This window comes from Letharia lupina (assembly GCF_014066315.1).
Source record: "Letharia lupina isolate WasteWater1 chromosome Unknown contig_3, whole genome shotgun sequence".
Lineage (NCBI taxonomy): Eukaryota > Fungi > Ascomycota > Lecanoromycetes > Lecanorales > Parmeliaceae > Letharia > Letharia lupina.
Window position 1 is genome coordinate 16,827 of NW_023502972.1, and position 142,443 is coordinate 159,269.

General features: G+C 36.8%; 27 protein-coding genes across 27 annotated transcripts; 17 read left to right on the plus strand and 10 right to left on the minus strand.

Moving 5' to 3' along the window:
• Positions 1 to 11,388: 11,388 nt before the first annotated feature.
• On the plus strand, positions 11,389 to 12,321 carry HO133_006937 (uncharacterized protein; the record flags this gene model as incomplete). The annotated part of the gene is made up of 1 exon (XM_037297833.1): positions 11,389 to 12,321. One exon carries the CDS (start codon positions 11,389 to 11,391, stop codon positions 12,319 to 12,321), a length of 933 nt encoding a protein of 310 aa, XP_037156468.1.
• Positions 12,322 to 15,737: 3,416 nt separating this feature from the next.
• On the minus strand, positions 15,738 to 16,642 carry HO133_006938 (uncharacterized protein; the record flags this gene model as incomplete). The annotated part of the gene is made up of 5 exons (XM_037297834.1): positions 15,738 to 16,062; positions 16,116 to 16,192; positions 16,250 to 16,338; positions 16,391 to 16,427; positions 16,481 to 16,642. 5 exons carry the CDS (start codon positions 16,640 to 16,642, stop codon positions 15,738 to 15,740), a joined length of 690 nt encoding a protein of 229 aa, XP_037156469.1.
• A 2,589-nt stretch (positions 16,643 to 19,231) lies between these two features.
• HO133_006939 (uncharacterized protein) lies at positions 19,232 to 19,932 on the plus strand (the record flags this gene model as incomplete). The annotated part of the gene is made up of 2 exons (XM_037297835.1): positions 19,232 to 19,301; positions 19,358 to 19,932. 2 exons carry the CDS (start codon positions 19,232 to 19,234, stop codon positions 19,930 to 19,932), a joined length of 645 nt encoding a protein of 214 aa, XP_037156470.1.
• A 932-nt stretch (positions 19,933 to 20,864) lies between these two features.
• HO133_006940 (uncharacterized protein) lies at positions 20,865 to 21,356 on the plus strand (the record flags this gene model as incomplete). The annotated part of the gene is made up of 2 exons (XM_037297836.1): positions 20,865 to 20,883; positions 21,100 to 21,356. The coding sequence occupies 2 exons, from the start codon at positions 20,865 to 20,867 to the stop codon at positions 21,354 to 21,356; spliced, it is 276 nt and encodes a 91-aa protein (XP_037156471.1).
• Positions 21,357 to 24,232: 2,876 nt separating this feature from the next.
• HO133_006941 (uncharacterized protein) lies at positions 24,233 to 25,588 on the minus strand (the record flags this gene model as incomplete). Its single annotated transcript, XM_037297837.1, has 2 exons — positions 24,233 to 25,235; positions 25,290 to 25,588. The coding sequence occupies 2 exons, from the start codon at positions 25,586 to 25,588 to the stop codon at positions 24,233 to 24,235; spliced, it is 1,302 nt and encodes a 433-aa protein (XP_037156472.1).
• Positions 25,589 to 63,514: 37,926 nt separating this feature from the next.
• On the plus strand, positions 63,515 to 66,757 carry HO133_006942 (uncharacterized protein; the record flags this gene model as incomplete). The annotated part of the gene is made up of 5 exons (XM_037297838.1): positions 63,515 to 64,042; positions 64,282 to 65,136; positions 65,195 to 65,324; positions 65,388 to 65,885; positions 65,964 to 66,757. 5 exons carry the CDS (start codon positions 63,515 to 63,517, stop codon positions 66,755 to 66,757), a joined length of 2,805 nt encoding a protein of 934 aa, XP_037156473.1.
• A 1,683-nt stretch (positions 66,758 to 68,440) lies between these two features.
• On the plus strand, positions 68,441 to 71,668 carry HO133_006943 (uncharacterized protein; the record flags this gene model as incomplete). The annotated part of the gene is made up of 5 exons (XM_037297839.1): positions 68,441 to 69,149; positions 69,201 to 69,225; positions 69,289 to 69,903; positions 70,010 to 71,252; positions 71,306 to 71,668. 5 exons carry the CDS (start codon positions 68,441 to 68,443, stop codon positions 71,666 to 71,668), a joined length of 2,955 nt encoding a protein of 984 aa, XP_037156474.1.
• A 1,130-nt stretch (positions 71,669 to 72,798) lies between these two features.
• HO133_006944 (uncharacterized protein) lies at positions 72,799 to 73,260 on the plus strand (the record flags this gene model as incomplete). Its single annotated transcript, XM_037297840.1, has 1 exon — positions 72,799 to 73,260. One exon carries the CDS (start codon positions 72,799 to 72,801, stop codon positions 73,258 to 73,260), a length of 462 nt encoding a protein of 153 aa, XP_037156475.1.
• Positions 73,261 to 73,778: 518 nt separating this feature from the next.
• HO133_006945 (uncharacterized protein) lies at positions 73,779 to 74,826 on the plus strand (the record flags this gene model as incomplete). The annotated part of the gene is made up of 2 exons (XM_037297841.1): positions 73,779 to 74,042; positions 74,095 to 74,826. 2 exons carry the CDS (start codon positions 73,779 to 73,781, stop codon positions 74,824 to 74,826), a joined length of 996 nt encoding a protein of 331 aa, XP_037156476.1.
• Positions 74,827 to 75,701: 875 nt separating this feature from the next.
• Positions 75,702 to 76,229, plus strand: HO133_006946 (uncharacterized protein; the record flags this gene model as incomplete). Its single annotated transcript, XM_037297842.1, has 2 exons — positions 75,702 to 75,765; positions 75,859 to 76,229. The coding sequence occupies 2 exons, from the start codon at positions 75,702 to 75,704 to the stop codon at positions 76,227 to 76,229; spliced, it is 435 nt and encodes a 144-aa protein (XP_037156477.1).
• Positions 76,230 to 76,333: 104 nt separating this feature from the next.
• On the plus strand, positions 76,334 to 76,987 carry HO133_006947 (uncharacterized protein; the record flags this gene model as incomplete). Its single annotated transcript, XM_037297843.1, has 2 exons — positions 76,334 to 76,413; positions 76,453 to 76,987. 2 exons carry the CDS (start codon positions 76,334 to 76,336, stop codon positions 76,985 to 76,987), a joined length of 615 nt encoding a protein of 204 aa, XP_037156478.1.
• Positions 76,988 to 77,723: 736 nt separating this feature from the next.
• HO133_006948 (uncharacterized protein) lies at positions 77,724 to 79,178 on the minus strand (the record flags this gene model as incomplete). Its single annotated transcript, XM_037297844.1, has 4 exons — positions 77,724 to 78,161; positions 78,218 to 78,387; positions 78,437 to 78,815; positions 78,873 to 79,178. 4 exons carry the CDS (start codon positions 79,176 to 79,178, stop codon positions 77,724 to 77,726), a joined length of 1,293 nt encoding a protein of 430 aa, XP_037156479.1.
• Positions 79,179 to 82,446: 3,268 nt separating this feature from the next.
• HO133_006949 (uncharacterized protein) lies at positions 82,447 to 83,771 on the minus strand (the record flags this gene model as incomplete). The annotated part of the gene is made up of 2 exons (XM_037297845.1): positions 82,447 to 82,682; positions 82,736 to 83,771. The coding sequence occupies 2 exons, from the start codon at positions 83,769 to 83,771 to the stop codon at positions 82,447 to 82,449; spliced, it is 1,272 nt and encodes a 423-aa protein (XP_037156480.1).
• Positions 83,772 to 85,621: 1,850 nt separating this feature from the next.
• Positions 85,622 to 86,605, plus strand: HO133_006950 (uncharacterized protein; the record flags this gene model as incomplete). Its single annotated transcript, XM_037297846.1, has 1 exon — positions 85,622 to 86,605. The coding sequence occupies one exon, from the start codon at positions 85,622 to 85,624 to the stop codon at positions 86,603 to 86,605; it is 984 nt and encodes a 327-aa protein (XP_037156481.1).
• A 1,142-nt stretch (positions 86,606 to 87,747) lies between these two features.
• On the plus strand, positions 87,748 to 88,587 carry HO133_006951 (uncharacterized protein; the record flags this gene model as incomplete). The annotated part of the gene is made up of 1 exon (XM_037297847.1): positions 87,748 to 88,587. The coding sequence occupies one exon, from the start codon at positions 87,748 to 87,750 to the stop codon at positions 88,585 to 88,587; it is 840 nt and encodes a 279-aa protein (XP_037156482.1).
• Positions 88,588 to 90,362: 1,775 nt separating this feature from the next.
• HO133_006952 (uncharacterized protein) lies at positions 90,363 to 91,328 on the plus strand (the record flags this gene model as incomplete). Its single annotated transcript, XM_037297848.1, has 2 exons — positions 90,363 to 90,520; positions 90,980 to 91,328. 2 exons carry the CDS (start codon positions 90,363 to 90,365, stop codon positions 91,326 to 91,328), a joined length of 507 nt encoding a protein of 168 aa, XP_037156483.1.
• Positions 91,329 to 91,703: 375 nt separating this feature from the next.
• HO133_006953 (uncharacterized protein) lies at positions 91,704 to 92,899 on the minus strand (the record flags this gene model as incomplete). Its single annotated transcript, XM_037297849.1, has 4 exons — positions 91,704 to 92,350; positions 92,417 to 92,610; positions 92,684 to 92,768; positions 92,818 to 92,899. 4 exons carry the CDS (start codon positions 92,897 to 92,899, stop codon positions 91,704 to 91,706), a joined length of 1,008 nt encoding a protein of 335 aa, XP_037156484.1.
• A 1,149-nt stretch (positions 92,900 to 94,048) lies between these two features.
• HO133_006954 (uncharacterized protein) lies at positions 94,049 to 94,780 on the plus strand (the record flags this gene model as incomplete). Its single annotated transcript, XM_037297850.1, has 2 exons — positions 94,049 to 94,087; positions 94,139 to 94,780. The coding sequence occupies 2 exons, from the start codon at positions 94,049 to 94,051 to the stop codon at positions 94,778 to 94,780; spliced, it is 681 nt and encodes a 226-aa protein (XP_037156485.1).
• A 1,723-nt stretch (positions 94,781 to 96,503) lies between these two features.
• Positions 96,504 to 97,079, minus strand: HO133_006955 (uncharacterized protein; the record flags this gene model as incomplete). The annotated part of the gene is made up of 2 exons (XM_037297851.1): positions 96,504 to 96,900; positions 96,958 to 97,079. The coding sequence occupies 2 exons, from the start codon at positions 97,077 to 97,079 to the stop codon at positions 96,504 to 96,506; spliced, it is 519 nt and encodes a 172-aa protein (XP_037156486.1).
• Positions 97,080 to 98,546: 1,467 nt separating this feature from the next.
• Positions 98,547 to 99,991, plus strand: HO133_006956 (uncharacterized protein; the record flags this gene model as incomplete). The annotated part of the gene is made up of 4 exons (XM_037297852.1): positions 98,547 to 98,875; positions 98,929 to 99,168; positions 99,221 to 99,714; positions 99,774 to 99,991. 4 exons carry the CDS (start codon positions 98,547 to 98,549, stop codon positions 99,989 to 99,991), a joined length of 1,281 nt encoding a protein of 426 aa, XP_037156487.1.
• A 1,371-nt stretch (positions 99,992 to 101,362) lies between these two features.
• Positions 101,363 to 102,920, plus strand: HO133_006957 (uncharacterized protein; the record flags this gene model as incomplete). The annotated part of the gene is made up of 6 exons (XM_037297853.1): positions 101,363 to 101,402; positions 101,484 to 101,855; positions 101,964 to 102,116; positions 102,265 to 102,456; positions 102,591 to 102,728; positions 102,817 to 102,920. 6 exons carry the CDS (start codon positions 101,363 to 101,365, stop codon positions 102,918 to 102,920), a joined length of 999 nt encoding a protein of 332 aa, XP_037156488.1.
• A 2,167-nt stretch (positions 102,921 to 105,087) lies between these two features.
• HO133_006958 (uncharacterized protein) lies at positions 105,088 to 105,564 on the minus strand (the record flags this gene model as incomplete). The annotated part of the gene is made up of 1 exon (XM_037297854.1): positions 105,088 to 105,564. The coding sequence occupies one exon, from the start codon at positions 105,562 to 105,564 to the stop codon at positions 105,088 to 105,090; it is 477 nt and encodes a 158-aa protein (XP_037156489.1).
• Positions 105,565 to 106,914: 1,350 nt separating this feature from the next.
• On the minus strand, positions 106,915 to 107,403 carry HO133_006959 (uncharacterized protein; the record flags this gene model as incomplete). Its single annotated transcript, XM_037297855.1, has 1 exon — positions 106,915 to 107,403. One exon carries the CDS (start codon positions 107,401 to 107,403, stop codon positions 106,915 to 106,917), a length of 489 nt encoding a protein of 162 aa, XP_037156490.1.
• An 849-nt stretch (positions 107,404 to 108,252) lies between these two features.
• HO133_006960 (uncharacterized protein) lies at positions 108,253 to 108,985 on the plus strand (the record flags this gene model as incomplete). Its single annotated transcript, XM_037297856.1, has 2 exons — positions 108,253 to 108,492; positions 108,557 to 108,985. 2 exons carry the CDS (start codon positions 108,253 to 108,255, stop codon positions 108,983 to 108,985), a joined length of 669 nt encoding a protein of 222 aa, XP_037156491.1.
• Positions 108,986 to 109,581: 596 nt separating this feature from the next.
• On the minus strand, positions 109,582 to 112,258 carry HO133_006961 (uncharacterized protein; the record flags this gene model as incomplete). The annotated part of the gene is made up of 3 exons (XM_037297857.1): positions 109,582 to 110,994; positions 111,044 to 111,697; positions 111,746 to 112,258. 3 exons carry the CDS (start codon positions 112,256 to 112,258, stop codon positions 109,582 to 109,584), a joined length of 2,580 nt encoding a protein of 859 aa, XP_037156492.1.
• Positions 112,259 to 113,993: 1,735 nt separating this feature from the next.
• On the plus strand, positions 113,994 to 118,325 carry HO133_006962 (uncharacterized protein; the record flags this gene model as incomplete). Its single annotated transcript, XM_037297858.1, has 3 exons — positions 113,994 to 114,423; positions 114,486 to 117,498; positions 117,554 to 118,325. The coding sequence occupies 3 exons, from the start codon at positions 113,994 to 113,996 to the stop codon at positions 118,323 to 118,325; spliced, it is 4,215 nt and encodes a 1,404-aa protein (XP_037156493.1).
• Positions 118,326 to 120,730: 2,405 nt separating this feature from the next.
• HO133_006963 (uncharacterized protein) lies at positions 120,731 to 121,245 on the minus strand (the record flags this gene model as incomplete). The annotated part of the gene is made up of 2 exons (XM_037297859.1): positions 120,731 to 121,088; positions 121,154 to 121,245. 2 exons carry the CDS (start codon positions 121,243 to 121,245, stop codon positions 120,731 to 120,733), a joined length of 450 nt encoding a protein of 149 aa, XP_037156494.1.
• Positions 121,246 to 142,443: the final 21,198 nt, after the last annotated feature.

Below are 142,443 nucleotides of genomic sequence, written 5' to 3' on the forward strand. Positions count from 1 at the left end.
GATTAAATAACGACTATATAATATTAATAATTACTTATCTTTTCTTATTATTCTCTTAATTAAATATATTATAATTATAATAAAAGTTAATATCTATATATCTTTCTTAAAATATAGCTCGAATATTCTTTTATTTAATTAAAATAATTAGAATATTTCGAATATAATAAAAGAATTTATAAAATATATTATTAGCTAATTAAAGCTAATTTAGAAGATATAATTAGAAGATAAATAATATCTTCTATAAAAACTAATTTACTTAAAATTATATAATTTTATATTATTTAATTATTTACTTAAAATTAAAATTAATAAAATTATATTAATTAGACTCTAAATTATTTAAAAGATTATTTTTAGAAATCTTATTATTATTATAATAAAGCGCTTAATATTAAAGTCGCTCTTATCGATATTTATAACTTTTTATTTTTTTTAATATTAATTTAGATTATTATAATAATATAAATTTTTTTATAATTAATATAAGAGTATAATAATAAGCGCTAATTATAATTTTATAAAGATATTATTAAATTTCTAAAGTAATAAAATAATTATTTAATTTAAAGTGAGCTTTAATCGTTAATATTTCTAAATATATTATTTATCTATTTAAATAGATTAATATAAATTTATTAATCTTTTTAATTAAAAATATCTAATAAGAGTAATAAGAGTTTTTAATAATTAAGATTTTTATCTAATTATTTATAAATAAATAGCTATCGATATTACTAATCGAAAAGATATAATATATTTTATAGAATATTTCATATTAAGTAATATTATATCGTACTCGAATATAATATAAATAGAATTAAATATTATATTATTTTTCTAATATAAGTTCGAGATCTTAACGATATATCTTACGATATAATATATCTATAATATTATACTATAAAATAATATATATATAAGATATTCTTATTAAGATTTCTATATTTAGAAGTATAAGTAGCTATTCTAATTATTATTCTAGTTAATTATAGCTATTACTATTATCTACTATAATTATTACTATTATAACTACTATTATTATAACTATTATTATTATAACTACTACTATTATAGCTATTACTATTATAACTATCTCTATTATAACTACTTCTATTATAACTATCTCTATTATAGCTATCTATTATAACTATTATTATTATAGCTATTATTATTATAACTATTATTATTATAACTATTATATAATAATAGACTATTTTAATAATAAATAATAATAGTTATAATAGTAGTAGCTATAATAGCTATTAGAATATTAGATATATAATATATAGAACGAATAAATTAATTCTCTAGAATCTCTTCGAGACTAGATTTTAAATATAATATAAAATTAGATAGCTGGAAAATATAATAACTAAAATACGCGAGAGTTATATTTCGATAGTAGATATAATAGTAGTAGATATAATAGTAGTAGATATAATAGTAATAGATATAATAGTAATAGATATAATAATAATAGATATAATAGATAGTTATAATAGAAGTAATTATAGTAATAATAGCTATTATATTAAATTTATCGAATAAATATATCTAAATATAGAAATTTTAATCGAAATATTTTATATATATATTATTTTATAATATAATATTATAGATATATTATATCGTAATATATATCGTTAAGATCTTATATTATATTAGATATAAGATTATATAAATCTTAATAACTTATATTATATTAGAGTATAATATAATAAATTAATATCTTATATTATATTATATCTTTTCGACTAGTAATCGATATTATCTATAAATAATATTAAATTATTAAATTTCTAAGTATTCGATAGAGAAGTAATAATCTATATAATAATAATCGAGTAATTATTAATATTAAATTCGTAATATATAAAGAATAATTATCTTATATAATATTCTAATTATATATTAAATAAGAACTTTATTTTTATCGAATCTTCTAATATAATAGCGACTCTTTACTTACTCTTTTTATATTTTTTAACTATATTAAATCGTTTTAAGTAGAATTCTCGAGTATTAACTATAATTCGACTATATTAATTTACTTCGAAATATTTATTAATATAAGATTAAGAGAACTTTAAGTCTTTAAAATCGTTATTATTAAATATAAAATAATTTTTAAATAATATAATAAATAGATCTTTATTACTATTATAGATCTTATTATAAATAAGATTTTCTTTATTTTATAATAGATTACTTAGACTTAATTTAATAGAGATTAAATTTATATTATATATTAATATAAAAGAATATTATAAGACTATAAGATAATATATAGTCTATTAAAAATTATAGAATTCTTATACTTATTATTTATACTAGTCGAAAAGATATAATATATTTTATAGAATATTTTATATTAAGTAATATTATATCGTATTCGAGTATAATATAAATAGAATTAAATATTATTTTATTTTTCTAATATAAATTCGAGATCTTAGCGATATATATTACGATATAATATATCTATAATATTATATTATAAAATAATATATATATGAGATATCTCGTTAGGATTTCTATATTTAAAAGTATAAAGTAGCTATTCTAATTATTATTTTAATTAACGACTATTCTTATTCGATTTATCTAATATAATAACTAATACTATCGTAATTAATACTATCGTAGCTAGTATTATCGTAGCTAATACTATCGTAACTAGTATTATTATAGCTAATACTATCGTAACTAATATTATTATAGCTATTACTATCGTAACTATTATTATTATAGCTATTACTACTATAGCTATTACTATTATAACTATTATAATTATAATTATTATAATTATAACTATTATAATTATAACTATTATAATTATAACTATTATAACTATAACTATTATAACTATAACTATTATAATTATAACTATTATATAATAATAGACTATTTTAATAATAAATAGTAATAGCTATAATAGTAGTAGCTATAATAGTAGTAGCTATAATAGTAGTAGCTATTAAAATATTAGATATATAATATATAGAATAAACGAATTAATTCTTTAAAATCTCTTCGAGACTAGATTCTAAATATAGTATAAAATTAAATAACTAAAAAATATAATAACTAAGATATATAAGAGTTATATTTCGATAATAGCTATAATAGTAATAGATATAATAGTAGTAGTTATAATAGTAATAGCTATAATAGATAGTTATAATAGAGATAGTTATAATAGAAATAGTTATAATAATATTAATTATAATAGTAATTACTTTTATATCGAATTTATCGAGTCGTTAATTAGAATAATAATAAGAATACTTTTAAATATAAAAATCTTAGTCGAAATATTTTATATATATATTATTTTATAGTATAATATTATAGATATATTATATCGTAAGATATCTCGCTAAGATTTCATATTATATTAGATATGAAATTATATAAATATTAATATTTTATATTATATTAGAGTATAATATAATAGATTAATATATTATATTATACTATATCTTTTCGACTAGTAATTATTTAAGATAATATATCTTTTATAATAATATAATATTATTAATAGCGAGAATATTTTTAACTTTAATATTAAGTTATATATTACTTTAATTTAAATAACTCTTATTATAAATATTATAATAGAATTTTATAAATTTAAAAAAGTTATACTTTATTAAAGCGAAATTATTATATTAAATTAAGTCTTTAAAATTATAAACTATAATAATTAATATTAAATTTATAAATTTAAAATATTTATTACTTTTATAAAGTATATACTTTTAGAATTATTTTAATAGATTAATAGATAGCGAATAATTAATATCGATTAAATAATTAGCGTTATTAATACTCTACTCTTTCTTAATATATATTTTATAATTTATATTAATAAAGCTTCTTAACTAGTACTATTATATATAATAATTATAAATATCTCTAAGCGTAAATCGAATAATATTATTAATCTATCTATTTTACTTATTATTATTTAAATATATAATATTAAAATTAGCTATTAAAAGATAAAGAAAGAAAATATAAATAATAATCTTTAAGTTATTATTGATAACGTTATAATTTAAATAAAGTTATTTTATCTTATATAGTTTTAAATTATAAATAATTATTTATTAATTTTAGATAATTTATTATAGAAATAATAATTAAAGTATAAAGTAAAATTTATATCGATAAATAGTTAGATTTAAAATATTAAATATTATACTATTAATATTCTAAAAGCGCTAAAGTATAAAATCTTTCTCTTAAGTCTAATATAAAAAGTATTTTTTTAATCTACTAAAATTAATAATAACTAGATTTCTATTATTTATAAAAAGAGCTTTTTAATTAATAGTCTTAAAATTATTCGCTACTTTATCTCGCTCTATAATTTTATTCTAATATAAAGAGTATAAAGCGTTATTAAAGAAGAATTCTATAAAAAAATATTAATTTTAATAATTAATTATTTCGCGAAGAAAAAGGGTATTTTCGAGAATAATATCGAGATTACTCGCTATTTAATATTAATTAGATTTTAAAAGAGAATTTAATAATAATATATTATAGATATAGCGAGTTTTTTAGCTAGCTTTAAAAATCTCTATAGCGTTATTATATAAATCGATAAAGAGAGTAATATCTTTAAATATAATTTTTAATCTTCTAGATTTATTTATAAAAATTAAAAAATAATTATATCGCTTTAATTTAGAGTTAAGATTATATATATTTTCTAATTTATAATTATACTTATCTAAATATTTTAAAAAGAGATTAATTATTAGAAGATTAAAAGTATCGAAATTAATAAGATTAAGCTTAATTTCGCTTAATATTAAAAGTCTTTTAAATTATAAAAAAAAAAAAAGTTATATTAAAAAGAGTATATATAAAAAACTTTTAAATTAAGAAGAAAGAGAGAATTATATTAAAGAGAGTATAAATTAAAAACTTTTAAATTAAAAAGAAAGAAAGAATTATAAAAAAGAGAGTAAAGATAAAAAACTCTTAAATTAAGAAAGAGAGAGTTATAAAGAAAAGAGCGAACTTAAAAATCTCTTTATAAATATATAAGTATTTAATTATAATAATAAATATAGAGAACTCTATCGCTCGATTTTAATTATAGATATATATTTATAATTAGAATATTTATAATCTTAATAAAATTCTAAGTAAATAGAATAATACGAGTTTATCTACTTAATTTATACGATTTATTAGAATTTAAGAAAGCTTCTTTAAATAGTAATTTAATTAAAAATTAAGTAATTATATTACTCTTATTTTAAAATCTAATTAAAAAATTAAATATATATTAGAGCGTAATCGCTCTAATAGTTTATAGCGAGAATATAGTAGACTCTTATAGAGTTAAATAGGACGTATCGACTATAAAGCGCGATACTCTCGATTCTTTTAACCTATAGTCTAGTAATAGTTAAATTATTCTTATAACTATATCGCGCTAAAATTTCGAGACTTAGCTAACCTCGAGAAAACTAGCTACTACGAAGTATATTCGCTAATTTCGAGAATTTAAGCCCGTTATATACGAAGCGAAAAACATTTTCTAGAGAGTAAAAAGTTAGATTTATCGGGTATCGACTCTTAGAAACGATATAATTTTATATTCTAAGGCTTTTATTCGAATAGAAATAAATAATTTATTCGATAACTAAATCTCGATATATATATATCGAGATATATACTCCGAAAGGGTTTCTATAACGTATCTCATATTCTATAGAGATCTCTAAGGTATATACTTCGAAAGGATCTCTATAATGTATCTCATATCCTATAGAAACCTCTAAGACACATATTTCGAAAGGGTTTCTATAACGTATCTTATATCCCATAGAGACCTCTAAGACATATATCTCGAAAGAGTCTTTATAATATATCTTATATTTTATAGAGATCTTTAAAATAAGAAGTCTTAGATAATCGAGTAAGGGTGGCGTACTACGCTTTAAGTCGACTCTGCGGAAGCCGCTAATCAGGGTAAAGCCCTCGAATTAGTTCTTTTTAGGGTCGCGAGGACGCGGCCTTAAGAAAGAGAATAGTTATTAGGGCGTAATCGCTTTAATAGTCTATAGCGAGGGTATAGTAGGCTCTTATAGAGTTAAATAGAGCGTATCGGCCATAAAGCGCGATACCCTCGATTCTTTTAATCTATTCGATAACCGTCTAGGCCGAGGTAATAAATTAATCGAGAATTCTCCGTATATTAACAACGCGTCTCTTTTCTATTCTTCTTAATAACTTTACTATATTACGTTTACTATAGCTGAAATTACTACTCTATCTACTTCTAATAAGATTAAAGTAACTTAGATCTTAAAGCGTTAGAAAAGAGAAGCTTAGAGTAAGATAAAAAAGAATAAGCTTAAGAAACGTGATAAGCTTCTTAAAGATATATCTAAACTATTAGAGTATTAATTAATAGAAATTTTATATTATAAGATCGTTAATCACCTTTCGAAAGATCTAAAAGTTACTTTATATTTAATATTTTCTCTTATATAAACTACTACTATATAAGAAATTCTTTATAATAATATTAATTTATATATCTCTTAATAGAGTACTCTTAATTTTACTTAAAAATCTCTTAAAGTCTTAAAGCTAAAAATCTTTATCGCTATTACTATCTATATAAAAATCTATTACTTTTCTACTATTTATAATTATTAAAGAAATAATAATATTACTCTAATAACTTAGATTTCATCTCCACTCGTAATTATTATTCTTTTTAAGTTACTATAAGATAATTATAACTAATAAGATATAAAAGATAATAGAATATATATATAGTATCGTATAGATATTAAGAATAGAAGTTTTAATAGAGAAATAAGTAGAAATAGAGAAAGTTCTCTTAGGATTAGAGGTGGCTATACTGTGTATAACATCTTTCTATATCGTAAAGAGAACTATATAAAATAATTTTATAGTAGAGAGATTATAGTAAAGTCTAAAGAGTAGATATAGCGCTTTTTTAATATATTATAATAGGGTAATAAAGTATTATAGTATATTATAATAGAAAAAATTGGATTTATTATAGTTGAACGATTATCGAATAACTTAGTAATAGTCGAATTATTCTTATAATATAGTTAAGAAAAAGAATTATTATTATTATAATCTTATTTTAATTAAGATAATATCGCTATTTTTCTCTAACTTTTTTAATAAATTAAAATTCTCTATAGTATTAATAAGCTAATTATTTTTTATTTAAATTATCTTTTATTATTTAACTATAATTTTAAAAAGTAAAGAATTTATAAGATTTAAGAATTATAATAGAATAGTTATATCTATTTATAAGAATTAGATTTTATATTTAATTTAATATTTAATTTAAAATCTAATTATAATCTTATAAGTAAAAACGCGTTTTTCTTTTAAAGTTTTTTTAAAATAAATTATTATAATAAAGAAAAGAGAGTAGAGAAAGAAAGATTATATTTTTATAAAAGATAAAATTAGATTAAATATATAATAAGCGCGTAATAAATATAAATTAAAGATAAAATTTTATATTAAAGTAATTGAAAATAAAGTAATAAAGAATTTATTTTTTATTTAGATAAATATTATCTATAAATAATAATAACTTATTAATAATATTTAATTAAATAAATTATATATAATAATAATAGTATAAATTTAGACTTAATTAAATATATTATTTATAATAATAATTATATTAATTTTTTAATAAAATAAAGTTAAATTTAATTAAGTATATTATTTATAATAACGCGATATTAAAATATTTAGCTTTACGCGTTATAATAGATAAAAATTATTATTAAATAAAATATATTAAAATAAATATAGTCTATAGATTTTAGCGTCGCGATTATAGATTATTAAAAGATTTTAAATAAAGTAATATATAAAGAAGAAAGTAGATTAGATAATTAAAAATCGAGAACGCTATTAGATTTAGCGTATTTACTTTTATAATCTTAGATCTTAATATTATTATAAAAAAACGTAAAATAATAAAATGAAAATCTAAAAGAAATTTTTTTTTTTTTTTTTTCTCTAAGTCCCACGTATCCGCCGCTGTAACCCTAACCCCTTCGCCTATCTAATATCGTCGGATGTTGAGCGCGCGGCGGACGTCTTGTTGAACAGGATGGACGAGTAGTCCTTCGTGGTGAACAGACTCGAAACGCTTGTCAGGACCGGCGAAGTTTGCGGTTTCTCTGATCAGGGAGTAGTTGGCAATGAGCGGTTCAGCTCAAGCGGCTGACCTCGAGGTGGAGAGAATGGAGGTCTGTCTCGCGTCAGTGACGTGCGGCGAGATGATCTTTGCTGGGAAGGAGTTCTGCATGCATTGGAACCACCATTTGAACAATACCAAGCAGTCTACACTCAATTACTCAATAAAGATCACCTGGACTGGCATTATTGTGACACTTTGAACGCTCTGGCCTTTTCTTGCATGCGACAAATGCTAGTCGCACGGCATTCATGCTTTGATTCAGCAGAGGAAGAACTCAATAGACCTTGGGACATTTGTGAAGAGGCGCCATAAGGACCAAAGACCGAAAGCACCCAAGCTAAATGGTAGACAGGCTGTAGTATGAGAAAATACATGCGTCGCAATCGACACAGAGAATGACAGCGTTCCCGAAGAACTTGAGTAGCCGATACCTGGGAACTCACCTTGACCATATTACCTGAGCTGACTGTCTGAGTTAACACAGTCGAGATCGAGTGGAGACACTTTTGAAAAGAATCAAGGACTCCAAGCTACCTCGCTAAAATTGACATTTCTTTTCGTCATCCCAATTCCTCATACCTTGCAGCATCGGTTAGACTCGGATCCTATGCTTATGAGTAGCCAGGAGCTACAAGCTGGCTCTCATCTCTCTGGTGGCAGGATCGCACTGCATGACTGTGACGGACGATGATCTCGCAGATTGCTTATGCAAGTGAGGCTGGATCAGGATTGCCTCTCGAAAATTCTGAGGCAGTGCCAAACGACTTTTCCCTGTTATCATGTTGCTAAGGAGTTCACAGAGTGCATTGAAGACGACGCCATGCCCGTCTGCGAAGCTGTTCAACCGCAGATTTAACGCCGGATAAAAGATGCTGATGACCAGCGGTAGAAGATCTTGAGCTACGGCGGTCGAGGAATTTCTGAAATAGTGTCTTGTATTACTCGACTGGGTAATTCAAAGGTCTCAAGCGGTCACTGGTATGTTCGATATGTAGTATGGGTGTCTCGACTGCGGATCGATTGATGAAGTCATCAAACGCAGAGTTCCATTCACACTGAGAGAGTCTAGGACCCGGCTTCGCAGGCGATTGAGTCGAGGACAGACGGGCGAAATCAACAAGTGGCTGGACCTCTTGAGTAGGTGAGAAGATGGCAGTGCTTATTTCCAGCGAGTAGCTGCAGGTGTGAGTGGTACTTCCAAGTGTGAAGCAGCTCAGATCTGAAAGGCTTGTAGGATGTAAAGTCTCAGCGTAGGTAGTCTTCGGGGCGAAGCTCATCCGCCGGGCAAATTACAAAATCATACCCCAAACTATGCGATTCTTACAGATTGGGCTAATTACCGAATCATACCCCGAAACTATGAATCCTTACCGAATCATACCCCTAATTACTGAATCATACCCCTACACCAAAATTTGGGGTATGATTCGATAAGAATTAATTGCTTAGGGTATAATTCGATAATTTATCAAACTTGCTATATAGACTATTAAAAGTGAAGATTATATATGAGAGTCACAGACTGAGTGTAGACAGGCTAAGAAGCTAAATTTAGCCCACTATTAGCAGCAGCCTCTACGACGGCTCTATAAGGGCTTTATTTAGGTTTAATTAGGGGTATCTGACTGTCAAGCGCAAAAAAAGCCTAATCACGAGGGTGTCTGCGCTTGATAATTAGACACCCCTATTTAGACCTAAATAGGGCCCCCGTAGGGCCGTCGCAGGGCCCCTATAAAGGCTGCTGCTAACACCCACTCGGTTTTCATCTAATGTACTTAAGCTGGTAGATCACCCATTAAATACGATCGGAGATATTTCCTCTTTTCTATGGTCGAATGACCCAGGTCGCGAATTTTCTCCTTTGCGATTTTTATCATAAATGGCAAATTACCGAATCATACCTCAAGTAATAGCAAATTACTAAATCATACCCCTAGGGGTATGATTCGATAAGGATTCATAGTTTCGGGGTATGAATTAGTAATTAGCCCCTTACAGATTCATACCCCTCACTAAAAGATAGAGTATGAAAATGTAAGTTACCATTCCTTGGGGTACGAAAATGTTAAGATATCATCAATTTATACATGCAGCTATCCCGATATCTATATACGAGAACCTTATTATATAGTAGGAAAGAGTGAAAATAGGCTGAGAGGTTAATTCGTAACATTTTGATTAATAGGGGTCACTTACAGGCTACCTTACCCCAACCCGCCCCGAAACCTTACGCTAAACCCCCACCCCTACTCGACGCTGACGCCCTCAGCGAGAAAATAAATTTCGAAAGTAGGCCCTTAGGTAGTAATTCTAGGCCTCTTTGGTAACTTACAAAATTATACCCCTTACATTTTCATACCTCATTGGGGTATGAATTTGTAAGGATCTCATAGATTGGGGTATGAATTTGTAATTTGCGCCTCGTTCGCCATTTCCTGTCTCTGTTCTTTCTCTGCTCAGAGTAAGACTGTCGCCATCAAGCTGACAATGCGTCCGGAACGCTCCCTGTGCGCAAGATCTGAATCACGCCCCGCCCGAAGGATTCGGTGGACAATCCGTTATCGAGCCTAATATACTCGTGGATCCTTCAAGCCGATTTCATGCACTCCTAGAAGACTATGTGCTTTCAACAGGCGTCTAAGTCCCACCGCTAGAGAGCTTCCTTTCGAAAGTAGAGTGAAGCCTAACATTAGCGCTGTCCAGTCGATGATTGAGACTTGCCTTCGGGGATATGGTGATTACCTTGGACTTGGCATTTTAGCTGGAAAGGTGTCAGTCCGGATTTAAAGTCTTGGCACAACTGCTTTGTAAGGTTAGCGTGCTTAGAAATTCATTTCAGAAGCAACGCTCGGGGTTAAGATGTTGGCATTCTCGCCTGATTCAGTAAACGGCATGGAAGTTAAGGCCGAGCAGACCGAGCATCTGCCCCTTTGTCAAGTATATAAGAAGCGCCCTCGGATCCAATTATTCAGATTCAAGCAGCGAGCACCAGACAACTCGAACCTTCATCTTGATCATCGCTTGCGAGACTGCTCGAAACAAGCACAATCCATCTGACTCCTTACATTTACCAAAAATCATAAACCCCATCATTATCAACATTTACATCACCTTCCTTCACCACAGACCCCAATCACTGCCACATGGCCAAGCTCCTCACTGTCTTCGGTGCCACGGGCCAGCAGGGCGGCTCAGTCGTCGACTATGTCATCAACGACCCGGAACTTTCCAAGCAGTACAAAGTCCGTGGCATTACTCGGGACCTCACCAAGCCCGCCGCCCAAGCTCTGCGACAAAAGGGTGTCGAAGTCGTCAAGGCTGATGCTGACGACAAAGATTCCCTCAAGCAAGCAATGGAAGGCGCCCACACAGTCTTTGGCGTCACGGCCACCATCTACGACGAGAAGTTGAAGGAGAGAGAACTTGCTCAGGGGAAGGCCATGGCAGACGCAGCCGTTGCTGCCGGCGTGCAGTACTTCATCTTCAGCACCCTGTCGAACGCGGGCAAGATGTCGGGCGGCAAGCTCCAGAAAGTGGACCATTTTGACGTGAAGGCGGAGATCGAAGACTACATTCGCGCGCGGCCGATGAAGAGCGCATTTTTCGCACCGGGAAGCTTCATGCAGAACTTTGGTCATCTCATGGCACCGCGTCCAGCCGGCGACGGCACTTACGCCATTGCGCACTTCGTGAAACCCGAGACGCAGCTTCCGCTCATCGACACTGTCGACGACACTGGCAAATACGTTGGCGCGATCCTCGCCGAGCCCGACAAGTACGAGGGCAAGGTCTTGTCTGCGGCTACCAGACTTTACTCATACAGCGAGATTGTAGAAACGATGAGTAAAGCTTCTGGCAAGACGGTTCAGTACAAACAGCTACCCCAGAGCGTCTGGAGCGGCTTCTTGCCGCCTGATACGAAGGACTATTTGGTTGATATGTTTTTGTGGATTCAAGACTATGGGTACTATGGTCCCAAGACTGAGGAGCTCGTTGACGAGACAGCCAAGCAAGCGCGTGGCAAGCTGACTACATTGGAGGAATACCTCGTCAGGTGTCCTCTCCATCTGCAGTGATGGGTGTACCATTGTGAGAAGTAAAGACAGCGTCAGCAAGCTCACTTGACGGCGAGATCTCTGAGCTCCGAATGATACGGGGCTAAAGGCGGTGGAAAGCAGTAGTCTCAATAGAAAATCAGAATGAGGCGGCTCTCACCCTAGCATATGCTTTTTTGTTCCATGATTAGTCTTAAATGTGAAGTACACAATTATGCTTTCCGCGCGATCTTCCATGAGAACTGATTCGTTGTGTTTGGCGCTACAGACCTTGCAGCAGCGCCGTACCTTCACCTCTTTCACTAACGATACTCCATCTTTCGTGCTTTGAGGCGACTTGTTGGGCATTTCGTAAGTGCAAAGGTGAGGCGTGGCCCAGCCTTGCCTGATATTTCATCCTGGGTGTATGCAACTCATACCAAACACTCCTAGGACCTATGTTCCCAGCGATCTCCTTACTGGATTTCTCCCCTAAAAAGATAGTCCGAACAAAATGTCCTGCGCCGCTCGCACGATCTTTTCCCGAGCAGCAGAAGCTGCTGTGGCAGACAACTCGGCGACATAAACATACCTTGGTCTCTCGCCGCAGCATCTAGCCTCTGCTCTAACAGATCAGTTGCAGAGTAGATCTGTCAACGCTGTAAATGGTCCTGCAGTCGACGCATACTGATCGAACCTCAAGTATAGATGCGGGCGCCCATTCATCCCCAGTCTCGAAGATAGGTTGAAACGAATAACATGCAGCGAGGATAGGTTGCATCAAAGCTGTTATTTGACTTTGGTAGTGTTTCATATCATTGGACGAATGGAGAAGATCTTCATTTCTTTCTTCAAGCGCTGTGCGGGTTACGGCTGGTACAGGACAGAGTCTATCAGGAAAGCTAAAGGAGTGCAGCGGTGAGAGGGCGCAGTAGCATTACAGCCTTGCGTGCGTCATGTGGCGTGCATGGACAATCGCTTTTCCAGCTTCGTCATGAACACCGAAGAGATTCTACTCTTCATTAGTGCGTAAGGTGATACCGCCGTAACAGGTCCTCAAAGGGTCATTTTGCTAGACGTGGTATACTTCGCATTCGTAAAGGGCAATGCTTTCTACCCTAAAACCCCTTACCTGAGGACTCGACTTGAGCCAAATGAAAGCCGTCGATCAGGCAAGATTTGAGCGGCATTGAGCTGGACCCCATTTTAGATTGATGAACCCTTTGCCTGGATTCGAGCTGGAAAATTTTTCAGCAGTGGGGGAGTAATAGAGTCTTAGACTTCGAAACCAAAGAAGCCTTCGCTAACATTATTCCTGTTCAATTCCTGCCCCGTAAGCCCCAAGCGAAACGCCTCGACTTTTCCCACAATTCCCGTTTCCTCGGGTACAGCCTCCAGAAACGCGAACAGCGCCATCTCCGACAGTACCGTCAAAGCTTCCTCCACGCAAACAGATCCTCCGATTCGTAATCGAATTTAAACTGCACGTTCATAAAAGCGACTTAGCTTAGTGAAGCGTCGAGATCATTGACGGAAACATAGATGTTATTCCCAGCCATACAGGCTGTCCATGGAGTTAGTCTCGCAGGCCGAATTCTCTCCACAGCCGGCTTTCTTTTCGAGAGTACGCTCACCAACAATGCAACCGGATTACCTTCTATATTCGTGACATTTTGTGCCGGGTGCAGAGGTTTGAAGACCGTTAGCGATGAGGGCAATCGTGGCGGTTGCCTGATGGGCGGATGTATAGATGTTGTTTTGGATTTCAAAAAAGAGTCCGCCAGTTTCAACGGCGTCTCCCCTACTGGTTGTCAGTGCTGTGGTGAGAACAATTGTTTAATTTTGAGTGAAGAATACGATAGTCGATCCCAGGGCTCACTGTCGTGTTAGAGTAGCATTGAGACCCACGTGTGGAGGCTTTATCGCAAAGAGGCGTCATTGCTTTGGAGCTGCTATAACAGTGCTGCTAGGACCCACGCAAACAGTGTCTGGAACCTCACCAGCGTTTTTCAAAGTTGAACTGGCACAGGCAATGAAACTGCTGTAAATGTCAGTCGTAGTGTACTGATACTTTACGATGGTTGACGCTGACGTAGGTGCGCGTATGATTTAAGTGATTGTGGTGTATTCGGAGGGCTGACACGCGATGCCTGTGTTGCTACCGGTAGATGACATCATTGGGAAGGTCTCTATTACCCCTGTTAAGTCACAAGCACCTACCCCATTGAGGCTTGGTCTAAATGATAACGGGGCCGAGGGTCAGAAGTTACACTTGGACTTTCCGATGACGTGGTGGCACCACCGTACCAGGTTTGTAAATAGTATTGTATATGCGGCATGCGAGGAAAGAAGAGCGTACTCGTCATCCTCCCAGTCATCGTTTCCATCCCAATCATACGCCTGTGCAGAATATTCAAGTCAGCATTGACCGTTGGACAAATTGAGCTGGGTTACATCTTATGTAAATCTAGCAAACAAGGTGTTCCCCAGAAAGTATGTTTATGAGGTGTGCATTAGCTCTGTAGGTAATGGAGAGCAGCATGAATTCCCATATTTCTGCGTATCTGAGATTCCCTCAACTCACAAAAACCTCGTCGCGCATCCTCAAATGCATCAAGCCTGCCAAGGTGCGAATTATCATACTTTGTAGCCCATCCCACAAGGGTATCGCGGCTATCAAACCATCTCGTCCCCTCTCGTGCCTCTCCGAGTCTTGCGCCTACTGTTTACTAAAATCGGAAAGTCGGGCAAGTCATCGAACGTTTCTGCATCATACACCGTAACAGTACCTTTCGCCAGTGTCTCAGCAGCGGTACTAGCGATTTCATTAGTATCTTAGATGTCCTGCTAGAAGCTTTGGAGGATTTTACAAGTTGCTGTCTAATTTGATGATCCGGGAGCATTCTTGGTAAAGTCCTTTCGTAGATGGTTTGGAGGAGGCTTCATCGGCTTTTTCATTCGTCTCGGTTGACTTGCGCAAACCTAGGTCAGAGGTGGAGATAAGGCTGCGAATATTGCGGACAATTCTCTCTACTGAGATGTCTCGAAAGATTGGGCGCATTGTGGGGAGGCAAGCACCAACTACCCCAAGAGAGGATTCAACCATCGGCCAGTAGAGTGTCGGAGTCAAGATATCTACTCTTGTTAGCGAGAAGCCGAACCAATGACCTTATCGTTTTCATACAAGTTACGTCATTATTTTGAGATTGCGTCTCTATGGGACGCAAGTCGATTAGCCTGGTATTTGCAGTCTCGCTAGGGAACGAGATAGCAACATACCAGCAACAACGTCATAAAAGACGACGAGCTTCGCGACGGAGGCAGCAACAACACTTAGGTTGTCAGTAAGTTGTTTCGTTCCTAGCACGGCATCGCTTACAGTGTGCCCAACAGAAAGATGCTACAGACTGCAACTTTTCGGGACGTCGGCATCTGAAGCCTCAAGACCTGGCAAACCATTAGCGATTAGAAGAAGGGAGGACCGGGATGAGCGTACGCATGGAATAGGTAAGCAGAGAATCATTACTGTTGAGCTTGTTAGAATTCTGCCTGGCTCTAGCAGCAGTTGGACGGTTACCATCAGTGATCACATCGGACCACGCCTGCGCCAGGAACATCTCATTGGTATTGATACAAGAGTCCACAGCTGCTCCCCAACCAGTCCAGTTGACTGAGATTGGAAAACATTGGAGTAGGTTGGTAAAGAAGAAAGCTACAGTCCAGACAGTGACGAGAACAAACATAGTTCGAATTGCGTATAGCACGCGACCATTGGTGAAGATCCTAAAAAGGGTGCTTCAGCACTGTCAGACTGGCACTAGAGGGGAAAGTCTCACCGCCTGTAGAAGAAAAGCACAGCTAATTTTGTGAAGCCGAAGGTCAACGTCTGCGTCAATTGCGAAGCATAGGCAATCTACCTCCCTTTGAGACACTCTCTCTTTCCAAGATTGGGGACAGATCATCGCCGCACCTGCTGGAAGATCTGAGTGCGTCGGGTGAATATAGGCATGCCCTGTGCGTCTATCCTTGTATGCCTTCCTAGATCTCCAAATGCGGCTCCTGGACATGACAAATCAGCAATTTCCTAAAAGAAATCAGACGAACCTCTTACCAATGAACATGCAAAGTCCTGTACCGAGCGTGAAAATCTATCGACGCGTCCTCAGTGTCTGGCTTCCAGTAACTAGCGGAAGGAAGGGACGTGACAAACCAGCGCTAGTACTATCATATAATCATCCATCTCTATCCTGACACTCTTTAAGAGGCGTCTGGCATAGAAGCGCAAGATAGCAGCTACAATGGCCAGGACTGACAATACTGCCGCGAGGGCGTACATCTTGCCAGGTGTCTCCAAAATGGCCATGGTGAGGTGCTGAGGCGATGTGATACCCTGAACAATGGCATCGACCAACGCTCAACAGTCTAGCTAGCAAAGAGAGCGGGTTTCAGGTCTTTCAAAGAAGAGACAAATAGAGACTCAACAGTACGCTGTACTTTAACGTCGATTTTGCTCGAGAATTCTGTCGAATTGGATGGAATCATTTTTATACACGAAGCACTTGCACTGTACACTATTCCCCCTGCTTGATACAGCTACTATCAACTCTCATCTCACATTGTGCCATGCTCGGCCATGCCCCTTCCGTTAACAAGTTAGACTCGATAGCTTCAAGCAAGTTGAGAGGCGCAGTGAAATTAAACAAACAATCCGTTAGCCAGAGTCATTAAAGCTGAACCTTAACGCTAAATTCCCAAAGACGTCTCCCCAGGCTCGGTGCTTTTGAAGAGAAGTGCTGACTCGGGTATTGGCTTTGCTTTGCCTCACTTGAGCTTCGCCTCTCCTTCCTCCACTCCACTTTTTAGCCAACCACACAGCGTGCTAGTACCCCTGTTGAGCGAACGAGATATATTGCTCTCGTTCATTGCTTCTGGTATAACAGAGTATGGCATCAATGATGGAAGACGGAGGAAGCAACTGACTGAAAAACTTGAAGGATTTGCCGCTAACCTAGGATGAGCTTATCAGATTAAATTGAACCAATCAGACGTTTGCGCCAAGAGATCATGCCACTGTGGCCTTGACGGCGAAACAAGATATTAGTGGATTCTGTGCCCCCACTTCCTCGTCACTACAACACCCTTTATCAAGGAAGACGCCTTGTATTCTCCAAGGTCACCCTCTTTCATTTCGATATGACTTGTCGATCAGGAAATTATACTCCTGCGCCTCCATCATTTTGACCATCGACTTCATCAGCGACTGTAGTGCTCGAACTACATATCAATCCAGTTGGCGCATGACCAAGACTCATGTCAAGACTCAATATCTTTGTTGGATCAAATGACCAACGTCTCACAGCCGTGAATGCTCGATGGTTACACCCTCAGTAGTCAAAAAAAAATCATAGTCAGATTTAAATCAGACTATATAATCTGATTTAAATCTGATTATGATTTTTAATTTTCGTAATCATAAAAATCATGATTATGATTTTTTGATTTAATAAATCAGATTTAGTCTGATTATTTAGATAGAATATTTAAAAACTTTATTTTTATAGAGATTTTAAAAAAATTAGAGAAAATTCTTAAAAAAATATTATGTTTATAAACTTAAAATTCTATTCTAAATTATATAGCTATATTATATTATATTATATTTATTTAAAGATAGTAATAAGTTATTTTTAAAGCTAACTATACGTTTCTCTCTTTAAAAATACTACTTAAGAATTTAACTTAGAAAAAAATTAAAAAAATTAAAGAAGCTATACTTTTAAGAAGTATAAATTATATAATCTAATACTATATATAGCTTAAATCTTAGATAAAAATAAATAATTCGAAAATTAGTTAAAAATATATAGAAAGAAAGAAAAAATAAGAAAATTAAAGCTCTTATATAGGCTTCGTAATAAATATTAATATTATATTCTACTAAAAATAGAACTTTAAATATATTAATTATTTTTATAAAATTTAGCTTTAAAACGTATTTTCTATTAAGATTTTTATATCTATACTCGAGTTACTATTAACTTTCTAAGTTTTCTAAAAATAGAAAATCTTCTTCTCTTACTTATAATTATAAATATTAATAAATTATATAATATTATACTTTTAAAATACTTAAAAGGCTATATACTAATAGATTTTTTAAGATTTTTTTTCTAAAACTAGAATATTAGACGATTTTCTAAGGGGTTTCTAAAAATAGTAATATTAAATCATTAAATCAGATTTAGTCTGATTTAATAGTCATAATCATAATCAGATTATGATTATCGAGTCAAAAATCATAATCAGATTATGATTTTTAAGAAAAAAAATCTGATTTAATGATTTTTACTACTGAGGTTACACCGACGCTTGTGGAAGACTCAGACAAAGGACGTAAAATGATCCATGCAACAAAGGACCGGACAACAGAGTGCTAGTATCATCAGCTTCTCAAATGCCGAGATTATAAGAAGACGAATTAAGCCTTTCAGCCCCAGACCCTTCCACTATTCTCCAGCTTTCAAATTTCTGAATCTCAAGAATCAATTGGTTGACCATGACCGCAGCAGCCGCCGTGCTGCCAGCGCTGCCGCAAAGTTGGGGGCCAGACCGGTTCCGTCAGCCTCAACAAGATGGAAATCTTGGACTATCAGATACACTATGATTTGCAGGTTGTGGCAATGATGTTGGTTGAAACATACCAGTTACAAGGCTACTGCACGGCGATTACTTATACATTGTGACAAATGGGTTGGTGGGGCTTCGCAACAGTGCTGCTTTCGGCACTATTGTGGCCACAGCCACGGCTTAATCTCTTCACATACATTATAACAAGGCTATGGTTAAAGACTCCAAAATCTGGTCTTTTTCAACATCCATTCAACCTCAGCCTTGTGAGCCAATATTCTGTAGTCCTTAACACTTGTTCAACCTCAATTTTATTCAACACAACATGCATCTAGCCAGCATTCTCTTTACACTCCTGTTCGCTTCTTCGGTTTGCGCTCTCCCTCTTGGCCTTCGTGAGACACACATCACTAAAAAATTGCTCTGTCATCACTAACAAATATCGCGACAGGCAAATTGGTTCGCGCCTGGGACGACCGCGACCTCAACCTTCCTGTTGTCCATCTCGTCACTCCAGAACCCATTACCGAACCCTTAGATCTCTCCGACGGCTTGGGTTTCTCATGGGCCGACGAATGGCGGGGTGGTAAACGCAGCCTCGATGAAGGAAACGGCAACCCTAATCGCGACGCGCCGCGTAAGCGTGACCTCTTCGGTGGCATTGACCCCGGCTTGCTGGAGGCCCAGGACCCAACACCGTCCAAATCGGAGGGCATTTCGAAAGACTTAATCTTCCAAGACGCGCCGCAGCGTAAGCGTGATGAGACACTACAAGAAGCTCTCGACGACATCATCCAACCAGGCGAAGTCGTTGATGATCCCCCACCAGATCCGATTTCCCCAAGACCACGACAAGGCTGGATTTTTTCCAGTGCACCGGATAAGCGTTATGAAGCTTCCGAAGAGTTCTTACCCAAGGGATCAACAACGAAGAAATCATTGTTGTCTTTTAAGGATGCACCGATCAAACGGGACGGCGGCTTCTTGACCATGGTGAAGGACGCAATGAGATGTATTGTGCCATGAGAAATATGGAGTGCGTCCCAAAGATCAGATAGTGTGTCTGTGCATAGTTTCGTCGCTTCAACGCGATCTTGAGACAACGAGTATGTGTTTCCCAAACAGCCACGCCTACTTACTTCGAAAGATTGTCGCAGTCCTGTCTTGTTCTCTCCGCCCTCACCAAAGGGGCTTACTACGGTATCTCGTACGGCGCGCCCAATTCACCTTTACAAGATACAGCAATGATGACCGGCACGGTTCGGAGAGCAAGCAGAGACCACCATCGCAGCCAATCTAGAGATTCCTACTGTTACACCAGATCTTCTATCTTGCCAGGACTATTCATGCCTTGAAGATGCATATCATTGCGAAGATTCAACCTGATGCCATCTCCCCTGACCACGTGCCTGGATAGTCAAATGAAGTAAATAGCCACATCTGGAGCCTTGGTGGTCGCATGAGCCGCATGCCTGACTGACTTGAGCTTGTTCGACTGCATTCCAGGCCTAAGCTTTCGACGATTTTTGTTTGCTAAAACCTAGATAACGGGATACGAGGCACCCACTGAGCTCTTTTTCTTGGTCTTTAATGCCTCCTCCTCTTCCCATCCACCATACTCTCCACCCTACAATAAATATCATTGGTCACCACTCCGCCCTCCACTGGTCAAGTGTGTGCTTAGACGAGTAAGTTGGCTACCTCAACACTCTCATAATCTATGCGTAAACCCTTTTCCGTCCTCATCATTCTCTATCTCTCGTTCGCGGGCGTTGTTAAACACATTCTGTGGCGACAAACCAGCATTCTCGACACGATGCATACAATCACCAGTCAAATGCATTACAATCCCGCGTGCAGTGGGGAGCAGATTCTTCGAGAGCGCGAGGACAAGGCCACAGTAGAAGTGACCATCTGCGGGCCTTCCACCACTGGGTGTTGCCGTTTCGCTAGCCCTCATGTGGATCTTGGGGTTTGGTGAGCACAGCTGTCTACGAGGACCCGTGTGAATCTGTACGCCGTGTGTCCGAAGTCGAGACTAGATGACTTTACCGCAAAAAAGAGTGTCGTCAGGTCTTGAGACCTTGGCACGCTAAGCCCAATCCGGCGACAACCCAGGTAAGGTAAAGACCAGTTCAAATCAGCCTTTGAAAAACCCCGAAATGCGTCTTTCAAACCTTACTACTCTCCTAGTCCCAATCCTCCTCTCCTCCGTCCTCGCAGCTCCCACCCCTGTGAGACACGACAACGTCAATGGCAGGGCATTGGCGGCTCGATCTCTCGACACCGGCACCCATAACAAGGATTACAATCCTGGGCTTGAGGAGGCTACGATGTTAGCTGCAAAAACCCCCGGTTTGGCGGCTCCGGTTCAAGTGCGTACTAGGCAGGCGGGCGCCCCGGAGGCAGCTACGCAGGACCAAGACGCCTGCATCAGTCCTAGAGAATAGGATGTTGAGAATTTGGAAGCCTAGCGGGTAAGTGCGGTGGCCGCAGGGAAGGATCCCGAGATGGAGGTGTCTGATCGATGAGTGATCTCTTCAAGGGTCAGGAGGCAGGATGGAGGGGAATGCTGAATGCTATGGGTTAGCTCAATGGATCAGACGCTTTGGCATATCTCAGTGCTTCTTAAGACAGTCCAAGTCCCAAAATGCATGCATTTTTGTGGCTGAATCTTTTTTGTAAAATACGCATGATCACTGGCGATACACTAGGCATACACATTTCCGTCTGTGCCAGGTTCCAATGGCGCTCTCATAAACCCTAATTGACTCCCCATGGCAGCTGTCACCGCTGCGAAATAGCAGCTACAGCCCCCAGCTCTTCGATTCCTGCGCACAATGATTGGGGGCTCGTGAAACGTGGCCGTATCGGCATTGAACCCCAGACCGCGGTCCAGCAGAGGTCAAGAGTACAAGTTTCCATCCGAGACATGCTTACTTAAAAGCTAGGGGTCCAACATAGGCAGCCTCCAGACTCAGTGTTGATATTACAGCGCGCCTGAGAACTGGGAAAGCGCACACTGGCGTGGCACATTGATTTCCACGTCGCTCAGAGTCCCACTGCTCCCTTTTATTGGTCGGCAAGCCTCTGCAGACCTTGCCAAAACGTCGGACGTGGATGCAGCGTTCCTGCCGAAAATCTTAGCCAACCTCTGTCTGCTGTGACTCCAGGGTACTAGTACTCGCTGGGAAGTGTCGACTGAACGCGCTGATTTGCATCCACCGAGTTATCTAAAACACTTAATGGACGACTCGCGCGAAAACCGCCTTCTTGATGTGATGCTTCCCCTGAACCTTGCATGAAAATGATGCAATGCTACGCGGCATGCAAGGCCCACACAAGACCTTTCGCTAGTATCACTGGCGCAATATAATAGCCTTGAAATGACAGCGTTTCAAATGGAAATTTGAGCTGCAAAATTTTAGATCTTCTTGAAAAGAATGATTCCGAGACCAAAGATTCTCTTGTCGGTGTTCTCGTTGTTGAATTGCGATGAGTTGAAAGAAAGGCTTTCTTACCCCGCCAGTGAATGGGATCTTATCCGTCTTTTTGGAAGATCAAGTATGTTCCAAAGAATCAAAATCACTGGCACGGGATTCTTTCTTGACCAATACCAAAGGACACGTGCTCAAGGAACAGACCACAGGTGGGATGATTGGACGAATCATTAGCCAAGCCCGCCCCCCATTAACTAAAAGGCACCCACGAACATTTTGAGATGTGGATGTACCTGCGCGAATGAGCAGCACACCCTTTCTCCTTAGCATCCTGCCTGAAATTCTAAGGAGATCCCGGCCCCCATTCCCATGAACTTCTTCTCACGGCGCATCATGTCGTATGCGCCCAGGAGCAGTCCGGCGTAATTCCATCGCCACGCTCATGTACAGAGCGCCTTAGGGATAAATCTTGGTAGCAGTATCATCCTCATTCCGTCGTCTTTCAATAAATGTAACACTGCACGATGACGCAGCTTCTCCGTGCCGAGGCTTCTAAACACCGCCCCGAGCACTGATACGTATTCCATGTTCCATTCCATTTCATCCTATCTCAAGCACTCAAATTCCCAGCGCAACCTTCAGACGCATTCGAGCAGAAGACTCTCGACTCCCGCCCAAATGATCGCAACACTATGTTGAATGGATCCTGCACGTGCGTCGCAGGACACTAGTCGCACCCTGCTCTCTGCGACCCTTTCTATCAGGCACGCTGTAAACCTCTCTCGCGGAGGAGCGAAAGAGCCGAATTTGGACTTCGTGGAATAGGGGCTAGGGTTTCATATCGAACCATGTATCCCCCAGGGCCCTCTGAACAGACAAGAGAACACAAAAAGAAGATCTTGCATTCCCGTAATGAATTAAGAGACCTTCCGATTACGATATCATATACGAGGACCTTGAAACCAGCATCCTCGCCGCCTTATCTATTTTGCTCAGCCTCGCCAGCGCCTACTCCGGCGACAAGACCTACTACAAGACAGATTTCCTCCTCCCCAACACACATTCCCCCTCCTACCCGATTTCATACCTACCACGCCCAGGTCTCGGATCCTATGCCTACACACCTCGAGACAACAATTCGATCGTCGCCCTCTCCGTCTCAAGAGGAACAACCCGCCGAACCCCACTGACAACCCTCTCCGCGGCACCACGATCAGCAACTACAACGCGGCCACGGGCGGCACAACGCAAGCTACGATTGTCGATACGTGCCAGGGACGCAGGGACGAGGACGGTCATATGAGTCCAAACGTGTTCAAGGCCGTGGCTCCGAATGGGATGGGCGACGGGAGGACCGTGGCCGATCAGGGAGGGAGCGCGGTGGGCGGGAAAGAGTAGGGATTTGGGGGCGTGAAGGTGCGGTCATTAGTGTGGGGTAGGGGGCGGACGATCTTCAATGGCGTATGAAGGACGGCCCAATGCGCTGGACGTCTGGATACGTGTGCGTTGGCTTCGCCGGCGAAACTTTGTTTGAGGAACATGGAAAGGCAGCCTGATCGTTTTTCAACTCTGTATGGATGGTTGGAGGATAGAGTCTTCCATACTTGGATCGTAAGTAAAGTATTACACCCATGAATTCGAGATTGTTCGCTGCGGACCTTATCAATCTGAAAAATGGTTGCCTGGTGTTTTCTTTCTGACTCCCTATTACCACTTCCTTTCCTCTGGCAAAATACATTCCCCTCGTCCAGGCGCACCTCCCCGCAAGGTAACATTGAGGCTCAAAGCGCTCCAAGAAATTCCGTCATTCCAGTCGTCAAGGTACCTGAATTACGTTCCCGAAGCAAATCATACATCATCAAGACCAAAGAAACAGGCCTTCCTCTTCAACCGCCCCAATTCTTCTCCTTCGCGGCCTCCAAATCATCCACATTCAAAGCACCCACCCCCTCACTCATCAAAACATCCCAAACATGATCACGTCTCCCCACCGGCCAAGCCGGCGTATCCCAATACCTAGCCTTGAGGCCTCTCTCCTGGGCACCCTTGATCTGTCCCCTAATAGTCAGCACCTGCTGTGGCGTGAGGATGCCATGCCACAAGTTGCCCAACTCTTTCTGAAACGACACGGACGCGTAGTATGAGTTTTCGCGGGTGTATTTCTCGCTCATGAGAAGTTGATCGTATTTGTTTATGGATGTGGGATCGTCCCCCCAGAGCTCGTCCAGCGGAGCGTCGTAGAAGATGTCCCGGTATGTAGTGTTGGCGACGAGGAGGTTGAATGGGGTGTTGCCTGTGCCTACGACTGTGATCAGGCCGGGCACCACGGCTGAGCCGTTGAAGTGGGTCAGCCAGCCACGGGAGCGGAAAGGGTCAAGGTGCTCGAGCACGGCGAGGAAAGTTGAGGCGCCATCGGTTTTCATGTCGATCAAGAGGATGAGGGGAGTGTTCGGGCTGGTCTCGAAGACTCCGTTGAGGGCTGTTGTGCTGGACAATGTTCCGTTTGGAGTGGTGACTTGGTTGGGTGCGTTTTGGTTCGAAAGGATTGAGACTATAGGGTCGATGTAAAGCGATTCCAGTGTTCGTTCCTTGGTTAAGGATTTCTGGGAGTGGCCAACGAAGAGGTCATCGCCAAACAGCCAGACGTCGGCTTCGACGCTGGTGCAGCCTGCGGCTAGAGCATCGTAGAGCGGCACATGGCGCCAGTAGTCGTTGTGTGAGTGGCACGGGATAGGTTCGATATCACGGCTGAAGTCTGCAGGCAGTGTCTTTACAAGTTGTGTGGGGTAGTTGGATAATCCCCATGAGGCAATGGTCTTTTGGATATCACTCTGAGGGATAAGCCTCCGGAGGTGGATGATGTAGTATATTAATAAAGAAGCTAGGACACTGGCCATGAACATCAGCAGAGCGCCGTCCACGTCAGGTGCAAAGACCACTAACATGACTGCAACGGATGCTATGATTGCGAATAGCAGCAGTTTCGGTATTGGCCGCTGTTGCTTTCCCTTCCACCTCTGAAAGGCGGAGGTTGTCCTACTTGGTCGCGATCCCTTGGCTGCCGGCGGGACAACAGCTGTCAACCATCGCAATTTTGGGTGTGACTTTTTTACAAATCCTTCTTCGAGGTTGTCGACTGACGTTTCGCTCTCACTGGACACTGCTGAAACTCGATCTGGGCTATTTGCGCGCAATTTCCGAGGTTGCACAGATGGTAAGGATACGGGCCGGTTAATCGCCATTGCGAATTGAACGAAATTGATAGAAGACAATTAGAGAAAGGGTGTGAACGTGGGCCTTCTACCTGGAGGGATTCAAAGAAGAAGAAGGGCGAGGCGCAAAGGAGCTTGAAACCAGAATTCGGTCTAGTCAAGAGAGACGAGCGCATCAGGCATCCTTTGTTCACTGGAAAAAGAAAGACAAGTGACCGGTGCCTCCTTCGATACGAGGGGTCCGCCGTTTATGACACAAATCGCGGGCTACCCTTTTATGTAAAGCCCATCGCTAAGACATCATGAAACCTCTTCAGATGAGGCTGTCTCCATCCTTGCGCGGTCCTGCAAAACAATATGCGCAAAACATACAGTGGCGCAGTCACATCCAGAGGCGCGCAAATCGAGTACTGAACGTTTCAGCATGTAGTATTGAGAACATGATATTTTTTTGTAGTCATGTCTTTCGTTCTTTCGTTCGGTCACTGAGCTGGATGTGCGTTAATTTAAGTTTGGGCTATGTCGCAATATCAGCCACTCGGTGGAAAGCGAGGGGCCAGGCCATCGTTGTTGTAATGCAAAGGGCTGCCAGGCTCAATGGGGGAGAGTATAGTGATGATCATGGCAGACACCCTTTCTCTTAGTTCTAAGGAAGGAAGTATAGGGGCCGCTAGTGGGTGTGGGACGAATGGGCAGCAGTTCTTGCAGACTTGCGGTGAAGGCTGTAAGACAATGCCTCAAGCTGAGTCATCTGCGCAGCTCAACACGGAGGTATGGTAAGAGAGACTGTATGCTGTTTCGGCCGAAAATAAGTGAATGCAACATTCCCACAACGCTGGTTGACCACCCGTCTATTTCAAGCATTGCGGGCAGGATTCGGGGTTTTGTGCATATTCCGCCTCGCTGTGCCAGGCTTTCAACGGAGTGTTATTACTGCTGCCACTTGTTCACTTCAAGTTTGATGTAGCAGTCAGGCGCGTAACCGTTCAGGATGTTGTTTCGGATTGAGAGAAAGGATGAGCCAAGCCTCCACCGCCTTTACGGCATCCACTAGGCCTATACCAGACTAAGGACGGCTAATTTTCGGGATCGTGGTCTCGTATCACAGGCAAAGTATTCACGATTCCTAATGGGCGCTGGTCCAATGGTGGAGTTGTTTTCAGTTTCCTACCACAGAAAATACAATCGCTGTCTATTCAGTGGCTAGCGGTAGCTCATACATTCTTTCAAGCTTACAACAAGGCGAAGCGCCTCATAAGTGCCTCTTTCAAGGCCGACGACGTCGAGGCCGAAGCGCCAACTCGAGCTACAATTATCACCATTCAGGCCAAATAAACTTCAAAACAGACTGAGCAATGTTCATGAACTGAGTCACATTGAGAAAGCCACGAGTTGACAAAATTGAATCCCTAAATTCAACGAGATGATCGAGTAGAAGTTAGGCGCCATCATTTCTGACGCCTTAAGGGATTTTAAAGGTACACCTACTACATCATTGGAGGGATCCTATCAAACTCTATTGCTCACAGTAGCCGGTATTACTTATCCCGGGATCGGCATGGCCGCATTTGGTGCCATGAAAAGGATTTATATCACCATCGGCCTTTTCGTTTCCGAGGTCACGTGTAGCCCATGGACACCCGTGGAGGTTGACTGCTCAGCGATTTTTATCTCAGCCAGAAAAGCTGAGAAAAGCGAAACTCTGGAACATTCCAGTCTTTCTAGTTTTACGTCGATTTTGGGCCTCAATTCCGAACGATGTGTCAATATGACCGAAGATGCCCAGAAAGGGGGTAAGAAGCAAAAGATTTATTCATTGGTGCTGCTCCTTATCGGAATTTCAAGTGGTTGCACCATTCCAACGGTCAAGTTTCCTGAACACTGGCCTGCAGCATGATGGTTGAACAAAGCTAGAACATCTCGAAGCAGTATCTGGCTCTTCAAAGTCGCATTGCTCTCCGGCTCAGACTATAAACAAGAAATCCAACTCCAAAGGTTCGCGTTCACCAGACTAAAGTCACAATTGGATTAGGTGAGTACTTTATGGTGCCCAAAAACGCAACTTGAGGAGGCATAATCTTCCTGTCAAACTAGTGCTTTGATAGCGCGGCGATGACACTGGGGCAGAAGGTGCGCACATCATTGAATGTACCGACACCAGATTATTTCACCATCGGATCATGTAATACTAGACAGGCTTAGACAGCTCTATACAGGGAATTTGTGCAAAAGTGGAAGCACCAGAGCGCGGGGCAGCGGTGACTCAGGAGTCAAAACAAACACGCGTCTCAAAATTCATGTTCCTCTAAGACTTCCTACTCGTTTCCTACTATGGTGTCATGGTAGGTAGGTCGCACGTTCACCAAAACGAAGAAGACCCGGTATGGCGTCTCAAAAACGAAGAAGCCACACCATAGGAGCTTTCAAAGGTGCAAGCCGAGAGACTAGACTAGTCCTTGACGCAAATAGAGCCCGTTTCATGCCGTCGCCCTTCGAATCTGCTTTAAGTATGGAAAACTAGACACACAGACTGTTCCGAACCAGCTACCTCCGGTTTACCACAAGCGAACCACTACACAGCTCGGCAACAAAACGAGCCTCTATGACTTCGTGTAAGCCGAGAAAGTTGCAAAAGGTAGCCTTCTCGTCCCGAAAGCGCACCTGAACCCGGATCACACGTCTGGGATGGTTGGTGGCGAAGCCTCCATCCTGACCGACGGCAAGCTCGTGCATTCCTGGGACACGACACGGCTCATTTGGCGATACCACGCGCCCAGAAGACATCAGAGTCATCCCGGCCTGGCTCCGCATGGCTATAGCACTTCTGACAGAGTGGATGTTCTGGATTGGCACGTCCGGTCGAAGATAAACCCTCATTTTCAACAAACAAATCATGTCGCACGTCTATTAGACCCAGACATTCAACATTGATAAGACTAGAGAGAGGCTGGGTAATCATCCCGTGCCGGACTGGAAGGATGGCATAAAGCGCTCGGTGGAATGGGAGATTGAGATAAGGAAGAGCGATGGGAAGTCTGTGTAGACATAAGGGTCAAGAATTTCGACTTCCCGCGACCTTGTTTAATGAATCGAAGCCCTAGCCCGTGGGTGTACTTCGCATCTGTAGGAGATTGTACATGAGCACATAGGAACCATATATATTCATTCTGTTTTGTGCGTGTTTCGGCCGCATCAAGGAATGATCCCAGGCTTTCCTTCCCTCCGTCTTCTCGACCCAACTCCTACACAGCACCACCGCTGGAATCGGCAACGGCCTTTCGAGCTTCACCGTCAATTAGCAGTAGCGCAACCAGCAGCCCATTGCACAAACACCGGCATTCCCAGCGTCTCATCTAGCAACATAGCCATGAGACCTCCGTGTGCAAACTCCCTGCAAGACAACATTTCATTAGCGCATCGATATTGAGAGAGTCAATCATAGCCTAAGCAGTCCTTTCACATACTTAAGCCCGCCGCTTACGCCTTCGCCGAGCAGAAAAAGCATTCGGCACACCCCGAGGCCTTTCTGGCCTTCGCCACGCCGAGGGTCTTCGCTCCACCTGTCTGGAGGTAGGAAGCCACTGTAGAAGCATTGGGATGCTCGGATCGTAGCATCCGTCCATTGGGTTTGGGAGAAGAAAGTGCGACGATCAGTTTCCAGGTTGTTCGCTGCGAGATCGATTGCCGGTTGGGGTGAATGTTGGGTCGTCAAGAAGGGTTTGGTACCTTGAAATTTATTCGGAACATCAGTCCGTATTCGTTCCGTGGACGTAGAGATGGCTGATTGCCATGTTTACAGGGACGAATTTCGGACGAGGTGAGTGAGATGTTGGACTCTTTTATCAAGGCAGCTCGCAGTATAACTCTCCATACTCATCGAGAAGGGGTCATAAAGAGAATGAGATCCTTACCAGTGTAGTGGAGTAAAGTCGATGAGGTCTTCGGGGGGAATGATGGAAAAGTCGAATTTGGTGACATGCTTGGAGTCCATAATGCGCCAACGCAGCAGACGTTGGCTACGTGAGCGTCGAGAGTTCACAGGCGAAATAGGGAGATCATGGACTCGGTATGGGGGAGCCGGTTTCTCGCGGGTCAGCTCAGAAAATTGCAGCTAGTTCAAGAGAGTTAGCACGTCCAAGGACTGGCAAGCACTAGCGACCACCATTGCTCGTGTTTGATTGGCAGAACCAAAGCCATGAACATGGTCTGCGACTACTCGCTCTTTCGCTCAGCACAGTCTGGCTTTTGCCGGCACCCCGAGGATAGTATGCCACTGCCGAGTTGCCGGTCAAGGTATCTCAAACCTGCTTTGTGAATAAAGATTCGTAGGTGGTAAGGCACATAGGAATCAGCAGCGCCTTTGCGGACTTCATCCGTCATGTGGATTAATATAGCAGATGCTAGCAAGATTTGAATACTACAGCCATGGGCTTTAATAAACTGAGGTAGATGATAGAAGTAATTTTCTGGCTCTTGAATAAAAGTCGGTGTGCACCTGGAGGTTCGGCAGAAAGCCTGGGCCAATATTGTTGCCGAGTCCCAGGAAAACCCTCGGCGCTGAGGGTTCCAATGCGACGGTGGATTGCTCGGTAGCATTATCGACGTTGGAATCAAAGCGCACGTAATGAATAGAACCATGCGCGCGCTCAGTAGCGGTAGCCTTTTTCAGGCTTCCAAACCCTGCACAGTCGGTGTAAGCCCTTGCCTTCGCTGCAATAAGATGAACACAGATTACGGATCATAAGAAACAGAGATTGGAAAAGGCGGAGGTTCGTTATGGGATCTAGAAACAGAAACATGCGAGTAGCTTTGCAGGGATAAGTATAAACCGGATTGAGTGGGACTATAATATGACTTGCTGGTCAGTGTCCTTGATAACAAGCTGTTTGTCGCAGTCTCTACAGGCTTCAACGGTTGACGTAAGGAGTGAATCTAGCTCCTGGCCGTGCGGCGGTAGACTCGATAGCATTGATTGCCTTTAGACAACTTATAAGCAGCCTAATACAACAAAAAGCACAACATCATCTTCCACCTCCGACGACCTAATCGGAACAACATCACTGACTTTGCCACATCCCGTGTATGACTGCTGTAACTCAGCGTCATCCCGTGTTCATGCTCGGCGATGCGCTTAGGAATGCGACCACTGAATTGGTAGACGTATGCTTTTTAAATGCCAGTTGCAAGCGGGAGTCAAGAATAAGACAGGTGGTTGATAGAATACGGCGCTCTGTGGCGCTCTGTCAGAATCAATCAACTTCTTTCTGATGCCATTCGCCGATTTCTGTCTTTCCAGAAGTGTCATCTTGAAATCGTTTGAATTGGCAGTCTCATTGTACGTTATTGTCAGCGTCTTCGAGGTAAGACACCACGGCTTCGACGGTATTTTGAATTCCAGGTCCGCTTTGAGCATGCTGTGTACTCTAGAGACGCCCGAATCTCGAATCCACTAATTGCCCGTGATACCAAGATGGACAATCTTCAAAGCAGAGAGTTTGATGAGGACCGACTTGGCGAGAACGGTACCACCCAAAAGCCCACGTGTCGAGTCTCCAGTGACAGTGCATGTCGACATCTAAATGTAAGATTCTCGTCTCACGAGGCTGCACTGCATTGCGGAATTCCATGAATCTGATGGAAGCCAAGGAGTGCGTGAGGGACCATAAGGTGCTGCCCCAAAGCGCGGGGTTTACTTCGTTGTACGCCTGGCAGCAAACGCGTAGAAGATCCGGGTTCGTCCTATTGTTGTCGAGTCGTTCGAGATCTAGAGGCTTGCCAACGTTTCATCATGCATTGTGTAGGGGTTTTCCAGCCAGTATTCATGGCAGGCATAACAATCCGCGTCACCATTTCGGCAAAGCTGTATAACCCTTTGGAATGTGATGGGAATATTTGTTATTAGAAGAAGAATAGTGGCTGTGAAGCCTAATAAAAAGTATTTGGTTAGCCCTAACACAAGGCTGGGAGCATATTCCAACATATCCATTGGGGTGTCCTTGTCTGCAGGCATCATGTCGCAGTCCTCGCTTTCAAGTAAGTTGCATGCAGCCTCGTCGGAGATCTTTGTCTCGCAAATAGTGTGAGTAAATTTTGCTCTGAATGAGAGGACTGCCCTTGCATATCTTCACCTTTCCTCGTCCCATCCATGAATGAGTGCGAGTTTGAGGTGGCCTAGTCGGTCACCGAGAAGATGGTGACCTACCATTTTTTGCAATTCGGGCGGGAGATGCAGGAATGGTGTTTCTGTATCTTGTTTGAGACTGCATAGGTCAACATTCATTATGTAAGGAAGCTATCAAGTCTCCGACGACTTACATGGCTTTGGTCCGCTTTTTTTTCGTTGCGCAATTAGCAAACAGCCTGGGTTCTTTTTCATTTGCTTTCTCTTTTCCTCTCGAACATCATGAACGGGTAATGATCAATATCGTTTACACATGGAATGAGGGAAGGATAGGCTTGGACAGAAGATGCTGTTTGCATGGAGGTCTTACTGGTCCTTGTAGGGCGAGTCATTCACAATAGATGAATTCCATAGTGAGGAAGAACTTAGATAGCTACACAATTCAAGCCATATACTATACTTCCCAGTTGCCCTTATTTTGACACTCTTACAAATTCTATCATATGTACGTACGACGCGACGCGTAGTGCCAAGAGCCCACGGCAGGGGTTCAAAAACGGGTTACAGCTCGGCAGGAGTGAGTAGATCGCCCGTATAAGTATAGGGTTCCCCCCTGGGCCCCGTTCCCCCCTCTAAAGTATCGATATCGTTTTCGACGGGCTCACAGCTCGGCAGAGGTGAAAAAAAGTTCGATAGGGAAGTAGATGCTAAGTATATGTACCTCGTTCGGAGTAAAAGGAATACACTTAGCATATGCCAGCACCTTATCGGGGGGTGAAGAAAATTAAATTCAGTCCAGCGATGTTAAGCCCGCGCGGGGTAAGTCACCCATAAATTTGAAATTTTCTCTTTCATCTCTGTCGCAAATTTTCACTCTCACTTATATCTGATATACGCTGTGATATCTAATATAACAAGTTCTTCTCTTCGCGCTATAGTCTTATTACGGCTTAGAAGGATATACGTCTATCTTAATAGTATTATTAACTTAGCTAAAAAAGCTTGATCCCGAGGGTATCTACGCTTGATAGCCAGATATCCCTATTTGGATCTAAATATGGCCTTCGCAGGGCCTTCGCAGGGCCCCCGTAGGGGCTGCTGCTAATAGGTATTAATTTTATATAGAGATTAGGGTATATGTATAGTATATGCCTATATCCCCCTTTAAAGTGCTAATATTATTTTGAACCCGACTCGGAGTAAAGTTTATAGCGGAAAGTAGATTACGGAGATTAAGGTATATGTATAGTATATATCTATATCCCCCTCTAAAGTGCCAATATTATTTTGGACCCGGCCCGAGTTTATCCGGGGTGAAACGGATACGTTCAGTATATGCGATGAGTTCATTCGGGGTGAAGCGAGCATATGCCGAAGCTTCACCCCTGCCGAACTTTTTTCACCCCTGCCGAGCTGTAACCCGGTTTTCGACTCGGCACCCATCTTTCGGGTTGAACGGATACGTTTAGCATATACTATAAGTCTATCCGGGTACGCGGGTGCCAGAAATATCCGCACACCTACAAATTGAAAAGTCGATTATAATTTCACAACCAAGGACCCTAGCTGAAGGTTCTTACGATATAATTTAAAGATCTTATCAGTATAAATAGATCGCTTCGTAAAAGTTTATCCTCGAAGAGAATAATCGTCGAGTTATCTTAGCTGACAAGATGGAGAGACTTCTTGGCGTATACGGATATTTCTGGCACCCGCGTGCCGGGTTACAGCTCGGTAGGGGTGAAAAAAAGTTCGGCAGGGGTGAACATTCGGCATAGAATATGCTCGCTTCACCCCCGCCGAACTTTTTTTCACCCTGCCCAACTGTAACCCGGGCTCGGGGCGATCACACCAACCCTCGAACAACTGTTTGGTCACCATCCACAGATGATGTTGAGCAGCCACAAACATATGCGCATATCGCTGAACAACTTGACAGGTGTAAGAAGCTTACTAGCAGTTGTAGACAGCTGTCGAACCGTAACTATCGTCGTTCGGTGGTGTTGCTCTCAGGGCTGAAGTCGGCAATGAAAGGTAAAAACCAGCGACTCAAAATGCAGGCTAGACAGTACAAGTGATAAAGAAGAAATTTCTGATACTCGCTACACTCACCTTATTATTCTCTGCGAATCCCTTATACCCAACTTAGCTTGATGTGGACAATGCCAAGATCTAAATGTCGGAAATTCGTCCTCGCATACTCGCAATCTCCTGCCATCCATCTCAATTCTAGAATGATCAATTCCAAGAGCAGCTGCAATCGATTACACCTTCGACATCGGCAATGATTCACGAGTTGCCGCCTATCATGGAAATACCACCTGTTACTTCGCCATCGCAATGGACGGTCTAACACTCTTCTTTTACGCAGTGGATATGGCTCAGGTACCTCTTGTTCAAGCGAAGTTCGAGAAGCGACTCTCCGGCTTTCCGAGTTCTCGGAGACCCTTCTGTGTACGCTGCCAATCGAACAGCTCTACCAAGGCAAAATTACCAAATTCCGCTTATGACTTTCACGCAGAATGGCTCGCAAACTTCTAATTCCAAGAGGTATCGGCTTTTCCTCTCGAGGGCACATTTACGTGGTAGCATTGTACATTGCGGTCGACATGATTATTCTTTCACGGTTCTATACTGAATGTTGACGAGTAATCTCGCCCGAAGACTGGGATGGTACAGATCTGGAATCTAATCGACGTATCTTACCGAACCAGGACCACAATCAATATCGACTTCAATCTCCTCCTCGCTATTCTAGCAGGCTACACCTACGAATACATCGACATCAACCCTCATACAATAGGGATGCATGCACTGTAAGCCCCTTTTCTCTTTTTTACCACTCCGCGTCACATACTAACCATCACAGTATCTTCCTCGCCGCCCAGGACCTGGAACTACTCCAATACAATCTCTATGCCCACTTGCAACGGTTTGGAATCATTGCCGCGATACTGATGCCGATCGTAGCCATCACATCTCTCAGCATCCGACGTCGCGACTACGAAACATGGTACATGGTCCGAATCATTGTCGCGGTGTTGATACTCACAAAAGCGTACCGATACTGGCTGACATTACATACTCACGCGTAACGCCACAATAATAGCCATTGGCGCCCCGTTCCTGCTCCTCGACAAATCCGAAGATGGGCGCGGTACGCATGATATAGTCGCGGCTCATATGCGACCATGGCATCACTCGCGGTTTTAGGGGTGAGTATTGAGCTTACCAGATCTACCACGCGGGTCGTCAAAAGGGGTTATCATGGCCGCAGTGCATGGTCGGTTGTACTGATGGTTGTAAAGGAAGGTGTGTGCAGGAGCGCGGTAAAGATATCATGGAGCTATACAAAAACACTAGATCGTTGAGCGGCAGGGTGTTGAAAAATGTATCCGGTAGTGGCCGATAGACCGAAAGACATCTCGTATTCCTAACTCAATTAGCGAACGGGAGCGAGCTAAGTGTGTGGCACGATTACGAGACCGGAAAGGCGAAGCGACTGAATCCTATTCCTGATTGTTGACTTCTGTTTTCCAGGAACCATAGAATACCGATAGTCAGGACTGGACTTTCGACCAATGTTCGGAGTTTACGGTAACGCAAGGTCTAGTGATGAATATTTGCCTCTACCCCATAGTCTGCATAGATGATCTCCGAAGAGGCTGACTCGGCACAGTATCCTCTACCTCACTGATGGTGCTACAGCCCAACACGAGATTCCTATCCCGTCTTCGTTGGTACTCAAGAACAGGCTTAATTGAAGCGGTAAGGAGCCCTAGGCGCAGATGTTTCAGACCGCTAATCGGAGAGCCGCGCGTTGGTCCTGATTTTGCTGCTTACGGCCTCTGTAGTCATGATTAGAAATATTTAGAATATCTTAGTCCTATTCATATTCTAAATATGAATATGAATATTATATTCTGAATATATTCATATTCTAAATATATTTAGATTTCTTTTAGATTCTCTTCTAAAAGTCGCTTATATAGTTAATATATACTATCTTTAGAAAAAGTTAAAAAAAAATCGAGTAGTAAATAAATGATATAATTATAAAAAAACTTAGTAATTATATATTTCTATATATATTAGCTAATTTAACTAAGAGAATAGTAATTTTTACTTTAAAAAGTAAGAAAGTAATTAAAATCTCGAATATAATAATATAATTCTTTATCTAAAATACGATTTATAGTAAAATTTATAAAATAAAAAAATAGAGAAAATTTAATTTTTAATACTATATAATACGAGTAAAGGCCTATGAATTAAATTCATAATCATTTTTTTTAATCAGGGCTGTCGAGTAAATTTGATAAGCGAACTTTTAATAGGCGATATTTAAATTCGTTACCTTTAAAAATTCATAAGACTAAATTTAGTAATTTTTTTTTATCTAAAAGCCCACATTTCGTTCTATAATTTTAAAAAAAAAATCTTAAAATTTTAATAGAAAATAAAAAAGTTATTCTAAAATCAAATAATGTATATCTATTTTTTAATCAGGGCTATTCGGCTGTCCGCGATCTTTGATGAGCGATATTTAAATTCCTTACGCATTAATAATTATAAGAATAAATTTCAAAATTCTTAAAAATTCGAAAAGCAAAAATAGCGCTTTAAAATTTAAAAAAAGAATCTTAAAATTTTAATAGAAAATAAAAAAGTTATTCTATATATTAATAATATACACCTATTTTTTTAATAAGGGAGGCGCGGGAGAGCGAGATTTTGATGGTTACGGACGCTAATTTATTTACTCGTAGTGTCTAATTAAAAAGCGTAGATCTATCGAATTTATAATTAACTATATATATAAATTCAAGATTTTCTAGCTTAGCTCTATCTTATTCTTTTATATATACTAATAATAATTCTCTATCTTTTCTTTCTTTCTAAATAATTTTTAGCTAAGATTTAAAGACTTAATTTTTACTTTATTTTTTACTTATATATATAACTAAATTCTAAAGTTAAGATATATATTATTTTTATTAATAAAATAAAATTTTTATAGTATAATATCGAATTTTAATTATCTTTATTAGAAAATTAAGAATATTTCTTTTAAGAGAGTTTTTTTATATAAAAATTTCTTTTATATTAAAAGAAAAATACTCGTTATTAATATATATAATAGAATAAGATAGAGCTAAGCTTAAAAATCTTAAATTTATATATATAGTTAATTATAAATTTAAAGTTACTACGCTCTTTAATTAGATTAATTAAATTATCGCGAGTAAATAAATTAATATTTATAATTATTAAATATTCGTAATTATTAAAAAAATAGATATACGTTATTAATATATAGAATAACTTTTTTATTTTTTATTAAAATTTTAAGATCTTTTTTTAAATTATAAAATAAAATATAGACTTTTAGAGAAGAAAAAGATTCTTAAATTTAGTCTTATAATTATTAAAGCGTAAGAAATTTAAATATCGCTTATTAAAGTTCGCTTATTAAAGATTACTCGATAGTCGAATAGCTCTAATTAAAAAATAGATATATATTATTTAATTTTAAAATAACTTCTTATTTTCTATTTAATATTTTAAGATTATTTTTTTAAATTATAAAATAAAATATAGGCGTTTAGATAAAAAAGAAATTTCTAAATTTAATCTTATTATTATTAAAGCGTAAGGTATTCAAATATCGCTTATTAAAGTTCGTTTACTAAAGATCGCTTATCTATTTACTCGATAGTTCTAATTAAAAAAAATATAAATTTAATTCATAGATCTTTACTCGTATAATTATATTATCTTTATAATTATTATCTTTATTACTTTTTTTAATAGAAAAAAATTTAATATATAGAAGATCGATATTAAAAAAAGAAGAAAATTAAAATAAAATTCTATAGTAACTATTTCTTTTACTATCGAAATATCTATCTTATTATTTCTAATATAAATAAAGCTAAAAAGATATCTTATTTAAAAGATATATTTTTCTATTTTTCTATTAATTACTATCTTATTAACTTCTTTAAAAGAAATAGTTTCTAAAAAAATTAATTCTTCGTAAGTTACTCTTAAGATCTTTACTTAATATAGTCGATTAATAAAAAGATTATCTTAAAATATTTTATATAAGAACTTTAACGAGTTAGATTACATCTATAAATCTGAAAAGTTTCTATAAAATTTGAAATTGCTAATCGCGCGTTAATCGCGGAAATTATAAAATTCGTCGAATTAGTAAATCTAATTAAAATTCGTCTAAATTCCGCCTAATTAGTAACTATAGTCTACTTTTTACACGCTATCCGCTAATTTAATAATTACTATTTACTATTAAAATACTATTTATTAATTTAGTAATTACTATATACTATTTAAATAATATTTATTAATTTAGTAATTACTATATACTATTCGAATAATATCCGCTAGTTTAATAATTATTATATACTATTTAAATGATTTTTTTAGAAATAGTAATCGCCTTATACTAATATTTTATTATTTCTATAATTCGCGATATCGATTCGACTCTATAAGTTAAGTTTAACTCGACTTAATTATATTATAAGCTCGATTCGATTTAACTTAATAATACTATCGCTAGATATTAAATCTATATATATAAATTTATATTACTATATTAAGTAATCTATCTTCTCTATTAAAGATAAGAATATTATTATTTATAATATATCTCGTAAGCGCTAATTATCTAAGAAGGAAAATTATTACTAATACGCTCTCTTATCGCTATAATCGCGTTAAAATTAATATAATATATATAAAAGTTAATAATATATATTTATATTCTTATTATCTAATCTTAACTCTATTAACCTCTTCTTTTAATATCTAAATCTCTTCGAGATTTATATATATTAATACTCGTTAAAATATCGAGTATCTTTTTTATAAAATCGAAATCGACTTTCTTAAGTTAGAAGTTTCGACTTTTAGATAATTATATATATAAGAATATAGCGAGTAATAATATATATAGATCTTTTTCTATAATATCTTACGTTAAAACTTTTTTCTAATTTATCGTATTTTTAAAATAATATATCTCGATTCTAATATTATCGTATAGACTATTAATAACTCTTATTATCTTATATCCTCTATAATAGCTTATATTAAGACTTTCTTCTAATTTATTATATTTTTAAAATAATATATCTCGATTTTAATATTATTATATAGACTATTAATAATTTAAGAGAATTTTAAATAATAGCTCTTATTATAGACGATAATATTTTTTAAATTATAAGAAATTATAAATTAATTTAATAGCAGTCTTTGACGCTAGAATATTTAATTAAATACTTTTTAAAGCGTATTAATATCTTTCTAATTAGAGAAAAGCCTACTCTCTCTTCTCTTTCTAATTACGATATTTATATATATATTTTATAATTATAAAACCCCTCTTCGCTTAACGAACTCTAAAGATAATTTAAAAGTTATTTAAATTAAAAAGAATATTCGAGTTAAGAAAAATATTTAAGTCGAGAAAGATATTCGAGTCGAGAAAAATAATTAAAATCGATTTTACTTATTATATATTTAGTCTTATTTCTAATATTCTAAGATCTAGATTTTTAATATCTCTATTATCTTATAATATAGCGTATATTAATCTTCTTTATTACTCTATAGCTCTTATTTAAAAAATCTAAATTATAGATATTATTATATTAATTAAAGTTAATAAAGCTATTAATATAATAAAATTTTTTATCTTTTATTAATATAAGTATAATATATATATTTCTCTTAATACTTATAAGGCTATAGAATCGTTATTTTTTAAAAATTCTTAAATTCCGCGCTATTAATAGCTACGCTCTTTCTACTTTTATTATATTATAATATTTCTAAACTTATTTATTATATTAATACTTAAATATCTCTATAAAAACACTCTATAGATAAATCGATTTTTATCTAAAATCTCTACGGGCTAGATTCATCACTTTTATTACGACTAATACTTTCTCTATTAATTTTCTCGAAAGAATCTTATTAATATCGAAGGTCTATTAATTATATTCATGAATCTAAGCGTAATTTCTACGCTATCTTTTTTAAAAGAGTTAATTAATAGATTTATAAATAACGACGTCTTTAAATAAGTAAGCTATATCTAGAGAATCCTTCTTAAAAGCCTTTTAATATCGAATATTAAAATAAATATAAATTAAATATCGATATATTTATTTATAATCCGTTTTATATATATCGATATTATTATCTTTTTTAAATAGATAATATTTTCTTAATTTTATTTAATCTATTTAAATAAAGATAATTAGAGCTTCGAGAAAAGTATCTAACTTTAATTATTTAATAACGATCTCTACTAATTATTAATAATAACTATTATAATAATAAATCTATCTTATAATATTACGCTTTTTATTATTTATCTATTAATTTTAAATATAAAGATCTAAAGAAGTTTTTATCTCGATCTTCTTCTCTTTCTTCTATAATCTCTTAATTATAAATAATAATACTTCTATATTTTAATACTTAACGAGATTATATATTATAATTATCTTTTAATATACGATATCGTAATATATAATTTATTTAATATAATTATTATACTTATTCATTAGTTTATAATACTTTTTATAGAATTTAATATACGCCTTTTCTCTTATTTAAATAATTAATTTATCGAATAGATCGAATAATTATATTATTTTAAATAAATAATTAATACTATAAAACTTTAGAAAGTTAAAGTAATCTTTATTTATTATTTTATCTAGAGATCTATATACTCGAAAAATCTCTTTTAATAAATTAATTCAAACTAAAGCCGCGAGTAGATATTAAATAATATTATTATTATAAGAACGATATCTCGCTAATATAATAAGATTAAGAATAGCGTAATCTATATATAGCGTATTCGAATTTAATTTAATTAAGATCGATATAAAGATAATTATTATCGTTCTCTATAAGATTTAATTATTCTCTTCTATCTACTATATCTTCTTATTTAGAAATTCGATATATCTTAAATTAATATAATTAGAGATCACCTAAAAGCGGATATTAAGAAGCTTATTTATCTTATTCTCTATCTTTATAGCTCTAATATATTTAATTTACTATTTAAGTAGATAGTTTATAAGTCTCTTAATTATTAAGAAGTATAGAATATCGAAATATTATAGTTAATATATATCGATAGCGAAGTAATTATTAATAAAAGGACGACGATCGTGAAATACTATATTCTATAAGTATTTTAATATCTTTTTAATATATCTTTTTTATAATCTTAGCTACTCGATTATATATTTAAGTATTTATTTAGAATATAGAGTTAGAGAGTATAATTACTTTCTCTTTATAGATAAAATCGTATATATAAAATAATATCTATTATTTAAGATTAAAGTAATTATTATCTATTTCTTATAGTTTAATATTATAGTAATTAATATTAAATAATATCTTTAAGTTAAATTATTCGCGTATTATATATTAATATTATATTTAAAGTATTCTTTAATTATTAAATATACTTTATTAATAAATAATATATTATAAGAGTATAAGAAGTTATTTTTAATTATTAAATTTAAGATATAATAATAGATCTAAGTTTTAGCTTCTTTTTTTATAATAATTAATATTATTTCTAGAATTGTTATATTCGATCTACTATACGCGTATTATATATCTTATTAAAAATTCTTAATTATAATATAAATCGATTAAGTATATTAATTCTTATATATTTAAAAGAGATAAGTTTTATTTAATATTAAAATAATAAGAATAATAATAGAGCTATTAAATAGCTTATTCTACGTTTTTTACTACTAATTCGCGATATATATCTCGCTATAGACTCTCGCTTTATTAGTATTTCTTTAATATATAAATTAATAATATAGACTTATATTAAAAGATTTATATATTAAAAATACTTTAATAATATTTATAATATCGAAGTAAATAATATAATATATCTTCGATTTTAATTTAGATTTAAAGTTATAAATTTTAAAAGACTAACTAATTTAGCTATCGTTGATATTATCGTTATATATATTCTATATTTTATATCTTAATAATTTCGTATTATTAAAGCTATAGTCGTCTTAAAATCGCTATAAATAAATATTATAAAAGAATTTATTAATATTATCGTTAAATAGTCTTAATTTAAAAAATTATAGCGTTAATATATAATCTTTTCGAGATTTAAATAAATTTTAAAAATTATTTATATTAGATATCGACTCGATATTCGATTTAGTTTAATAATTAAATATTAATTTTATTTAATTAAGAGGCTTTAATTTAAATTATAATTCTATCGATCTTTTAGCGTCTCGCTCTCTCGAATACGATTCTATAAAGTTAACTATTAAAGACGAAATTATAGTATTATAATTTAAGTCTATTATAGAGATAAGAAATATTATTATCTTATTATCTAAGTTTATTATTTATATCGTATTTATTCTCTCTTTCTCTATCTTCTACTTATTTAATTATTATTATAATATCGAATTTATAATTATATTACCTTTAGATAAATATATATCTTCTTCTCTTATAATAATTAGAGTTATTAAATTATTAATATTATTAATTATATCGCAATTTATAATATCGAAAGATATATATAAAAAAATTAGTTTTCGCTTTCTATAACCTCGTAGATATCTAATAAATCTATTATTATTTTTATATTATTTTTCATAAAAGTAATATACTTAATATATATTCTCTTATCTATTATTAATTAATTATAAGATATATATTCTTTAGTAATTAATAACGTATTAATACTTTAATAAATATATACTATTACTCTAGCCTTACTTATCGCGAAGCTTAATTTTAACTTTATATTCTTTATAATTATATAAAAGATATTTATAAATTTATATATAAAAAATATCTTATATTAATAAGTATTTATAAAAAGAAAGAGTCTATAACGAGCTATCTAGAAGAGAGATACTTTTATTACTTTTAAATATTTCTTTATATTTAATATATATATAATTAAAGCGCTTTTATATATATAAAACTATGTTTATATATTTACTCTAAAATAGTAAAATTATCTATAGAATATATAATTTAAAAATATATATTTTATATAAAAGAAATTAATTTTACTTTAATTTAAATCGTTTAATTTAAATAGTAATATCTCTAAAAATAATTTTAAGTATTATAAAAGAAATATATTAGATTTATTTATCGTTATTTATAATATATAATTATTTTATTATATTTAACTAGCTAATATATCTTTATATTAAAATAAAAGTCTTTTAGATATAAATAATCGAAATTAAACGAATTATTAAGAGTTATATATATTCGAAGAGAAGATAATCTAATTAATTAATTTTTATAAATATAAAGAAGAAAGAAGATTAATATATCTATTAAAAAAGAAACTCGACTATCTATTAATTAATTAAAGAGTAAATAAAAATTATATAAATATAATATTTATTAGTCGCTATATCTTACTATTATCTCTTATATTAAAGAGTTAAAATAAATATTAATTTTCGAAATATTAATTATCGAAGTAATTATTATTATTTAAACTCTATTAAAGATTATTAGTCTCGAAATTACTAATAGAGAATAGATCTTAGAAAATTTATATTATTATTAAATAAATTTATATTCTTAATAGATATAATAGCGAAATTCGTACTCTTATTATCGATATACGCGTTATTAATTTTAACGCTAATTAAAACTTCTATCGAAATTCTTACTAGTAATTAATTAAAGTTAATTAAAAATATAATATACTAGTATTTAATTAAGGCTATCGAGATAACTATTAATAAAATTAGCGCTAATTAAAATCTATTTATAATTAGTTAAAGTTAGTTAAAGATATAATATATATTTCGAAAAATAATATCGAATATTTAGTTTAAACTCTATAATCTTATTTAAATTTCTTTTATCTTATATCTTACTTAATCTAACGCGCGTTTTCTTATTACTATATTATATATACTATTATATCGATATTTATACTTTTTTTAAATAATATATTTATAATAATAGCGTTTATCGAAATTAATTTTTATTTTAAAATCGATATTGTTAAGTTAGATATCTTCGCGAATTAAGATAATATTTATAAAAAACTTCGATTTTTAAAGTCTATATTTAAAGTAATAAAAGAGAAATTCTCGCATTAATTAAGATATAAAGATTTTTAAAAAAAGTCTATAAGATTATATAAGAGAAAGATTAATATTATTATAAGTGAGATTATTTAATTACTATCTATTCTTAATTATATAATTATATAAGACTTTAATTTTCTTTTTAAATTCTTATATAAATTAATCTTATTAATTAATAAGATACTTACGAAGTAAGAAAAGTAATTATTTAAAAGAAAATTGATAAAAATATAGAAAGATAAATATACGAAGACTTAGAAGCTTTTAATAATTAAGAGATTAATAAATTCTTACTAATTTAATAGATTATTAATTAAAAATCTCTCTAGTATTAACTCTCTTTAATTTATTATTATTAATAATCTAAATAAATATAAACTCGTCTTTATTTAGAAGTTAATAAATAATTTAATAATAATCTTTTAATTCTAAAAGTAACTTAGCTTTAAAGCTCTTATTATCTATCTTTAATTAAAATAATTCTAAAGCGATATTAATAAAAATTCTATAATATTATTTTATCTAATCTATAGAGTAAATAATATAAATTTAATTATAAATAATAATAATAATTTATAAGAGATATATAAGTATTAAAAGCGAATATATATATTTAAATAGCGAATATTCTTATAGCGCGTAATTAAAGATTTATTAATCTCGCTTTTCTATATTAATAATAAGTATTAATATTAATTCTAGCTTTAATTAAGATATTAAATATTAAAGTTAATATTTTTAAAACTTCGCGAGACTTATTAATATACTTATATTTTTAATTTTAATAATTCTCTAAAATATTTAAGTATTTAGTCTTTTCTTCTATTAAGTAAAAGTAAATCTTAAAATTTTTAATCTCTCTTAGATTTACTAATATCTCGCCTTAATCTAAATTTATTAAAACTTTATTTTCTCTTTATTCTACTATTATTTCGTCTTTAATCTTATTATTTAATTTACTTAATATTTATAAAGAAAATAAAATAGATTCTCGATTTATTAATATTAGTTTAAATAAGAATAACTCTTAATTATAAGTTTATCGCTATTTCTTATAAAAGAAATTTATTAATAATTTAATAGATAATATTATTATATTTAAAACTTATAAAAATAATAATATGCTTTTATTATAAAAAAAGAAGTATTTAATAATAAAAGATATTATATTAATAAAGCTCTTAATTAAATAAAATTATATCTTTTAATTAACTAACTCTTATAATATTAAAATTAATAAGATTATAAATTAAAGAAAGATATAAAATAATATAAAGATTAATAATAAAGATCTAATATTAGAGTATATATTCGAGTATTATTAATTATCTATTCTTTATATTAATTAATATAATAGAAAAATAAAGCTTAATAAGAAAGAGAGATTTTAATAATTTAATATAACTTAATAAATTATAGAGTAAGTTTTATAGCTTAATTATAATAATATAAATATTAATAATATTTAAATATTTAAAGATTTAGATTATATTTTAGATTCGCGAGAGATATCGATCTCTATTATATTAAAAATCTATTAACTCTATAATTTAATATAGCGATATTTTTAAATAAATATTTATAAAGAAGCTATTAATACGAATAAGTTCGACTTTAATAAAATAAATATATTTAATTCTTTTATTTAATTCGCTAATATAAATATTTCTTTAGATTTTAATACTATTAATAAGTTAAATATTTAAATAATAACTTACTCTATAATTTAATATTCTTAAAGAATATTAGAATATTATTATTATCGAAGTTTTTAAAAAGTCTCTCTTCGCGGGTAAATATCTCATATTAAGATTTATTCGAAAAAACTAATAATCTTAATATTTTTCGATTAAGATATTTAATATTACTTATCTATATAAAGATAAAGCGAATTATATAATCTAAATAATACTTAAAATAAGATTCTTTCTTATTATTATTCTAGCAAAGACTTTAATAATCTAGCTTATAAAAATTACTAAGCTTATAAATCTCGATAATCGCGATATTATATAATTTTATATATTTTATATATATAAATTAATTTAATATTATAAAATTAGCGCTAAGCTCTTAATTTCTATAAATATTAAATTATTTAAATATATAATTAACGATAAAGCTTAATCTAAATAAGAGAGATTCTTAATTCTAATAACTTCTAAATTATATAAAAATTATATAAAAGCTATAATTAAAGATAAAGGAATATTTAAATATAACTTCGCTATCGACTAGATTTACGTTAATAAATTCTATAATATAAAATTAAATATTATCTTAATTTTTATATTAATTAATATCTATAAGATAGAGTAATTTAGAATTATAATTAATAATTTTATAAATATATAAAAACTATATAAGAAGAGATAAGTATATTATAATAAACTAGCGAAGAAATATAAATATTATTTATTATTTATATATAAATACTTAGTTATATTATAAACTAAATTCTTTATAAATATAATAATAATAATTTTTTTAATAAAGTAGTTATAATAGAAGATAAATCTTATTATATCGACGATAATAGAGAAAGTATATCGTGAGATTAAGAAGCGAATAAAGAATATAAAAGCTTATTTATATAGCTTATTAAATAAGAAGTTAAAAAGAAATATTAATAAAATATAGATAGTTCTAAATAAGCTAATAATTAAATAAATAGCGAAAATAAGAATTATTAATAGCGATACTTTACTTATTAAACTTTTACTATATAAGATAAAAAAGATTATCTATATATTAAGCGAGAATTAAAAAAAGATATTATAGAATATTAATTAAATTATCTAGAATTAGATTAAAGCGAAGTATTTTATATAATATAAAAAGATTATAGCTTAAAACTATAATATCTCTAATTTTATTTATAACTTATATTTTAATAAAGTTTATAAACTTCGAGTAGTAATAGTAATTTTAAATATTCTTAATTTCTCTAAATAATATTAATTAAAGCTAATTAATTCTAAGTATTAAAATAATAAAAATTATTATAAAATAAGATAATAATAATTAAACTTTATGAAGTTAGATAATAAGAAAGATAATTAATTTTAGTACTTAAAATATAATATTTATAATTACTATCTAGACGAGCTAATATAAAATATTTTTAAACTTATTATCTTAAAGTAGTTAATTAATATTCTTAAGAAGAATATATATAAATATATTAAAAAATTAGTTATTTTTATAAATTCCTCTATTATTAATCTTATTATTAATCTAATATATTTTTCTTTTTTATCTAATTAATTTTAAATAATATTAATAAACTTATAGTAATTTAAACGAGAGTATTCGAATTACGAAATTCTCTAATACTTCTTAGCGATTTTTTTTAAGAATTATAATAATATAATAGTATAATCTTTCGAGAATAATAACGAATCTCGCTTTCTAATCTCTATTAAAATATTTTATAGATATAGATATAATCTTAATAAAAAAATTTTACTTTATAAATCTAGATATCGATTAAGAGAAATAATAGAATATTTAAGTAGATAATAAGATAGTATAACTATTATAGAAAAATAAAAAGATTTATAACTACTATTTAATATTAAATAATTTAAATAATTTAAATAATAAAATATTAAATCGAAATATATAAAGAGAGATAATTCGATTTTAGATATATAATAATATTAGAAATAAGAATAATAATATTAGAAATATAGATAACGCGAATATATAGATAGCTTAGATATCGCTTATCTAATTTCGATATTACTATTATATCTAGTATTCGAATTAAATAAATAATATATTTAAGTTAATTAATAGTAATAATAGACTTAATATCTAATTTTTATTAAATATCTATAATTCTTTTAACTATAATCTTTAATTATTAATATAATCTCTAATTTAGCTTTTAAATAATATAAATTATAATTAAATATTTAAGTCGAATAGACGATCTAAATAGTTAATAAATTATCGAATTAAAGTTAAATAATTAATTATCGCGCTAGTTATTAGCGTTTATAATATTATATTCTACTATTTTCTCTTTATAATTTATTATTTAATATTTATTTACTCGTATTATTATCTATATTATACTCTAATATCGATTATTATTAATAAATATATAATAATTAATTAATATCGCTTAAAAAGTAGTTACTTATTTACTTATAAGTGCTATTAAAGATTTAAATTAAATATTATACTTTTCTTCTATTTTTTTATCTACTTATATCTTACTATAGATCTTAATTATACTCTTATATATTACTTATTCTACTATATATTTCTCTATAATTATTTACTTATTTATTATTATATTATACTCTTTATAATTATCTTATTAATTATATCTAAAATAAATAAGAGCTATATCTATTAAATCTAATTTTTATATTAAATTTAATATTGTAAAATTAGACGTTTTAGCGAATTATAAAAATATTTATAAAAGACTTCGCTTTTTATTATCTATATTTAAAATTATAAAAGAGAAGTTCTTACGCTAATTATAATAGAATAGTTTTTAAAAAAAGTCTATAAGATAATAGAAGAGAAAGATTAATATTATTATTAATAAAATTATTTAATTACTATCTATTTCTAATTATATAATTACTTAAGATCTAAATTTCTTTCTTAAAGACTTAAATAAATTACTCTTATTAATTAATAAGATATCTATTAAGTAAGAGAAATAAGCGTTTAAAAGAAAATTTATAAAAATACTAGATATAGAATATATGAAGATCTAGAAGTTTTTAATAATCGAGAAAGTAATAAATTCTTATTAACTTAATAGATTATCTATTAAAGAGCTCTCTAATATTTAATCTTTATAATTTATTATTATTAATAATCTAGATAAGTATAAATTTATCTTTATCTAAAAGTTAATAAAAGATTTAGTAATAATCTTTTAATTATAAAAGTAAATTAGTTATAAAGCTCTTCTTACTTATCTTTATTTAAAATATTTTTAAAATAATATTAATAAAATTTCTAAAATATTATTTTATTTAATCTATAAAGTTAATAATATAAGCTTAATTATTAATAATAATAATAATCTCTAAGAGATATATAAGTATTAGAAATAATTATAAGTATCTAAATAGCGAATATTCTTATAGCGCGTAATTAAAGATTTATTTATTTTATTTTCTTATATTAATAATAAGTACTAATATTAATTCTAGCTTTAATTAAAACGTTAAATATCGAAGCTAATATCTTCGAAACTTTGCGAGACTTATTAATATATTTATATTTTTAATTTTAATAATTTTTTATAATACTTAAGCGTCTAATCTTTTTTTCTATTAAGTTAAAATAAATCTTAAAATTTCTAATCTCTCTTAATCTTTATAATACTCTATCTTAATCTAATTCTATTAAAATTTCACTTTCTCTTTATTCTACTATTACTCTATCTTTAATTTTATTATCTAATTTACTTAATACTTATAAAGAAAATAAAATAGATTCTTAATTTATTAATATTAGCTTAAATAAGAGTAACTCTTAATTATAAGTTTATTACTATTTTTTATAAAAGAAATTCATTAATAATTTAATAGATAACGTCGCTATATTTAAAATTTATAAAAATAATAATACGCTTTTATTATAAGAGAGAAGATATTTAATAATAGAAGATATTATATTAATAAAGCTCTTAATTAAATAAGATTATATCTTTTAATTAACTAACTCTTATAATATTAAAATTAATAAAATTATAAATTAAAGAAAGATATAGAATAATATAAAGATCGACGATAGAGATCTAATATTAAAATATATATTCGAGTATTATTAATTATTTATTTTTTATATTAATTAATTTAATAAAAAGATTAAGTTTAATAAGAAAAGAAGATTATAATAATTAGATTAGATTTAGAAAATTATAAAGTAAGTTCTATAACTTAATTATAATAATAAAAATATTAAAAATACTTATATCTTTAGAGATTTAGATTATATCTTAGATTTATAAAAAATATTAATATCTATTATATTAAAGATTTATTAACTCTATAATTTAATATAATAATATTTTTAAATAAATATTTATAAAGAAGCTATTAATATAAATAAACTTAATTTTAATAAAATAAATATATTTAATTCTTTTATTTAATTCGCTAATATAAATATTTCTTTAGACTCTAATATTATTAATAAATTAAATATTTAAGTAATAACTTACTTTATAATTTAATATTTTTAAAAAATATTAAGATATTATTATCGTTAAAGTCTTTAAAAAGTCTCTCTTTATAAATAAATATCTTATATTATAATTTATTTAAAAGAATTAATAATTCTAATATTCTTCGATTAAGATATTTAATATTATATATTTATATAAAGATAAAGCTAATTATATAATTTAAATAATATTTAAATTAAGATTCTTTTTAATAATTATTTTAGCTAAAAAATTTATAAATTAGTTTGTTAAAATTATTAAGCTAATAAATCTCGAAGATTATAATATAATATAACTTCGCGTCTTTTATATATATAAATTAATTTAATATTATAATATTAGTTTAAAGTCTTTAACTTTTATAAATATTAAATTACTTAAATATATAATTAATAATAAAGCTTAATCTAGATAAAAGAGATTCTTAATTTTAATAATATCTAAGTTTTATAAGAATTATATTTAAGTTAAGATAAAGGGCTTATTTATATATAACTTCGCTATTAAATAAATTTATATCGATAAGTATTATAATATAAAGTTAAATATCTTCTTAATATCTATATTAATTATTATCTATAAAATAAAGTAATCTAGAATTATTATTAAAGACTTTACTTATATATAAAATTCGAGTAAGAAAAAATAAATATATCGTAATAGAATAGCGAAGAAGTTTAAGTATTATCTACTATTTATCTATAAATATTTAATTATATTATAAATTATATTCTTTATTAATATAGCGATAATAGTTTTATTAATTAAGTAGCTATAGTAAAAGATAAATATTATTTTATTTAAGATAATAAAGAAGAAATATTATAATATTAAAAAGTATATAAAAAATATAAAATCTTATCTATACGCTTTATCGAATAAGAAATTAAAAAGAAATATTAATAAAATATAGATAATTCTAGATAAGCTAATAATTAAATAAATAATAAAATCGAGAATTATTAATAGCGATACTTTACTTATAAAGCTTTTATTTTATAAGATAAAAAAGATTATCTATTTATTAAATAATAATTAAAGAAAAATTCTTTAAGATATTAATTAAATTATTTAAGATTAAATTAAAATCGAGTATTTTATATAATATAATAAGATTTAAAGCTAAAAGTATAATTTATTTAAACTTATATATAAGTTATATTTTAATAAAACTTATAAATTACGCGTTATAACTATTATTCTTAATATTCTTAAATTCTCTAAAGCGTATTAATTAAAGTTAATTAATATTAAATATTATAATAATAAAAATTATTATAAATCTAAATAATAGCGATTAATCTTTTAAGTTAGATAATATAAAAAAGAAATAACTATAATATTTATAAGATAATATATATAATTATTATCTATATAACTTAATAAAAGATACTCTTAAATACTCTTAATAAAGATATTTATAAATATTCTAAAAAGCTAATAATATTTATAAGTATCTTTATAATTAATCTAATTATCGCTTTAATATAATCTTCTTCTCTACTTTATTAATCTTAAATAATATTAATAGACTTATAGTAGCTTAAGTAAGAGTATTTAAATAATAAAACTCTCTAATACTCTTTAATTATTTAATTTAAAAATCGCGATAATCTAATAATATAGTCTTTTAAGAATAATAATAAATTCTACTTTCTTATTTTAATTAAGCGTCTTATAGATATAGATATAACGCTAATAAAAGCTTTTCGCTCTATTAATCTAGATATTAATTAAAAAAAGTAATAAGATATTTAAATAGATAAGAGAGTAGTATAATTATTATAGAAAAATAAAAAGATATATAACTACTATTTAATATTAAATGATCTAAAAAATCTCGATAATAAGATTTTAAATAGAAATATGCGAAGAGAGATAATTTGTTCTTAAATATATAATAATACTATATTATCTTTTTAGATACGCTATTTATAAGTATACTCGATTATTCTAAAACTTCTATACTATTTTAATATATAATTATAGTTTAATATTAAATAACTCGTAAGATCTAAATAAGAAGATTCTAAATAAAAAGATTAAATAAAAGATACTTAACTCGAGAATTAATATCTATAATAGATATAAGAATAACGATATAAGTAAAGAAGTAAAAGATAAAGTAATTTAGATATACGATAGATAGGGGGATTAAGAGAGATATATATTATTCTTAAATAGATATTTTAAATATCTAAATAATATATAGTATAATTTAACTCTATATCGTATTATCTAACTTCGACTATTCGACTTAATTATTAATTAATCCTCTAAATAGATAGAATAAATAATATAATAGAGTTTATTAGATAAAGATTAGCTCGTAAAATCTATTTCTAAATTAGAATTTTTATTAATTCTATAATATTCTTTCTAATATATTCTTCTCTAGAATTATTCTACTTCTTTTAGAATTCTATAATTTAATTAATCTTAGATATAAAATACGAATCTCTATAAGTTAGCGTCGCGTTATCTTTATCTATTCTATCTAAATTATTTTATATTAATATTAATTTAAAAATCTAAATAATATTAATTATTTTATATAATTTAATAATAAAAGAGTCTAATTATAAAAAGATTCGCTTTTTTTTAAAATAAGAGATAAAAAAGAGATATCTAATTAGAAGCGCGCTTAATATTTCTTATAATTAAATAAAACTTAATAAAACCTTTAAGTAATTAAAGAACGTCTTTTTAAGAATCTTTACGCTTAATATTTTAAGAAAATAATTAAATAATTATAAATTAAATATAATTATAAAAATTAATTATATATATATATAGATTTATAAACGTAGATAGTTAAATAAATAATCTATCTTTATTAATAATATTAATTTTATATTATAATTATATATCTTTAATCGAGCTAGTTTCTATATATATTTAAAAAGAATTATAATTAATATATTAATATTACTTTTTAATATTATTAAGATCTAGATACTAATTCGCGTTATAATAAATAATATCGATTTCGATATATTTATAAATATATTAAAAGAAGATAAAATATATAATATTATAATAGATTAAATTATATATTATATCGATAATAAAGATATTAAGATTAATTATTCTCGAAAGTTTAAGATAATTATATTATCGATATACGAGTAAAATTAAAATTTTATATTCTTTATAATTAAAGAATATTAGATAAATAAGTATTTATTTTTTATATATATCTATTATTATTAATACGCGAAGAGATTATTTATTTTAAGAAAAGAAAAAGATAATAAAGATATTAAGAGAAATATATAAAATAATATAATAATTTAAATTAATTATTCTCGCTATTAGCGAAAGAATTTGAAGCTATAATATATATATATATAAAAAATAGTTAGATATTTATACTATAATCGTTATATTCTTTAAAACTTAATTAATTTCGAGAAATTCTATAATATAAAGAGTCTATCTTATTAAAATAATCTATAATCTCTACTTTCTCTAAATATCTTTTTATACTTTATATAATATAAGATCTTTATCTTTAATATAGCTAACGTCTTATATTATTTAATAATATTAAACTTAAATAACTTCTAGAAAATCTATTAATATAAGTTTTCTTTATAGATTATATTTTAATAGACTTTAATTAGAAAAAATATATAATCTTTATTAAATAGAGAGAGATAATATAAAAAATATTAAAGCTAATATTTAATCTCTATATTCTATTAATAAAGATTATAAAAAAGCGATATTAATTATAATAGAAATATATTATTATATATAAAATAGCTTCGAATCGCTAAAAAGAATTATACGTTATCTTTAATAGTTATAAAGTTTATAATAATATCGTTATTAATAATTATATAAATTATAGCTTTATATATAACGCTATTTAAAAGATAAAATATATTATTAATATATCGAAGTAATTATTATCGATAAGTATTTATATTAGAAAATCTATAATTATATATATTAAAATAAATATTATTTATAGAAAAATACTCGAGAATAAAAAAGTAAATAAAGAAGTATAATTAGAGTAATAATATTTAATAATAAATAATAATTAATTTAACGTTAATTATTAATAAAAAATTTATCTAATTTAAATAGAGATTATTAGTAAAAACGTTATCTAATTTAAATAGAATATTTAAGTTAAATAGATAATCGAATTTAGATAAAGATTTAACGCGCTTTAATTTAAATAAGTTAAAAACGCGCTAATTAATAACCCCCCTTTTCAAATTAATAACTTCTCTTTATTCTTTTATTTTTCTATCTATTTAAATATATTTACTTTTATATTTTACTTATTATTATCTTTAGCATTTAACATCGATTTTATTCTAACTTTTAATAACGATAGAAAATTTATAATACTTTATATTCTATTAAGTAAGTTTGCTATATTCGAATTATAGAGATTATAAAAACTTTAGAGTAAAACGCGAAAAAGAGAATAGCGATAAAGAGGGCTAAAAACGCTAGAAGAGAGAAGAAAGCTAAAAAAATAAGAAATATAAATCGTAGTTTACTTATTCGCGAAGATATTATTAACTATATATTAATAGAAAGCGAGTAAAATAAAGAAAACTAATAAGAGAAAAAAACGCGTTAAAGAATATAGATAGATAGATTCTAAGTCGTCTAAACGCTATAGAATATATAAGCTCGAGAAAAATATATATATAGTATCTAATTACGACGATAATAAATTCTTAAATAACTCTATCAATTTATAGAAGATAAAGAAGTTATTAATAATTATAACTATTATATATAATAAAGCTCCTCTTAATATTAATAGCACTCTCTTAATTTTATATACTATTATAGATATTAGAAAAGATCTCTCTTTTAAAGTTAAAGGTAAAGATAAAGATTATAAACTCGATATATTCTTATTTAATCTATATCTTCTATCAAGTTAATATCTTAATAAAAAATAATAGAAAAACTTTTATTTAAATTTTAATCGAATATTAAGATTATTAAATCTAGAATAAAGAGTAGTAATATTAATTACTAGTTAATTAATTCTAGAATTAAATAATATTAATATAAACTAGCTAATATAAACTATAGAATTTAAAATAGTTCTTATTAGCGATAAAGAATTAAAATTAATAAGACGAAGTAAGAATATACTATATAATTAAATATCTAGATTAATAAATATATACTAAATCGAGATAAGAAATAATTTATTAAGAGAAGCTATCTTTATAATAATAAAGCTAAAATACTTTATATAAAGCTTCGATATAAAAATAAATATATATTCTAAATATAGTAGAATAATAACTAAATCGCTATAGATAATTCGATATTAAAAAGTATTATATTAAATAGAGTCGTTAAGCGCTAATATATCGAAGCTATATTATTAATATATAACTTATTTAAATTCTTCGTTAATACGCTTATTAAATAAAATAGAGAAATTTAAAGCTTTATTAGCGTCTCTAATAATATTAAATTATATATTATTAATAGATTAAAATAAAGAAAGATATATAGATTATACTTTATAAGATAACTTAAATAAAGATAATCGTTAGATCGCGCTTTAGAATAATTTAATATAGCGAGAAAAGCGCGATTATAATATTAAGAAAGAGTATCTTAATATATTCGAGGCGATAAGAATTATCTTACTTATAATAATTATAATTGGTAAAGACTTTAAATATCTAAGTCTTTAAAAGCTAAGTCCCTAGTCGAAGCATTATATTAACGTACTTAGTTAAATAATAATTAAAATATAAAGAGATTAGAGATAGTAACTCTATAAGAATACTTAATTTATACGAAGTATTAATAATTAATTTATAAGTTTCGAGGTAAGGAAGATACTAACACCCCTAACTAATTATTATTATTAATACTTTAGACTCTTTCTAATAAGAATATAGCTTTTTAACTATATAAACAATTTTCATTTAACTCTAATAAAGAAAATTCGAGATATTATTTAATCTTATCTTAAGATTTATATAATATTATCGTCTAAAGATCTAAAGGCGATAATTAATAACTTATTAATCGATCTTTAATTTACGCGCCGAGATTTATAAAATAGATAGAATATAATATATTTTATAAAACTTAGATCGATTAATTTCTTTAGCTAATAGTCTCTAGAATAAGAAATACTTCTTATTCTAATTAATAGTTATATTATTATATAAAATTTTCTTCTATAATAAGAGAGTATTTCTCGAATTTAGATAAAGAAGTAAGTATCTTTAATTACCCTTATTCGATAATATCATAATTCTTATAATAACCGCCCTTTATTATAGTCTAAAGAACTATAATTCTAAATATTTTTATATTAAAAGATAAAATAATAAGAAAGTCGAAGGTAAGCTCTTTACTATTATTTTATTACTTATATAATTATAACACTTTTTAGAAATATATAAGTATATTAAAGAGTTCTAGAGAGATATAGAATAATAAAAAAGACTTATTATATATTATATATTATAATAGCGTATTCTAAAGATATATCTTAGATTAATAAGAAAGATATAGAGACCTTCTAAATTAAATAACTTATATAAGAATTCGCTAAATAATATTACCGAGGAATCGGGCTTCATAAGCGCCTTAAGAGAAATTATATTAAGATTCGCTAATATTAAATTATTTAAAAGATTAAATTTAAGCTTAATCGAAGATAATAAAAAAATCTCGCGAGCTATTAAGAAATAATTAATATATAAAATAACTAAATAGAAAAAAATCGATTTAATAAATAATAATTAGAACTTAAATCTCTCTAAGCTTAAAGTATAAATACTCCGTATCTCGATAAGTAGAGAGAATAAATAAAAAAGACTAAACTTTAATATATCGTCTATAGTTTTACTATAGCGAATAAAAAAAAAGATAATTTACGAAGAGAATAAGTATTTATAAATTAATAAAGTTATATTAGATAGAGAGGAAAAATATAAAGAATATATAGCGTAGTAAATAGAATAGAGAGAATTAGTCTCTTTATTTATTAGACGAATCGAATAAGAATTAATAAAGAATTAAGCACCGCTATAGCGCTTAAAATTTTAACTATTTAAAAATCTATATCTTAGAGATTATAAATATTATTAATATTATAATAAGATATCGCGATAAATCTTAAATCGATAACTTTCATTAGATATCTAGAGATATCAAATTCGATTCAAATCGAATACTCTAGAGATATCGTTACAATTAACGATATTATCTAATTTAAATACGCTATAAATACTAATATTACTAGCGAGACTAGTTAATCTAGAATTTTTATAAATATTATTATAATCGATAACACTATCTAGCTTAAATAATTTCGAAAACCTTTCTAATATATATTTAATTAGCCAAATTAAATTTTTAATAGATATTATTATTACTAATAATATTATTTAACTCGAATAATCTAAAAAATCTATCTTACGTATAGTCCCTCGAATTTTTAAATATATATTATTAAATTAATAGCTTATAATCGCTTTAAAATCTAGCTAATCTAGATAAATACTATCTTAACTTACTAAACGCGAAGTTTATTATATTTAATTACTAAACTAGCGAAAAGAATTAAATATAGATAAAGTCTACTTAATAAACTAAATCGTGCTTATAGTGCGGACCCGACGGAAATCGTACGGAAATTCACTTTTTAGATTTGCAGATGTATAAGAAAAATATATAATTTTTTTCTTAAAAATAATATTACTTTTTAAGCCTTACGTTCGAAATTCTTAAAAGAAATAATTCGCTATTATCGAAAGTAAGTTTTTAATTTTTTTATATAATTATAAGTTTAGGCCTATAAATTAAATTCATAGAAAGTAATTTATTTTTAAATCTAATTTCGAGATTAAATTCGATTCTCGAACTTCGAAGAGTAAAAATATAATATTTACTTAAAATTATAAGATTAAATTTTTAAATTTTTAAGTTATTAGAAAGCGTAGATTAAGTTCTATAATTTAAAAAAGTATTAAAATTTTAATAGAAAAAAGAGAAATTATATTAATAATAGATTTTTAGAAAGTTAATAAACTTTAAATTAATCTAAATTTAATTAATAATAAGTTAGTTTTAACTTCTATTATAGTCTTTTTTTTAATTACTATTATTATTATTTTTATAATTTATAAAAATTTAATTAGTTTTACGATTCTACGATTTTTACGATTTTACGATTTTTTAGTAAGAGAGATTAATAAATGCGAATCGAGGACGAAGCGAAATAGTTTCGAAATTTATTAAAATTATTATTACTCGACTATCTAAGTTTATATAAAAGAGTATTTTTATAAAGTAAATAAGTTTTTAATAAGTAATATTTAAATTCTCTATCTTTAAATATTTATAAGATTAAATTTAGAATTTTCTTTTTATCTAAAAGTCTATATTCTTTTCTATAATTTAAAAAAAAATCTTAAAATTTTAATAGAAAATAAAAATGTTATTTTAAAATTAAATAATATATATTTAATTAGAGCTATTCGACTATCGAGCGAACTTTAATAAGCGATATTTAAATTTCTTACGCTTTAATATACTAGTCGAAAAAGATATAATATATTTTATAAAATGTTTTATATTAAGTAATATTATATCGTACTCGAATATAATATAAATAGAGTTAAATATTATTTTATTTTTCTAATATAAATTCGAGATCTTAACGAGATATATTATAATATAATATATCTATAATATTATACTATAATATAATATATATATAAGATATTTTAATTAAGATTTCTATATTTAAAAGTATAAGTAGCTATTCTAGTTATTATTCTAGCTAATTATAGCTATTACTACTATAATTATTACTACTATAACTATCTACTATAGCTATTACTATTATAGCTATCTCTATTATAACTATTACTATTATAACTATCTATTATTCTATATTATTAGAGCTAAATTTCTCGAATTACTAATATACTATAAAGCTTATCGAAAAGAATTATTAATTCTATTTCTTCGAAATTTCTAACTTACTAAATTCGAATTACTCGATATTTACGTAAAATTTAAATCGAAATTTTCGTTTATATTCGACTATTAAAAGATTAAAGATTAAATTAAATATATAGCGATTACGATTTATTATAATATTTAAAACGAGTAAAGATTTATAAATTAAATTTATAATCTTTTTTCTTAATTAGAGCTATCGAGTAAATTTAATAAGCGATAATTAAATTTCTTACGCTTTAATAATTATAAGACTAAATTTAGAAATTCTTCTTTTATTTAAAAGCTTACATTTCGTTCTATAATTTAAATAAAAATCTTAAAAAGTTTAATAGAAAATAAAAAAGTTATTCTATATTAATAATATATATCTATTATTTTTAATTAAGGCTATCCGACTATCGAGCGAACTTTAATAAGCGATATTTGAATTTCTTATACTTTAATAATTATAAGACTAAATTTAAAAACTCTTTTTTTATTTAAAAGCCTATATTTCGTTCTATAATTTAAAAATAAAATCTTGAAAATTTAATAAAAAATAAAAAAGTTATTCTATATGTTAATAATATATACTTACTATTTTTTAATAATTACGAACGCTAATTTATTTATCCGCGATAACTTAGTCGATTTAATTAAAAAGCGTAGATCTAATAAATTTATAATTAACTATATATATAAATTTAAGATTTTTAAGCTTAGCTCTATCTTATTTTATTATATATATTAATTAAAAAGTAGTTTCTAGACTTATTAATATAAAATATCTTATAAAATCTTATAACGTCGACTATCTATTAAAGATTTTAAATTATATTTTAAAATCTTATAGAATCGAAGATAAGATATAATTATACGTTTAATTTTTTTATTTAATTTTTATTAATTATTCTTTAAGAATAAATATTCGAGTCTTATATTTACTTAACTTTCTATTTAAACTTATAATCGATAAAGTCTTTAAAAATCTATCTTCTATAAAAATATTTTAAAACGACTATAAATATTAATATAACGAAGATATATATACTATTAAATATATAGCTTATACGTTAAATAACGTTATTAATAATATTTTAAATTAACTACTTTTAAAAAGTCGAGATAATTAAGATAATATATTATATATTAATTATTAATTACTCGAATTAAACTTCGAAGATCTCGATAATACTTAAAGTAAGTAAATATTTTATTATTATTTTCTTAAAGTATTTAATAATTATTATTTAACTCTATATCTCTTTCGAAAATTTCGAATTCTCGCTATTATATTTAAATATTAATTAAAATAATAAGACTTATTAGAATAATAAATCGAAGCTTATAATATTAATATAAAAAGATTTAAAAAATTTAATATAAAGTTCTTAGATAATTTTTATTAATAAATATTTTAAATAAATATATTTATTAAAATTTAAGTTACGATTCTCTTAAATAATTTCTCTATTTTTAATCTACTATTAATACGATAATAAATATATTAAAGTTAATTTAAATTAAGAAATCGATTCGATTTAAAAAAATGAAAATTACTTATTTTTAATAGATATTCGAAATCTATTAGATATTTATTAAACTATTAATTATTCTTTAAGATTTAAGTTATCTAATAATCGACTACGTATTTTTATATATTCTTTATATTCGAAATAAATTAAGAATTAAATATTAAAATTAAGATTTTATAAGTCTTTTATTTATTTTATCTTTTAATAACTCTTTTCTCGAATACTAATAAAAATTAGAATTTAGTTTTTCGAAATACTTTCTATCGAGATATTTTAAAACTCGATAAATAATTTCTAAAATTCGATTTATATAAGTGGAAATTAATTTATTAAATTAATTTATTCGAATTAATTCTCGATTCTCGATTTAAATATAAACGAGTTATAAGTCTAAATCTTTCGAAATAAGAAATCTCGTTAATTATTAATAAATTTAAAGTCATATTTAAAAAGTAGATTTTTTTTTTATAGAGTTTTATTAATAAATTATTAAATAGAATAAAATATAATATTATTATCTAAAATTCTATATTATAATTAAATAATTTCGAATTTAACTTATATAACGTATATAATATAAACGAAGATATATTTACTAATAAAAGTATATTATAGAATATCGAAATCGAAATATTCGAAATTAATTAATATTTTATAGAGAATCTTAAATATTTTAAAATAAGTACTTTATAATATAGTTTAAAAAAATTAAAACTACTTATATATAATAGAAAAAACTATTTGAAATCTAAAGAGATTAAAATAAGAATTCTTCGATTTTAGCTTAAATTACTTTAAGTTATCTCGCTATTTTTATTAGCTCTAGATCTTTTAAAACTATTTTCTTATAAGAGAGTAAAATTATTATGAAAAAATATAATAGATTAAATTTTAAAATAGTTAGATAAATTATATTAATAGAAGAATTTAATATTATTAAAGATATCGACGATTTATTAGATAAAGAAGATTTTTTTAATTAATAAATTACTTAAAATATATTATATATTTAATATCTTTATTTATATATAATACTTTATAATATAATAAATACTTCTTTATTATATTAATATTTCTTTTTTTTCTAACTTTTTTAAAATAATTAAATAGAATATTTTAATTTTTAAAGAATATTTAAAAGAAAGTAATTTTAATTTTAATTTTATCGTAATAATTTAAATATAAATCTAATAGTATATATAATTATTACTACTTATAAGAGTATAATAAGTATATAATTTTTTTTTTCAAATTTTTACGAATTTTTATAAATCTTAATAAATTCTTTATTAAAATCGAAGATTTTTAATATTCTACTTAAAAATCTAAATATATTTAGAATATATTTAGAATATCTATATTCATATCGTATTTAGAATATATATGAATATGAAATGACATATTCATATTCAGAATAGAATCGGAATATGAAACTATTCGCAACAGTGGGACTGTGGGTTAGTGGGTCCATTATGAGGCCATAGCGTTGGTGGCTATTTGATCAGCCGTTCCATCATTATGCGATACGCGATATGCGATAGTAGGGAGACAGGTGGACATGGCGAGTACTATTTGTATGGCCACTGCACCAGGAGTGGGCTCTTCATTCGAATTGTTCTCTTCAGAGCCATATCATTGTTCTCCCTCCCACCCACACCTATGTATAGCTTCATTTTACTCCAGGGCATATCGCTCAGACATGAGAGTTTTTCTAGCGCTGGGGGGCCTTTTTCAGGGCTATTTGCATGTCCAGATATCCAAAAAGGTCTTAGCTGCCCCAGTGTTGGATATGCCCAATCATATATCTACATATCTACTTGTGCATACGTTATTTCTGTATGGCCTCACTGTTTGCGAGCACTAACACTGCTATAGAGCTTACGGCGGCGGCAACTAACAAATTGGGATGTGACACTGTGACATTCGGTACCAAACACAAACCGCTAAATGCCTGTTTTACGTGCAGTAACAAACTCTAAAACATTCCAACATGGCCCGGACTTGTCCAACAAGATTTACGATAATGTGAAAATCATATTAATCGCAGTCTGAATTGGATGATATTCCAAATCGATTGAGCGGCGCTGTGTTGGTTGCAAAAACATCATACGCGGCTAGATGATTAGGTTTGCAAACGTCAGACGTCCGTCATCTGCCGGTGCGGCGGCCAGCTTAACTCAAAAACAGTATGCACTTGGCTCGGATCGATGCCGGTTATACAACCCCCAGCGAATGTTCCGATTCGTGGCTGGACCCGCGCCGGACTGCCAAGGTCTTAGACTCTCCGGCCGCACGAGTATTTAGGGGCTATCAGATCCATCATCTGACTATTGCAAGTTAACATAGCTACTACCTTACCCTCACAGCCTTGCGATCAGCCCTATTGACGGTAGGTTTCAAACAACAAATAATTACTATCTCTTCTTAATCACGCCCTAGAGTAATCCTTTGTCCGGATACTCAAAACACGCTATCGTCTAATCCTACAATGGCTAATATGATGCGTTGTTCGGAAAAATCAAAATATTACTACTATCTAACACTAGGGTGCTTGCAAAGAACTACCTTAGGAGCCATGCGATAATACGGGATAGTACAACAGTAGCATTTGGAATTCCTATGATTACCAACTGGACCCTCCCTGTCTTCCTTGCCACGGGCTTTATCTACGCCAATTTGTATCTTCCGGGGAGATTGATAGAGAATACCATGCAACTTCTTCAAGCGCCATTCCAGCTTTGTGCAGAAAATGGCATCCATGTCCCACTCATATTTCTCGTGGCATTACCGCGGACATACATACACAACATCTTCTTCCACATGAACTGACACAAGCTTCAATATTTTGCCTATCCAGGAAACAATATGTTTATTTCTTTGTTCCTCACTTTGTTAAGCGTGCATCCTACTCTTGCTGCCATCATTTCACCGATCATGGTACTCGAATCATCTGGCAACGGCATGGTCTACGTTCCCGCCCCAAGTCCTACGAGTCTGGGTACTCAGATACAGTCGGGTCTTGGCAATACATCAACGCTCAGTACTCCATCCATAACTGGGACTCCCGCTACGAGTTCCAGTCTTTGGCCAGCGTCAATAACCTATGTTGCCCAATCGGGCAGCGTAGCCGTTGTCGGTGTGGCATTTACCACCATCGTCAATGGAACCTCCAAGATCACTACCACACAGCCTCAACAATCTCTAATTCCTCCAACCAAATCTGGATACAGTTTGATTGCGATTACAGTAGGCGGGAACATCACGACTCTCAACCTGAACAGTCTCCCAACTGCGACCGTGCCATCCGAGCCAACCGGTGTTCAAGTTGTGACACAAAGCGGGATCCCAGTCATCTACAGTCCCATCACACTACCAGGGTATAGCAATATCGAGCCGGCAGAGATCTCCACAAGCTTTACCGAGACTATCAATGGGCACACCACTGTCCAAGGAGGATGGTATGTACCATAACCCTACGTCATCACTGCAGATGTTGCAATGATTGCCACGAAATCCCTTGATGCTGAATGCTGTCTCTCTCAATGATTTGCTGACTTATTCGTCTCCGCAGGTGGCTTATCGGTATAGGGGGGATAATCTACCCTCCTAGAGGAAGACCCTGGAAAACAGGCTCAGGTGTTGGATGTCTTGCTGGGCCTCTACTTTGCCGGCACTCGTGTGTCGATATCGGTCTCTTCGAGGTTTGCTATCCTGGTGATGATGGCAGTGGTGGGGGCGGCGGCGGGGACGAAACAGGTCCACCCGGCTTCCCTGGTGGCCCCATTTATGGAGGAGGGGAGCCTGACGATGATCCCCCACCGTATGAACAGCCTCCACCAGACGAAGAGCCCGAACGGACGACTGAACCTGACGTTTCAAAGACATCAACAAGTTCAGCATCTGCAACCTCGGAGTCTGTAGCTCAGTATTTTCTTGTCGCAACACCAGGCGCGAATGTGGCAGGCATCAATGCTTTTCTCGGACAGATTGCGCCAAAGTCAGTGGGATCGTACGCTCCCATTTTCCCTACAAATACTGTCGATGGGGGATTTTGGACAGCCAATCTTTCATCTGACGGTGCAGCGTCAGCGTCGAGCCGGAGTGACATCTCTATTATCGCAACATACACAAATACGCCAGCATCTTACCCTACCTGGTCTCCTTCCGCGTTCAGCGATACGATGACAGTGGACCTAGAGACTCTTTACGCGAGCACCTTGCCGCCATCAGAGACTGCGGCAGCGAAAGTTCGTCGTGATATTTTGGATCAAGGGTCTTGGTCCGATTCTGACGTCTCGAACCACGGCCAATCCCTCAGGGGAGGCGCTGAGGCAAGAGACAATGACCATTTTCGGCGAAGAGAGTCCATTCAGATTCTCAAAAGAGACCCAGGTATTCGCGATGTTCGACAGCCTCTTAGCCCCGAGGATCTGTCCGTCCTGGCCTGGGCACCCGGTGTACCGTCCGTTGACAGGGTGGATTATATTTTCTCAGAGAGAAAAGGTGAGAACACCTGGGTATACATCCTGGATACGGGAGTAAACAGCTTGCATAAAGTACGGAACCCACTTATCCAATGGTAAGTGGTCGCTGACGTCACGTTGCCCACGGTAGGAATTTCGAGGGAACTGGCCCGGCCAATATGGTCGATTCAACATCGACCCGCAGGTCTTAAGGGATCCAACAGTTGATTGGTGGAAGCCGCAATTTGCGGCTTATGGTACCCAAGGCCACGGCACATGTAGTAAGTCATGTAGCTTCTTGTACACATTCGGGGCGTAAGTTTGCTAAGCTAGGGCATCAATAGTGGCCTCCAAAGTCTGCGGCGCAAGGACCGGTGTTGCGAAGCAAGCCACAGTGATATCTGTTATGCACGCTGAAACTATTGAATCGATACTCTCAGGCTTGAATCTAATCCTGAACAATATTTTTTCTCGGCAGGCAAAGGGTCAGGCTTTGCCAGGACGAACGGTCCTGTTGATGTCGTTTGCGACAAATCGACCAGGAATCGACCGATGGCAAGCAAACTATGAGAAGGCACTCCTTCAATCCATCATGAACCAAGGCGTAATCTGTGTGTGTTCAGCGGGAAACAGTGCCGAGACACTAGGCTTCCCCCGGACGGGTTATCCAGCAGCGCTGGCCAGTGCGACGTTCCCTTTGATTCCCGTTGGTGCGGTGGACACTACTGGCAACATTGCTCGTTTCTCTCAACAAGGGATGGTTTACACCGTTGGTGTCAATTCTCCTTGTGCTTCCTTTGACAGCAATCTACTGGAAGATTCTGCCGACGGAACATCTGGAGGTGAGCGACTACACACCAAGCAGAACCCTCCGATCGACCCTGTAGGCTGACTTGGCTTGTATTATCTTTTGCGAGCAGCTGCCGCCATATTTGCAGGTCTGGTAGCCTTGAAGCTGAGCGAGCCAGGTGACGTCTACGGCTTCAACGGCGTCGACAAAAGACAATACCAACAACTCGTCAAAAACTACTACACCGTCGGCTACAACAGCCGCCAACCTGGCTTACGGTCCGTACACCCTCCCGGATCGTGGTACCGTCCCGCATCGTACGCGCCCGTGGCGTGGAATGGGCTCGACGGGTCGCAGAACAACATCTGCCCTCTAATCTGGGCGCCACAGGGGGAATTCAAGAAACGACAGACGACCGATCCCGCCACATCCTCCGACGTTTGCGCCGCGTACACCTCGCATTCGGTCATCATATACTCGCGCGCGGAGAAAAACTGTCTGGGCAGCATATCCACCTGCGCCTTCGACTACTTCCTCTACTCCGTCTCCAGCCCCACCGGCATCCCATCCGATATCTGCAACGACGATGGCTACATCGGCTCCACGCAAGAGACCAGCCAAAGCAACTCCATCGCATTTACCCTCCCCCCGACCACCGGCGGCACCACCAACGAAGACCTCAATTTCGTGTACTCTTGGACCAACGATGAGATTTCGGGCTGGATAACAGGCGGCAGCTTGACGGCACCCGTAGCCTGCGTTTCGGAACTGCCGCCGAGTGCGTCGTTGACGGACACATGTACGTTGGAAGAGCCGGATTCGCAGGCGCAGAAGAGGGCGGTAGGTCCGATCATCCAGCCGGGCGTACATCCCGTGACGTACGTATATGGGGCGTGGGCGAGGTGCGTCTGGGGATCTGTTTAGGGTGGAGGGTATCCCCTCAACTGGCACCTGGGCCGTAAAACGTCTTGGCGCGCAGGGTTGAACCCCTGAAGTTCACGCCCTGCCCGTCGATGGGATATAGGCGTGGTTGTTGCAGCGGTATATGAAGTGAGCAAAAGACCTTTTGTGGGTGTGGGTGTATCTGCTTGATGTGTCAAGCTATGAAGTCTGGCGAGCTAGATACTATGATTTTCCAAAGATGCTACTTCACGCGAAATAGATAAAGTCTAAAAGTGTCAGACAGCTACGACCATTTGCAAGTCCGGGAGAACGAGGCCAGAAGGTCTGGGGGTCGCTAAGGGCGTTAATAGCTAATCCGCACACAAGTTCAAATTTGTGACTTGGAATACATAGCACCCTCAAGATGGTAATAGCGGCTGTTGTCATGTTGTAGACATTCCAAAATTGAGCGGTACTAGTACTAGTACATGATTCGGCCCGGGTGCGGAAGTTGCCGCGGGCCTTTTGACTTTTTCAACAAATCCAATAAATCCTTCATGGCTTAGATTAGTGATCCGCCATGCGAGTGTAACAAGGAAAAAAAGGGGTGGCAGGACTATTGATCTAGACCGATGGTTGGCATACCTCGACTCGTCCTAGAATCATCTGCCGCATTTTGGAACCATCCTGGACTAATTAGTAGTCCGGGTGGACCGTCCGGACCAGTAACGCCGAAAGTGAGAACGGATCAGCCTTGGCGAAGAGCGGGAACACGATCACCACTGCAGTCAAATTGGCCATCATGTTGAACTTATTCGAGATGGACGAATTATTCATCCTGGTGACTCCAGACCCTGTTCTATTTGCAGTGGTAAATCAAGTGTTCCAGAATACAAGGTGGCTAAGATGAAGCTGGGACGACAGGGGGCCAACTTTTACCTGATCGGCTGCACTTACGCTTACCGAAGGAATCTTTGGGGTAAGATTCGTCACAAGTCTTATCGCAACATGCAGATAGGTAGTCCGCGACTTGCGATCTACCGCTCGGTGCGGTCCACCGGTTTGTCTGATCCGTCACACCCCCGGTAGTGCCCGTACAATCAACAGTCAGCACTAATGCATGTCGTGTCATGAGGGCGCGGATCGGTGTGCTTGCCATTCCTAATCCATCTGACCGAGATCCACTCATATGCCAGTCTTGCACGCACCTCGCAGCTGATTAGCTCATGCAAGCCTGCGTTTTGCCCTTGGGTCCGTTTCAGTCAGAACCAAGGCTTCGAAGGGGGTTCGTTTCCCCCACTCCTTGCAACCCGCTTACACCCCACTTTGCGTCTCTGGGGTGCCGAGTGCCGTCTCAATGATGAGCTTTGGCGAGGCCTACTTTTTCAGGCATTCAGCTTTGAAGACCTTCTTCCCAGGTAGCTAGCTAACTCGTCTCTTTCACACACCGCGAAATTCTTCTTCTTCTTGGACTTCCACTTCCTCCTGTACTTCCGCCTGCAGGGCCGCAAGACTTTCCGCTACACTCTTACAAGGCTAGCTCGAAAATCCCACTTCGCAATCTCGTCTTCGGATACTGGTTCATTTCACCGGTGATGAACAGCGACTGCTAAGTCTTGTGGTGCAATTATAAGCCAGCTGCCAGCACTCTTTAATAGTAGCGTAAACTGCAAGAAACGCAGATTCTTGTCCTATCGCCTCGTGGCTTTCGCCTCGCGCCTTGCAATGGCAGCCTTTGGGGTCGGAGCCGGAATCGTCGGTGTTATTGGGCTCACAATTCAGATCACTCAAGTCGTCGTCCAATTTGGGCTGGAGTGGAAAAATGCGCCTGCGGAGGCGAAGCGCTTTAGTCGTGAGCTCCGGAACTTAAAAACTGTGCTCTCAGAGACGAGGACAAATTTCCTTGACGATCCTACCTTCAAAGAAGCTTTTCAGGATCGGAAATCCATTCTGCTATCGGAACATGGCCCAAATGCTGCCACGGCTACTGATCCGAAATTGTCTATCGAGTCTTGCAAGGCAGAGCTTGAAAAGGTACTAGACGAACTGAAGAAGAGACATGAAGGACGTCGAATCAGCTGGGAGAAGTTGAAGGGGTTTTTCCTTGCCAAAAGCACCCAGGATTCAATGGACCACCTCCGTCGTTATTGTCAGGCCTTGAATGACATGTTTTCGATGGACGCACTGACACTGGGCGTCAACATTCATACGGAAGTGAGAGAAGCGAGGAGGGAACAGAAAGAATGGCACAATGATGAAGAAAATCGGAGAATTCTGACATGGATCTCCACCCTAAGCTTTGAGGAAAAGCAGACGGATATTCTTTCCAAGCGTTATCCCGGGACTGGAGAATGGCTGTTGGATCAGGACGAATTCCAAAGCTGGCGTAATGGTGTTCGTGATGTGCCCTCGGTACTGTGGTGTCCTGGCATAAGTAAGCTTCTACATGCCTCTCTATTGGCTTTGATGACTGACCCGTCAATAGTTGGGGCGGGGAAGTCCGTAATGACGTATGTTTACTATCATATAAACCATCGTCTCAGTCAGACCTGTACTAGACTAATTTCATGAAGGTCGATTGTCATTGAACATCTCCAACGGTTCTTCACTGCGGACAACGTGTCGATTTCCTACATCTACTGTGACTACAAGGATCGCGAAAGCCAGACCACAATCAACCTCATCTCGAGTCTGGTACGACAAGTAGTCTTACTACTGGGAGAAATGCCTGAAGAATTGCGAGACCTGTACACCGAACACCGGAAGGGTCAAAGCTCACTGTCACTCGAAGAACTCTCTAGGTTACTTTCATCCCTATCAAACCACTTCGGAAGGTCTTTCATTGTAGTTGATGCTCTGGATGAGCATTTCGACAACAAAGATGAGAAGAACGCAGGGCGGATGGCTCTACTGGATGTCCTTCTGAATCTGCCGCAATATCGGTATCAGAACAGTAACATTTCTAGAGGTTATAGGCTCTTTTTCACATCACGAGAAAATGGCTTGATAGAAGAACGACTCGAGGGATGCGTTCGCCTTGACATTCGCGCAGCAGATTCCGACATTGAATCATACCTGCGTTCTCGAATTTGCAATCCTACCGAGTTCAGGTTTGCGAAGGAGGTGCAGAACGATGCTAACCTTGGCAATCTGATAGTTAGTCGGCTAGTGGAAAAGGCTCGAGGCATGTTAGTTATCACGTCGTCCTATAAGTCTGCGTCCAGAACGTAATAATGACCTTTCCAGGTTTCTTCTACCGCGTCTACATTTAGACCGACTTAGGTGTACGACAAGTGTTCGTAATCTTCGAAAGGCATTGGAGTCTCTACCAACGAGATTGGATGAGACATACGACGAAGCAATGACTCGTATTAAAGCTCAGGTCGAGGATCACAGAGAGCTCGCATTATCCGCTCTGTCTTGGATCTCGAATGCGAATCGACCACTCCATATTGACGAGTTACGTCATGCGTTGGCCGTCTCACCTGGAGACCCAAGCTTAAACAAACAAGCACTTGTGGACCAAAAAGATATCATATCAGTATCTGCGGGACTGATTACGCTCGATGCTCAAAGTAGTACGATTCGCTTAGCACACTTCTCAGTTGAGGAGTATTTCGGGAGCAGAAAACAAATATTGTTCCCAGATGTAGACAGTCAGATCGCAAAGACTTGTCTCACTTATCTTTCATTTGATACTTTCGAAAATGGACGCTGTTCATCTGCTGTGGAGTATGAAGCTCGGTTAGAAGTCAATTGTTTGCTCGCGTATGCTGCCCGGAATTGGGTTCATCATGCCTACAGAGCGAAGGAGCATACTGTCGAGGACCTAGCTCTGGGTTTCTTAAGGAACAGTCATAGAGTGGCGTGCTCCGATCAAGTTATGCGGATGCCTGACTACATCGGGACTGAGCGATTCGAATTTCGCGACGGCCTCCTAGTACCACGTCAGGTTTCTGGAGTGCACCTTGCTGCACGCTTTGGCTTAGTAAGTATCATAGAGAGGCTTATAGAAGATGGGGCAGAAGTGGACTCCAAAGACAGTCAAGGTCAAACACCGCTATCGTACGCGGCCAAGGACGGTCGTGAGACAATAGTAAAGCTTCTTGTGGATCGGGGCGATGTGGTAGCAGACTCTAAGGATGAATTTGGCCGAACACCGCTGTCACACGCGGCCCAGGAGGGGCATGAGAGGGTGGTGAAGCTTCTTATGGATGTGAAAGATATGGAAGTAGACTCTAAGGATGATATTGGCCGAACACCGCTGTCACACGCGGCCATGATGGGGCATGAGAGGGTGGTGAAGCTTCTTATGGATGTGGAACATGTGGAAGTAGACTCTAAGGATGATTTTGGCCGAACACCGCTGTCACACGCGGCCCAGGGGGGGCATGAGAGGGTGGTAAAGCTTCTTATGGATGTGAAAGATATGGAAGTAGACTCTGAGGATGAAGATGGGCAAACACCGCTGTCATTCGCGGCCATGGGGGGGTATGAGATGGTGGTGAAGCTTCTTGTGGATGTGGAAGGTGTGGAAGTAGACTCTCGAAGGATGAATGGGGCCGAACACCGCTGTCACACGCGGCCCAGGGGGGGCATGAGAGGGTGGTGAAGCTTCTTGTGGATGTGGAAGATGTGAAGGTAAACTCTAAGGATGATCTTGGCCGAACACCGCTGTCACACGCGGCCCAGGGGGGGCATGAGAGGGTGGTGAAGCTTCTTGTGGATGTGGAAGATGTGGAAGTAGACTCTGAGGATCAATTTGGCCGAACACCGCTGTCACACGCGGCCATGATGGGGCATGAGAGGGTGGTGAAGCTTCTTATGGATGTGGAAAATGTGGAAGTAGACTCTGAGGATGAAGATGGGCAAACACCGCTATTATACGCGATAGCAGGAGGGCATAAGACGGTGGTGAAGCTGTTGGAAGAAGCGCTGAAACTTTCAAGATAGAGGAGTATGATTGGAGATCCAGTAGGGGTAGTGATAGTGGTACGCTATATCCTCTCAACTCTCTAGCGCTTGATTTCATTTTGGCATAGCACGTCGGCGTATATTTTTCCGTCTGGGCACGGAGAGAAGACTCTCCAGGTGTGCGTTCCCTAATAATCATCTCCTCTGAAGGTATCCTGCACATGAAACCCCTTTTTATTGAACACTATCGATCTTGTCTCATCAACCTTCCATTTCGCAAATCGTAGGACTCGCTAAACATCCCGTTGCCGCACGTTCTGATCACTGCTCACGTGCAATGCTGAAGGAAACGGCCGAGCTGAAGCTATTGAAGGAGCTGTTTGGCTCCTCTGTGAGCAGTCTGCCTAATTGTGTTCCCTTTTGGCTCACCTACGATTGCTAGGCTTTTCCCGGACTGCAGTCGGAGAGCTGTTGTCTCTTCTTCTTCCCGCTCTCGCCCCTTTGATTGTAAGTAGGTGAGTATTCTGCGCGCAGTTTGTAACGCTCGTTTTAGGCATCTTGCAGATTTGAGCTAGATCATTATAACGGAGGTTTCTGCTTCTTTCTTTCGTTCTCCCTCAATCTTCAGTATTTGCTGGAAAAGGTGGAAATCACGATTTGAGACTGCACCCAGTCCTTCAGATTCCCGATAAACGTGCGAGGGGCTTGACCGTCAGTGCTTAGGGTTGGCAGTCATGCCGCCTTTCACTGTCGGGCAGGACCCCTCCTCTTTAATTTTAGTGTGAACTTTCCTTCGGATGATGAGCAGCGCAATGTTGGTTGGACATTCTCAAGTTAGGACGGATTGTTTGTCAATGGCACTCGAACAAAGAAGCCTTTGACGTCTTCGGCTTTTCTAGCTATTATATATAGCAACTTACGGTCGCAAAGCGTCACCCTTGTCTTTTCATTGTCGTTGCTAACAATATAATTTTTCTGGAAAAGGAAGCACCGGAAAGTCCTTTGCTCCAAGTCTTTGCGTTTCTCAAACATGTTTTCACCCGGCCTCAACGACGGATTTCTTCTTTGTTCTCCGCTTTCTCATAAACAGCTCCTCGCCCAAGTTGATTCACCAGAAAAACCATTCACAGAAAAGCCAACCAGATCAAAAACCATCAGTTAACGTAACCATGAACTCCATCCTCGTAGCCGTCCTCTTAGCATCCACCGCCCTCTCGTCACCACCCCGCCTCCACCCTGTACCTGACACCACCAATACCACCATTCATACCCGTCAAGTCCCCACCGGCATGGGTTCCGACTCCGGCGTCTTAATCAGCACCTTCACCAACGCGAACTGCAAAGGGGATGGCGTCAGCAATGTCGACATGATCTACGACATCGAGGTCGCGCAGCAGCTGCGGTCTTATTCGTTGAGTGCCGAAGTGGGTTCCGACGATATCCTAAGTGTCTGGGCCGATATGGACTGGGATCCGACAGGCTCCAAGCCGGTTGATCCGAGCCTGAACGGCAACACCAACGCCGCTTGTGCGCAGTTCGTGTATGATCTGGAAGATGCAGACACAACAAAAGGGTGTCACACGCTTCCGAATGTGGTGGGGTGCATGATAATGTCGGTCGCCCAAAACTAATGGATGTGGTCATGGAGGGTCTGGACATGATGATGATTTGACGAGGCGGGCGTCATAGTTGTTAGGTCTGATTATCAATGCAGTTCTTCTTTTGTACGGTCTAAATTACATTTCCTCATTTGCAGCCAGTGATGATACTGCCTCTGTCCTATAAGGGAATGAATTGCTTCAGCGAAGACGGATTGGATGATGCAGTGACCAAGAAGCGACAGCTTCGCCCAGTAGCTGTGCCGAGCACCTGACTACGTTTCCAGCAGAGATTTTCATTTGACGCGAAGATCAGTCGCATTTTCAGTTTCCAAACGTCGGGTTTATTACCACCAAAAAGCCTATGCTGACATTTGAAAGAATTCTTTGCCTCATCTTGCCTCGTCGCCTTGTTTGTTGTTTGCACTTTTCGTATTTGCCACCACGACGTGCAGATTTCCGAATGCTCTTTCCTGCCAGCGCAACATCTATCTTCCAGTCATCTTTTCTTTCTCTACCTTCCCACGATTCCTATGCGACAGAAGCCAAGTATGGACGCGCTTGCTGAAATTTGGTCTCGTTCTGGACAAAGGTCTGAGGATCTCTACAAAGGCACAACCGACGAGATCATCAAAGAGCTCAAAGCCTGGATTGTAGCTCGCAATGTCAGGAACGAAACTAACATGAGACTACTCTGGGACTTTTTTGATACCAACGACGCCATCTCCGGCCTTCAAAACCAGTCTGAATATCTCGATGATCTCCGTATCGCCGCTTTCAAAGCCAAACACGTAAAAAGTGTAGAACGTGTCAAGGTGAGAGAGCTTTCGCTTATGGGCAACGCCAAGCACTGAAACCGCACCCCAGGAGTTCAAAGAAGAGAGGGACAAACTAACCCTGCGCGCATCATACCTACTTTCAACATTGAGCCATCGAGGACTCAAGTGGACGGGGATGCCCTGTACCCCGGCATGGACTGAAATGGACTCAGAGGTCTGTGCATTTTTAAAAACAAAAGATCGAAGATTCGATGCCGAGAAACAGCTGGAGATTTTGGAAATGGAACATGAAATTGCCGAATGGCGGCTGGAGCACGCAAGGAGAGAGGCAGTGGAGGCAGCTCGCCTGGTTGGAGTAGGCAATACCAACGATCAGAATGCAACTCCTCGAGCGCACCGCGTTGCCCTGGTCGGTTCTGGAGGTCAAGAAGACGGCCCGAGAGCCCCTGCAAGCTATAGTCTTCCGGCTCTTGTCGATGTTACCGGCCTCCTTCCGCGTCCGCGTCCACGCGCCGAGGACAATTCTGAGAATCCTCTCTTACCTGGTCCCATGGATACTATCGAAGAAGAGCTCAACGAAGAGGAGACGGCCGAGGCCATCGCTCGGGAAATTGACAACATGGAAACCACCGAGGAACCAGCTAAGGTCGGAAAGAAGTCAAAGGCTAAGATAAGGGATGCGCGGAGAAAGAAGGCGAGAGTCCGAGCGATGGAGACTGCTAAAGCAGAGAGAGCCTCGAAGGATGATGTCGTGGACAAGGAACTGAGTGACCAAATGTCGAAAGCGTCTGTGTCGAGTCCTAAAAATTGTGATGATTGAATACACCGAGGCATCAACTCTGTCCGATCTTCTCTTAATATCAGAATGATGGTCTTCATCGGCCTGCATACTAATACGATGCAATTGTTGCGTCCAAAGCGGAGCGTCCTTATAGACGAAGATGATTTGTTCTTGATTCATTAGCGCTGCCTGTTTCGGCCGAGCTGTGCAACGATAGAAGCCTTGTTGTATCGATCACCATGTTCAAGACTGGCAATGGATAGACAAGACCGAATTTCCTCGAAATGAGTCTCAGGCTGAAAGATACAGCAACCCCGGCAAGATCCAGAAAAAACATATCTCTTGCTAGCTCAGTGCTCTTACTCGGGGGTTCCCCCCGGAGCGTTTAAGCCAGCCGACCAGGACTTCTGTTGAGCACGCGTGACTGCAAATTTACCGGGCTTACATCAAAGATTTGCCCAGAAACCTAACGTCATTGTGTTTCGTACCAGTGTTTTCAGAAGATAAATGTTCTGACAGTCATTGTTGACAAACCATACATAGTGGATGCTTCTCGGGATTGGGTTGGCTTGAGCGCGCCCGCAAAACCTGCTTGTGCCCGCTGATTCTCGTGGTGCAGGACTTGGCATGCATAAACAGGATCTTTCGGGTGGAGAAAGGGGGTTTTATGCGTCATCCATGCAAGACGATGACATGTGGGCTTAGCATCTCAGCCTTGTGTGTCTCTGACCGCGAGCGGCTGGAGCTTTGGACCCTCGCCAAGCTAAAATCACCAATCCCCCATCTTCATCGCGACTCTGCTGAGAAGGCAATGACTTTCGATGGTAGATCTCCCTGCCTTTAGTGACCAAAACCTAGCTTGAGCCTTTTTGCTTGCGACTTCCATCACGCCAAGACTGGCAGCAACAGCAGATATGTCATTTGGTTTTAGTACTGGGGACATTCTAGCAGTCTCGAAGCTTGCGCATGATATCTGGGGTTAGATCCGGGACTCCTCTGATCAGTTCAAAGCGATACGGACAGAGTAAACTCATTGAGATCTTCCAAGACAATTGCTAATCAGGACCAGAGTCCGAGGTCTCTATATTGTCCTTGATGATGCTGCCCAAAGCCTACCTGGACCAAAGCTCGACCAAAAGCAGATGTCTCGTCTGGCATCCTTGGTACAAGCCTGTCAGGGTGTCCATGATGATACGAACGCTGTACTCGAGGAGTTTGAGAGTCTTGGTGTAAAGTCATCAAGTCTAAAGGTTATGACGCAGAAGGCACGGAAGAAGATTACTTGGGATGAGGAAGGTACCGAAGTTCTTCGAGGTCGCATCATCTCGAATACCATGTTTCTCAATGCCTTCTCTAAAATGGACTTCTCCATTGAATTTCTCCTCGCAGAAAAGTGCAATCCTGGGTCAACGACAAGAAGGAACAGAGAAATGGCTGCTTGAATCGGGAGGGTTCCAGGGGTGGATGAGCCACAATCGAGCGACACTGCTTTGCATAGGCATGTCAGGTGCAGGTGGGTAACCTTCGCCTTAGAAGTGGACTCTCAATGGAAGATGACTGGCTACCAGGGAAGACCGTGCTGGCCTCGATTGCTATCGAACATCTGGTCAATACATTTCGCAGCCAGTGAGTTATTGGAGTAGCGTACATATTCTGCGACTACAGGACACAAAATGAGCAAACACTTCTGAATCTACTTACTAGCCTTCTGAAGCAACTCCTTCTACACAAGTCTGCGGTTCCTGAAGGTATACGAAGTTTGTATGAGCAGCACAACAACGGAAGTAAAACCGCTCAGCCAATTCTCGATGAAGTCTTCGAGTCACTTCAATTGATAGCTGCAAGCTTTTCGCAGGAATGTATTGTGGTAGACGCACTCGACGAAGTGCAGCAACATGGCAAACTGCTCCAAAGCTTGTTGCCGAAAGTTTTTGAACTACAAGCCACAAAACCCTTCAACTTGATGCTAACCTCGCGTGAGATTCCGCGGCTAACGGAGGAAGTTCACAGCCATTTTACCCTGAAAGTGCGTGCCAGCGACGACGACGTTAGAAGACATGTGGACGGGCGTATGGACGAGTTGCCGAGATTTGTTTCTAGAGATCCGAAGATGCAGCAAACCATCAAGGATGCTATTGCATCTGCGGTAGATGGAAAATATGTCCCTTCCAGGATCTGGAGCCATTGGTTCAGATTGTAATGCAGAAAGCCAGGTTTCTGCTGGCCCGGCTACATTTTGAATCTTTGGTTGAGTCGTGGTGGGGTACAACAAGGAACTTCTTGATGTTCGGTCGGAATCCCTGAATTTTTACCCCCTGGGGGACGATTGGATATAGGCCCCTTTCCTGCACCGGCAGGTGGCTTTTCATTTGTGTTGATCTCTTTCAAAGATATAGTACACTTTTTGCACTGTCTACGCCGGACAGACACTGGGATATATGTTAGCGCTGGGGTACGAGAACATCCCTGTTCAGGCATGTACTCAATCTGCTCTCCTCAGCGTTGACCCCGCTCAACCACTTCTTGACATTCACCTGGGTGTCCCATATGTGTGTGATATCCGTGAAGATGAGACCACTAACAACCGTTTGTGCTATGAACCCACCAAAATCATTCCTGTTGGCTTGCGTAGTGACTTATGTCAAGGTGTCGCAGAATAGACAAAGTGCCTAGGAATCCAACAGGTTTGATCCAGACAGGTCTCTACGATGCTCCCGTGAACGAGTCCCTGCTTGCTCCAAAGCCCGAGGTTGTGGTGCGCATAGACTCTCCCTAAACATTAATTGACGCATGAAAGAAATGTCGATAAAGTCGCCTTTTGCGGAGTGTGTTGTAGGACAACTTTTGAATCTATTATGCCGATGCTACCAAATATCCTACACTCTATCGAATCTATACCAAAATCTGTGATAGCGAACACAAACCATCAGCACACCTCACGACTCAAGGCAACGCAATTTCTCAAACAACTTGACCGCATCCTCATTTTGCGCCACCAAATCCCGATCCCAGATCCAATGCATACTAGTGTCGAGATACTGCTTCATCTTTTCCACGTCGTCACCGACCCCAGGCAGCTGCATCGAGAGCATATGTCCCGTCTCCCTGCTTGTTTGCACTACACGCTGGGAGCGAGGACGGCGGATCTGGTCGTACGCAGCGAGCGCTGTAGGTACGTCTTTGGGTGTGACGACTTTTGTAAACAGTGCGGAGAGCACACAGGCGTCTTCGATGGCTTGACCGGCACCTTGGCCTTGGAAGGGTGTCGTGGCGTGCGCTGCATCGCCCATCATTGCGACGCGACCTCTGTGGAAGAATGGGGCGGGAGGACTGTCGAAGAGGGCCCAAGCGGAGACGGTGGGGAGGTTGAGGAGCTAAAATTGAATGGTGAGCGTGGGAGCAGGGTTTGGTAGGGGCATTGGAGAGGTACTTTTACGATCTTTCGTGCAGGTTCGCCCCAGTCCTTGAACGAAGAAGTAAGCTCCTCATGGTCAGCGGGCACAATCCACTTCTCATGCGGCCACTTTTTGAGACCAAAGTGGAATACGCCACAATTAAGATTTTTGCCGAAGTCGATGGGGTAACTGAGAGCTACCTGGCCTTTATGGCTGTCAGTCTTGGCAATGTTGGATCATGATTAGGTATTTACCTGGACCACAAAGTACAACGGCATTCTGAGCGTCCTCGGGCCCTATTACTTCAATCGCCCTATCCATTGGCAACAGCCCCCTGTATATGACTGCTCCGGAGAAGACTGGTTTGGCAGCCTCCTCTCCGACCAGCAACTCTCGTACCCTGCTGTGTACGCCATCGGCTCCAATGGCTACATCAGCAGTAGCAGTGGTACCGTCATTGAAGTGTAGTATCACACCATCTTCTGTCTCTTCAAGATCCTGCAGCCTTTTGTTGAAATGAGCGCGCTGAGCGGGGACTTGTTTGACCAGCTCGTCGAGGAAGCGTGCGCGATGTACGCTCTGACTGCGATTTTTTGGGGCACTGATGAGTGCGCCTTCTTTTTCTCCTACGCCCTTTGATTCTAAGGATCAGTAGGTGTCACTGAGTCTTGAGATCAAGCCATGACTTACGACCCTAAAAACCTGGAATATATCGGAGTGAGAGGACCAAAGATTTCTAGTGGCATGCTTCTCCATCGCTTGCCATGCGGCGGACCCTATGAGCTGGAGTGCTCGCTCGGCATTGTTTCCTATTACGACTCCAGCACCAATCTCGCTAAACGTGGAAGCGGCTTCGTATACTTGCACATCGACGTGTGGCTGTTTCAGGAGGCCGATAGCCAGACACAGGCCACCAATGCCTCCGCCGATGATGGCTAACCTGATGGCCTTCTCCGAAGAGCTGATACCGTTGGTGGCATGTGGGATAGATCCCATTGTCCGATCTTACAAGGCTGCGAGGCAACGGTGGAGCTGTTCGGGTTGTGGGAACTGATGGGAGAAGTATGTTGCGGCACTGGTCAAAGTTGAAGATGTGGAAAAAACGTCTTCTGGCATTCTGCTTATATAGGTTAGAGCTAGTTCCATGCGAATCCTTCAGCTGTCCACACAAGCATGCAAAATATGCATGCTGCAGATGGATGTTCGAGAGGATTCCTGATATGCGAACAGCCGAGTCCATCCGACAGACGTCGTTCCAGAACGTGGTCAAGAAACCAGTACTCTACAGAAGTCCTTCGGAGAACCCGAGGTTCTGCCGTGAAAAATCCACTAGTGTGAGAGCAGATATTCGCGTGGCGATCAAACAAAATACCGGAGAATTCTGGAAAACTTGTCAATTGTGTTTTGAGATGAAAGATCGTCAGTGCTGTGTGAATGCACGCAGCCATCTTCGTGCAGCCGCTGCTTGAGACTTGCGGTGAGCCAGAATTTTCAACCCCGAGACCGAGATTCCTGGGCCTAGATGCTCCACTTCGCACAATCTGCTCCCTCTTGCACTCATGCCGCGACAGCATTAGACCTTGTCCCTACTCGCAGTCTGAGGCTGAGAGAAAGGTAAAGGGATATCATATAGACGGTCTGTTTTACAAAAGCTGCTTGATCATACCGCACGCAACACCATCACCGCGAAGCAAAGAAAATGGCAATCATTGCTTGATTGTTGAACCACAGCGTAGAGAACAATATTTTGAAGTAGAGTATGTCTCCAATCAATCCTGGCTACCGGAGAGCAGACTAGAGACATCTACTGTCTCGTGCCCAATGGCCAAGTCACAACCACAACGGCCCACATCATTCTCAAACGGACGAGGAAAAGTACGTGCTGCAAGGCAGAGGTATTTTTTGTTGGATGATGAGACAGAAATGATCAATAGTGTAGGATGGTGTTTATACCAAAGAGCACTGCAAAGGCCTTCCGGTTGGATGGTGAAACAATGACCGTTTCGAACCTTCATACGCCAAGCGGCTTCGGGCATCTGCTGTCAGCACTTGGTTATCGCACCACCCAACACAATCTTGCTCCAGGCGGGCCTAGATGTAAGGATGTTGTAAAGTGGGTCGCGAGTGGTTGGAGCAAGAAGTTAGCTTACGGCGTTTAGCAGTATGCGCTATTTGCATTGAAGATCCCACTGCAGTAGATCTGCATTGTAAGCACAATGCAGCTCGAAAGTGCGACCAGTGTCGGGTCGATGGTCACTTCGGCGCTTCCGTGGCTAATGTTACCTTACTTGAAGCGTGATCCGTCAATGTGACGAGGGATCTCGGCTGCATCTATTACCCTCGTCTCCGAATTGGACTCCACTTCCTACCGGCCGTACCTTGCATTTGCAATCGACGGAATATATTCAAACATAGCGCTATCGAGATACCTTGAAGGTAAGATTATTGGGTTCATCTGAGTAAGCTTACGATGCCATGGTCACTTGGCATTAGCGCTTATTTGTGACGTCGGAAAGACTAAAGATCTTCCTTGAGATCTTAGACCATGCTCACCTGCGTGAAGCCTCCTTCTCACGTCCTAAGGTACATCGTCACATAGTGCTGCCCCTGATATATTCGGCATAGCCTACGAACCTCATCCAGCGGAAGGCTTGGTTTCGGTTTTCGGCTCGGGACTGAGCAGGCTCGAGGATTTCAGTCGATAATACACACGATACTGTAATACGTAGTGTACACACCATTGAAGGAGGGATAGATCGATTCCACTAATCTATCCGGCCCAATCCGTCTAACACTACGCGTAAACGTATGCGATCATCTAGCAAGATCAAAGTAAAGTCCCCAGGCAAGGACTTGTGAGGGATGAGATTGTCTGGCTCTGCTGCTGCACTGAACAACCAGGAACAGGTACAACCAAGGTCTCGAGGAGGCCCTACTTAGCTTATGAACATATTGCACTGTACCATTAAAGTACTTTAGGCCGCTTCGAACGACAGAAATTTGAACAACACAAGACTAAGATGAAAGTGGAAAGATGTCCGAGCGTTAGCGTAGTGCTTATCTTTCTACCCGCTCGTCTCAGGGACCGTGCACGAAATTCAGGACAGGTGGGAACAGACGATGAGCACAGGAAGACTGTCAATTCTGCCATCAGAGGAAGATGAAGTATAACAACCAACTCCCTAAGTGTTCTAACTGCATCACGTACGGACAAGCATGTACCTACACCCAAGGACCAAACAAATTCTAGGACCTCGAATGATCGCATACCGCGCCTCGGAGAGGAGAATCGGCAACTGTTTACCTTTCTTGCCGATTCTAGCCAGTTGAGGACCAAGAGGCGCAAAGAAGCGTGCGAATGACAAACATTTCGATTGGGAGAATTCCAATAGGAGAAAATCCTCACCCAATTGCTCAACCCAGCCTCACGGATGACGCCCCTACCTCCAAGAAAAAGCTCCTTGCTGAGTCCCGCGAGAGCAGACATATCAAGGATAACCGAATTCCATGGCCCCTCGAGCGTCCTCTCGATGAGGATGCTTCAAACATAAGAGACATCAAGGACCCGAATGATGGCCGGCATCCTCTTAAGCCAATCTCATTAGAACTGATGGCCAAGGCTGCCACCCAACGTACATGCTCATTCATAGTTCTTGAGTCTCCGGTACCCTTCTCGATAACAACGCTGGCATGCTGCCTTCTTGCTTGGCCAACTCGAGAGTATCCAGCTGTTGAAGGACCGTATGGGGATCAGTCTTCCAAGTCGAGGACCTCTTCAGTCGGTCTCTGCACAAATTCAGCAAGAGACCACGCCACGGTCGCAAATTGCGACGCGGAAAAGTAATCGAGAAAAAGTCTTGCAAGGTAATCAATCAGGATTTGGACAATTATCTTGGAGCAAGTCAGATCGAAGAGTCGGGCTATGATTAACGTGACTTTGACGCGTCGTTGCAAAGCTTTGACCAAATGTTGATGGGAAACGGCGCTAACCCCGGACCCCAGACCGCGACTATTACAAGCGCGCAACAGCCCTCGTCGGTCCAGTCGACATGCCAGGTGACTCATCAGCATGTCTCATACAATCGACGATGCTCTCGAACAGGATTTCAGTAATGCAACATCCCAGACCACGGAAACTCAAGATGAGCTATTCATGAGATACTAGCTGTTTCCTGAACGTATTTATGGAATGTTTCTATCCAGAAGTCACCGTGCCATTAATTGGTTGGAACTTAGATTTCGAACTTGCTATATACACCAGCGTTTACTGTATCATCTGTAGCCCTTCTACATGTTTCGAGTAAGCCTCCATCAACCTAAGCAACCCTTTTCCCTTCTTCTTCTTCTTCTTCTTGCTGGACGATCCCGACTCGGAGCGTCCTGAGGGCACACTCTCCTCATTCTTTTTGCTATGATCTACATTTTCCATTTCTCTCCCTTTCTCTTTGACAGGAGCTGCGTCTTTTTGAGATGCAAGATAGTCATAATACCGTTGCAGTCCTGCGCAAGTCAGTAACAAACCTCGATCATCAATGCATCGCGTCTTCGCATACCTGGGGAAACCGTCACAGCTTTCTCCTTCAGCACATCTTCCCTCCTACCTTTCTGGGCAGGACTAACATTTCCAAGTTTCACAGCCTGCCTCTTGCGTCTGAATACGTCTCGAATCGAAGTTTTGGTTTTCGTCCTCGAATTGCTGACCCCCATCAAAGGCTCTCGTTCATCTGCCGATGCGTCTGAAGTTGGCGAAATCTCCGGGAGAAAGTAAATAATGCTGTCAGTAGAACAGGGCTCTAACAATTCTGGCGCAGTAACGGATCTCAGAGCGGCAGGGCGATCCACACGCTGGCGCAATGGCTTTGGGCTAGGATCACGCAATGCCATGAGAGGGCTGAGAGGGCTATCAATCGTGTTTTGGCGAGAATGGACGCCCATATACGTCTGCTTGAAGCTTGGAGCTTCTCGCCCTTCCCCGTCAAGGGAGGCGGTATCAGCATCTCCCACACTCGAAGGCGAAGAAGTGGTCTGGCTTGGAGATCTACTAGCCTCGTCTGTGGGGGGAGGCATTTTGATGTTCAAAGGTTTCGGGACAAGCGAATGGCGCACAACGTCAGTGACCCTAGGTGCCATTGGGGATGTGGAATGCGGGAACTCGTCGTTGTCGAAAAAGGGGTCAAATCTCGGCAGCACTGCGGACTTGACATGGTTGTGTTTTCGTACTCTAACGGGGATATCGGGTGCTCTTTTGTTGGTTTGTTGGCTCTCAGGAATGCATGGTGTGCTCTCCACAGGGGATTGGAGACTCGGGCTCGGACTTGGCGTGTGAAATGGGCCTACGCCATTATTTCCATGACTTGGTTTTGGAGTGACTAGCACCTTTGCAGGAGATCTAGACTCGCCTTTTGGAACTGAACTGGTCCTGGCCACCGGAGAAAAGTAATTACGTATGTCATTCTGGCCCTGTTTGACTTTCGCGATAGGTCTGAGGTACAAATCGATGGTGGTTTGAGAGTGCCCTGCTTTATGAAAAGGAAGCCGCTGCGGTTGAGAGTTTTGTGTTCCAGCTTGTCGCAAAGGCAAAGCATCCATTTTCGTCGTCTAATACTTACTATACTGATGTTGTGACTGAGAGAATAATTACCGGTACAAGGAGGAATTGAGAACAGATCATATGAGATTTTCGTAGCAGATACAGAATGCCGCTTCATCAAAGGCACAAGGAACTTTTTTAGAACTAAGGTACGTTCTTTCTCGCCTACTAGGTCGAAGATACTGTTGTTGGAGAACAAAGGATCATCTTACATGTCTCAATCAAATCTCCAAACCGAATCTTATTCAACTCAAACAAAGAAAGCGCTTCAGGTCCTCAATGAATGGATCCAAGAAAAGAAGTCTTGAGCGCGACAACCAGTCTTTGGCATCGTCAAGGCTCTACGCCGTTGCTGCATTCTAGGTCACTGGACCTATCCGTCCCGTCGTGAAGTTTTCGGTTCCAAACTGCTGCCGCAGTAAAAGAGATAGCTCCGAACCTGACGTATTCCGCATCGAATACACTCTCTGTTCCTGTTGATTTCACATGACTTTTGGCGTCGTCTCCGCTCTGCGAAGCGGTCTACTGATGCGCCGACTCCCAAGCGAGAGCCAGATCACGAGTACCAATGGATCTCTCAGGGCCAGGTACTGGGAAAGACTCGAGGGGTAAAATAAGAGACCCGTAACCCGAGTATTCACGTTAACAATCAATCTCCACTCATCGCGCTCTGCTGCTTACCATTCTCGCAGAAAAAGACACGCCGGTCTCGTATCTCGGTCCCGGGCTGATGATTCATTCGCACATGCTATCACTTCTCCAGGTGCCCAGAATGCCTGCTTGCCACGGATCTTTGCCTGCGCAGTGTCCTGGCTCCAGTGGGAATAATTCCCGGTATCTATGACTGCCTCGACAATGACGAGAGGAAGAACGACCCGGCCAACCAGATTGCAGAAAAAGCCCGGTGGTGTTTCACAACATAACACCAGTTTGTTCAACTCACGCTCATTGCTGATCTACTTGTTCATATTCGCGCCTCAAGAACAAAGCGACGAAACCACGACAAGAAAACAGGAAGCCAACATTTGCGAGACGCTTAAAACGTGAACCTTTGTCCCCGGATAGGTGGTAGTATTTAGCGTTTGCCTTTTTCGATCAAGTAACGCTTTGCCATAGCAGAGCAAGTCAGCGGATCCACATTATACCTGGCGAGATCAACGACTTGTCCGGGTGTGACTATAAAGGTCTACGAAAGTAGAATCAACCAAGCTACTTCGCCCGTAATGAGCGTTGGAAAAGGAAAGCCGTCAAATAACACGGATGTGCGGCGTTGGGATTTCAGCTTGGTGCTGATGCCTGGATATGTCTCATTGGTCCCGTAGTATGTTGCTGGCAGCCAGCTGAGGCATCCCCACCGTTTGGATGCTGTTTGTGTCCAGCACATCTATTTGCTGTTCCCTGGATAGATTATCCACATACGATGTATGAGCATGTGACGCCGAGAAATTTTAATACCACAATCTGTCTAGTCTTCCATTGACACGCCAAGTTCCTTAGTGGTGTCAAACGTTCAGCGAAAGAGCGGCAGCAGTGCAAAGGAGAATGGCAAGACGGCCCAAAACCGTAAACCATGTCTCTCCCAAGGCAAAAGGAAATCAACGCCATTCTCGGATACGCAGATCTCGTACAGTGACAATGACAATAGGCGCTTCCAGTACTATCCGTGGTTTTCCTCTTTGTGCGTCCATGGCCTCCATTGTATGATTAACACAGACCGACAACACTTTTCCTGAGCTGTACCATTCACCTGATCCGTGAAGTCCTATGCTGTTGTTAATAATCAACAGGGTACCCCCAACTCCTTTTCAGAAATACCGAAACCCTGACATCAACAGTGGATTGCTCCGCCATGGCCCAAATCTTTCTTGATGGGCTTCCTCAAGTCAACTTCGAAACCTTACCATCGGAAAGCAGATGCATGATTTGCCTGGAGGTGTATGGAACCAATCTAGAGGATGATGGTGCTGTGGAAGTCGTGGTTCGCCTGCCCTGTGGTCACCACGTCGGCGCTCAGTGTATTCGAATATGGTTGTCTCCCAATGAAGAGGCCAGAAACTCATGCCCAGCTTGCAGAAGGGCATTCTTCCCAGCCCAACCTCGGCCATATATGGAGCATGGAACAATTGAGCAGGAGGAAGATGACTTGGAGGACGAAGAAGATGACTGGCATGGACCCAGCGGCAGAACGAATCATCCCCGTAGAGCGAATCTAGGCGTCTTCTTCCTGGATGTTCTGCGCATGGTTGGGGAAGCTGGCCAACCTCCACGACCAGGGCAAGAAGTGCCGCAAATGGAGGCGATGGAGGAGTATACGCAAGACCGAGTACGGGGTTGGTGGCCTGAGTTCTTTCAGACTACCACCGAACAGTACCAAGAAAGTATTCGACGTGCCAGGGCGGTCATCACAACACCCAGAGTACCGCCTCCAGGAGCGAGCGTGAGTCATTGGTCGCCATACCCCTACTTACAACTCAGCGGATCTGAGTCAATCAATCCCGAGGAAGGAGACCCTCAGCATCTGGATAAGGTTGTTCAGGCTTTAGCGACCGCCTTTCGGACACTGTCTTTCAGGGAGACCATAGTATACTCGATTCTCCGGGATTCCGGTGCTCGTGATCGATTTCCGTCATCATCGGAGGATCTGCTCCAGCCGCTCAGCGCCGAGCAAGAGGAGGCGCTCTTCCGAGAGATGGAGAGAAGAGGAGCTTTGGGGATGGACTTTGGGCGTGAGTATAGTGGCTTGAATAACAGCCAGAGATGGCAGGTGCATCGTGAGGATGGAGAGACGTGGAATCCTTATAGCGGGTTGTGGTCCCCGGATTGGAGTGAGTGATTGCAGAAGGGGACAACGCAGAGGTAGCTTCCGTCATCACGGACTCGTGACATTGTACACAATCATATCGTTTGCTTGGCATGTTAGGTGTTCTAGATCGTCGTTAGATTGAACAAGATGAGAATTCTAACGTTAATGATGCAAGAAGTTCGACCATTTCATACCATATGATGGATTATCCGGAAGTTGACGTGGATAATTTTCCTCTTTTCGCTGACATGCTTCAGTTGTCGCCACATGCTTCCTGATTTACTGTGAGTCGAAACGTGATACTCATCGGTCGCGGTTGGTATCAGAGCGCACTCATAGAGAAGCCCTTCAAGGTCTTTCCTAAGGAGCTTCTATGTGCCTTTAGGAAAGAAGTCTCAATATCCTAGCAAGGTCAACCCTGTTCGAATTATGAACTTTCCATCTACCACGTCAGCCAACATACCAATCCTTCTCGGGTCATTGATATTCATGCAGGAGGTCGGTCGATGCATATTTCATAACAGACAACCCCTACCTTCGTTTTCCCCAAGATGAGTCTCATCAGGAAGCAGTCCGGCAATTTCTTTCCCGCCAGTCACCCTGTTGAGTCTCTTGGGTCCTCTATTATACACATAACTGATACGCTCCGCACAGATGCGACCCTCGTATTGTATATTGTGTTATTTCGCCCTTTGCTGAGTTTGTCACTTTTCTTTATCGGGTACGTCAATTCAGAAGTGACAAATTCCTTCTTCAACTGTGGCAAAAATTCTGCCCTAGTGGTAAATCGTTTTCGGCATCTATAAAACAAGTACTTAACACTTAGAAAACCATAACACTTTGCATCGGTCCTATTTAGACCCAAATGACCTTCTCGGTCCTTGACACTCTGGAAGTTACAGCACTTTCGCCTTGTCCTATTGAAACCCCAAATACCTTCTAGATACTTTACTTAAAACTCCCAAAACCATAACACTTTTCCTCTATCACATTTAAAACACTTTTCGAATCCCTTCCCCAGAACAATTTCCACCTTCTACCGTCAGCTTCGATCTTCGAAAATACGCAATTTCTATTTGCAGACTGTCTCCACTAAGATTTATCTCTACCAGCGAAGCCATCTCCATGAACACAACAACAAGGCCTCGTCAATAGATACTTTGTTCGAGAGTATGCCTGTAAGAGGAAACCACTTGGAGAAATGGCGTGTGCTCCGAACGATTGGAGAAGGTGCGCAAGGGAGATGCAAACTGGTGGAACGAAAGAGCGACGGCGAACTTGCGGTTCGCAAGCAGGTAGACTGGTACACAAAGATCAACAGCAGTCCCCTAGAAGCGATAATTTTAAATGACGTCCTACCTCCTAGTAGACGGGTCGTGAAGTTGATTACTTTCTGGTTCACACCATCCCCGCGCAACGATGACTATCTGATCGAACTGTTTGAGTACTGCCGAGGAGGAGATTTGAAGCATGCCGTTACCCAGTATGGCAGGCTTTCCGAGGACTTCATCTGGCATTGCTTCATCCAGATTGCCGAAGCCCTGGATGTAGTGCACAATGCTGGCTCACAGTTGGTAGTCCACCGGGACGTCAAGCCCGATAATATCTTCCTCGAGCAGAAGTACCGTCACGCAGCTCCTTGGCCTAATCTCAAATTAGGGGACTTCGGGGCGGCCACGTTGAAGCCGCACACAGAAGCCATGCTCATGCGGTGCTGGCAAGGTCCAGAATTGCCACACCATAGTACGGCAGGTGATATATGGGGTTTAGGCGCAATTATCCATTGGATGGGTTACAGACGACCTCCTATCACTCCACGTCCGGCAAGGTTCTCACAAAAAGAATGGGAGAGCCAACCAGCAGCTAGGAGGCCAACGCTACTGCCGAACTCCTATTCCCTCGAGCTGAATGACTGCATGATGGAATGTTTGCGATGGGATCCGCGAGACCGAATATCGAGTCACGAGCTGGTGAAACGCCTGAAGAGAGATAGGCATGGAAAACGGCGCTAGTGGGAATAGACTTGCTCTGAGTTTAGACGATCCGAGTCAGTGATGGTAGAACGACTGGGGATGCTTTGGGCACGCTTTGGCGTTGAGATTCCACCAAGTGCGTCTTGGGGGTGACGAGATAAAGTGCTCTGAGGCGGAAATTTGGACTCGGATACTTCTTCGATGGCTCCACGTGCGCTCATGCTTCTTTATTTAGGCGACTAGAATAATTCATTGATTACACGATTTGTGATTGGAGCTTTTGTTGTCGATTGTATGGTAGCAAGTACATTTTACGATCTCTGCGGGCCCTCAGTGCAGACCACCCATTTGGTCACCCTCGAGTAGTGCGTAGGGTGTACTGACACAACGTACAGATACTATTAGCCTGTGCTTGAATCTTGAGGCCTCTAGGCATTGAGAACATGGGGCCCCCGTGTGGTACTTGATGCATCCCGCCTGTGTCGTTCCGAAAGATACTTCGATAGATACTTCGGAATGACTCTAATACAATTTCGATCATGATAAGAGCTGTCAATTGATTGAGTTTCTACATACGCTATCAACTCCATGTAACACTCCCTCCAGAATTCCACCTTCTTTACCATCTCAACAATCACTATCAAGTCGTCGGGAATAGATTTGGGACGGCGTTTATCTTGCACTTGGTCTCACGAGTCTCCGAAGGAATGAACTCTTGATGAAAGCTTCTCTGCGATTATCAATGCTAGCAGAAGAGAAGGCACCAGAACATCCGCGTACACAACATTGAGTCACAGCGACAGACAAAATTTCACGAAGACCATTCTCACATGGCCTCAACTGATGTAGATCCAGCACTCGAGGTAGGCTAACACACGATGACTACGACTATCTCAACGCCCTTGGATCAGTGCCTCGTGCTCCAAGGCTTCAGTCAACTGAGAGGTTCTACACACTGAGTTGCCAGAGACACTGTTCCTAAATCACATAGAATCCTTTGCTATCAGATACTTCTGACCTTCGACATACCGCACTTGGAGTTCTAGATCTGCCACCAGGTGAGTCGACCAAGTACTTGCGCTTGCACCAGACAGCTGATAGTCGATTCGGGGATTTGTCTTCAAATTTATGGCTATCTCCTCTTAACCGTACAATCAGTGTCCTAGCCAGCCAGACCCCTTATAGGCCCTTATAAGGATTTGGTTCCGACTCCCATAATCGAGCATCGTGATAACAAACCAGGAGGCATGAAACCTTCTACGGTGACATTTCCCTGGTCTTCATAGCAACCCGTCCCTTCCCGGACCTACCCCGCCATTGTTTCCTCCTACAAAGCCATCCACGCCGAAGCTATTTCTTTATTATATGAGAAAATTGTCTTCAACTCCTACCTGCCACAAGGTGCCAGGGATGAAGTTGCTTTGGCCCACGACCTTTCTGAACAGTGCAACAACACATTTAAATACAAGGACGAGTGTTGGCGGGCTGAAGGTCCTTTCCTGCTCAAAGACTCAACATCCGCGTGCTTCCTCAACAGGGTCGGGGCCCGCAATGCCGCAAGCTTGCGGGCAATGTTGATCCATGCAAATAACGGCAACATCGGCGTACCTGATCCGTGGCTGCCCATTGCCAGAAGATGTCGACTACAGTGGGTACGGCTTCCCTAACCTGGTACGGCTTCCCTAACCCGGTATGGCTCCAGATCGGCCCCAGGACCCTTGTGGGTATCCGAGAGAAAAGGCAACATTCGTATCTACAGGAAGCCATGAAGATGTTGGAAGAGCGAAAGGAACGAAAAGACCACCGATTGAGAAATGACTGATAGCTCGAAAAGGAAGCGAGAGACGGACGCCAACTGGATGTCTTCCCGAGAGGAGGCGTCCACCCACAATACCAAAGGTCCGAAGCGAGCACGAGGGCAAGAATCTCCATCGAACACGCAAACGGCCGCAAAGTATACCAACCGGTCAAGGTCCAAAAAGTTTCAACCGCGCCAGGATAGGCCCCGCAACGATACCTGCAGCGAAGTCAAGCAATACCGTCTGGACCCACACCGAACGTGCAACAGCAGCGGAACACGGCTGCAGAACCACTCCCTCCCCCCCCAAGAAACGGGACGCCACAAGGACAAAACACGTAGCCTGGGCCGAAACCGCAACCCGGACAGAGCGTGAATGGGCAGGTCGGGAATCAACCACCTCATCCTACCCTCTGAGTCTCCGAGCGGGAAAGCCAAAGCAGGGAAAAGGAAAGCCACAAACGCGAACGCGGCGAGACCCCGACTCTGCCGCCGACATTCGTCTCCATCCCTTGAAAACGTAGGGACGCCATTTTCCCTTTGGCACGAACATGCCACAACTTGGCACCGGTCGTGTACTATACACACCGCCTTCTCCTCCCTGGACGGGCCTCGGTGCCCTCCAGCGACAAGTTTTAATAACGATGAAGGCGGTGGAGCGAGCACTGGTCGGAGCAAGAAGGAGGAGGAGGAGGAGGAGGAGGAGGATAACGGAGGAAGTGCTATATGGGTCTCGAACCGGTCACCAAGGAGGGAGAATCTACAACACTCGACGATTGGCCTAAGCATGATCGACACGATGACGGATACGGATGATGATGGTAACTCTGTTCTCAATGATAATGATAGATATTATACCATCTCTGTGGGTTGGTGGCGGTTTCACGCACGGAATCTAAGGGCTGCGACAGGAAGGAAGGAAGGAAGGAAGGAAAGACTGTGGCGCCCTCTCGACGGAATCGTGATAAATCCAGACTGGTAGAGTGCTCAAAGCTCAACGTGGGATACATGAAGACGGTCTGTGACGGTGGCAAACCGACCGAAAACAATGCAATCATGGGATGAGGGGCTCGGGCAAGGTGTGATGCGTGGTTCTGTGTTATGCGCGGCGGTGGTGGTGAGGGTGGGGGGGGATTGTGTTTGAACTTTTGGCTCGGCGGAGAGATTTGCATTCGGAGGCTGGGCGGGGACGACTGCGGTGGAGAAAAGAGAGAGATACAAGACCGGAGGACTAAGGATTCAGAGTGAAAGGCTTGCTCGCTCGAAGGTGATGTAATCGACGATGAGAAGGACAACTTATGCGGCAAGAGAGGCAGAAACAATGTTTGTACTTGCAGCCTGATTGCCTTGATATCACTCAAGGACCCCTCACACGCTCAAACATCTCCATCGTATGCTCCCAAACCTTCGCTCCGGCATCCTGACTCCTCATCTCCTTCAGCACCTTCTCATTAGCCCTTACATCTCCGTCCGACCCGATCAGATAGGCACCACTGCCCACCTGCCCGGCACTGCCCTTCTTCACCTCACCCTCGCGAACCTCTACACCGCACTTCTGGCCCGCACGTGGCGGATAGGCCGCACTGGTCGCGGCAAACAGATGCCTCTCCCCGCTCTCCTCGATCCCTACGGTCCAGGGCGAGAGCAGGGCAAGGGCTACCTGGCTAGCGGCTCTGACCGCGAATCCGGCCTCCTTTGCAAAGCCGGTCTTGACGGCGCCGGGATACGCGTGCACGAACGACACGCTCGGGGTCTTCTTTGCCATTTCCTCGAAGGTGAAGTCGGTCATGGTGATCGCGTGTGCCGCCGCTTTCCGGAGTGAGAAATCCCGCTTGAGGTCGAGATTGTCAAAATCCAGGAGGGCTTCTTCGCCAGGGGCTAGCACCGAGACCACACGGGACAGCTGTGGGGAGGCGGACTCGAGGAGTGGAAGGAGCTGTTGGGTAAAGCGCATGCGGGAGTAGTAGTTTGTTGTTAGCTTTTTGTCGAGGCCTTCGGAAGTCTCTGCCAAGCGTGTCGTCAACACATGATGTTGGGCCGGTACTGAGGACACGAGATGAGGAGACTTACCATCTCGACCTTTCAAGGACATCGTCCCCTGTGACATGAACAGTAGGTTAAGATTCGCCTCTCTCGCTTTGATCTCATCGCAGACTTCGTCTACGTTCTTGAGGAGGGTAAGGTCTTTCCGGATGAAGGTGGTCTCGGCATCCGGTTGGATGGTCTTGAGCTCTGAGATGATTCGACCGGCCGCATCTTGGCTTCTAGATAGCCACGTGGTCAGGTCACATTGACATAGTCTTATCTCACGACAGTCGGGGCTTTGAGGAAACCCACCTTCCTACAAAATAGACACGTGGCTTGATCGTGTGACGGCAGAATTGCTTTAGGGTGCTTTCACCAATACCACTTGTAGCACCAACTACACAGACTCTCAGCTTGTGCTCTACCGACACTTGGAGGGGATATACCAAAGACCGCTACCAATCCTGGAGGCAGGTTCTTCAATTTGGCATTCGATGCCCGGACGATTTCGGGAGCGACCATGACCATGAATCAATCAAAGCATGTGTTTCACCGTGACTCTTGAGGTTAGACGAATGGTGGCTGAGAAGAAGCCTCGTTGTGCACAAAGTCCTACAATCTGTCCGTGAGTCTGATGCTGTCCAATGAATGATACCGCCGGTACTAGCGCTGACTTTTCGAGACCCTGGCGGTTCCGGCCCCGGCGGCTCCGTTACTCCTATCTACTTTACCCGCATATGCACTCTCCAAATTCGAACCTCTATAATTCATCGTTCCACAACGATATAAGAAAAAATAGAATAAAAAAGATTATAAGATATAGAATGCGATCTCCAAATCTTCAAGGACACTTGAAATTGAAGTCGGATTGATGGAATTATACAATAGTGTAAGAAATACAGGCTCGATATCTATTACACTAGCATAAAACTTTGTCGATAGGCACTATCGAAGTCACTACTGCAAGTCAGATAGTAGCAAGCTGTAGTATGAACGAAAGCATGAGCTACAGCTCTACAGCTTCCAAGTTCCAACTTTTTGACCGTGTACTTGCAGCTACGGAGCTGCAAGTGCAATGGTGACTTTCTTTCATTGAAGTAGCGAAACGTGTCTGCTTGCAGATCTTGGCACGATTTCGCGCATAACTTTCTGCTTCTCGTAAAATCCCCGTATCGACTTTTCAACTATCTGACTCGCAATAGCAACGTTGATAGCCCCTAATACAATATCGGATCCAAAAACATTTGACCCTTCAGAAGTCGTATTCTATGCGCTACAATTCTTTTTCAATTATTTTCCGCACTGTTGTTGGGGAAGGATGAGTTATTATTGTTAAGGTTCGAATTTTGTCGAGTGCATATCCGGGTCGATACGAGTATCCGATTTGAGACTAGCGAGTCGGGTCCGAGAATCTCTGGGTTTACCGTTATCTCGTTTGCAATTCTTTCCAGCGATTGCTTGACGCACCCATCCAAGAATAGGCGCGTGCTGCTCTTTTCGGGAATGACAATAAAGTACCTAAAGTAGCTGGTTTGGTCGGCTGAGGACCGTCCCGCTCTTTCAATAAAGTAATGTGAGAAGGCGGTGGCGACGATCTTCATATATATAGGCTCGTCACTCAGATCGACAGTCCTTTTACTGACTTGCGAGCAACTTACAACAACGTCGCTGTCCAACATGATTGAGATGGTTTGTACCAACCGACCGGAAGGCTTTGTAGGCAGACATCCAAAACTTGAGATCCTGCGCCTTGCTTACCTATGACAGGGCCCACTCTCCCACCTCTACAGCCACATGCTCACCTCCTGCTTCCTCGACACCATCCTCGTACCTCTCTGCACTTGGGTATACCTCTTAGCACTTGTCATTCTCGCAGTGACAGGCACGAGGCTCTCGACTCGGGCCTCCCAGCAATCCTCAAGACCCTCCGACGTCAGTCACTATCCCGTCCACAAAACCACCGAAGATGTCGAGATCGTCCGGCTCGAGACCGGAGGTCGGACTCGTCGGCACGCCAAAACCCGCATGGCATTTTCTATACTCTTCTACCTCCTCATCTTCGCGCAAATCGTCATGTGCATCCTCGAGATCGTACGCTTGTCCTACGCAGACCGGGGTATCGGCCTTCTACCCTTCACATTCGTCACCCTGGTAGGGGCTGCGATGGTCCACTATACACAAGGGCTGGAAGGCATGATATTCGGCTGGAAATATTTGAACTTGGCGGTATGGATTGCGCTCGCAGTGACGAACGGAGTGAAGGTGGCGGAGGAAATAAAAGAGGGAACCGGTGCGACAAAAGGCAGCAAATACCCAGTGTCGGACGAGATGACGGATGTTTCCGTGATGATTGGGGTCTATGGTATGTTAGCCATCTTGGAGGGATTTTTGGGAGTATGGAGAAAATGAGGATTCGAGAAGTTTCTTTTGCCATCATGGTCGATCTTTGGGATACCCACATATGGGGAAGTGCGACTACCTAATAATTCAAGGCGGTTGGCCTTCCGTTTGGCGAGGAAAGCGAGCTTCAACGGCAGCGATAATCATTAATGCAGGGAAAGGTTGACGGTATTAAACACCCTTTGAATCTTGATCTCTTTACTCCTATTAGTGATATGTGAAAGCAGGTCCTTCTTTTGTCTTCATGAGACGCCTCGAGAGCAATGACTGGAAGCGCAGAGATGATGATTTCAATGGCCCCCTTAAAACTTCGGACAATCAAATAATGAATTAAATTTCTACTTTACTTTCCGGCTCCTGGCACAAGCCTTTTTGCAGGCAAGCTTTCGACGGCCCGTCCTCCCGTCTAATTGGTTCATCTCTCATCACTGTTTTGAGTTAAGATTTACGAAACCCTAACTCTTTAGGGGAGCTTTACATCATCGATTACGCCGCACGGACCTCCTCCCCTCATTTATGGTATACAATTGAATTTTGAGGGTCTGAAAATTGAAGATCTTTTATTCTCCGGGTCTGCATCTCCACGTCAACCTGCATTTTCGAAAAAAAAATGGACTCACCACTTCCTCCTCTTTGCCCAAGTAGCTTCTTCTTACATCAAAAGATTCACACCCCATCACCAATAACCAACCCTCACCACCAATCCACCACCACCACAACACCCATTAGCCCCACCCAACCATGCCCTCCCTCCTCCCAACCACCCCCCTCCAGCGCCCCCGCGCCCGCCCCTCCTCCCCCACAACCCGCGCCCCGCCCCACGGCCCCAAACCCCACCTCGCCGACCTAGCCCTGAAACTCTGCCCCGCCATCCGCCGCGCGCACGCCCGGCACGAGTACGAAAAGGACCGCGCGCGCGTGCGGGAGGTCTACGCGGGGTACCAGGAGCGGCGGCGGCGGAACAGGGGCGGCGGCGACGTCGTGGGCGGGGCGCGCGGGGGCGGGAGCGTGGTGGACCTGCGGACGTATCTGGCGCCGGTGGAGTGGGTGCCGATGGAGCGGGGGCGGGACCCGTGGTGGAGCGAGGAGGTGCTGGGGGAGGGGGAGGATCCGTGGCGGTTGCCGCCTGTGTGTGGGTGAGGTTGTTTGAGGGAGGGGGCTTTTCTGCGGGTTCACTGCCGTTCCTATCGATCGGTGCGATGTGCTGGACTCGCGGCGAGGAAGTTGGAGAATGTCTGCTGTACGGCTGCGCTTACGGACCCTGGCCTCGAGCAGGACCTGGCGCTGGCTCCTGGCTCCTGCATCCTGATGCACTCACTGTCAATGTTCCGCAGGATGGTCAACAGACGTGAAGACGGATTGGGCGGGACCTGGATCCGGGTGTTCCTGGCAGGTAGAGGAGGCCGATTGGGAATAAAGTAAGAGCGTGGGATTTGGGATGGATCATTGTTTGAATTGCGATTGGGATGCTGGCGCCCTTAGCGGAGCGGCTGCGAGGTGTTTGGGGAAGGTCTGAGCGAAGGAGAATCTCATGGTGTAGCGCTCGGTGGGCGCCTTTGCATTGTGTACCCATGGCATTCCTGCGAGCAAGAAGCATGGCAAAGGATGCTGGAGTTTACGGAAGTGTCCTGTCCTACCCTTCACGCGTATGTATATATATATGCTATCAATGAATCGAGCCGGCCTTCCTATGTACGTCGAACCCACTTTCCACCCCCTTCCCAGACCAGACTCACGTATAACCCACCCCAACGCTGCCGCTCCCCACGACCCCCGCCGTATCATCCAGCACCGTAAAGCTCAACCCCCAAAACCCATACTCATCCCCAAAATCCCGCAGCCCATGCAGCGCCTCCGCCATCACCAACCACGTCAATGCCAGCTCGTGTTCCACACGCACATACAACCTCCCGTGGCGCCATTCGAACGTCGGTTGGGCAATGGGCGCATCGCCGCGGGCCTTGACGACGGACTGCACGATTTCGAACTGGGCTTTCTCGACGATGCCGACGAGGTCGAAGGGAGAGACGGGGGCGGTGTATTTGCCGAAGACGAGGGAGGTGGTGGTGCCGTGGACGCGGAGTTGGGTGGGGTCGAGGGGCGGGCGGGCTGGGTTGGGGGGCGGTGTGCTGGGGGTGGATGTGTTAGGAGAGGGAACGGGAGAGAGGAATGAAGGCGGAGATTACGTAGAGTTCAGAGTTGCCATTGCGTTTGCAGGATGCGGGCTCACGACGGAGAGAGCTGCGAGGGTCAGGGTATGCAAGTAGCAGAAGGAGAGGAGGGGAGACGAGGATGGAGATAACTTCATGATGGGACGACTGGTACGATTGCAACACTTGCAGCGCGATCAAACGACCAAGGAGATGAGATTTTGTACATTGGCGGCAACGTTTCTTTTGAAGGGACTTTCACGCGCACCGCAAGAATGAAGATGCGACTCGCGGAGCGGTAACTGGACTTATGAGAGCGAGGTGTCAAAGCACAGCCCGGGGCTGTCGCTTCTGAGCTCTAGGATGAGGCGCATATTATCTATAAAAAAGGGCAGAGGATGATACGTGTACTCTGGACGCGACCTACGCAGCAGGCTTTGAAGTAAGACCTGGTATCAACACACCACGATTTGCGACTCGTATGTCAACACCTGATTCGGATGTCACGGTGTGCCAGCAGCCTGACCAGTCACATCTCTTTAATCATGTGCCGCGTTTGGTCCAAGTGGTGACGAGGGGTAGCGAGGTAAGCGCGTGGCACGATTATCATTTTTCTCTTTCGACGGGAGAAGATTCAGGTAATGGGCCCCCGTGTACACCACTTTCCTTTAGACGTGCACCCACCGGGGACTGCCACCCTTTGGCGCCGACGAGGTATGTGTCGTCATCTAACCCTGACCGTGATAGGGGTTCAATGTTCTTTGTCTTGACCCAATTAATCCGAGGTTGAATTTTGAGAGGGAAGAGTCTCGTCGGCATTTCAGCGCGAGTAGCAGTATGAAGTGTTACAATCAAGCACTTGGGTACTTGAATACCAGCAGGGCGGAATAAGCGGAGATGAGATAGATGTAAGTGGTATTTTTTTAATGTTCTAAAGATGGGAAAGTCAAAAAGGGCTTCCCCTCATTCGGCAGAGAGCATGTGTCCGAAAAGAGTGAAATCGGCGTCAATGTACGTCATTCCCGCCTCAAACGGAGAAACTAATGGTGCCAAGATCCACTTTTTCAGTCAAAAGAGGAAAAGGTTTTCTCCTAACTTTGCGTCAATTTCTTAGTCTCTTCCAAAGATCCAGAACCTTTGAGAACAGAGCATCTCATCTTAAGATCGACAATTGTTTTTCTTTTCTCTTTTCATTCCATTTGAGCAAATTACATCTTCTCATGAGATATGCTCCCACTTCGAAGAACCAATCATCAAAAAGCATGCTTCAAAGATCTAGGTTCTTTGGTTGTGTACCAGCACAATCCGAACTTAATCGTCAATCAGATGTGGAAGTTTAATGCAGGAACCACGGATATTGTCTCATTTCAAGCTCAGTCGGAAAGCGGGAACATGGCTATCATTATTACACGCGAGAAGCATCATGACGTTCATCTCAACGTCTTCTCGCGTTGATCATTATTATCCCTGTCCGCGCCATTTGTTTCCTTTTCTTTTCTCCTATAAACTCACTAACCTCGACAAGTCGCCCCCTCCCTTCAACGGCCCAAACAGTCCTGATCCGTAAAGACTGGCCTGGAACAGCATTCTGCACAGCTAATCGAGAAGCTCGAACAACCGCAAAAATGTTCCCCAAATCCGCCCTTGCGGTGGTCGTGCTTGCTGGCTCAGCAGCTGCCAAAACATGCATCAACATGACCGTCCCAGTCACAATCTCTGCCCGCACCGCTGTCTTCAATATCACCGTGCCACAGACCAACCTCGATGCCACTACTTTCGCCCAAAACCAAACCCAGCAGGGCAGAAACTTCACTGAGACCGTACTTTCGGGCTACGCGACAACGGCAGGCACCTACGACATCAGCACCCAGTTCTGTATGCCTAGCAGCATGAATGTGACTATGACCAAGCCAACCGTTCAGATCCTCACACACGGAATCGGCTTTGACAAGACGTGAGTGGATTCATTTGACACGATTTGAGTTGTCTTGCTGACAATGGCGCTAGCTATTGGGATCTCTCTTACAACAACTTCAACTACAGCTACATCGATGTTGCTACCGACGTATATAAGTACTGCACACTCTCCTACGACCGCTTGGGCATCGGCAACTCCTCCCACGGCGAGCCTCTGGATGAGATCCAAGCGTCTTTGGAAATGGCAGCCTTGTTTGAACTGACAATGATGTTGCGCAATGCTACATTCCCAGGCATCAAACAGACATTCGGCAAAGTCACACACGTTGGGTGAGCATGATCAGTACACTCTTGAAGGGGCAGATCCTAATGTTACGTCCAGTCACTCCTTCGGCTCTGCCCAGACGTATGCCCTTGTCAATATGTACCCCACCATCTCCGACGGCATCGTCCTGACCGGCTTCTCGATGAACGCTTCCTTCGTCGGCTTCTTTGAGGCCGGGTCCAACTTTGAGCAAGCGTACCTCAACCAGCCATTCCGCCTCGGCAATGTCTCTTCATCTGCTGTGGAGTCTGTCCTCAACACCAATATTTCGTCATCTACTGTTGAGTCTGTTCTCAACATGTATAGCCTGACGGACTACGTTGTGGGATTGAATTCCTCTTCGCCAAGTCTGGACTACCCTGCGGGCTACTTGACAAACGCGAACATTGGCGCCAACCAGTATCTCTTTTTCCTGCCTGGCTTCTTTGATCCTGGTCTCTTGCTCGTGGCCGAGAACACGAAGCAGCCTGTCACTGTCGGCGAGCTGTTGACATTGGGTAGTCCGCCGATGATGAACGCCTTCGCTGGGCCAGTGCTGATCATTACCGGGTGTAAGTTCTTCCGAACCACGTCATGTCCCAAATCATCAAGCATGCTAATGTAATCTCAGCGAACGACCTGCCATACTGCGGAGGCAACTGTTTTGCCACCGGCAATGCATCTCTTCCCTCGATCCCAGCAGCAGCGGCCATGAACTTCCCCATGGTGCCATCCGGTGATTTCACAGCGTACATCCAGCCCAACTCTGGCCACGGCATAAACTTGCACTACAACGCCACCGGCGCGTATGACGTAATCCAGACGTTCTTGCAATCGAAGGGCTTGTGATTGAAAGGCCCGACGCCAAGCTAGGAAGCAAGATCGAACCGCATGGTTGATTACTCAGTAATCGAACAATTGCCACTGTGGACTTTGGCTTTCCATACTGTTCTGGCGATTTGGATAAGATCGCGTCGACCAGCTGTACATAAAAAAGTAATAATATTGTAATTAGCCCAAGAGGGTTTTAAGCAAGTCCTACGGGCGACAACGACGATTACTATTCCATTCAATTCAATACGACAGCATGAGATTGTCTACATCGAACGTACTGATGTTGAGAGACTTCTCCTGCGCTCTCATGTAACATTTCGATAGCGTTGCATATGCGCACCGAATTTCCTTGGCGCGGATTTTGGCCCGTCATGAGGTCTGCATCTCTTATCTTGCGCTTCAATGATACCTTCACACCCTAGAAAAGTAACCGGAAGTATTTGAATACAACCACAGATTTACTGGTCGCGGCTGGCTGTCAAGGCATATGGTTTCATCCGTGGGGTGAATACCTAGCATTAATGCCTCGTCCACCTCGAGGAGCGACATGAGTACCGTATCAATGCGTTGGCGGCGATATTCTAATTGATCGACGATGAGTCCTTCGTTTTCCGCGAAATCAGTCGTTCACCGCTCGACAACATGCGCAATCTTTTCCACCATCGCGTTCAATACAGGCATCAGGATGCCTGTTGAATTCTGATCCTGCACTTACTGCTGGAATGGAGCTCATACCGAGCATCTTTTGCCGGGAGCCAGTTTGAGGAAGCGGATCATCTGCCCCGAGTGCTACGTCTCGAAATCCGGTCCGGTATCATTGGTCCGCTCCGCGGCGTCAATGCTTGAGCATATTGTCGAGGTCACTCAGTGATGCAGTCCAAAGGATGACCGTTGCGGAGCTTTCGAGGAGTAGGATGAGATTGGCTATGCACCAGCTAGCCAGATGCGCTCTTTGAGACTGCAAAGGGGCGCTGGTGTCAAGGACGAGGCACTTTGCTCGCGGCCTGGGACGACTGATTCATGGACTTCCCTTACTGATCAACGTCAAAGTAAGGCAACGAGGAGTCGATTACTCATGACTGCTGGCAGTAGCTACCACTACTGATATCAGGGTTAATGGCTTGCTGCGTGTTGGCTAGACCCGTCGGCTGGCTCGAGTTCACGGTCTAAATCAAAACAAGTGTTCCACTTCCATCTCTTGCTTCTTATCAAACATTCTCTGCAGTGCGATCATCACTATTCATAGACCTGCACGCTGGAGACTTCCTTCGACTCGAACCTCCCAGAAGGTACGAATGATAGCACGATGCCCTCGGAAAAACCACAATGCGTTGAAGCTTATATAGCCGCGCCGCTGGTTGTGAGCCACACAGCTTAAGAGCGCCAATGGTACGAAGCGAGGCAGTTGCGGCTACAGTCAAGTCGCGTAAGTCGAGTCATTCAACGACTACACGAGCTATCTTTGGCTCTTGATTCATCTCCTACTTCCATGCCAGAAGTCTTGTAGTGAAATCGGGATCAAGTAAAGCTGTGCCGGTGATCCGCAACACGGTACAGAAGATGGTGTTATCATGTAGCCTACCCTTCGCTCTCCTCTCCCTCATTCCCGTCCTAGCAAGCCCACCTTCTACCCCGTCCAAATCCCCGCCCAGACTCAACTCAAACACCACCTCCTCATCCACGCCGAACGCATCGTCCACCGAAGACGCCGCCCTGGACATCCGCTGCAGCGGCGAACACTTCGGCTTCAACCCCAACATCATCGACTGCGAATCCGCAAAGGAACACGTCACGCCCGACTCGGTGCAATACACATGGGGCAACCGTCATACCGGGCTGGAAGCAATAGTGTTTCCGCTTCCGTATCGGATCATGGGAGGTCAGTAGTCGGCCGACACCGCTTTATGTTATATCATAGGCCTCACAATACATTTCTTGGAGCATGGTAATATGTGAATAAGACGATGCTCATGTTGACAACAAACAGACCGCGCCCTCTGCTTCTTCCAAACCAGCCTCGTCTCCGACGACGCCCGCACCGCCCTCGCCAGCCTCGGCCAGATCCGACGCGCCGCCAGCGCTCTGATCCTGCAGTGCGCGGCGGGCGGCGAGTCGCGGGGCGGCGTCGCCCGCAACATCGGTAAGCCGACCACTTCACTTCCTCCTCGACCCGGTAGATTTTCAAAATGCAAAAAAGGAAAATCACGCTTTCCCTGGGCCATCGCATGGCTTTCGATTCCGTAATCTCCACGCACTACTGATCAATGGTGATTTTCGAACGTACGCAGGCGGCGACAACAACCTCGCCGTCGTCCTCGGCATCTACGAGCCCAAGGTGCGCTGCCGCGGCGCCTTCGGCCCGGAATGGACGTCTTGCCGCGACGTGCTGGGCGACATGCCGGCCGGGGTGGCGCGGCTGATATTCGGCCCCCGGACCGCGCCCGAGACGCAGCAGGGGTTGCCCATTTATATCGATTCGTGTAAGTGTCGACCGTCGAGCGTGTTCGTTTGAGCTTTGATTCCGTAAATCGCAGTCTGGATGACATGCACACGTACATACGTACGTACGTAAGATACATAAAAACTGACGCGCGGGATTTGTGAACGCGAGCAGCGGACGACAAATGCGTCGTTCAGATCTTCTCGACCGGTCCATCCGACATCAGCACGTGGTATCGCATGTGGGAGGCCGTGACGGCCGTGTTCAGCGTGTGCGTGCGGGCTGGACGGGGAGGGGTTTACACGGGGCTTGGTGAGTTGACTTATCTACTTACTTACTTACATATTTATTATTGGATGCAAGGAAGAAAGCGAGGGGAATTGCTGACGGTCCGCAATAGGAGATCTCGGCAACATATTCCTAACCATGAGTTCCTCCGCAGCAGCGGCGGCAAGGATCGAGTCGTTGCCTGGGAATGCGTCTTCTCTGGAGGCCACGGCATAGCGGGGTACGCACCGCAGATGGATACAGGACTGGTCGGTAGTAGCTTGTGATGAAATGGTTCACTCATACCGGGTATACAATCTCTTTCGCTAACCTTTCATGTGACACGGCGACTTGGTGAGTTCACAACCGAGCGAAGATCACTGACGCTCAAAACGAGCGTCACGATTCGACTCGCTGAACGAGCTAGCATTTAAAAAGGTATCTCATGTACGAAAAGAAGACAAAGAGCGAACCCCTCCACAATCCTTCCATGCATCCTAGTGCAAACCTATCGAAAAGCAGCAGTGACTCCCCCACGTATGGCCCTGATGAAACCAGCGAAATCCTTCCAAAAACAGTAACCCCACAAAGACAAGTCCTTCTGATCGTTGCTTCTTTGTTTTTGCCTTTGGCCCCCAGTCAGCCAGAAGCACTGAAAGTACCGGAGCTAGTAGTCATGTCGCGGTGTTCTTCTTGCCCGCCCCTTCCGGCGTCATGGCTTTCAATCCTTTCTCCGCCTCCCGCGGCCGAGACCGGCGGAGGCGAGGCGCATTTCTCTCATTCACGCTCCATGACGAGAAATGAATACTGAAATTCCAGCCCCCGAGGTGCCTTTGTACTCGACGGGGCGGCATCGGAATCTCCTCCTGCGGACCGCCCTCGTCTCGGGACTATCTTCGCCCGCTCCTTCTCTCGCGCGTATGAACGCAGGCAGACTGAGTCCCGAAGCCATATAGTGCGTTGAGGGTCTCTGTCCAGGGCATCCGTCTTCGGGAGAATTGCAGGGCCGTATCCGAACAGATTCGGTCTCCGGGTGTGTGGAAAACATCTCTCCCACGGTTGGGGCCAGAAGGGCGGAGAGGGGCGGTCGGACGGATCCTCCCAGAAATCAGACTAGGTTCTCTTCCTCTTGTCGGAAGACCAGCTCGCCGACGTTGGGTTCTGCGACTGATGATTGTAGGAGCGGCGACTGGCTTGTTTCCGATGACGGAAAGTTTCTCTGCTGCCTAGTCACAGGATACGACGACCAGCTCTCGGCTCACAGCTTGGCATAACTCGGAGGAGTCCCTTTACCGTCTCTCTGGCGCAAGCGACGAAAGAGACCGATCTACAAGCCCTTACTGTTGTAGAAAGTGAGTGACAAAGAACCACCCGATGCGCCGGGGATGAGTCGACGCATCCCAGATACCGAACTTGTTGCCGGACGCCTTCAATTCGAGAAAGGAGCTTCACAGCGTGCCCCTGAGGGAGTAGAAGGAGGTTCGGCACTTTACTATAGCCCAGGGGACTGGCCGCCAGGATGTACAAGTGAGACCGGTGGCGACATTCTTACATGTCATCATCGCTGCGAATACCGGCACGACGGACACGAGTTGTGCCGAACGCATCGAGAGTGACGGGAGCATCTTCATCAGCACTCGACTATGGACGATAGCATCGCAGGTGGGATGTGATGCCTCTCCGTTACACCTTATAGTCGCGCGATACTGGCTCCGTATAACGATCTCCCTTGCAGGCACAAGCCTCGAGATGACGGAAGAGCCTGGGACACAGCCGATGACCTTGCGATGTCAGTGTACGAAGATCTTGGACTGAAAAGTAGATTGGCACGCAGGCGCAAACATTGTCGGATTATCAGAACCATTTCATCGCATCGTCGACTGCAGCACTCAAGCCAAAATCGAGCTGGGGTTCGCTACCTTACGATCGCTCCTGAAGACACCATTGAGGGAAGGCATTGCGATGTTCACGGATCTGGGAGTGGGCAATGAAGCCGAGAACGAAGAGAAGAATTGCCACTCTACGCTTTCCCAAAGAGGGTCTCAACGCTCCACTGTTCCTGCGCTTCGATTCTGGAGGGAGCAGTGCTCCCGTGACGGTGGAGTGGTAACGGTGGAGTGGTAACGGTGCGATAGGTGAATGAAAATACGTGTCCATATGTTAAAGTCGCTACCGGACAGTGAATGATAACGCGTCAAACGCCAGCAGCGCATGAGTTGAAAAGCATGATGATACCCAAACACAACACACCCAGAGCTGATACAGCGGCATTCGTCGGTTACACACCCGATTCCTTCAAAGAAAAAACACACCGGACATTCCACCCAAAACCCCCATCCCCACGCCATTTATGCCTTGCACAATGGACGCTGTGACATCCAAGAGAGCGCCAGCACTCCATCACCTAACTACCAGGTTTCAACCACACAACCGCACACCACTCGTTATTATTGAGCGTATGGCACCCATTCCACCGCCCATGGCCCTCATCATCGTGCGTCGTCGCATTGATGCCCGCCGTGGAATCGTACCGCAGACACGCCTCCGTGTAATGGGCGTCCATGGCGTGATCGACCGAATACCGGTCCTTCAACCCGGTCCCGTAGCCGGTGTAAAAGTCCAAGACCTCGTCGGCCAGGAGGGAGCGGCTGAGGCTGTAGGATTGCATCTGGAAGGCGTCGTAGTAGCCGTAGGCGCCCGTGAAGACGTGCCCGTCGCCCTGGCAGGACGGCTCGGTGTACGTGATGAATGTGAGCTGGGAGAAGAGGAGGCCGGGGTCGAGGCCCAGGGGTGGGGGGAAGTCGCGTGGTAGGACGGCGTTGGTGGTGGGGAGGGCGAGCGCTGTGGCGGCGATGAGGGCTGCCGTGAGGAGCAGTGTCATACTTGCGAGCGTTGTATGATCGTTTAGAGGGGAACAGGAGAGGTTATGTACTCAGATGGAGGGATCAGATATTTTTGCTTGAAAATGGTTCGCAGGGTTGGAGATGATGAGTACTTAGGTGGTCAACGACCCGTGATACTCCCAGAGAGAACGCACGTGGGAGAGGAGAATTATTCCACAAAGGTTTTCTGTAAATAGAACAAGCGTCTGCCTCCTTTATGCTGACGGAGGTCTTTGAATGATTGTTTCATGGTTCTTTTGTTGCCAGTTTCAGGGCCAATTTCAAAACGCCGGCCAAGTCAACGTTTCATCTTCTTTTGGGCGATCTTCCCTATTTCTTTCTTATTTTCCTAGAAAGGCAGTCCTTGTCCGGGAAGTTGAGATGGGGGCTTGGAGTTTGCGGTGCTCCTTTCCTAATCCTTGCCTGAAACATCTCAAAGGATCAGAAAGAGACGTCACGAGGTGTCAGACAAACACTCGTTAGAGACAAATTTGAAACGAGATTATTTGCAGGAATACGAGGGGCTTCTTTCTTGTCCAATGAAGCGATGCTGTCAACGCTGAAACGTGCACCATGCACCGCTGGCTGCGCATGTGAACAATGTTCCAATGCCCAAGGCCGGTATGGATGTAGCAAAAATTGTCCTTAGCATGGCTCTCCCCTCATTTCTCCCTCTGTAATTGAGATGCGTGCTTTAAAAAGGTAAGACGACATCTCAGTCGTTCCTAACCCCAGATGTCTGTCCTTCTGACAGCCTTTGGCTTGTTTCTAGTTCGTCACGCGAAGTAGGCGCCGTTGGCCACAAATCGTTGCTCGTAGCAGCGCAGACGTAAGGTCAAGCATTGTTGTGCACATATGCAAATGCACCGCATATAGACTTTTCTCCCTGTATACAGAGAAGTGATAAAGAAATGATTGAAGCGAAAGGATGGAAGAGTCTTGGCAGCTCTCCCAAACAGATCAGGCTGACAGTGTCACCAGGCGTTGATTGACCAATAGCCTTTGCAAAACATATCAATGCTTCCACCTTCAACAGCCCTCGACTCTCTCGCCCAGAACCGTCATGACTGCGAATGTTTGACCTTCTATCTTTCTCCCTCACACCCGGCAAAATGACTAAAAATACACCAAACGCCACTGACAATTCGAATCGCATTATCAAAAATCAAATTCAACGCATTGGGGTGTCTTCTCGCGGCATCGATTCCTTCCCAACACCCTGCTTATCCAATCCCTCGAGACTAAGTTCAAACCCAAGATTCCAAGCCAATATCGCATCCTAGCGTCAGATACATCTTGCACTCTGACCTGTGGCACTTAAGAGCGCCGGCGCCTTGTCATGCAATGGTTTACGGTAACCATAGTATCGCACACCACTCGTTCTTGTTAAGAGTATGGCACCCTGCAGTCTTCCCATTGTGCCCGCCCCCCCCAGTAGCCTGATCCTTTTCAGTAGCATTTATCCCCGCCGTTGCGTCGTATAGCCAGCAAGCCTCTGTATAATGTCCATTCTTGGTGGGATCGTGCGTATTATTGACTGTCAGATCTGTCGCCGAGCCAGAGTAGAAGTCTAACACTTCATGGATAGTGAGTGTGCGGGTGAGCCTATAGGATTGCATTTGGTGGGCTTCGTAGAAGCCATAAGAGCCTGTGTAGGTACCCGCGGGTTCACCTTTGCAGTGCGGCTCTTCGTATATTGTGAACGTGAGGGCGGTGAAAGGAGACCCCTGGTTGCGTCCCAGAGGCTCAGGAAAGTCGCGTGGTAGGATGGAGTTGGTGGGATTGGGGAGAGCGAGCGCTGTGATGGCGATGAAAGCCGTTGCAAGAATCAGTGTCATATTTGTGAGGCGTCGTATGATTGTTCCAATGCGAAGGTCTTGTGTGCCGATGTAGATGGAGTATGCCTTGTTGGTTTTTCTTTGAATAATTTAGATGGGCTATGTCTGGTTGGTTTCTCTTGTAACGAGGTAGAAGGTTTATGTCTTGTTTCTTGAGAATAATCAAAAGGACCTGGGGATGATGGGTATTCATAAGGCCTACATACCGTCACGTGCTTCCGTGAAACGTACGTGAAAGAGGAAAACTGCCCAACCTACTGATAGAGGATGTTTACCCTCTTGAGCGGAACGAGTAACGAAGGCTCGTTTCATTTTTCTATTACGTCTCAAGTCCTTTATCGCAAACATGCCAGGTGACTCACAGATTCATCTTATGGTGAAAAACATCCCTTCTGCTTTTTCACTCGCCTAGGCAAGGATGCCTTGTCTAGGTAATCGTATTAGACGAATGTCTGGAGTTTGCGACAGATGTTTTAGGAAGCTGGTGCTTGCATGAAACACTTTCGAGGTAAGAAAGAAACGCCATCTTGTGCCTGGTATGTCCAACACAAACACTGTCGCAATTTTGCGACTGCTCAGCATCTATTTGTCCCAAGAATTGTTTGAGATTGGTCGTCTCTTTCACAATTGAGAAGTGGCGGAGGACGATTTGAGATTCGTTCAATTGAACGAAAAGTCTTGGCAGCCCTTCCATAAGGCTGACAGCAATAGCTTAACCAATAGCGTCACTGCTGGTGCTGCAAAGTACATCAGCAACTCAACCCTCAACACCCCCACACTCCCACACCTAACACGTCTTGACAGCGAGTATACTGCATCACCCTCACAGCGCTTTTATCCTTTGCCACCATGGCCTCCCCCAATCCCAACCCCAACCCCACCTCCGCCCCCGATCCCTCCACCACCCAACAACCCTCCATCACCGACGACGCCGAGCTCGACCCCGATATCGACATGGCCATAGACCCCGCGCCTCCCGACCCCGAGAACCCAGCCCTGGACGAAGCGCTCCCCGAGCCCCGAGAAGCGACCCGGAAGGACATCTCGCTGCGGGATTTCCTGGGCAAGATGGACGACTACGCACCCATCGTACGTTTTTCTCCCCGACCTCGCATCACTCAGCAAACAGAAAAACTCACTGACGCGCATCCAGATCCCCGACGCAGTAACGCAGCACCACCTCCTCCTGGCCGGGCTATCCCCCACCACGACCCCGCTCCCCCTCGCGCGGCTCCTCGCGCTGGCGACGCAGAAGTTCATCGCCGACATAGCAGCCGACGCGTATCAGTACTCGCGGATGCGATCCTCCGCCACGGGCGCCGGGCAATCCACCACCGCGGCCGCCATACCGGGAGCGGAAGGCGGGGCGGGGCAGCAAGCCGGGGCCGGGAAGGCTGGCGGCGGGGGGAAGGACGACAAGGGGAAGAGTGGGCAGCATGTGTTGGGGGTGCAGAGGGCGGGGTATGGAGGGGGTGGAGGGGGGGGCGGGCAGGCGGGACGGGCGGTGTTGACGATGGAGGATTTGGGGTGTGCGGTTGGGGAGTATGGGGTTAATGTTAAGAGGGGGGAGTTTTATCGGTGATGCGGGGTTGGGTGGTAGTAGAATGATGGGGATTGCATGGATGAAGGCGCAGGCATTGCGAGGCGTTTTGACCCGGATAAAGTCTCGCGAGAAGGGTATGCATAAGCCAACATTATTTGGCCAAACGATATGGAGGCACTATGAGTTTTAGAAGGTTGTCATGACCCGTAGAATCCGTAATGATCTGGTGTCAAGCTTGATCTACATACATACACGTTCGTTTGCTCGAGTGTCAAAATCTGGTGCCTTTCCCCGCCCTCCCGTGGTATCTATTAGCATGAACGTATGCAGTCAACTATGTATTGCTCCAAACTAAAGAAGTCCTCATCAAAGAGCAATCCCAAATGCTCTCAAGTTGTGTAAGGTACTGGAACAGACTCATTGTCACCAGTCACACCTTCTGCATGCACCTTCGATATCTGGTAATGAAAAAAGGTATGTAGCGGGTGCAACAGGACGTCATTGAATGAACGGCATCGTCGAAGAAAGATTGAGAACCATGGGCGCCTTCTTATACTGAACCTTGACTGGGATTTTTTTGAGCTAGCGGCAACGAAGTTGTGTCAAGGCCCTCATCGGTGATAGGCACATCTCAATCAAACGAGGAGAGCTGGATCGGTGTTTGATGAGTCCAAATTAGGCTTATGCATTGCTTGAGTATGCAAGTTGAGGGTATTTGGTCTGCCGTCGATCCCGTTCATGTAAACATTCGTAGGTAACATTTGTGCTTGCTGTGTCCGATGCTGCTCTGGTTTTTCCTGCTTTAGTAGTGCGATCTCTCCAACATCGTCCCTTAGCGCGTCGGCGCTTTCTCCAGCAACATCCTGTCCGTTTGCGGTACCGAAATCAGCCTCTGTCCTGTTGCCCATGGCACTATCATGGCCACCGTCTGCATCTCCCATAACGATGTCACCATTCTGCACAGCACTTTCCTGATCTTCCCTATCTGTTGCAGCTTGATCTGACTCCGGCAGCTGCCCTCCGGCAAGAGCTAAGACACCTTCGACATGAGCACGATCCTCACTCGTTGCACTTTTAACCTTAGCCTCATTCTTGGCCGCTTGAGCTGGCGCTCTTGTCTTCAACTCGCCAGTGACAAATTGTAGATAATACGGAACCTCGATGCCGCTCTTCAAAAAGAAGAGCTTGAGATTGCGCGCTTTGTCCTTGAGCTGGACTTGGTTTCGATCCTTGAGTACTTCGTTGATAGTACCACCTGGACCAAACATTGCGAGAATCTGACTCCAGTGAGGTCCTTTGACACGATCCAGGCCTGCCATGAGCGAATTCTCTTCTTCTATAGTCCATGGGCGACGTTGACTTGGATGGCCGGTACGACGATTGTTCGGAGACGATTTGGCTGTGGCAGCTTGCCTTGCCCGTTCATATAGCACCGAAGTAGGTGCTGATTGTGTTGGGTAGGGAATGAGATTCGGGTCGCTATATGATGGATGAAGTTGTCCCATGTTCATTTGCCCTTGCCCTTGCCATTGTTGTTGGACGGGTGTACGTCCTTGTGCTTGCTGAGGATGGTCATATGGCGTCAATGTCCAATGAGGCGGTGGTGGAGCAGGTACATTTGGATGAAGCGGATGCTCAAAGTGATACTGGATTTGGGGCAAATCCCCTTTCATAACGGGTTGCACTGAACCCGGGGTTTTGGTTTCATCTGATGACTGAGTTTCTTGCAGAGGCTGTTGAGGAGTTAAAGAACCTTCATTGTTTCCAAAGTCCTGCATCGCGACAGGAGCTGCACGTGCCGCCCTCTCAGCGATGTCATCATTTCCGGAAATGCGAGGATCAATGTGAAGGTTTTCTGTCTCCGCTGGGGCGGGCAATCCTCCTAGTGAAATTTCACCTTGCATTTGCGGCATCTGCCGAGTATGGCGTTCTTGTTGTGGTACCTGCTGCTGTTGTAGTGTAAGACGCTGCTGCGACTGAGGCTGTTGTTTACTCTTTTCGGCGGTAAAGACGTTCGATCCGCGGCCGGGGCGAGGCGTCTTACGAGCCTTGCCAGAATGTCAGCGAGCACTTCGCAGACGGTCAGAATGCACTCACAGCTATACCAGCAATGGCCTCGAAGTTCTTGCTCACATATGTACTAATGTCCCTCAAGAAATCTTCCCAAATGTATTTCCCTGGCAGAGCCGCCATCGCTGCTTCGGTGTTTGGTTCTTCAAGCAACGCCTTCCTTCGATTCTGAGCACGCTGCACAAATTCCGCTTCGCTCGGAGCCAACTGTTTAGCGCCAGTTCTTCGCCTCAGCAAGCGATCCCCTAGGTCATGCGGAAATAGGTCATCAAGAATTGCCTCTCTGCTACGTTCGCCAGTGGTTGCAGCAGATATGTAGGCCTGTGTCTTCAGATCCAGGAGCAACTGAGCTTGATTCTTCAAAAGACGGCCGCCATCTGCGACGAAGGTGTCAAGAAAGTTTTCGTTAAGATGATAGAATCCTACGTCTTGGCTCCCAAAGACACTCGAAACGAATGTAGCCATGTTTGCTTTCCTGATTGTATCAAGATGGGCGTTCTCCACAAGTCCAAGCTCATAAGGGTTTAGGAAAGGCTCAGTGATCGAGTAGACCTTCTTAGTATGATCGAAAAGAGACTTTAGAGTCGCGTAGGCTTGACCGGGATCGGAGTCAGGTTTCGTGGCTATGGTAAGGATTTCTTGGTATGAGGACTTGGCTAAGGTATTTATGATTTGTGTAGCCTGTACTCCTTAGCGAACACATCGTCTCGGTGACCCATAGCAGCTTACCAAATTGTCCAAGATGGGAAGGCTTTGAAGCTTGAGATGTAGACTAGCTCCTAGTTGTGAATAGCTTTCTGTGTCCACCATACCCATTGCAGCATACCCTTGGGAGGCACAGTGGCTTTCAACTGTCTCACCATGGTTGATGATGTCTGCAATAACGGTGTTGATGTCTGGTGGATGTGCACCTTGGGGAGAGGGTTGCCCAGATGGAAGGTGCCGATTGGAAGTAGGCGCTTCCTGGGGAGGCTGCTGAATGCTAGGCGCGGAGGCTGGCGAGGCAACTGGAGGAGGAGTTTCAGGTGCTGCCGATGCCGCGTGTACAGGGGGTTGTGGTTCTTCATGGGAAGATGCAGGCATGCTCTGTTGCGAAATAGCAGCTTGCCCACGTTTGCCACGGGTAGATGCACCCCTATTAGGGTGTGCTCGTTTGGGCGGTGGAGAAGAGTCCTCGCTATCCTCATTGTACATCGGGCTCGTACGGCGTCTCTTGCGGAGTCTGCTCCCAATAGTCTCCATACTATCGTTTCGAGTAGTTGGAGGTTTGGCGAAGAAGATGGGGGTGGAGATGCTTTTTAGATATCTCCTATGAGGCAGCGCAGTGGCGAAGAGTCAGTAGCTTGTGATGGAACTAGGGGACAAGGGTCACACTGAGCATGTGTTGCTCTACGCAGACCAGACACAGCTTGTGGGTACTCAGGGAGCAGGCTCGACCCAAGAATTGCTAGGAAAGCTATCTCTGAGCTTACCTAAATGTGCCGCAGAGCCTCCTAATATCTGAACTGAACGAGGTGAAGGAAGTAGAAAAAGGATGCTGGTCTTGGTTCGAACTTGTGTCCGGACCGCGTTGTATTCAACTTGTCGCGAGTGTTCACAGTGCCTCGAATCTTTGATCCGATCTTGCCCTGCGCCAAGGTACCTTAGCTCCTGACTTGCCGGGTGATCTTCCGCTAGTCCAGAGCCAGCATGACGAAAAGTATAAATCACCTGAATTGGGCTTTTCAATCCTCCAAAAGTCCATGCCAGATCTTATGTAGCTACCAGCGATTCAAGAATGTGCGCTCCATTCATAGATTCTGCATTTAGAAGGAGGATCTAGAGTCATCGTATGAGGCTTTCGACCATGAGATAGTCGTCGATTTTCTAGTCATCCGCAAAAGTGCCGTGACGAATCAAGCGACAGGCTACGTCTTTCATCCCTTCAACGGAAATTGACGAGGAATGAAGCACCGTCAGCGTAAAGTAACCTTGGCTGTTACTTTGTCATCGAAGACACCACAGCCTGTGATAGATAGAGTCCACTATGATGCTGTACTTCTTTGGCGTGCAAATCTCATGGCACCATCGGCTGAAATATGGCTTGCTACTCTGGAGGCAATGCATCAAATTGAATATCCTGCCATTGACCCTGAGCCCTAGTGATCTGATTAACCTCCAGTCGCTTCCAGAAACTTGTCCTCACTTTACCATGACCCTTCTGACCCGTGCTAGACCATGCCATGAACCAGACTCTGATGAGGCAAATAAGAGCCTTTTACGAGACAAGGACTTCGTGCTTCCTATACCAAAAGTTAGAACAAAATTAGACCGGTTTTCAGATGCGGGGAGAAGCCTCATTAACCAAATGATTTGAAGTTTGTATCAGTTATACTCGACACGTCAAATGCTTGCAAGCCATGCTACATCGCCGAATTGGCAGTCGCCCCTCTTGTGCTCCAATATTCATTAAAGCTTGAGAAGTTGATGGACTCCAGCATTTGGTGTCTTGCAATAATTTATATACATGAATAGTGGCAAAAACGTGGACTCTGGATACACTCCCATCCGCCCACAAATATCGTTTACCTTTCTCTTGTTCACAAATGTCAAAGGTAGAAGATGCACATGATTCTCAGAAGGAAGGAGTTACAGCCGCTCTTGCCAAATAGGAGATCTCTGTGCTCCGGCTAAGACATTAGAGCATTCTCGTTTTTGTAAACATACCTTCTCAAGCTCAACAACCTCATCGCCGTCGGCAACCATCACACTAATTGCCACCAATAACCTTTCGCTCACATAATCGACGGGGATCATCGCTGGCACAAGTTGTCTGCTTCTAGTGTTTGAAATTTCTTCTACTCTAGGTGAGTCAACTTACACACCATCACAACTCCATACCCAAACCCAGACACGACAGCCGCCTGTCCAAAAGCAGCTCTACAACTATCAAATGCAGTCCTCAGGGGCCTGGACAAATGTCCCTTCCCCACCCCGTATGCAGAGTGTTGATTCTAGCCCAGGAACAGATGCATTCTCCCTGATCAACGCGAACCCTGAACTCAGCGAGACCAGCTACCCTGACCTCGACGCCATAAGAAACATGGCCCTACCTTTAGCAAACGACCGCCCATCTTCTGAGACCCTCCCTCGTTTCAGATCTACCATCGTTGATTGGGTCCAAGAACAGTCTCAGCACGATCAACCCTCGAACGATGCGACCGAGCTTCAACGCGCTCATGTCGCCGGGGCTCCACCTTGTGCCAGCCAAGCAAAACAAGCTCTTGCTAAAACAGACGACCATGCCTCTCGTCAAGAAGGCTGTCAGCCAGCGAAGAAGGTGTACGACATTGCAACTCTGCTGAGGTTGAAAGAGACACAGCCCGCGGTGCCAGTTATGTTGCGCGTTAAACCGGAGGCCATCGCAGGTGAGTGCTATGATGTTCCAGCTTTCCAAGCTTCCATGAGATGAGCTAAATTCTAGTTCCAGAGAACATCTTCCAGTATATGGGAGCTGCAACGTCACGTCGACTACCAACACGCTCTCGGGGCCTGTCTGACGTCTCCAACATCTCTTCTGGAGTCGCAGAAACTCACAGCCACACCGTTTACCCTGCAGGGAAATCAAAGTACATGCATCAGCCATTTCGTCAACCACATGCTCCTCCAGAGACTTCTATTTTACAGCGACACGATGGTTTTGCGCGATTCTTGAAGCAACACGCTTCTCCTCCACACCATCGAGTGACAGCGGGAGGTCGCATCGTTCCAGCTGGTCCCTCCTCGCCGCCACCGATGCTAGATTTTGGCTCGCTCAACGGGCTTCTTCGAGACGGTCCAGCAACGGCAAGATCTTCTCAAAAGGAAAGCCGCTCGACTCAATCAAACACTCGTACACAGAACCCACAAGCAATATCCTCCATGACGTTAGGTGACTATTTGCAAAGCCAGGGCGGCAGTGTCGGTGGTATGAGCCTTCAGCATGCACCTCAGACTACCTCAACGCAAACAGCCATTCCCTTCAACGATTTGCCATTCGGGTACCAATCTTTCATGGGTCCAGCAATGCAAGCGCAAGCTCCTATGGTACCCATGGTGATGTTTCCGGACGGTAGCACCCTTGTCTCTTATAATGGTGTGAACTATCGCGCATCTTGGAACGGGGTCAGCACGAGTATGGAGCCATTGCAGCCTTTTCACCTACCTGTTGATCAGCAGTACTATCCCCAAGCCAATCTACAAGGATATCTCAACAACTCTCACTACAATTTTGCTCCTCAGCCCTCACAGGCTTCAGCTCCGTCCATACCCCTGGCGAGCGCTACCAATGTTGCTCGGCCAGACATGTCAAAGAGTGACGTACCTTTTCACCAGAGACAGAACGGTGACGAGCTAAGCTTGAAGACCGAACTCACAAACCTCGATAAGTATCTTGCTTTATACCACTATGATATAACGCCAGCGGAGCGAGCCTCTTTGATAGCACAGCGGAGACGTCTAGTGGAAGAGATTGATAGGATCCGTCTCAGTAAAGAGAAACCAAAGCATAGCATACCAATCATTACGCCTGCTGCCACTGGACTGCCAGTCACACCTGCTGCGCAAGTCGTTCCTGGTCCCACTGACTTGCGCGAGGCAGTCCAAAATGACCGAGTGGCGAAAGGAGGCACCATCAGCAAGCATCTTTCGCCTGCTGCGCCTGCTTTCGTTCCAAGGAATACTTCAAATCTACCTTCTGCCAGTTTCGGCAAGCGTACTGAAAGCCAGCAGGTCAAGCACCAACAGTTTGGCATACGAGCAGCATTTGGAGGTATTGATCCAGCACCCAAGACCCAGAACAATGCGAACTCTTCTACTTGGGCGAGTCATTCTGATCAAAAGGTCTCATTTCCGAAGACTCGAACGGTATCGCATATCGAGGAGTCGTCGTCCTCCAGTGTGTTGGACCCGTCAGACCCCGCAATGCGTGTCATAGACTATGAAGACATCGAGTACGCTGCTAGGTACCTGTACAATTGGACCAAAGACAGTAGGACCTATTGCACCACCGTTGCCGAGTTTCAAGAGGCCGTTCGTCGGGTTCGCGAGCAGGCGAGGCTGTATGGATGCGCTGGTGGTCAAAGCAAAGACCCCGCCTACGACGCTGAACAGGACCTCTGGTGGGCCATCTGCGATCGTGACCCTATCCCTTTGCCTTCCGAAGTCCCAGATCATGTCGGCAACCCTCGCCCATGGAATTGGAATGACAGTGCCTTCAACTACCGTCGTCAAGGAGCCAACAATATTCCAGGGCCGGAATGCGAGCATGCGCGCAACTCGCCCCGCATTTTTGGTTGGGATCCTGCTACGACTGACAGCATGAAAGATGTCATAGACGTATCCCGTTCATACTTTGCATTCAAAGGCCAATTACCATCCGTATCTTTCCGCGATTTTGCCTACGACCGTGACAGCAACAAGAGACTGATACAGTCTGATATCGCAGCACCTAAAGCTCATTCCAAGATCCCAAGAAAACCGGCTTATCGGAGTTATTCACCAATTGCAAGCTCGAAGCGTGAGGAACTGAGGCATAGCTTTGACTCGAGCGCGCTCGAAGAAATGAGCACAAGCGAGCTTAACATTCAGCACACAGGATCTGCCTGGAACGTTCAGCTCAAGCCTGGCGACGAGGTGAAGGTTCCCGAAGCGCCTTCGCTACCACAAGGAGTTCCCCGTACGCCTGAGCATAAGCGCATTCAGCGGCCATTCGAAGCGAGCAACATCCATTCTACTGCGCAAGCATCAAAGCCACATCTATCCACTGGACATAGAACCACCATATCTAAGAATTTCGAGACAGTTCACAATCCTCGTCAGGCTTACATTGAAGACTACCCGGAGACTCCAGTGGCAGGAAGTACCCGTTCATCCTACAAAGGAGCTGGAACTATTCAGATGAACACCGCGCCTCGCAAAGTTTACATGGGTCCAAACCTGCTGGGCAATGATGACACACGTACTGGATCTCCTATGCCAGCCTATGCTTGGGATTCTACCCTGTTCCCTGGTTCAAGCCGGAAACCAACAGAAGAGGAGTTGAATAGCATATGGTACCACACTCCACTGGATGAGGTAACCCAGAAGTACTTGGACGATATGAAAGCGTACAATACTTTCAAGAACAAGCAAGCTGATGCCGACAATCACGATATCGATGCCGCAAAAGGCCACCGTCAAACCTCGGATTCGTCGGAGCCAGTGACCGAGTCAAAGAGTCCGTGGGGCCCCGAAGAAGGTACCACACCCACGACTCCTAGCAATTCAATTCGATTTCAATCGCTGCAAACGCAAGCGAGGACGAAGGAGCATGGAGTTCCCAAGACGGCGAAGGTGAACATTCCTAGCGCGAGCACCATCCGAGCACCAATCCCGCGTCTCAACGGCAACTATCCCTTTTCTACGGGCTTCAATGCGCATAATGCCCTGGACTCTCGTGAAGTCAATGCTGTTAACGTCCCAAGGTAGTTTATGTGACTCAGCTTGCATCAAATGAAGCTTGGCTGACCTGTACCGTAGCGTTGGGAGCAGCGACTCCCACCAATTCCTCCGCAAGATGCTCAAGAGTCCCCGCTACTCGTCTGCCCAACCTATGAGCATCCTCAGCCAGATAAGCTCAACGCTGGCAGACAAAATGAACGGGAATAAGCGGGCTCAAGCGAAAGGGGTGGAACAGCTGTCTGAAAACAAGGGAAACAATGCTTCCAACGATGGTGGCATCGGCAACGGTCTTTATGCAACAATTCACCCTTCAAGCTCTGCTTCACTTGCTAGAACGAACCCAGATCTTGCCGTCGGCAAAGCTCAGTCATCTTTGGCTTCCGCCACATACCAAGCGCATGGCTATCTCCCTCAATTTGACGGCGCTGGGAAGGCTCACACATCGTCATTGTATCGTGAACAGGGCATCCAACCCCTTCCTCAAGTGCGTCTACCGTCAGAGGCTTTGTACAGCGATAGGCAGCATACCGCTGAGACTTCAAGCCATCAGAACCATGGTCCTAGCGCTTACACTGCCTCAACGACATATCACAATTCAGTGAATTTTGGATACGACGGTGGTAGAGACTCGCCTCCAGCCAAGACTACGAACGCCCCAAAAGATCAGCATTCTACGCATCCAGCGTTCAATTACATGGGTCTTACCCTGGCCGACTATGATAACCAGCGTGGGGACACCAACAACGCTTGGCATCATGGGGCTGTCGAGGACTTCTTCCAGGATCTACGTGAACAAGAACTCAAGACCATTGCGTCTCACCAACGCGTCAACACTCAGAGTGCCGCTTGATACACGCCAATGCGAGGAGGAATTCAGGACACAGCATTCTCGGATCTGTCTCGTCGCGTATTTTCGCATCGGCTTATCCACCCATCGAGCACTTCTTACTACGTCATTCCTTCTTTTCGGCCTCGTGAAACCTGCCTGGTCGGTATCTATTGGTGCTCGAGGACTTTTGTGGACGGTTTGGATTCGAGGGGCTTCTTCTTTCCGCCTTTTTGCCTTGCACTCGCTGCCTGGCGGGCATTTTTTCAATACCATTCTATCCGTCCTGCATGCTTAAGTCGGCAGGTCTTTCACACGTGTGGTGTTCTTTCGGTGTTCAAATACCGAACGAGCAGGCAGAGAGAGGTAAGACATGGTGCAATACTGTTATGCAAGCAGATGGAGAGGATCACTCGTACATCGCTCAGACTGTATCAAGATCGACGCCAGTAGTTTAGCATCTCAATCCAATACTTTATTATGCAAATTCTACTACTCTCAAATGTGTAGCATTCCAGACGGGGATCGGAAGGTTCCGGTGGAGACACAACACAAAAGGTTGAAACCTTCAGAGATCTATTGATTGGAAGTATTCATGTTTGCCACAATCCCACCCATAGTCAATGCTCCAGTTTTCCAAGCTCCGGGCAAATATGGAGCGGGACAGATCTAGTGACCCATCGTCTGCTGGGACCCTCTCCTTGTCCAGGAGGTTCTGTTCTACAAGGAGACAAACCTTGCCAGCCCCACTGCATATGCAGCTAACTCCCGCACGAAAGGGTTGAAGAATATACTCGCTGATATGAACAAGGTGTGAGGAGAGGGATTGGCGGATACATTGATAGTTGCCACGAGGGTTCAGGATATCGGACTTGGTTAGGGATGTGGATTTGTCATATGACACGTGACGTCAGGTCAGACCTTCTCGGTCATTTGACAGTCATATGTATTCAAATGGCCGCACTGCAAAGAGCTTGTAGTAAGGTGAAGCGTGGGATTCGAAGGGTATGGTGGAATTCAGAGATATTCAGGACTGAAACTGAGTATCACTAGTGGTATCTTATTGAGCTAAGAATAGATAACGCTAAGCTTCTATCTACTATGCCTATCTTTGATTAGCCTTATAATCTTTACGGTTAGACACCTACGGTATACAGTTAGCGCTGTCATTTGTCAGGTCAGACGGCCTATCACCGTATGACCGTCACATGACTGTCAAATGTCAGTCATTACGCATCCCTAGACTTGGTACCTTATGTGTCTCGTATGCCATACCAGTGTACTATTGTTTCGCTCATACATACTTCGCCAACTCTGAGGTTGTTGCTGCTGTGATCTTTGAACCAAGGCTGTGTTCAACATTCTCGCTAGGCTCGTGTTGACACGTCTGCCGCACCTCGTCAACACTTCTGGCAAGGATTGCTTGCTACTTCGTTCTCCTTTGTCTACATTCCCAGACGATTTCTTGGAAATCCCATCGACCACACACAATGCCGGGAACCAGGAGGATCTCTTTGCCCGTCCAGAAGCTATCTCCCGTACTCAAACTTCCTCCCGAGATTCGCGACCAGATTTGGAGGTATGTCGTTGTCAAGGACGGGGATGTGGTTCTCCACGATCGTATGCGCCAGGACGAACTGCCAGAGAGCAACTTCCGCTCTGCGAATTCGATGGAGATACAGTCTACCTGGGCTATAACGATATATCGTTTCATGGAGACAGTATCGTTACAACCAAATTATCGTTAAGCCTAGATTTGCACTAATTACTATTGAAATACGCCTAAATCGATGCCTGCTTTTACGCAGAAGCCTTACGAGCCCTGATCTCTCTCTCATATCGATTCAGACGTGTGATTAGTATATCATCGCCGTCGTTTTGTTGTTCCTCGTATAATTATAGACGTTCCAGTAGCTTTAGGGCCTCTGAATCCTTCTTCAAGAACCAGGCCTGAAGCGCCTGTGTCTTACGCTTACTATCTGATCTAGTCGCATTGTATAGACGTATGTCTCGTCGTTCAGCGTCAGTAACTGCCCGGCGTCGTTTTCGAGTAGAATTAGGCGGTGGGGGGGAGATAGATGCCCTGGGACCACTGGAATCCTATTTTAATGGCGGCGACGATGGCGAGGATATATTGTTTAGGGCCATTGGATATAACGATATTACTGAATTTACTGGGTAAATGCTAACGATATCGTAGTAGACAAGTTATCGTTATTCTACACCAAAAATAATCATTGCATGGCTGTGCAATCGTTACAACCAGAATATCGTTATGTGGCGAATCGTTATAGCCCAGGTAGACTGTACACCGGACGGACGACGGACCACTCCCGAGCTCGAGGCTCGCAGTCGCCTTCACATGCCGGCAACTTTACCTAGAGGTGACTCCCATCTACTACCGCGACAACACCTTCCGCCCTGGGGAATCATGGTATGATTTCACGTATCGCGAGGTGATCGAGAGTTTTGCCGATGCCATTGGGCCAACCAATGCCGGCAACATCACCGATCTCTGTTTCTTCGCGTGCTGGTATATCTTCGGTGAAACTCTCTCGCTGCTGCCAGGGCTGAAACGGCTGCATTTCGTAAGATCTTGGATCCGGGATTGGGATCGGAGAGTCACCATCGTAGCTCAGAGACTCACGTCGTTGGTCATAATATATGATGGAGAGGTGTGGGGGCCGGAAAAATGGAGGTTGTACCCAGCAGAAGATTGCCGATATCCCGCCGGAGGGCCCGGCTGAGTAGGTTTTGGCCTCCCAAATAGCTGTCGGCTTCAGTCTTCTGGGAGACCGAGTAGAATAGCTGGTCGACTGATTGTACAAAAAAAGGAATGAAGATCAATTTACCCCTGGTCTCCTGCGCCTTGCCATTGTGACATACGGACGTTAGCCGGTGGATTATGCATCTGTATTTTCTTTGCATCCAGACTACGGGACATGTTGAGGGCAATCATAGAGTCCCCACACTCGGTTCTTTCAAAGACCTCCAAAAGCACCATAGCACAATATTCTCCGCTGTTTCGAAGATCAAGGAGCGGCGAGCTATGGGAGTTCTTACAAGTTGGATTGTTGCCTGGGTCTCTTCTATCGACCTCGTGCATAGCTGCAACAAGTATTGATGTGTCATGCCACAAGTGCCAATGAGATTGCGTACGATCCGGAGGCAGCACAGACATTCGTGCTATCTTACAACCCATTACATAGAAATGAAAGCTCTTCTCACGCTGCCTCGCTCTGCAGTCCTACTCCGAACATTTCTCTCGAGAACGGTATCCTGTACGGAGGTCTACACCATAATTCCTGGCCAGCGTTAGTGGAGCCTTATCCCGACTTTCGGAAAGCGACCCCATTGCAGGGGGCCCTAGAGCTTTTTCGTGGGAGCGCATGAGTTGAGCTTTAGGGACCTCTATTGGGCCCTGTAAAGGCAGTGGGCTCTAAACTAGGTAAGCTCAGTTCAGGCGCGACGATTCCGAAGCAGATCTAATCGTGTCTACCCCCATTTGCGCCCTACCCCCATTTGCGCCCATTTGAAATCCGATAAATCCGACATAGAAAACTACCACTACCATGGCTACCACTATCACTCTTTCAAATGGCCTACTACCATAGTCTATTATAATGGCTAATGCTACGGTACCCATAGTCGCCGTCTGTAGGCCTGGCATAGTAGGTGTCTCTGCCCTGGACTTAGATGTGGCCTGTTTTTATCCTAGCGATATATGTATCTAAGTAGTATTCGATATTTCATCTAGGCCCTATAATACAGTGGAATACTTATTAAAAATATTATAAATTATCTAATTAGTAATTAGTCTCTCGGCGTATAATTATAAGTTTAAATTCACTAAATACTCTATTAAATGATTTTGAAAATAATAAAAAAAAAAAAAATTAATATTTAATTTCTTATAATTATAAGAGAGTTTATATTATAAGTATATAGTTTATTCTAATTTATAGCCTATATCTATCTTATATATATTTGAAATTTATTAAATCTCTATTAATTTACTCTTAAATAGACTTTTAATTTTTTTTTTTAATATTTTAAAACGTTATATAAGATAGAAATTATAATATATCTTATATAACGATCTTAATATCTAGCATTATAATATTATAAAATATTAATTTTAAAGAGATTTAATAAAGAAATAAAGAAATAATAATTATAAACGTATTTTATTATAGAGTAATTATTTGATATTATTATTTTAAATAGAGAAGAAATTATAAAATAATACGCTTTAATTAATTCGAGTACTCTCGAGTTAAATCGAGTTATAGACTTTAATTTATAAATTAATATTAAATAAATTTCTTCTTAAGATACTATATTTACGAAATTATTATAAGATATTTAATAATAATAATAAGATCGAATAGTAATATAATATAGTTTTTAAAGATCTTTATAAATGAAATAATAAGAATAGCGTGCTCGATAGACTTTATATGAAAAAATTGTTAAATAATAAGAGTCTAAGTAATTAAATTTTAAATATAGAAAAATAAGGCCTTAAGGAGCTTTCTAAAGACTTCGAATAAATCTAAATTATTTAAAAATACGATATTCGAGATTCTAGCGGTGGCCTATTAATATTATAAGTCGAGTATCTTCTATTATTTAAAATAGATATATGTAAGCCTTCTATATACCTTTCTATAAGTCTTTTTATAAGCCTTTCTATAAGCTTTTCTATAAGCTTTTCTATATATCTTTCTATAAATCTTTCTATAAGCTTTCTTAGTCTAAAAAATATATATATATATAAGTCTTTTTATATTAATTAGTTATCGAATAGATAATTTAAAAGACTAAGAAAAGAACTTATTAATTTATAATTCTACTATAGTAAAAAAATAATATATTTCTTTTATCTTTTCTTCGCTAATAGCTTTATTAATATCTTTATTAAAGACTTTAAAGTTTTTTAAAGAGGTATTTAAGAAGAAATATTTAGAGATTATATTTAATAAGTATAATTAAGCTCTTTTAGTCTATAAGAATAGCTTAGATTCTTATAAAAAGAAACTTAAAATTAAATTAATTATATTATATTATAAAGTTATTTCTTCTATACTAAATCGATATATTATTAATAATTATTCTTATTAAGAAGTAGTTAAAGATTAATAATAATTTAGTTCTATAGAGAAGAAAGCTTTAAGAATATAAATTTTATAAATAATAGAGTAAGGCTAGTCTTCTAGAGTTAATCTTATTTATTATGTAATTAATAAAATACTAATAGCGAAGTAAGATAATAGAGAGTTAAATATAAATTGAATTTACGACTTTTTTAAATATTATTTAGATCTATAAAGTTAATTTAGTTAGTTTTTAAATAAAGAATATATTATAACTTATAATATAGAAAAGATATTATAATAATTTTAATTTATTAAATTAATTATTTAGAGATATAATATTTAAAAGAAATATATATATAATATAAATAAGAAAGAGTTTATTCTTAATTCTATTAGTAAAATAAGAGTTATATACTTTAAGTATAATATATATATATATATAACTTAAGATGAGAGTAGAGAGTAAGCGACTTTAATCGAATATATATTCGTGAATAAAAGATTTTTTTTCTTATTTATTATCTTTAAGAGTAAGCTTTAAATAAAAACTTAATTTAATATCTTAAAGAGAAAGAAATTAATAATTATATTAAGTGAAAATAAATAAATAAATAATATATTAAACTTAAAGTAATTTATTAGATATATTTTATTAATTTCTATTTATATAATTAACTTTTAATTTATCTCTTATAAATACTTTAAATTATAGACTTAAAGAATATTAAAAGAAAGATATTATTTTTTAATATATAACGAGTATATATTATATATTAGTATTAAAGTTATATAGTTTTATATTAATAATAATATCGTTCTCTTATATCTATCTATCTATTTTATATATATTCTTTAATTATTAGATATTAAATTTTTTTAGTCTTTAACGAGTAAAGGTCTATAAATTAAATTCATAATTATTTTTTTAATTAGGGCTATTAAGTAAGTATATAAGCGATCTTTAGTAAGCGAACTTTGATAAGCGATATTTGAATTCCTTGCGCTTTAATAATTATAGAACTAAATTTTAAAATTTTTAAAAATTCGAAAAGCATAAATAGCGCTTCAAAATTTAAAAAAAAGATCTCAAAATTTTAATAGAAAATAAAAAAGTAATTCTATGTGTTAATAATATATACCTATTTTTTTAATAAGGGAGATATAAGAGAGCGAGATTTTAATAGTTGCGGATGCTAATTTATTTATTTACGATAAGTTAGCCGATTTAATTAAAAAGCGTAGAGAATCTAAATTAATAATTGACTATATATATAAATTCAAGATTTTTAAGCTTAATTCTATCTTATTCTATTATATATACTAATAATTATATATTAAAAATATCTAATAGAGAATATCGTATTTAAGAGTAATTACTTAATAAATAAAATAGACTTTATTCGATTTATTTAAATAATAAGAATAAATATCGTAATAGAAAAGAATATTAGATATATATAGTAAAAGAGTAAGCTATTTCTAATTTAATTATAAGTTATTCTTAATAAATTTAAATTTAAAATATTAGAATTAAGATTTATTATATCTCTATCTCTAGAGATAATAATTATTATATTTAATAATAACTCTTTATTTATATTCTTTATTCTAATAAATATAAAATAAGTTTATTAGCTAATTTAATAGATTAAAACTAATAATCTTAATTTAATATTATTAAAAAAGTTTAAAAAAGTATATAATTTAGCGCTAGCTAATAATATCTTACTTTATATTATTAATAAGAATTTTATTAAAATAGAGTAATAAAAAAAGAATAAGATTAAATATAGATAAATATATTAAAGCGAAGAATAACTTATAACTCTTAAGCTTATTTAGAGATAAATAAAAAATTTAGCTAATAAGAAATTTAAGAAGTAATTTCGAAGTATATATTATCTCGAACTAGCTATTTCTAAAGATATAAAGTATTAGAATCGATATAGATATAATATTAATATAGATATATTAAATAAGATAACTAAGATATCGAACTATATAGATAAAAAGAAGATATAATATAATAGAGAATATCTCCGCTAAGGCTCGCTAGTTATAAAGCTAAGAAATATATTAAGAGTACGCTTATAATATTATCCTCTCTCTTTATTAAATTATATCTTATAATTAGTAAGTAGAAAGATAGAAAAATAAGTATATATATACGCTTAACGTCTAAAAAATAATAAAAATAGTAAAGAAATAATTATATCTAAGATCTTCTAATATAGTATTTTTCTTTAAGAGCGATATTAGTAATAATAATAGCTCTTCTTAATTATATTATAGCGATATTATTAATTATAATTTAAACGTATATAGAGAGTCTAATTAAGAGGAAATCGATATAATTATAAGATAGTAAGATCTCTTTTAATGGAACTGCGTAGTAGCTATATAATTACGAGGTCTAGATACGTAGTTAATAGAATAGATAGATTAATTACTAGATAAATTAATAACTAAAGAAAGAAGAAGAAGAAAGAAGACTTATAAATATTTAAGACTTTATTAAATATATTAAATACTCGCTCTAATTACATAGCTTATAATCTAATAAGTAACGTAAGCGAGCTTATTAATTCGCTTCGAGTACTTTTATTCTTATAATTATATCTTCCCTTAGAAGATATAATCTCTAAATCTTATTATTATTATATTTTATAATTAAATATTATAAACTTACTAGCTTCGTATATATTATCTATTACTAGCTTAAATATAGTCTAAACTAATATATACTATAATAACGTATTTAAACTACTTATCTCGAGGTCTTTTTAAATATATTAATATATTTATATACTAAATCGCGATAATATTACTTTATATATTATTATCTTAATTAATAGAATATAGATATATTACTATCTTATTGCGATATACTATTATCGCTATTATTATACGCTATTATAATTATTATTACTTTAATAACTATAATAATTCTATTATTATAATTATAAACGTCGCGTTAATAAGTATAAAAGTCTTATTTTTAATCTAACTTTTATTCTTCTTAGTAATAATATTAATATTAATATTATTATAAATAAGTACTTAATTCTTTTTTATATCTACTATTTTATTTTTATTTATTTTTATTATAATATCGTAATAGCGAGCTACGTATTATTATAATAGTATAATATATATATTAATTAAGATAACGATTAAATAAGATTATAGTTATTTAGATTAATTTTATATATAATAAATATCTTAAAAAATACTTTACGATACTTTATAGATAGTATAAGAAGTATATTAATATATTAATAGTAATACTAAATCTTTATTTTTATAATTCTATAAATTATTAAGTACTTATAGCTATTATTATTTCTACGCTCTTTATTACGAGCGTACTCTATATCCTTAATATACTACTTAGCCCTCTCATCTATTCGGGCCTAGCGTATCTTAATAGAGGCATTTATCTACTACTTAATATCTTTCTTCTATCTATATAATTCGATATCTTAGTTATCTTATTTAATATATCTATATTAATCTTAATACTATAATTAAGATTAATCTACTTATTTTATTTATATTAATAAATAAATTTAAAGAAATGCGCTAGTAGAGGCTTTAATAAGAAATTAAGTTAAGTTATTATATCTTTAAATAAATCTATTAAATAGATAAATCGATTTTAAAGAGTTTAAATAAGATAGCGAAATAATCTTAATAAATAGTAATTAAGAAATAAAGAAGATATTAGATTATTTATATAATTAGCGAATCGAAAGAAATAGCTAATATTATCTTATATTTTTATATTTAAATATATATTAATAATATTACTTATAACTTTATATATTATAATATCTAAAATTTTAATAAAATCTTAATTAGATAAGAAATATTTAAGTTATAGTTAATTTAGAATACTATTCTTTAAAACTTTTTTATATATAACTTTTTTATAAGATAAGAGACTCTCTAAGCGAAGTAAGTATATTTAAAAAACTACTATTTAAAGTATTTATAATCTTTTTAACGCTTTAAATAATTAAGAAATAAGTATATTAAATTTCTATAAAGAAATAATTTTAATATATTTTTAAAAAAATTTATTACTCTCTAATATATTTAATATTTTTATTATCTATTCTTTTAGAGTATTTAAACTTCTTTTTACTTTATTTTAAATCTTCTTTTTTTCTTTTTTATAGTAAAATCTAATATTAAAAGAATAAACTAAATTAAGACTATTTAAATAAATTAAATTTTAATAAATATTAATTCTATTAGATAATATAGCTAATAAATTTAACTTAATAAAAATATTTTAAAATATTATTAATATTCTATAATTATAATATTAAGCTAAATATTAACTCGATAAATTTATAATTATATTAAATAAGATTTTTTAGAAGTAAAATAATTTCTAAAAGATTATTACTCGATATTATATCGCTATAATAAAAAAGAATTTAATTATAAATAATTTATTTTAGATTTATAGAATAACTAAGAAGATAAATTAATTAATTTAAAATTTTTAGAAAAATATAACTTCTTTATAGCGAAAAGTTAATAATCTTAATCTATAATTTATAAAAGACTTATAATTATTTTTAATTAAGAAGAAATATATATCTAGATAATTAAAAGAAAAATTAATTAAAATCTTAAATTTATCTCTATTTATTAATAGTATTAATCTTATCTAAAACGACTAATTCTCTAAAATAAAATAGAAATTTAAGATTAATAATAATTATTATCTTATTAAAAATTTTAAGATAATTTATATAATCTTATAACTTAATAATAGAATTATATAATATATAATATATAAAAGACTTTAAAACTTTATTAATTTATATTAATTTTTCATTAAAATTATAAATAAATTAGTTAATATTTATAAGAATTTAGATTAATATAGTAATATATTATATAATATATATACTTTATAATAAAAAATTTAAATCTTTATCGATTTCTATTTAAATTTTATTTAATTAGATACTATTTTTAATATTAACGAAATTCTTATATTAAAAAATTATCTTTTTAAGAAATTAAGAAAGAAATTAAAGAAGTTATAGTAGATTATAAAAGATTTTACTACTTTAAAGATTATAAAAGAATATCTTTAAAAATTAAATAATTTATAATATATTAAATATAAAAAATTTAAATTTATAAAGATTATTATTAAATTAATTATAATACGAATATTAATAATAATATTCGCGATTAATATATATCTTATATCTATTATCGAGTTTAATTTAAATATAATTATTATATCTCTAAATATTATAATTAATTTAAAATTAAGAGAATTAATATATTATAATTATAATAAAAAAGATTATTATTAAAAGAATTAAATAATAATTATCTAAATCGAGATTAATAAAAAGATCTTTAAGAAAGTATAATTTTACGCGATAAAAATAGATAAAGAATTTAAAATTAATAATATCGATATTATAAGTAATAATAATTTTTCTTCAAATTTAGAAAATAAATAATCTCTTTTAAAGTTATAATAAGAGATATTTATAAAATATATCTAATAGATACTCTTAATAATATCTTAATATATTATTCTTTTTATATAAAAGTTATATTATCTTTATAAGAGAGAAATTATTTATTTAAGAACTCTTTAATAGATAGTAAATATATTAATATTTATATAGTTATAAATAAATCTCTAATTCTAGCGATATATAAAGCTCTATATTTAAAGTTACTCTTATTATTAAAATTTAAATTATTAAGAAATTATAATAACTAGATTATAAAACGATTAATTATATATTATTTACTTTTTATTATAATAGTAAAAGATTATTAAAAAGAAATATATTTAATATTAATTATACTATTAAAATACGATATAATAATTAAAAAATTTTAAATAAATAAATATAGGGTAGTTTTTAATATATTATAAGATAAGATACTCTTTCTACTTAATTAATATAATTATAATAATAATTAGATATTAATAATAGATAAACTCTTCTTTCTATTAACTTTAAAGCTTTAATTATCTATAATACTTACTTTTTTATCTATTATACTAAAATAATAAAGCTCTCCTCTATCTACTTATAATAACGAGACTAATTTAAATATCTTCTTATTAAATAAGAATAAGAATAGTAAGGAGTCTAAGTTTATTAATATCGCTAAGATTAATATAGTAATCTATTATTAACTAATCTATAAAAAAGAAAATAAACTATTTATATTAATAATAAATGAGATCTATAATAACTCGTTAATATTATATATATCTTCTATTATCTAAATATCTCACGATTCTCGTATATTAATTAATAAATCTTATTTCTATAACTTAGAAAAGAAATATAAAAGATATTACGATTTTAATTATTCTATTTAGATTAATAGCATCAATAAGATTAGTTTTAAGAAGATAAAATATAGGCTATCTATAAAGTATTATAACTATTTTAATATTTTCGATAGAATTAAGATAAATATACTTTTCTTATATTATTCTTATAATTATAAGTTAAAATTCAATAATAGCTTCGATAAAACGAAACTTTCGAAAAGTAAGATTTATTTAATATTAGGATATAAATTAGAATAGATAAAGAAGTATCTAAATAAATATCTAAAGAAGGAATTTATAATATTAAGCTATATATTATTTATTTTATCTATTCTATTCGCGGAAAAGTCGAATAAAGAGTTACGTTTTTATATAGATTATCGAAAGCTAAACGCTATTATTAAAAGAAATTAATATCTAATTTTATTAATAGATAAGATTTTAGTAAGGATTTAGAGATATAAATATCTTATTTAATTAAATATTATAGTTATATTTAATAAACTACGTATATACTTCGATAGTAAGAATTTTATTATTTTTATTATCTTTCTTAAAATATATAAATATCGAGTTCTCTTCTTTAATCTAATTAACGGCTTAATTATATATTAATAATATATAAATAATATTCTATTTAAGTATCTAAACGACTTCTATTAAATCTATCTCGATAATATACTTATTTATAATAAGATAAAAAAGAAATATATTTAATATATTAGATAAATTCTTTAGAAATTAAAGAATATCGGCCTTTAGATAGATATTCTTAAATATGAATTCTATATCTAAAAAATTAAATTTTTAAATCTACTAATATCTATAGACGGGTTATAAATAAACTCTATTAAAATTTAGACTGTTATTAAGTAAATTATATCTATTAATCTTAAAGAGATATAGATCTTTATCGAATTTTATAATTTTTATTAGCGATTTATTAGAGACTTCTCTAAAATAGTTAAACTTATAATAAAATTTATTATAAAAGAGATTATATTTAATTAATTTCTAGTATATTAAGAGATCTTTTATTTTCTAAAAGTTATTATTACTAAAGTCTTAGTTTTATATTATTTTAATAGAATAAAGAATATCGTTCTAAAGACTAATTCTTTCGACTATATTAATAAAGATATTCTTTTTTAATATAATAATAAGAGAGTTTTTTACTCGATAGTCTTCTATAATAAAAATCTTACTTTAATTAAATATAATTATTAGATTTATAATAAAGAGTTACTAGCTATTATTCGCTATCTTAAATATTAATATTCTAAATTAAAATATATCGATATCTCTATTAAGATCTTTATAGATTATAAAAACTTAATATACTTTATTAAAGAAAGAGATCTTAGTTATCGCTAGATTCGCTATTTGAATATATTATTTAAATTTAATATAAAGATTATTTATTAATTTAGATCTTAGAATATTAAGATAAATATACTTATATAAATAGTTAAATATAAACTAATTAATCTTAAAAATAAATAATTATATTAATAATATTAAATAATTCTTATTTCTAATTAATTAGAGTTAGATAATAAAAGTATTAATATATATATAATTAATAATCTAATTTACTATAAGATAATAGAGGCTAATAAGAAGAATAACTATTATATAAAAATTTATAATACTATTATCGAAGGTAAGAATAAGTTTTAAGAGATTACTCTTAATAAGTACTTTATATAGAATAAGATACTTTACTATAAGAATCGTTTATAAATAGTCGATAATATATATATCGATATTATTCGAGAGATATATAATTAATTATTTTATAGCTATTCTAAGATAGTATATATTTATAAACTACTTAAAAGAAAGTATTATTAATAAAGAATAAGAGCGATAGTAATTACTTATATTTAAAATTGCTATATCTATTAAAGGATTAAAATATCTCGCGATCGAGAATATAGTTTACTTTAGTCTCTATTAATTCTATAAAAACGATAATAAGATATATCGATTAACTTCGTTATAGATTTACTTATATTTAATAGCTATAACGCTATTTAAATAGCGATTAATTAATTTATTAAGAAATATTACTACGTAATCTATTTCGATATTAATAAAAGTATTATCGCTAAGAAGATAGTTAACTTACTATTTAAAGAAGTATTTCGCTTATACGATTTATCGACCTTAATAATATCGAATTAAGACTTTTAATTTATAGCTATTATATAGAAATTCTTTTATAAATAATTAGATATTATAGTTAAGCTATTAATAGCTTTTTATTCTAAAATCGATAAATAGATTAAGCGAGTAAATTAGAATATAAAGTATTATCTTTAAATATATTATAACTATATATAGAATAACTAAGTAAAATAATTATTTATTATTAAGTTCGCTAATAATAACGCTATTTTAGCGATTATTAATATTCTATCTTTTCTTATAAATAAGAGATTTTATTTTTAAATAAGTTTTAGCTTAAATATTATTAATTATAAGATTATTTATAAGCGTCTTAATACTATTTAGATAGAGAATATTACGAATTATATAAAATAGATTTTTAAGTATATTAAAAGTAATATAGATTATATTTAGAAGGTTATAATTATATAAGTTAATAAGTATTAATAAAAGATTATCTTTTAAATAGATAATAAGATCTTTCTAAGTAATAAGAATATTACTTTTAATTACTCTTTTTATAAATTAAATTATAAGAAACTTAACTTATTTAAGATTATAGATCTTATAGAAATCTTATATTATCTAGAACTTTTATTAAGTATAAGAATTTATAACGTCTTTTATCTTAATCTATTAAATCTTACTATAAATAATCTCTTATTAGAATAAATAAATCTATCGTCGAAGTATATAACTATTAATAGTTAAATCGAATAAGTTATTAAAGAAATATTTATATTTAAGTTAATTAATAGTTATTTTAAGTATAAAATTAAATAGAAAGATTTTAATAATAATCTTATCTAGTATAATACGAATAGCGATAAATTTAAAAATTATTAAGATCTAATAAATGACTTTTATAAATAATATTTCGAAGAGTTTTATCTATAAGAGTTAACTCGTAAAATATCGAAATTATCTCGAATATCTCATTTTTAATTAAATTAAAATTATTTAATATCTTTATAATAGCCTTATTTTTTTAGAAGCTAAGAATTAATTTCTTAGATCTATATCGATTACGATTTATATTATATAAGGCCTTCCGCGTAAAATTCTCTTATTAATAAATATCTAAGTATCTTTTAAAGCTATAATACATTATCTATAAATCTTATTATTATCATTAATAGTCTCTATTAATATCGATTATATAATATCCTATAGAGAAACTTATTTAATATTAAATTAGAGTTCTTAGCGTCTACGGCTCGATTCGATTTAAGAGTTCTCAACTAATTATATCGTATTATTCTATTAATATTTTATTTACTTAGATATAGATTTAGAAATTACTACTATTTACCTCTATATTAATAGATATTATTTTCGCTATATTATATTAATTTCCTTCTAGCTAGGCTTTCAATATACGTCTATATCTTAATTAATAACGTCGCTATAGCGTAAATATAGCGAGCTACTATTATTCTCAATATCTCTTATAAAGAAAGATGCGATACTATGAATTCTAAATACACTTATTTCTTTACTACTTTTATCATTTTTCAGACGTTAAGCGTATATATATATCTATTTTTCTATCCTTCTACTTATTAATTATAAGATATAATTTTATAAAGAAGAGAGATAGTGTTATAAGCGTATTCTATATTCTTAATATATTACTTAGCTCTCTTACTTATTTAGGCCTAGCGTATCTTAATAGAGATATTTATCTACTACTTAATATCTTTCTTCTATCTATATAATTCGATATCTTAGTTATCTTATTTAATATATCTATATTAATATTACATCTATATCGATTCTAGTATTCTTCGCTATAATTAATAGATATTTATCTTTATTTTAAAGATATATTTAGCTAAAAGAGCTTAATAGCTTCTCTTATTATTATTTTTATTCTTATTTATAAATAAAAGAGATATTAGATAATTAAGAGATTACGCTAATATATACTAATTTCCTTTTACTATTATTATATATATACTCTTATATATAACTCTTATATAATTTATATTATATTTTCTATTAGCTCGCGCTAATATAAATATAGACGATACTCTTATAAGAGTTATATATATATCGTAAACTCGATTTTTTATTATTAAAGTAATATTCTCGCTATAATTCGTATTAGCGAGAATATTTATATTACTCTTCGAGTATAGAATAATATAAATCTTAATTAATATATATTAGAGTATATAGCTAATATACGTAATAGCTTATCGCGTTAAGAAACTTCGATATAATATTATTATCTTCGCTCTTCCTTCGATTATTTCTTTCGCTATCTCTTATACTAAGTCTTTTTATTATTTAATAAATTTTCTAAATAAGAAATTACTTTTTAATATAAGAGAATAGATAGATTAATACTAGATAGTAATAATTAATATATATAAAAGAATAAGATAGAACTAAATTAGAAAATCTTAAATTTATATATATAGCCAATTATTAATTTGAGATTATTACGCCTTTTAGCTAGACTAACTAACTTATTATAAGTAAATAAATTAGCGTCCGTAACCATCAAAATCTCGCCCTCCCGCGCCTTTCTTATTAAAAAAATAGATATATATTATTAACATATAGAATAACTTTTTTATTTTCTATTAAAATTTTAAGATTTTTTTTTAAATTTTAAAGCGCTATTTATACTTTTCGAATTTTTAAGAACTTTAAAATTTAGTCTTATGATTATTAAAGCGCAAGGAATTCAAATATCGCTCACCAAAGTTCGCTCACCAAAGATCGCTCACCTACTTACTCGATAGCCTTAATTAAAAAAATGATTATAAATTTAATTTATAGGCCTTTACTCGTTATATATATAATCTTAATAACTATTTTTCTTATAATACGCGATACTTTAGCGCTTTAGAATATATCTATAAATATCTTAGCTATTTTCGCTAAGTTTTTTAATTATAACTTATTTATTTTATAGAATTTCTCTACTACTATTACTTTCTTAATTTATCTTACTTCTTAATTCTTTTTAATAATTATATTTTTAACTTTATCTTAAATACTAGTTTATATAATTTCTTTATTTACTCGAAATTCTTAATTATATCTTTAATATTTTTAAGATACTTTATTAATTTCTATAAAGCTTTATAAGATAGAGAGTCTTTTTAATTAATAAAATACTTAGTCTTATCCTTATAAACTCTTTTATCTAATATCTTATTAATCTTTTATTTTTTTTCTTTATTAATTAAGATTACTTATAATTTTAAATTATTATTATATAAGTATTATAATTCTAATAGCGATATATAAAATATAGAATAAACTCTTTTATATCTAATAGAAAGATCTAGCTTATAAATCTATATACTTATTTTCTCTAATACTTTAAAAGATTTAAATTATTTATAATTAAGTTTTTTCTTTAATTATAAAATACGTATATTTAAATTTCATAATAATACTTTATTCTTTTTCTTAAAGATTATAATTTTATAATTATTATTATAATACTTTACTTATTACTTCGACACTCGCTTTTATAATTCTTTTAGATATAATCTTATTTTTTATAATTATTTTATTTACTCTATAATAAGCGATACTTTCTTTCTTAAGATTCTACTCTTAAAAGTATTTTCTAAATCTACTATATATTCTATTAATAGCTCTTATAAGATCTTATTAATACTTATATATATATTATTATTATATATAAATATAGTTATTAATAAGATCTTAGATTAATTATCTTATTTATAATTATAGTATATTTATAAATAATATTTAAAAACTTAGTTTTATCTCTTAATCTAATTATTAATTTAAAAATAAAATATAATATTAAGTCTACGCTTTATATCTAAATATTAATATAGCGTTATCTAGAACTTACTTATAAATAGAAAATCTCGATTTAAAATTAAATTATATATTATATAATATAATAATATAAACTTTCGCTATAAGATATTAGTAAGATTATTAATTTTTAAATTCTTTATAATTATAACGTATATTATATACTTAATTAGCTTATTTATTAAGATTAAAATAGTATTATAAATCTTATTAATATATAAATTTCTTATAGATAATAAGTCTATAATAAAATCTATTATTATAGTATAAAATAAATTTATATTATCTAGCGAGATCGACGCTAGCTTACTATACGACTTATAATAATAAACTTATATTCTTTAATAATTAAGATAAATATAAATATACTCTATTATATTATTTATTATATTTATTTAATAGTATTTAAATCTAATATTCTTCTTAATACGCTTATAAATAAAGTATCTAATATTAAGATTATTATAATTTATATAAAGAATCTCTTTCTTTATAGTAGAATTATTAAGAATATAGATTACGAGACTATAACGTAATAGTCTATTCTTATTAACTTCTTATTTTAAAAGTTTATTCTATTTAATAGCGTATTTTTAATACTACTTCTTATTTATAATAAAAGCGTTTTTATATTATAATTTAAGTAATTATATTATTATTAATTCTTATAATTTTAAATAAAATTTTTTAACTCTAAAATTTAATAAATTAGAAGTTAAGACGATATCGTAATATTTAGAATATATATTTATCTATCGAGTACTCTCTTATTTAAATTAATAACTTAGATATTTATAATAATAATAATATTTAATTACTTTATTAACGCTATAAATTTAATTATAATAGATATACTATTATATTTTTATAAATTAGATTAATATTTCTAATTATAAAGCTTATTTTATAAGATAAAGAGAAAATTATTATTATTATTCTCGCTATTATTTAATTTAATAATATTAAATCTTCTTAATAATATATTTATAAAGTTAAATTTTCTTTTATAATATTTAATTATAAAGTTAAATATAGCTAATTTCTTAATCTAGCGAATTTACTTTATATTAAGCTCTTTTATTATTATAAAATAATATAAATTATTATAATCTAAAATTATATAAATAAGATACTTATTATCTTATAAATAATATCTTTAATTTTTAAAATTTAATATAATTATATAGAGCTTTTTATTATATATATTCTAATAAGACTTAATATCTTTAAATTTATAGCTAGAAAAAGTAATAAGATATTATTATTTATCTTTACTTAGTTAATTAAATATATTATTTATATCTATATTAAAAGTATTAATCTCTATAATAAGTAATACTTTTTAATTATAATATTTTAATATAAATATAATAATAAATACTCGCTTAAGTATCTTAAAAGTCTTATATACTTTTTTATTAAATATAAAGAGTAATCTAATCTTATCTTTCTTTATTTCTTAAATTAAATTTATTAAAGATATAGTTATCTATGAAAAGCCTTATATAAATTATTAATAAAAATCTATAAACTTTAAAAAGATTAAGATATTTTTAATAGACTTTAATTTTAATTATTTAATAATAGTCTTAATACGCGATAACTCTATTTAAATATCGCGCTAGTTTATTAAGAATCTTAGAAAAATAATCTTATTATAATTAAAAATATATTTCGATAACTTTATATAGAGTTAATACTTTAATAATATATATAATATTTTATATATATATTTTTAATATAACTCTTTTATTTTAAAATAGATTAATATATTATCTAAATATATTACGTAGAAGATATTAATATATAATTTAAATACTTTATTTATATAAGCTTAAAAGATTATAAAAATATTTATAAGATTAAAAGATATTATTTAATATTTAAACTAATTATAGCGAGTTTAAAAGATAATTTTTTACTTATTTTTCTTTTATACTTATATTCTATAATATATATTATAAATATTAATCTTAATAAAATACTTTATATATATAAATCTTTTTAATATCTCTAAAGGTAGCGATAATAAATAATTATTCTTAATAATTATCTTATTAAGCTTTTAATAATTAATATAAAGTTATAATAAGCTATCTAATTTCTTAATAAATAATATTAATAAATTAATCTAATTAGTTAAGAGTTAAATCTACTTTCTCTTAAATATAATATTTAAATAATTTCTAATTATTACGAGTTTATTATATAATATATTATAAATTAAATTACTTTTAAGTAACTTTTTAGATAGTAAATTAATAGAATACTTAATCTAATTATATATATTAAGACTATTAAATAATTCTTCTAAAAAGACTTCTAATAAATTCTTAAGTTATTTAAATATATTAGAGTTATTTAATTATATAATATTATATTACATAGCTTTATTATAATTATTCTTACTATTTTTAAATAAAATCTAATATAAAAGTATAATAAACGCTTATCTTAGATTATATATAATCGCTATATTAATTAATAACGCAAATTACTTTATATTTACTATTACGATATCTACTTACTTTTTATTACTTATAAAAAAATCGCGATAAATTTAAAATTACTTACGCTAATAAATATTTAGATCGATATTATAAATTTAAAAGAAATTAAAAATAAGATTATATCCTTATATATTTATAGTATACGCCTTTAAGATTTACTTTTACTTTTTTCCTCGACTATTCGCGAGACTAAAGACTAGATTATACTTTCTATATAAGAGTATTTAATAATTATTAATAATATATATTATTATTAGCGCGTATTTAGATTTAGAAATTTATATCTCTTTAATAAAAGATTATAATATAAAGATTTTCTCGCTATTAATATCTCTTAATAATAGAGAGTAAGATTATTATTTAATTAATAACGTACTTAATACTATAGCAATAAATATTAAACTTTATTTTTTCTCTTACTTAATCTATAATTATATACTTTATTATTTATAATATAATTTAAATATTTAAATAAATTCTTATAATATCTTAGTTATTTATATTTATAATATTATATCTTAATAAGAGACGTCTTAAGCTTAATATAAGAGTCGCTATCTTTAAGTTTAATTCGCGTAGACTTTTAATTTTATAACGTTAAAGAGAATAAACTCTTCTTTTAATCTTATTAATTCTTTATATATTATTTTTTAAGCTTTATATATTATTAATTACTATTTCTCTAATTACTTATTTTATTATTAAAGTAAATCTTATCTAAAATAAAGAGCTCTTTTATTTTTTATAATCTTTACTCTATATTCTAATATTATTATAATAATATAATATAGATAATAGATTAAATAGTCTTCTTTATAGCTTTTAGAGAAATTTTCTCTATTACTTTATTTTATAAAGCTTTTATATATTCTAGATTAATTATATAGCGATCTCGCTATAGTTAAAGTATAGTAAAATAATTATTAAAGCTAGCTATCGACTATGCGTTTTTTATAATTACTTTAATTAATTAATATTCTATATTATAAAATTTAATAATTAAATTATAAACTTAATTTAAATATTATTCTTTATATTTCTTTTAGATAGATTTCTTAATATCGCGTAATATTATATTCTTAATATTTCTTTAAATCTATTTCTTAGTATTTACTAATAAAATAAAAAACTAGCGAGTCTTTTCTTTATTTATACGAAAATTAATATAAGACGCTAAGGCGATAAAATTATTATAATTTTAAAGAAATATAATTATCGAGCTATAATTATTAAGATATTATATATTAAATATCTTAATAACACTTATCTTTTTATAACTTAAATTATAATAATAGTTATTACTATACTTATAACGATATTTTTATATATTCTATATTTTAATTAGCTTAAATTTTTTAATAATTAATTATTTCTTAATATTAAGCTCTAGAAATTAATAGTATTAAATTTAAATTAAATCTATAAGATAAGAGTCTTTATTTATAAATAGAGAATTATTAAATATAACGCTTTAGCGATTATTATTTCCGCTAATAATATTATTAAAATTCTTATTAATATTAGAATTAATATTATAATCGCTTAATTACGTAGTAGATATATTTTAATAAGAATTATTTATTAGATTAGAAATATCGCTAATTAATCGTAATAAGATATTTTTATTTTATAAATTAATAGAATTAGCTCGCGAGTTACTTACTATAGCTAAATTAAATAACTTTATATAAATAAAATTATTAGAACTATAAGATAATAAGATCTCTTTTAATAAAACTATATAGTAATTATATAATTATAAAATCTAAATATATAATTAATAGAATAAATAGATTAATTATTAGATAAACTAATAACTAAAAAAAGAAGAAGAGGAAAAAAAATTTATAAGTATTTAAGACTTCGCTAAGTATATTAGATACTCGTCTTAACTATATAGCTTATAATCTAATAAATAACGTAAGCGAGCCTATTAATTCGCTTCGAGTACTTTTACTCTTATAATAATATAGCGAAAATAAGATTTATAAATATAGGGGTAAATAATAGTAATTTTCGAATTCATATCTAAGCGAGTAAAATGTCGATAGAATAATACGACGTAATTAATTAAGAGCTTTCGAATTAAATCGAGTTATAAACGCTAAAAACTCTAATTTAATATTAAGTAAATTTCTTTATAGAGTATTATATAACTAATATTAATAAAGACTATTAATAATAATAGTAAGATCTATAAATAATATATTATAGCTTCGAAAAATATTTAGATATTAATTAATAAGAAGACTCTACGCGGAAGACTATATATAATATAATTTTTAATCGATATAGATTTAAAGAATCGATTCTTAGCTCTAAAAAAATAAGACTATTATAAAGATATTAAACGATTTTAATTTAATTAAAAACGAGATATTCGAGGTAATTTCGAAATCTTATTAATTAATTCTTTATAGATAAAGCTCTTCGAAATATCGCTTATAGAAGTTATCTATTAGATTCTAGTAATTTTTAAATTTACCGCTATTTATATTATACTAGACGAAATTATTATTAAGACTTTTCTATTTAACTTTATATTTAAAACGACTATAAATTAATTTAAAAATAAATATTTCTTTAATAATCTATTTAATTTAACTATTAATAATAATATATTTTAATAAAGAGTTTATCTACTCTAATAAAGGGTTATTTATTATAAGACTTAAGAGATTAAGATAGAAGATATTATAGATTCTTATACTTAATAGAAGTTTTAAATAATATAAAAATTTTATAAAATCTATAATCTCGAATAAATCGAGTTTCTTATAATTTAATTTATAAAAAGAGCGATTAAAGATAATATTCTTATTATTTAGAAAGACTCTATCGTCTATTTAAAAAGTAACCTTTTATTAATACTTATTAATTTATATAATTATAACCTTCTAAGCGCGATTCATATTATTTCGAATATACTTAAAAACTTATTTTATATAATTTATAATATTCTTTATCTAAGTAATATTAAGATACTTATATATAATCTTATAATTAATAATATTTAAATTAAAAATTATTTAAAGATAAAATCTCTTATTTATAAGAAAAGATAAGATATTAGTAGTTAATAAAATAGTATTATTATTAATAAACTTAATAATAAATAACTATCTTATCTAGTTATTCTATATATAATTATAATATATTTAAAGATAATACTCTATATTCTAATTTATTTATTTAATTTATTTATCGATTTTAGAGTAAAAGGCTATTAATAGCTTAACTATAATATTTAATCTTTTATAAAAAGACTTTTATATAATAGCTATAAATTAAGAGCCTCGATTTAATATTATTAAGATTAATAAATTATATAGATAAAATACTTTCTTAAATAATAAATTAATTATCTTTTTAGCGATAATACTTTTATTAATATCGAAATAGATTACGTAGTAATATTTCTTAGTAAATTAATTAATTACTATCTAAATAGTATTATAGTTATTAAATATAAATAAATCTATAATAAAGTTAATCGATATATCTTATTATTATTTCTATAGAATTAATAAAGATTATAGTAAACTATACTCTTAATCGCGAGGCGTCTTAGCTCTCTAATAAATATAGTAATTCTTAATATAAGTAATTATAATAATTCTTATATCTCGCTAATAATATTCTCTTTTAAATAATTTATAGATATATATTATCTCGAAGTAGTTATAAAATAATTAATTATATATCTCTCGAATAATATCGATATATATATTATTAAATACTTATAAATAATTCTTATAAAAGAGTATTTTATTTTATACGAAGTACTTATTAAGAGTAATCCCTCGAAATTTATTCTTACTCTCGACGATAGCGTTATAAATTTTAATATAATAATTATTCTTCTTATTAATCTCTACTATCTTATAATAAATAAGATTATTAATTATATATATATTAATACGTTTATTATCTAATTTTAATTAATTAAAAATAAGAATTATTTAATATTATTAAAGTAATCGTTTATTTTTAAGATTAATTAATTTATATTTAGCTATTTATATAAATATATTCGCCTTAATATTCTAAGATTTAAATTAATAAATAATTTTTATATTAAATTCTAATAATATATCTAAATCTCGAGCTTAGCGTTAATTAAAATTCTTTCTTTTAATAAAGTATATTAATTCTTTATAATCGATAAAGATTTTAATAAAGATATTTATATATTCTAGTTTAAAACGCTA